Source organism: Nomascus leucogenys, chromosome 7b (genome assembly GCF_006542625.1).
Source record: "Nomascus leucogenys isolate Asia chromosome 7b, Asia_NLE_v1, whole genome shotgun sequence".
In the NCBI taxonomy this organism is placed as follows: Eukaryota; Metazoa; Chordata; class Mammalia; order Primates; family Hylobatidae; genus Nomascus; species Nomascus leucogenys.
In genome coordinates, this window is record NC_044387.1 from 8,324,638 (window position 1) to 8,439,999 (window position 115,362).

Consider the following 115,362-nt stretch of genomic DNA (forward strand, 5'->3'; position numbering starts at 1 on the left):
GCCCTGTCAGTGTGAGTCTGTGTGCATGTGAGTATTGTCTGCGTGGAGGTGATTTTCTGGGTGTGTAATCGTGTCCCTGCAAGTGTGAACAAGTGTCTGGGAGTGGACAAGAGATCTGTGCACCATCAGGTGTATGCATAGCGTCTGTGCATGTCAAGAGTGCAGTGTGAAGTGAAGGGACCAGGCCCATGGCGCCTCTGATTATCATGAGCTTCCTAAAGCCCCAGGTAAGTGCCAGTGACAGATAAGGGTGTTGAAGGTCACTCTGGAATGGGCAGGTGGGGGTAAGGAAAGGGCAAGGCCATGTTCTGGAGGAGGGGTTGTGACCACATTAGGGTGTATGAGCCTAGCTGGGGGGTGGATGGCCAGGTCCACTGAAACCCTGCTTATCCCAGAATCCTGTGTGGGCTTCGGGAGCTTGGAGTGGGGAGAGGGGGTGACTTCTCCGACCAGGCCCCTCCACCGGCCTACCCTGGGTAAGGGCCTGGAGCGGGAAGCAGGGGCAGCCTCTGGAGCAGCCCTTACCCACCCTAGCCTGACCCTGCACCCACTGGCAGCACAGTCAACACAGCAGGTTGGCTCAGAGCAGAAGGTAAAGGCCATCATCAGCTCCCTTTATAAGGGAACGGTCATGCACTCGGTGTGCTGAGAGTGTCCTGCCTAGTCCTCTGTGCCTGGTGGGGTGGGGGTGCCAGGTGTGTCCAGAGGAGCCCAGTGGGCAGTGAGGCAGCCATGGGGCTGGATGCACTGGTGCCCCTGGCAGTGACAGTGGCCATCTTCCTGCTCCTGGTGGACCTCATGCACCGGCACCAACGCTGGACTACACGCTACCCACCAGGCTCCCTGCCACTGCCCGGGCTGGGCAACCTGCTGCATGTGGACTTCCAGAACACACCATACTGCTTCGACCAGGTGAGGGAGGAGGTCCTGGAGGGCGGCAGAGGTCCTGAGGATCCCCCACCACCAGCAAACATGGGTGGTGGGTGAAACCACAGTCTGGACCAGAAGCCAGGCTGAGAAGGGGAAGCAGGTTTGGGGGACTTCCTGGGGGAGGGCATTTATACATGGCATGAAGGACTGGATTTTCCAAAGTCCAAGGAAGAGTAGGGCAAGGGCCTGGAGGTGGAGCTGGACTTGGCAGTGGGCGTGCAAGCCCATTGGGCAACATATGTTATGGAGCACAGAGTCCCTTCTGCTGACACCAGAAGGAAAGGCCTTGGGAATGGAAGACGAGTCAGAGTCCTGAGTGCCGTTTAAATCAGGAAATCAAGGATGAAGGGGGTGCAGTGACCCGGTTCAAACCTTTTGCACTGTGGGTCCTCGGGCCTCACTGCTCACCGGCATGGACCATCATCTGTAAAATAGGATGTTAACTGGGGCCTATGGGCAATTTTGGTGACCCTTGCAAGGTCATACCTGGGTGACGCATCCAAACTGAGTTCCTCCATCCTAGAAGGTGTGAACCCCACCCCCGCCCCAGGATCAGGAGGCTGGGTCTCCTCCTTCCACCTGCTCACTCCTGGTAGCCCCAGGGGTCGCCCAAGGCTCACTTGGGACTAGGACCTGTAGTCTGGGGGGGACTCTGGCTTGACGGAAGCCCTGACCCTCCCTCTGCAGCTGCGGCACCGCTTCGGGGACGTGTTCAGCCTGCAGCTGGCCTGGACGCCGGTGGTCGTGCTCAATGGGCTGGCGGCCGTGCGTGAGGCGATGGTGACCCGCGGCGAGGACACCGCTGACCGCCCACCTGCGCCCATCTACCAGGTCCCGGGCTTCGGGCCGCGTTCCCAAGGCAAGCGGCGATGGGGACAGAGACCGTGTTTCCGTGGGCCCCGGGTGGACAGTGACCGTAGTCCAAGCTGCGCCAACAGGGCGTGGGGTCCTGGACGTGAAACAGGGATAAAGGCCAGGGAGTGGGCTGAGGACAGTGGGCCAGGAAACCACCTGCACTGGGGAGGTGCGAGTCTGTGGGCTGGGAGGGGGCAGGGCTACTGCCCAGACCCGCCAGAAGCCTGGTGGGCGAGGCTGACGCTTTTCACCACTGGAAGCCGGTGTCGAAGTGGCGGTGGCAGGGACCACGCCTATGCTGCGGGCTCAGCGTGGGCGGGGTGGGCGGGATCGTCCCTGAGTGCAAAGGTGGTCAGGGTGGGCAGAGAAGAGGTGGGGCCAAGCCCTGCCCCAGGCAGGGAAGCAATGTGGGTGAGCAAAGAGTGGGACTGGGGGAGACCTTGTGGAGCGCCAAGGTTGGAGTGGGTGGCGGAGGGTGGGGCCAAGGCCATCATGGCAACGCCCACGTGTCCGTCCCGCCCCCAGGGGTGATCCTGGCGCGCTATGGGCCCGCGTGGCGCGAGCAGAGGCGCTTCTCTGTGTCCACCTTGCACAACTTGGGCCTGGGCAAGAAGTCGCTGGAACAGTGGGTGACCGAGGAGGCCGCCTGCCTCTGTGCCGCCTTTGCCGACCACTCCGGTGGGTGATGGGCAGAGGGGCACAAAGTGGGAACTGGGAAGGTTGGGGACGGGGAAGGAGACCCTTGAACCGAATCTCCCGCCCCCAGGACGGCCCTTTCGCCCCAACGGCCTCCTGTACAAAGCGGTGAGCAACGTGATCGCCTCCCTCACCTGTGGGCGCCGCTTCAAGTAGGACGACCCTCGCTTCCTCAGGCTGCTGGACCTAGCTCAGGAGGGACTGAAGGAGGAGACGGGCTTCCTGCGCGAGGTGCGGAGCGAGGGGTCTCTGCAGGGCGAGCTCCTGGGAGATGCCAGGGTTGCAGTGGGGCCTCCCAGAAGCAGTGTTTGCATAGAGGGATTTGGGAAAGGACGTTCCAGGAGAGCTCACTGCAAGAGGAAGGGCCTGGAGGAGGAGGGGACATCTCAGATACGGTCGTGGGAGAGGTATGTCCGGGTCAGGGGGCACCAACAGAGCCCAAGGACCCTGTGTCTCCTGTCCACATTGGAGATTTTGATTTTAGGTTTCTCCTCTGGCAGCCCAGGGCAAGGAGAGAGGGTGGAGGCTGGCACTTGGGGAGGGACTGGGGGAGATCAGTTTTGAGGACAGGCAGACCCTGGGTCTTCCCTGGAGGCAGCTGGGGCCTGAGACTGGTCCAGGTGAACGCAGAGCACAGAAAGGATCCAGACCCCGTTCTGTGTCTAGTGCAGGTGCTGAATGCCATCCCCGTCCTCCTGCGCATCCCTGGGCTGGCTGGCAAGGTCTTACACTCCCAAAAGGCTTTCCTGGCCCAGCTGGGTGAGCTGCTGACTAAGCACAGGATGATCTGGAACCCAGCCCAGCCACCCCAAGACCTGACTGATGCCTTCCTGGCAGAGATGGATAAGGTGAGAGCAGCTGACATGGTGGGTACCAGTGGTGGGTTGAAGCTCCCGGGAGGAATGAGGGGAGGTTGGGCAAAAAAGGTGGGTCCATTGGATCACCTGGTGAGTGGCACCTGGGCTGACAGATAAAGAATGGAAGGTCATTTGGGGGCTTCCCCGCTCTGTCCCCTGAGTACCCTCTGGGCCCTGCTCAGGCCAAGGGGAACCCTGAGAGCAGCTTCAGTGATGAGAACCTGTGCATGGTGGTGGCTGACCTGTTCCTTGCCGGGATGGTGACCACCTCGACCACGCTGGCCTGGGGCCTCCTGCTCATGATCCTACACCTGGATGTGCAGCGTGAGCCCAGCTGGGGCCCAGTGCAGGGGCTGAGGGAGGAAGGGTACAGGAGGCGGCCCCTGAGCTTAGCTGGGACACCCGGGGCTCCAAGCATAGGCTTAGCCAGGCTCCTGTAAGCCTAACCTCCTCCAACACAGGAGGCAGGAGAGCGTCAGGGCTGGTTCCCTGGGTGCTGACCCATTGTGGGGACGCATGTCTCTCCAGGCCGTGTCCAACAGGAGATCGACGACGTGATAGGGCAGATGCGGCGACCAGAGATGGGTGACCAGGCTCGCATGCCCTACACCACTGCCGTGATTCACGAGGTGCAGCGCTTTGGGGACATCGTCCCCCTGGGTGTGACCCATATGACATCCCGTGACATCGAAGTACAGGGCTTCCACATCCCTAAGGTAGGGCTGGCACCCTCCTCACCCCAGCTCAGCACCAGCCCCTGGTGATAGCCCCAGCATGGCCACTGCCAGGTGGGCCCAGTCTAGGAACACTGGCCACCCAGTCCTCAATGCCACCACATCGACTGTCCCAGATTGAGTGTGGGGTCCAGAATAGAGGCAGGACTGGCCTGTCCATCCAGAGCCCCAGTCTAATGGGGAAGACAGACCAGGATCTGCCAGAAAGTTGTGCCTGTAGAGAAAGGGGGCAGCTTAGGTGCCCCCGGGAGGTGTGACTGCTCCCCACCATAGGGTCAGAGAGGGAGCTCAGGAGCTTCTTGGCCACAGGACTAGTTGACAGAGTCCAGCTGTGTGCCAGGCAGTGTATGTCCCCCGTGTGTTTGGTGGCAGGGGTCCCAGCATCCTAGAGCCCAGTCCCCACTCTCGCCCTGCATCTCCTGCCCAGGGGACGACACTCTTCACCAACCTGTCATCGGTGCTGAAGGATGAGGCCGTCTGGGAGAAGCCCTTCCGCTTCCACCCCGAACACTTCCTGGATGCCCAGGGCCACTTTGTGAAGCCAGAGGCCTTCCTGCCTTTCTCAGCAGGTGCCTGTGGGGAGCCCAGCTCCCTGTCCCCTTCCGTGGAGTCTTGCAGGGGTATCGCCTGGGAGCCAGGCTCACTGACGCCCCTCCCCTCCCCTCAGGCCGCCGCGCATGCCTCGGGGAGCCCCTGGCCCGCATGGAGCTCTTCCTCTTCTTCACCTGCCTGCTGCAAGGCTTCAGCTTCTCAGTGCCCGCCGGACAGCCCCGGCCCAGCCACTCTCGTGTCGTCAGCTTTCTGGTGACCCCATCCCCCTATGAGCTTTGTGCTGTGCCCCGCTAGAATGGGGTACCTAGTTTCCAGGCTGCTCCCTAGCCAGGGGCTCTGATGTACAATAAAGCAATGTGGTAGTTCCAACTTGGGTCCCCTGCCCACGCCCTCGTTGGGATCATCCTCCTCAGGGCAACCGCACCCCTGCCTCATTCCTGCTTACCCCACTGCCTGGCCACGTTTGAGACGGGTATGTTGAGGCTGAGCAGATGTCAGTTACCCTTGCCCATAATCCCATGTCCCCCACTGACCCAACTCTGACTGCTCAGATTGGTGACAAGGACTACATTGTCCTGGCATCTGGGGAAGGGGCCAGAATGGACTGACTAGAGGTGTCAGTCAGCCCTGGATGTGGTGGAGAGGGCAGGACTCAGCCTGGAGGCCCACATTTCTTTCTTTTTTTTTTTCTCTTGAGGCAGAGTCTCGCTCTGTCGCCCAGGCTGGAGTGCAGTGGCGCGATCTCGGCCCACTGCAAGCTCTGCCTCCCAGGTTCATGCCATTCTCCTGCCTCAGCCTCCCGAGTAGCTGGGACTACAGGCGCCCGCGACCAGGCCCGGCTAATTTTTTTGTGTGTTTTTAATGGAGACGGGGTTTCACCGTGTTAGCCAGGGTGGTCTCGATCTCCTGACCTCGTGATCCGCCCACCTCGGCCTCCCAAAGTGCTGAGATTACAGGCGTGGGTCACCGGGCCCGGCCTCGCATTTCAGGCCTAACTCAACCCACCCCACATCAGGGGCAGCAGTCCTGCCAGCACCATCACAACAGTCACCTCCCTTCCTCTATGACACTCCAAAAAGGAAGACAAATCATAGCATCAGGGAGCTATATGCCAGCGTTACCGCCCAGCGTTCAGTCAGCAGGTGCCAGAAAGTTCCCTGGGAAGGCCCCAGGAAAACCCAGGACCGAGCCGCGGCCCTCAGCCTGTCACCTTGTGTCCAAAATTGGTGAGTTCTTGGTCTCACTGACTTTGAGAATGAAGCCATGGACCCTCACAGTGAGTGTTACAGTTCTTAAATACGCTGTGTTCAGAGTTTGTTCCTTTTGATGTTCAGACGTGTTCAGAGTTTCTTCCTTCTGGTGGGTGCGTGGTCTTGCTGGCTTCAGGAGTGAAGCTGCAGACTTTCAGTGAGTGTTACGGCTCTTAAGGCTCCTAAGGCAGTACATCCGGAGTTGTTCATTCTTCCCGGTGGGTTTGTGGTCTCACTGGCCTCAGGAGTGAAGCTGCAGACCTTCCCGTGTTACAACTCATAAAGGCAGTGTACACCCAATGAGTGAGCAGCAGCAAGACTTATCGCAAACAACAAAAGAATGATGGTGAGCAGGTTGCTGCTGTTGATTCGGGCAGCCTGCTTTTATTCCCTTATCTGACCCCACCCACATCCTGCTGATTGGCCCATTTTACAGAGAGCTGATTGGTCCACTTACAGAGAGCCGATTGGTCCACTTACAGAGAGCCGATTGGTCCATTTTGACAGGGTGCTGATTGGTCATTTACAATCCCTGAGCTAGACACAGAGTGCTGATTGGTGTATTTACAATCCTCTAGCTAGACCTGAAAGTTCTCCAAGTCCCCACTAGAATTAACGAGACACAGAGCACTGATTGGTGCATTTACAAACCTTGAGCTAGATACAGGGTGCTGATTGGTGTGTTTACAATTCTTGAGCTAGACACGGAGTGCTGATTGGTGTATTTACAATCTTTTAGCTAGAAATAAAGGTTCTCCAAGTCCCCACCAGATTAGCTAGATACAGAGTGCTAATTGGTGCATCCACAAACCCAGAGCTAGAAACAGAGTGCTGATTGGTGCATATATAATCCTCTGACTAGACATAAAAGTTCTCCAAGTCCCCACCCAACTCAGGGGCCCAGCCGACTTCGCCTAGTGGATCCCATGCCAGGGCCGCAGGCGGAGCTACCCGCCAGTCCCACGCCGGGCAACTGCACTCCTCAGCCCTTGGGCAGTGGATGAGACTAGGCGCCGCGGAGCAGTGGGAGGCGCCTGTCAGGGAGGCTCGGGCCTCACAGGGAGCCCACCGTGGGGAGGCTCAGGCATGGCAAGCTGCAGGTCCTGAGCCCTGCCCCGCGGGGAGGCGACTAAGGCCTGGCGAGAATTCAAGTGTGGTGCGCGCGGGCGGGCTGGCAGTGCTGGGGGACCCGGTGTCCCCTCTGCAACTGCTGGCCCAGGAGCTAAGCCCCTCACTGCCTGGGGCTGGAGGCGCCGGCCAGCCGCTCCGAGTGCAGGGCCCACTGAGCCCCTGCCCACCCGGAACTGGCGCTGGCCTGCGAGCAACCCAGGTTCCCACCTGCGCATCTACCTCCATAACTCCCCACAAGCAAAGGGAGCTGGCTCCAGCCTCTACCAGCCCAGAGAGGGGCTCCCACAGTGCAGCAGCAGGCTGAAGGGCTTCTCAAGCGTGGTCAGAGCAGACGCTGAGGCCAAGGAGGCGCTAAGAACAAGCGAGGACCGCCAGCACGTTGACACCTCTCAACCTCACCACAGGACTGGCCACCTCTCTGGGCCCTCAGGGATGCTGCTATCCGGACCCCTGACCAGTGACAAGTTTGCACTCAGGGCCAGGCTGGCGCTGGAGGACACTTGTTGGGCCCCAACCGTAGGTGCCATCCTCCCAGTAGGTGGTCAGGCAGGCCCCACAGGCTTGGCCAAGGGCCATGCATGAGGCCTGTGGGCCACAGACCTGCCCTAGGGACAGGAGTCAACCTTGGACCCATGAGGCACTGGGGTGGGCAGAGGAGGAGGAGGTGGCATGGGCAGCTGAGAGCCAGAGACCCTGACCCTAGTCCTGGCTCTGCCCTTACCCCGTGTGACCCGGGGCCCGCCCTTCCCCACCCTGGGCTTCTGTTTCCCTTCTGCCAATGAGAAGGCTACCTCACCTGCCCCAAGTCCTGTCTTCCTGCTCTGCCTTCTGGGGCTGTGGCCCTTGCTGGCCTGGAGCCCCAACCAAGGGCAGGGACCACTGTCCTCCACGTTTGTCCTCACTGACATAATGGGCTGGGCTGGGCACACAGGCAGTGCCCAAGAGTTTCTAATGAGCATCTGATTACCTGTGTCCTGGGCAGACCTTCTTAAGGAACAGCCTGGGATAGAGAACCGCAGACACTCTGAGAAGCCACCTGAGGCCTCTTTTGCCAGAGGACCCTACAGCCTCCCTGGCAGCAGTTCTGCCAGCATTTCTGTAAATGCCCTCATGCTAGGGTGTGGCCCGGATGTCAGCACGAGAGGGACGTTGGTCTGTCCCCTGGCACCGAGTCAGTCAGAAAGGTGGCCAGGGTCCCCTTGGGCCCCTCCAGAGATAATCCACTGTGGTCACACGGCTCGGTGGCAGGAAGTGCTGTTCCTGCAGCTGTGGGGACAGAGAGCGTGGATGAAGCCAGGCTGGGTTTGTCTGAAGACGGAGGCCCCGAAAGGTGGCAGCCTGGCCTATAGCAGCAGCAACTCTTGGATTTATTGGGAAGTTTTTCTTCACGGTTCTGAGTCTTGGGGGTGTTAGAGGCTGAGAACCAGCCCAGCCAGAGCTCTGTCATGGGCACAGAGACCCAGTCCCAGGGCCTTTGCTCTTTGCTGTCCTCAGAGTCCTCTGCAAAGTAGAAACCGGCAGCCTTGTGAGTCCCCTCCTGGGAGCAACCAATCCTCCCTCTGAGATGCCCCAGGGCCAGGTCAGCTGTGGTGAAAGGTAGGGATGCAGCCAGCTCAGGGGAGTGGCCCGGAGTTCCTGCCCACCCAAGGAGGCTCCCAGGAAGGTCAAGGCACCTGACTCCTGGGCTGCTTCCCTCCCCTCCCCAGGTCAGGAAGGTGGGAAAGGGCTGGGGTGTCTGTGACCCTGGCAGTCACTGAGAAGCAGGGTGGAAGCAGCCCCCTGCAGCACATTGGGCCAGTGGTCTTACCAGATGGATACGCAGCAACTTCCTTTTGAACCTTTTTATTTTCCTGGCAGGAAGAAGAGGGATCCAGCAGTGAGATCAGGCAGGTTCTTTGAGATCAGACAGGGAAACAGGCTCTGTCCACACGAAGTCGGTGGGGCCAGGATGAGGCCCAGTCTGTTCACACATGGCTGCTGCCTCTCAGCTCTGCACAGACGTCCTCGCTCCCCTGGGATGGCAGCTTGGCCTGCTGGTCTTAGGGTTGAGCCAGCCTCCAGCACTGCCTCCCTGCCCTGCTGCCTCCCACTCTGCAGTGCTCCATGGCTGCTCAGTCAGACCCACGCTGGACACGTTCCAGTTGAAGCACGGGGCTGTCCTTACCTCCCAGTCTGGGGTACCTGCCACCTCCTGCTCAGCAGGAATGGGGCTAGGTGCTTCCTCCCCTGGGGACTTCACCTGCTGTCCCTCCTCGGATAAGACGGCAGCCTCCTCCTTGGGGGCAGCAGCATTCAGTCCTCCAGGTCTCCTGGGGGTCGTGACCTGCAGGACGAATAAGAGGGCAGACTGTGGGCAGAAAGGCCTTCAGAGCACCTCATCCTCCTGTTCTCACACTGGGGTGTCACAGTCCTGGGAAGTTCTTCCTTTTCAGTTGAGCTGTGGTAAGCTTGTGAGTTTCCTGGAGGGGCCTGCCACTAGCCCTGGGACTCCCTGCCGTGTGTCTGGGTCTAATTGAGCTCTGAAAGGAGAGAGCCCCAGCCCTGGGCCTTCCAGGGGAAGCCTTACCTCCGAGGTTGGCTTCTTCCTACTTTTGACTTTGCGTCTCCGCAGAGGGATGTGGGAGGGGTGACACACAGCTATGGGTGACGAGCAGTCCTTCCCCGACTGGCCCATCCTCTCCAGGTGCAGTCCCCCATACTGTGTCTGCCAAGGGTGCCAGCACAGCCGCCCCACTCCAGGGGAAGAGGAGTGCCAGCCCTTACCCACCGGAGTGGGCACAGTGTAGCATTTATTCATTAGCCCCCACACTGGCCTGACCGTCTCCCCTGTGGGCTGCATGACAAGGAGAGAGAAAAAGGCTGAGGTGAGCTCTGTCAACACCTAAACTTAAAAAATCTATAATTGGGCTGGGCAGGGTGGCTCACACCTGTAATCCCAGCACTTTGGGAGGCCGAGATGGGTGGATCACCTGAGGTCAGGAGTTTGAGACCAGCCTGGCTAACATGGTGAAACCCCATCTCTACTAAAAATACAAAAAATTAGCTGGGTGTGGTGGTGGGCGCCTGTAATCCCCACTACTCAGGAGGCTGAGGCAGGAGAATTGCTTGAACCTGGGAGGCAGAGGTTGCATTGAGCCAAGATCACACCACTGCACTCCAGCCTGGGTGATAAGTGTGAAACGCCATCTCCAAAACAGAAACCTAATTCCCCAAGAACTGTCAGTCTTTCACCAGTCTGCTGGCTCCTAGACAGACCCCACTTGCCAGGGCTGTCTACATTTGTCCTGAGATCTCTTCTGGTGGAAACAGCATTTTCGTCAGGAAGGTTTGTTGAAAGTCATCAGATCCATGGCTGAAATCGAAGCTGCCTGTGGTGATGGATAACAGCTGGAGTTAAAAAGCAGCAGCTGGGGCATGAGCTGTCCACAGTGAGTTTTTGTTGTTTTTGTTTTTTTGGATGGGGGATGGGGTCTTGCTAGTTCTCAAACTCCTGGCCTTAAGTGATCCTCCCATTACAGCCTCCTGAGTCACTGACACTACAGGTGTGAGTCACCATGTCCAGCTTGTAGTGGTTTTGAACAGCTCTTGCCCCTTCTTGGGAATCCAGGTGCCCTGCACGTGTATAAGGCTGTCTGCAGCTGTGCCCATATTCAGGCAGGCCGGCAAGGCCCTGAGCCCTCACCCGTTACTGACCTGAGGTGCTGTGCAGACAGCACGTGACGCCTAAGGGAAAGTTGAGCACTGCCTGGCCGAGCGCTGAAGCCACGCCTGGCACACACAGAGAGACCCACCTGGCAAAGACTTCGCTTCCAGGCACCTAAGGAACTCTCTGACCAGTCATTAGCTGACGACTGCTGTAACTGAAGAGAAGCTTCAGTGGCCACACCTCACAGGGAATGGAGACATTAATGCTTAGTCAGAATTAGTCCAGAAAAGTCACTCAGCAAAGAAAGAGCTTCAACGGGCAACAATAACACACCCTGGGCAGGGAAGAGAATCTGACTTCCAGAGTTGCCACATTATCACCCGTGAAATGTCCAGGTTTTAACAACAAATTATGAGACACGGAAAGGAACCCGAAAGGACGGCCCAGACACGGGGAAAGTCACCAATGGGACCAGCCCCTGATGTTGCAATTGCTAGACAAAGACGTTAAGTCAGCTCATTTAAATATGTTCAAAGACCTAAAACATGTTGCATCTAAGGCTGCACCACCTGGAACCTGCTGATCTCAGAAGCTAAGCATGGTCAGGCCTGGCTAGCACTTCAAAGGGAGAAACCATGTGTAGGCCTGGTGCGGTAGCTCACACCTATAATCCTAGCACTCTGGGAAGCTGAGGCAGGTGGATTGCTCGAGCCCAGGAGTTTGAAAGCAGCTTAGGAAATGTGGTGAGACCCCTAGCTCTACAAAAAATTTAAAAAATTAGTTGGCTGCCTATGGTCCCAGCCTCTCAGGATGCTGAGGTAGGAGAATCACTTCAGCCCAGGAAGTTGAGGCTGCAGTGAGCTATGATTGTACCACTGCACTCCAGCTTGGGTGACAGACCCTCTCCCAAGAAAAAGAAAAGAACCATGTCAAAAGAACTAAGGAAAGTGTGGGAACAATGTCTCACCAATTAGAGAATATCAATAATGAGATAAACCTTATAAAAAGGGGCTGGGCATGGGGGCTCACGCCTATAATCCCAGCACTTTGGGAGGCTGAGGTGGGCAGATCACGAGGTCAAGAGATTGATACCAGCCTGGCCAACATGGTGAAACCCCATCTCTACTTAAAATACAAAAATTAGCCAGGTGTGGTGGTGCATGCCTGTAATCCCAGCCACTCGGGAGGCTACTCAGGAGAATCGCTTGAACCCGGAGGTAGAGATTGCAGTGAGCCAAGATTGCACCACTGCACTACAGCCTGGGCGACAGAGCGATACCCCAGAAAACAAAAAAAAAAAACAACAAGTTATAAAAAGGAACCAAATAAAAATTCTGGAGTTGTAGGGTAAAATAACTGAAATGAAAATTCATCCCAGGGGCCCAAGAGCAGATTGGAACAATTGGAAGAAAGAGCCTGTGACTATGGAGAGAGGCCACCTGAGGTAGCCCCCTCTGAGGAACAGGAACAAGAATGAAGAGCAACGCACAGAGATCCAGAGACCTGGAGACGCTGTCAAGCTTTCTGACATGCACGCAATGGGAGTCCCAAGAAAGAAGACAAGGAGAAAGGAGTAAAGGAATAGTTGAAGAATTAATGGCTGAAAACCTCCCAAATTTGATGAAAAACATTAATCTGTACATCCAAAAAGCTCAACAAACTCCAAGTAGGGTAAACTCAAAGAGATCTTCAGCCATAAGCATCACCATAATCACTGTCAAAAGACAGATTTTTCTTTTTTTAGAATTGTAAATGTACCTTTTAATTTGCTCCTGGGGCAAAGAGCCAGGATTGGTACTAGAGCAGTGTCTGGGATGAGAATAATTAAATAAGATGGGATTAGGTCCAATGGTTGGGTTAGGGGAGGCAACCTACTCAGGAGGATCAGCCTCAACCTATCCATGCAGCAGGGCCTCCACCTGTCCCTCTCCGTAGTCCCACACCTGGAACCCAGAGCCATCTGCTGCTCCCCAGATCATGGCCGACAGCACTCTGCCAGACTGCGGCTGGAGCAGGCACAGGACTCACTTATTGAGGGCTGTGGCCTGGCCCAGTTCATAGCCTATACCCAGGGATAGTTGTGTCACTTCTGCCACGACCACATCCGCCTTCTGCAGCCACGTCAAGTACCACTCATGGATAAGTCTGTCACCCCCAGCAGACTTATCAACCCTGCGTCCAGCTCCACAGCCGCCACGTGCTCGGTGAGCACTGGCTCCAAGCGTGGCAGCCGCCACACGATCCACCTGTACAGGCCCCAGTCCTCCCATCCTCAGTGGATGATCCCGTAGAAGTCCAGGGCCCAGCGGCTGCCCTCTCACAAAAGACAGGATTCTGAAAGCAGCAAAAGAGGAGAGACATATCAAGTAGTCACAGTGGCTCAGGCCTGTAATCCCAGCACTTTGGGAGGCCCAGGTGGGAGGATCGCTTCACCCCAGGAGTTCAAGACCAGCCTGGACAACTTGGAAGAATCCGGTCTCTACAAAAAATACAAAATTAGCTGGGGCTGGGTGCGGTGGCTCATGCCTATAATCCCAGCACTTTGGGAGGCTGAGGTGGGTGGATCACCTAAAGTCAGGAGTTTAAGACTAGCCTGGCCAACATGGTGAAACCTTATCTCTACTGAAAATAGAAAAAGCCGAACGTGGTGGCACACACCTGTAATCCCAGCTACTTAGGAGGCTGAGGCAGGAGAATTGCTTGAAGCCTAGAGGTGGAGGTTGTAGAGAGCCGAGATTGCATCATTGCACAATGGAGGGGAGTCGCCAGCCTGGGCAACAAGAGGAAATCTCTGTCTCCAAAAAAAAAAAAAAAAAAACATTGGGCTAGGTGGTGCCTGTAGTCCCAGCTACTTGAGAGGCAGGGGGTCCACTTGATGTTGAGACTGCAGTGAGCCATGATCCTGCCACTGCACTCCAGCCTGGGCAACAAAGTGAGACCCTGTCTAAAGGAAAAAAAAAAAAAAAAAAAACATATCCTGAACAAAGGATCCTCCATAATGTTCCCACCAGATTTCTAATCAGAAACATGGAGGACAGAAAGCAGTGGAGGACGACGACCCTCAGGCAGCCCTGGAGGATGTTGTCACAGGCTGGGGCAAGGGCCTTCAGGCTACCAACTGGGAGCTCTGGGAACAGCGCTGTTGCAAACAAGAAGCCATGGCCAGGCCGGAGCCCAGGAATGTGGGCTGGGCTGGGATCCAGGTGACAGCTTTGAGGCTCACTGGGAGCAGCCTCTGGACAGGAGAGGTCCCATCCAGGAAACCTCGGGCATGGCTGGGAAGCGCGGTGCTGGGTGCCGGGTCTGTATGTGTGTGTGAATGGTGTGTGTGAGAATGTGTGCCCTGAGTGTCAGTGTGTGTGTACATGTGAATATTGTCTTTCTGTAGGTGATTTTGTGGGTGTGTGATCGTGTCCCTGCAAGTGTGAACAAGTGGACAAGTGTCTGAGAGTGGACAAGAGATCTGTGCACCATCAGGTGTGTGCATAGCGTCTGTGCATGTCAAGAGTGCAGTGTGAAGTGAAGGGACCAGGCCCATGGCGCCTCTCATCATCAGGAGCTCCCTAAGGCCCCAGGTAAGTGCCAGTGACAGATAAGGGTGTTGAAGGTCACTCTGGAATGGGCAGGTGGGGGTAAGGAAAGGGCAAGGCCATGTTCTGGAGGAGGGGTTGTGACCACATTAGGGTGTATGAGCCTAGCTGGGGGGTGGATGGCTAGGCCCACTGAAACCCTGCTTATCCCAGAATCCTGTGTGGGCTTCGGGAGCTTGGAGTGGGGAGAGGGGGTGACTTCTCCGACCAGGCCCCTCCACCGGCCTACCCTGGGTAAGGGCCTGGAGCGGGAAGCAGGGGCAGCCTCTGGAGCAGCCCTTACCCACCCTAGCCTGACCCTGCCACCCACTGGCAGCACAGTCAACACAGCAGGTTGGCTCACAGCAGAGGGCAAAGGCCATCATCAGCTCCCTTTATAAGGGAACGGTCATGCACTCGGTGTGCTGAGAGTGTCCTGCCTGGTCCTCTGTGCCTGGTGGGGTGGGGGTGCCAGGTGTGTCCAGAGGAGCCCAGTGGGCAGTGAGGCAGCCATGGGGCTGGATGCACTGGTGCCCCTGGCCGTGATAGTGGCCATCTTCCTGCTCCTGGTGGACCTGATGCACCGGCGCCAACGCTGGACTACACGCTACCCACCAGGCCCCCTGCCACTGCCCGGGCTGGGCAACCTGCTGCATGTGGACTTCCAGAACACACCATACTGCTTCGACCAGGTGAGGGAGGAGGTCCTGGAGGGCGGCAGAGGTCCTGAGGATCCCCCACCACCAGCAAACATGGGTGGTGGGTGAAACCACAGTCTGGACCAGAAGCCAGGCTGAGAAGGGGAAGCAGGTTTGGGGGACTTCCTGGGGGAGGGCATTTATACATGGCATGAAGGACTGGATTTTCCAAAGTCCAAGGAAGAGTAGGGCAAGGGCCTGGAGGTGGAGCTGGACTTGGCAGTGGGCGTGCAAGCCCATTGGGCAACATATGTTATGGAGCACAGAGTCCCTTCTGCTGACACCAGAAGGAAAGGCCTTGGGAATGGAAGACGAGTCAGAGTCCTGAGTGCCGTTTAAATCAGGAAATCAAGGATGAAGGGGGTGCAGTGACCTGGTTCAAACCTTTTGCACTGTGGGTCCTCGGGCCTCACTGCTCACCGGCATGGACCATCATCTGTAAAATGGGATGCTAACTGGGGCCTATGGGCAATTTTGGTGACTCTTGCAAGGTCATACCTGGGTGACGCATCCAAACTGAGTTCCTCCATCCTAGAAGGTGTGAACCCCACCCCTGCCCCAGGATCAGGAGGCTGGGTCTCCTCCTTCCACCTGCTCACTCCTGGTAGCCCCGGGGGTCGTCCAAGGTTCAAATAAGACTAGGACCTGTAGTCTGGGGGGACCCTGGCTTGACAGAGGCCCTGACCCTCCCTCTGCAGTTGCGGCGGCGCTTCGGGGACGTGTTCAGCCTGCAGCTGGCCTGGACGCCGGTGGTCGTGCTCAATGGGCTGGCGGCCGTGCGCGAGGCGATGGTGACCCGCGGCGAGGACACCGCCGACCGCCCCCCTGTGCCTATCACCCAGATCCTGGGTTTCGGGCCGCGTTCCCAAGGCAAGCGGCGGTGGGGACAGACAGATTTCCGTGGGACCTGGGTGGGCGGTGACCGTAGTCCGAGCTGGGCGGAGAGGGCGTGGGGTCGTGGACGTGAAGCAGAAAGGCCAGCGAGTGGGGACAGTGGGCCAAGAAACCACCTGCACTGGGGAGGTGTGAGCGTGGGGACGAGGGCGGGGCTTGTGGCGAGTGGGCGGGGCCACTGCCGAGACCTGCCAGGAGCCCAGTGGGTGAGGCTGGCGCATTTCCCAGCTGGAATCGGGTGTCGAAGTGGGGGGCAAGGACCGCACCTGTGCTGTAGGCTCAGTGTGGGTGGCGCGGGGCACGCGGGATCTTCCCTGAGTGGAAAGGCGGTCAGGGTGGGCAGAGACGAGGTGGGGCAAAGCCCTGCCTCAGCCAGGGGAGCAAGGTGGGTGCACAAAGAGTGGGCCCTGTGCCCAGCTGGACAGGGCCAGGGACTGCGGGAGACCAAGGGGATCATAGGGTTGGAGTGGGTGATGGAGGGTGGGGCCAATGCCTTCATGGCCAGGGGCACGTGTCCGTCCCGCCCCCAGGGGTGTTCCTGGCGCGCTATGGGCCCGCGTGGCGCGAGCAGAGGCGCTTCTCCGTGTCCACCTTACGCAACTTGGGCCTGGGCAAGAAGTCGCTGGAGCAGTGGGTGACCGAGGAGGCTGCCTGCCTTTGTGCTGCCTTCGCCAACCACTCCGGTGGGTGATGGGCAGAGGGGCACAAAGCGGGAACTGGGAAGGCGGGGGACGGGGAAGGCGATCCCTGACCCGCCATCTCCCGCCCCCAGGACGCCCCTTTCGCCCCAACGGCCTCCTGGACAAAGCCGTGAGCAATGTGATTGCCTCCCTCACCTACGGGCGCCGCTTCGAGTACGACGACCCTCGCCTCCTCAGGCTGCTGGACCTAGCTCAGGAGGGATTGAAGGAGGAGACGGGCTTCCTCCGCGAGGTGCGGGGGAGAAACAGAGGGGGTCTTTGCAGGGCAAGCTCCTGAGAGGTGCCGGGGCTGCACTGGGGCCTCTGAAGAGCAGAATTTACATAGAAGAGTTTGGGAAAGGACATTCCAGGAGACCTCACTGTAAGAAGGGCCTGGAGACGGAGGGGACATCTCAGACATGGTCGTGGGAGAGGTGTGCCCGGTTCAGGGGGCACCAGCAAAGGCCAAGGACTCTGTACCCCCTGTCCACATTGGAGATGTTGATTTTAGGTTTCTCCTCTGGGCAAGGAGAGGGTGGAGGCTGGCACTTGGGGAGGGACTTGCGGAGGTCAGTGGTAAAGACAGGCAGGCCCTGGGTCTTCCTGGAGATGGCTGGGGCCTGAGACTGGTCCAGGTGAACGCAGAGCACAGGAGGGATTGAGACCCCGTTCTGTGTCTGGTGTAGGTGCTGAATGCTGTCCCCGTCCTCCTGCGCATCCCTGGGGTGGCTAGCAAGGTCCTACGTTCCCAAAAAGCTTTCCTGACCCAGCTGGATGAGCTGCTAACTGAGCACAGGATGACCTGGGACCCAGCCCAGCCACCCCGAGACCTGACTGAGGCCTTCCTGGCAGAGATGGAGAAGGTGAAAGCGGCTACCACGGTGGGGGGCAAGGGTGGTGGGTGGAGCATCCCGGGAGCAATGAGGGGAGGCTGGGCAAAAGGTTGGGCCAGTGCATCACCCGGCGAGCCGCATCTGGGCTGACAGGTGCAGAATGGGAGGTCATTTGGGAGCTACCCCGCTCTGTCCCCTGAGTACCCTCTGGGCCCTGCTCAGGCCAAGGGGAACCCTGAGAGCAGCTTCAATGATGAGAACCTGCGCATAGTGGTGGCTGACCTGTTCTCGGCTGGGATGGTGACCACCTCGACCACGCTGGCCTGGGGCCTCCTGCTCATGATCCTACACCCGGATGTGCAGCGTGAGCCCAGCTGGGGCCCAGTGCAGGGGCCGAGGGAGGAAGGGTACAGGCGGGGGCCCGTGAACTTTGCTGGGACACCCGGGGCTCTAAGCACAGGCTTGACCAGGATCCTGTGAGCCTAACCTCCTCCGACATAGGAGGCAGGAAGGAGTGTCAGGGCCAGGCCCTCTGGGTGCTGACCCATTGTGGGGATGCATGTCTGTCCAGGCCGTGTCCAACAGGAGATCGACGACGTGATAGGGCAGGTGCGGCGACCAGAGATGGGTGACCAGGCTCGCATGCCCTACACCACTGCCGTGATTCACGAGGTGCAGCGCTTTGGGGACATCGTCCCCCTGGGTGTGACCCATATGACATCCCGTGACATCGAAGTACAGGGCTTCCACATCCCTAAGGTAGGGCTGGCGCCCTCCTCACCCCAGCTCAGCACCAGCCCCTGGTGGTAGCCCCAGCATGGCCACTGCCAGGTGGGCCCAGTCCAGGAATCCTGGCCACCCAGTCCTCAATGCCACCACATCAACTGTCCCCGCTTGGGTGTGGGGTCCAGAATAGAGGCAGGACTGGCCTGTCCATCCAGAGTCCCAGTCTAATGGGGAAGACAGACCAGGACCTGCCAGAATGTTGGAGGACCCAATGCCTGTAGGGAGAGGGAGCAGTGTGGGTGCCTCTAAGAGGTGACTGCGCCCTGCTATGGGGTCGGAGAGGGTACTGTGGAGCTTCTCGGGTGCAGGACTAGTTGTTACAGAGTCCAGCTGTGTGCCAGGTAGTGTGTGTCCCCCGTGTGTTTGGTGGCAGGGGTCCCAGCATCCTAGAGCCCAGTCCCCACTCTCACCCTGCGTCTCCTGCCCAGGGGACGACACTCTTCACCAACCTGTCATCGGTGCTGAAGGATGAGGCCGTCTGGGAGAAGCCCTTCCGCTTCCACCCCGAACACTTCCTGGATGCCCAGGGCCACTTTGTGAAGCCAGAGGCCTTCCTGCCTTTCTCAGCAGGTGCCTGTGGGGAGCCCAGCTCCCTGTCCCCTTCCGTGGAGTCTTGCAGGGGTATCGCCTGGGAGCCAGGCTCACTGACGCCCCTCCCCTCCCCACAGGCCGCCGCGCATGCCTCGGGGAGCCCCTGGCCCGCATGGAGCTCTTCCTCTTCTTCACCTGCCTGCTGCAGCGCTTCAGCTTCTCAGTGCCCGCCGGACAGCCCCGGCCCAGCCACCATGGTGTCTTTGCTTTCCTGGTGACCCCATCCCCCTACGAGCTTTGTGCTGTGCCCCGCTAGAATGGGGTACCTAGTCCCCAGCCTGCTCCCTAGCCAGGGGCCCTGATGTACAATAAAGCAATGTGGTAGTTCCAACTTGGGTCCCCTGCCCAGACCCTTGTTGGGATCATCCTCCTCAGGGCAACCGCACCCCTGCCTCATTCCTGCTTACCCCACTGCCTGGCCACGTTTGAGACAGGGGTATGTTGAGGCTGAGCAGATGTCAGTTACCCTTGCCCATAATCCCATGTCCCCCACTGACCCAACTCTGACTGCTCAGATTGGTGACAAGGACTACATTGTCCTGGCATCTGGGGAAGGGGCCAGAATGGACTGACTAGAGGTGTCAGTCAGCCCTGGATGTGGTGGGGAGGGCAGGACTCAGCCTGGAGGCCCACATTTCAGGCCTAACTCAGCCCACCCCACATCAGGGGCAGCAGTCCTGCCAGCACCATCACAACAGTCACCTCCCTTCATATATGACACCCCAAAAAGGAAGACAAATCATGGCGTCAGGGAGCTATATGCCAGGGCTACCTCCCAGGGCTCAGTCGGCAGGTGCTAGAACGTTCCCTGGGAAGGCCCCATGGAAGCCCAGGACTGAGCCACCGCCCTCAGCCTCGTCACCTCACCACACGACTGGCTACCTCTCTGGGCCCTCAGGGATGCTGCTGTACAGACCCCTGACCAGTGACAAGTTTGCACTCAGGGCCAGGCTGGCGCTGGAGGACACTTGTTGGGCTCCAACCCTAGGTGCCATCCTCCCGGTAGGGGTCAGGCCAGGGCCCACAGGCCTGCCATAGCTACAGGAGTCAACCTTGGACCCATGAGGCACTGGGGTGGGCAGAGGAGGAGGAGGTGGCATGGGCAGCTGAGAGCCAGAGACCCTGACCCTAGTCCTGGCTCTGCCATTACCCCGTGTGACCCTGGGCCTGCCCTTCCCCACCCTGGGCTTCTGTTTCCCTTCTGCCAATGAGAAGGCTACTTCACCTGCCCCAAGTCCTGTCTTCCTGCTCTGCCTTCTGGGGCTGTGGCCCTTGCTGGCCTGGAGCCCCAACCAAGGGCAGGGACCACTGTCCTCCACGTTTGTCCTCACTGACATAATGGGCTGGGCTGGGCACACAGGCAGTGCCCAAGAGTTTCTAATGAGCATCTGATTACCTGTGTCCTGGGCAGACCTTCTTAAGGAACAGCCTGGGATAGAGAACCGCAGACACTCTGAGAAGCCACCTGAGGCCTCTTTTGCCAGAGGACCCTACAGCCTCCCTGGCAGCAGTTCTGCCAGCATTTCTGTAAATGCCCTCATGCTAGGGTGTGGCCCGGATGTCAGCACGAGAGGGACATTGGTCTGTCCCCTGGCACCGAGTCAGTCAGAAAAGTGGCCAGGGCCCCCTTGGGCCCCTCCAGAGACAATCCACTGTGGTCACACGGCTCGGTGGCAGGAAGTGCTGTTCCTGCAGCTGTGGGGACAGAGAGCGTGGATGAAGCCAGGCTGGGTTTGTCTGAAGACGGAGGCCCCGAAAGGTGGCAGCCTGGCCTATAGCAGCAGCAACTCTTGGATTTATTGGGAAGTTTTTCTTCACGGTTCTGAGTCTTGGGGGTGTTAGAGGCTGAGAACCAGCCCAGCCAGAGCTCTGTCATGGGCACAGAGACCCAGTCCCAGGGCCTTTGCTCTTTGCTGTCCTCAGAGTCCTCTGCAAAGTAGAAACCGGCAGCCTTGTGAGTCCCCTCCTGGGAGCAACCAACCCTCCCTCTGAGATGCCCCAGGGCCAGGTCAGCTGTGGTGAAAGGTAGGGATGCAGCCAGCTCAGGGGAGTGGCCCGGAGTTCCTGCCCACCCAAGGAGGCTCCCAGGAAGGTCAAGGCACCTGACTCCTGGGCTGCTTCCCTCCCCTCCCCAGGTCAGGAAGGTGGGAAAGGGCTGGGGTGTCTGTGACCCTGGCAGTCACTGAGAAGCAGGGTGGAAGCAGCCCCCTGCAGCACATTGGGCCAGTGGTCTTACCAGATGGATACGCAGCAACTTCCTTTTGAACCTTTTTATTTTCCTGGCAGGAAGAAGAGGGATCCAGCAGTGAGATCAGGCAGGTTCTTTGAGATCAGACAGGGAAACAGGCTCTGTCCACACGAAGTCGGTGGGGCCAGGATGAGGCCCAGTCTGTTCACACATGGCTGCTGCCTCTCAGCTCTGCACAGACGTCCTCGCTCCCCTGGGATGGCAGCTTGGCCTGCTGGTCTTAGGGTTGAGCCAGCCTCCAGCACTGCCTCCCTGCCCTGCTGCCTCCCACTCTGCAGTGCTCCATGGCTGCTCAGTCAGACCCACGCTGGACACGTTCCAGTTGAAGCACGGGGCTGTCCTTACCTCCCAGTCTGGGGTACCTGCCACCTCCTGCTCAGCAGGAATGGGGCTAGGTGCTTCCTCCCCTGGGGACTTCACCTGCTGTCCCTCCTCGGATAAGACGGCAGCCTCCTCCTTGGGGGCAGCAGCATTCAGTCCTCCAGGTCTCCTGGGGGTCGTGACCTGCAGGACGAATAAGAGGGCAGACTGTGGGCAGAAAGGCCTTCAGAGCACCTCATCCTCCTGTTCTCACACTGGGGTGTCACAGTCCTGGGAAGTTCTTCCTTTTCAGTTGAGCTGTGGTAACCTTGTGAGTTTCCTGGAGGGGCCTGCCACTAGCCCTGGGACTCCCTGCCGTGTGTCTGGGTCTAACTGAGCTCTGAAAGGAGAGAGCCCCAGCCCTGGGCCTTCCAGGGGAAGCCTTACCTCCGAGGTTGGCTTCTTCCTACTCTTGACTTTGCGTCTCCGCAGAGGGATGTGGGAGGGGTGACACACAGCTATGAGTGACGAGCAGTCCTTCCCCGACTGGCCCATCCTCTCCAGATGCAGTCCCCCATACTGTGTCTGCCAAGGGTGCCAGCACAGCCGCCCCACTCCAGGGGAAGAGAGTACCAGCCCTTACCCACCTGAGTGGGCACAGTGTAGCATTTATTCATTAGCCCCCACACTGGCCTGACCATCTCCCTTGTGGGCTGCATGACAAGGAGAGAGAAAAGGCTGAGGTGAGAGCTACTGTCAACACCTAAACCTAAAAAATCTGTAATTGGGCTGGGCAGGGTGGCTCACACCTGTAATCCCAGCACTTTGTGAGGCTGAGGCATGTGGATCACCTGAGGTCAGGAGTTCGAGACCAGCCTGGCCAACATGGTGAAACCCCGTTTCTACTAAAAATACAAAAAATTAGCCAGGTGTGGTGGCGGGTGCCTCTAATCCCAGCTACTCGGGAGGCTGAGGCAGGAGAATCGATTGAACCCAGGAAGTGGAGGCTGCAACGAGCCAAGATCGCGTCATTGCACTCCAGCCCGGTCAACAAGAGTCAAACTCTCTTAAAAAAAATCTATAATTGATATCTTTAGAAAGATAAAACTTTAGGGGCTGGGCGCAGTGGCTCACGCCTGTAATCCCAGCACTTTCGGAGGCCGAGACGGGCGGATCACGAGGTCAGGAGATCGAGACCATCTTGGCTAACATGGTGAAACCCCGTTTCTACTAAAAATACAAAAAATTAGCCGGGCGTGTTGGCGGGCGCCTGTAGTCCCAGCTACTCGGGAGGCTGAGGCAGGAGAATGGCGTGAACCCAGGAGGCGGAGCTTGCAGTGAGCTGAGATCGCGCCACTGCACTCCGACCTGGGGGACACAGCGAGACTCCGTCTCGAAAAAAAAAAAAGAGAAAGATAAAACTTTGCATTCATGAAATAAGAATAGGAGGCTCTAAAATAAAAATGTTCAAACACCCACCACCACTAATTCTTGACAAAAATATAGTCTGGGTGCCTTAGCTCATGCCTGTAATCCCAGCATTTTGGGAGGCTAAGGCAGGAGGATTGCTTGAGCCTAGGAGTTCAACACTAGCCTGGGCCACCTAAGGAGACCCCATCTCTACAAAAAATTAAAATACTGGCTGGGTGTTGTGGCACACACCTGTAGTTCCAGCTGCTTGGGAGGCTGAGGTGGGAGGATCACTTGAGTCCAGGAACAAGGCTGCAGTGAACTGTGATCGTGCCACTGCACTCCAGCCTGGGCAACAGAAAAAGACCTTGCCTTAAAAAAAATATATATATAATAATAAGAATGCAAAATCTAATCAAAGTATAGAAGCTAAACTTGAAAAAAATATATTCCAGAAAGAACAGAGAAGAGGTCAGGAGCTCCAACAGCTAAATTATTGTTTAGATGTTTCTGAAAGAGGCAGCAGAGACAACAGACTAGGAGGCAGGGAGAGATGTCTAATAAATACGTTTCTTTTTTGTCAAGACAAGTTCTCACAGAGGAAGAACATGAGTTTCCAGTAGAGAAGGAAACACCAAGTGTTCACAACAATGAATGAAGGGGACCCAGCCCCAATTTTGTTGTCAAGAAAATTCACAACACTGAGGACGGAGCGGAACCTAAAAACTTCCAGAGATAAAAAAGTCTGAGCTTCAGGAATTCAACATTCATCAGACTTCTCAACACCAACCTTTGAAGCTATAAGATAATGAAGACCTTCAAAATCTGAGAGAAAATATTTCCAATCTAGAATTCTATACCTAGCCAAATGCTATGCAAGTATGAATTGAGGTCCTTTCGGATACATAAATGTCTCAAGACTACCCCTCAGGAAGCAACCGGAGGTTGTACTTCACTAAAATAAAGGAGAAATAGAAAAGAAGATAACATGGGACCCAGCACAACAGGCAGGGAGAGCCCCTGAGCATAAGGGTGAATGGGGAGCTCAGGAGGACAGCTGGGCAGCAGACCTCCAGGGTGCTCCATCCAGATGGAATCAAGGAGATGGAGGGCTCCTGACATATGTCTCCATGAAAATGATCATATGGAGAAATGACCTGATCTGTCTAAATGTATTGCAAAGAGATTTCTATTTTTGGCAGAAAATTTGGATGAATTAATTATATAATAGATGCACAGAAAACTAAAGAAAGAGAAGAAAAACTAAAATCATGACTCAACTGGGACTACTGTCTACATTTTTTGTTTTGAGAAAGAGTCTTGCTCTGTTGCCCAGACTGGAGTGCAGTGATCACGTTTCATTGCAGCCTCCACAACCTGTGCTCAAGTAAGTGACTCTCTTACCTCAGCCTCCTTAGTAGCTGGGATCACAGGGCATCACCACACTCAGCTAATTTTTGTTTTTTAAATAGACAGTGTCTCTCAATGTTGTCCAGGCTGGTCTCGAACTCCTGGACTCAAGCAATCCTCCCATGTTGACCTCTCAAGTAGCTGGGATTACAGGCAGGAGCCACTGTGCCTGACCTAGCTAATTTTTTTCTGATTGATTGATTGATTGATTTATTGTACAGAGTCTCACTATGTTGACCAGGCTGCTCTGGAACTTCTGAGCTCAAGTGATCCTCCTGCCTTGGCCTCCCAAAGTGCAGAGATTACAGGCATGAACTATCATGCCTGGCCTGTTTACATAGTTTAATAATGTAAATCTTCAATACTGATCTAATAAAAATTGAAATATGCCTTTTAGAATGGCTTTCAAAAATAACAAATGCTGGAGAGGATGTAGAACAACTGGAACCTCTCGGTTATTGCTGGTGAGACAGCCACTTTGAAAAAGTTTGAGTTTCTTACAAAATTAAACTTACACTTACCATATGACCCAAAAATTCCACTGCTTGCTCTTTACTCAAGTGTAAGGAAAATCTATGTCCACACAAAACTTGTACGTGAATATTAATAGTGATTTTATGCCCCAAACTAGAAATAGTCCAAATGTTCTGGCACATCCATACAATGGACCACCACTCAATAAAAGGAACAAACTACTGATACACGTGACTAGATGAATCTCAAATGCTTTGTGCTAAGTAAAATAAACCAGACTGAAAAGGCTACCATACGTTTCCATTTATATGACAATCTTGCAAAGGCAAAACTACAGGAACAGGAAACTGTTCACTGATTGCCAGGGTGTGGGAGTAGGAGGAAGGGTTGACTACAGATGACTATGGAGGATTTTTTTTTTTTTGAGGCGGAGTCTCAAAAAAATCGCCCAGGCTGGAGTGCACTGGCATGATCTCGGCTCACTGCAACATCCACCTCCTGGGTTTAAGGTATTTTTAGTAGAGACGGGGTTTCACTATGTTGGCCAGGCTGGTCTCACAGGCGTGAGCCACCGAGGCTAGCCACTTTTTTTTTTTTTTTTTTAAGACAGAGTCTTGCTGTGTCACTCAGGCTGGAGTGCAGTGGCGTGATCCCAGCTCACTGCAGCCTCAACATCCTGCACTCAAGTGATCCTCCCACCTCAGCTTCCTGAGTAGCTGGGACCACAGGCACACGTCACCACGCCTAGCTAATTTTTAATTTTTTTGTAGAGACAGGGTCTCACTATGTTGCCCAGGCTGGTCTTGAACTCCTGGGCTCCACCAATCCTCCTGCCTTGCCCTCCTCACAGTGCCCGGCCCTCCTCACAGTGCCTGGCCCTTAGATTCTCTCTTTAACCTCTAACTCCACCCTGTCTTCCTCACTTTCAGCAGAGAGCATAGACACCATCAGATGGGCATTTCCTCAACTTGCTGCCACCAAACCCATTCACTCACCAGCTTCTCACAGGCCATTTTCTTTTCCAGGGGAGGAGGGGAGGAGGCTGCCCTCCCTCTCCGAAGCTAGCCCTACTCCTGTGCCCCATTTCATCTGGTCTTCTCACCTGGGCATTTGAAGATCTCGTCTCACCTCAATATTCTCCTTTTCCTTTTTTCTGGCTCCTTCCATCAGCATCTAAACACATTGCTGATCTCTTCTATTAAAAAGAAAAAAGCCCTTCTCCCTTGAACCCATATGCCTTCTCCAGCTAGTGTCCTGACCCCTACCCTTCACACCAGTCTCCTGAGAGTGGTGTTGGCAGGGGAGTTGTTTACTGCTTTCTACCTCTCCCACACTCCACAACCCACTTCAACCTGTATCTGTCCCCATAAGCCTCTGAAACCCCTCTTACTGAGGTCACAAGTACACTCCTAGTCACCAAACCCAGATGACCCTTTCTTCTTTTTTTGAGACGGAGTCTTGCTCTGTCACCCAGGCTTGAGTGCAGTGGCGTGATCTCGGCTCACTGCAAGCTCCGCCTCCCAGGTTCACACCATTCTCTTGCTTCAGCCTCCCGAGTAGCTGAGACTACAGGCAGTCTGCCACGAGGCCCAGCTAATTTTTTTTGTATTTACTAGTAGAGACGGGGTTTCACCATGTTAGCCAGGATGGTCTTGATCTCCTGACCTCGTGATCCGCCCGCCTCGGTCTTACAAAGTGCTGGGATTACAGGCGTGAGCCACTGCACCCGGCCCCAGCTGACCCTTTCTTTAACGACCTCGCCTTTTCTCTTGGCTGCTTGACCTCTCATGCTCTGGTTTTCCCCCTGCCTCCCACTCTTCTCTCTCTCTCTCTCTCTATCTCTGTCTCTCTATTTCTGTCTCTGCCTCTATCTCTGTATCTCTATCTTTCTGTCTCTATCTCTCTCTGTATCTCTAACTCTGTCTCTATCTCTGTCTCTGTATCTGTTTCTGTCTCTCTATCTCTGTCTCTGTCTGTCTGTCTCTGCCTAAATCTCAGTGTCAGTGTTGCTCCATGTCCTGCTGATGACAAAGACTCTGAACTTCCACCTCAGACACTCACTTCTAGGCCTTTGCATGTGCTGTTCTCTACCCAGAATGTGTTTCTCCATGGCTTTCAAGAAGGCTTCCCTGACTACCTGAGTTCAGGTGGGGTGGCCCTCCTCAGTGCTCTTAGGGTACTGTACTGTCCCGACTGAGGGACCACTTTAGGTCTGTCCACTGTCAAACCCCCAGTAGCTGCCCCTATGCGTGGGACACAGCAAGAGCTCAGTAACCAAATGAATGATTACATGGCTGTGGTTCATCCTAGTGCTTAAAGCCCTGATCAGAGTTGAAAAGTTGCTGTATCTTATTCAGATTTCTGCTAGCAATATATTCAATAGTAAGCTTTGTTAGTCATCTATAACCCGGTGTAAGCGAGGTTATCAGGTCTTTTTCTTGGAGGAGGTTTAGAGGAGGAAAGGAGAGAGAATGAGTCCTAAAGGAGAGAAGAGGAGTAGAAGGGGCATGCCAAGTAGAAAAGGTTGCAGAAAAGGTAGGCTTGGGGCAAAAAGATAATTTTCACCTGCTTGGGTGGTTTACTGAGGGCAGCCTTTTAGGCCTGCTTACCAAAGAGGCCAACCTTGATGATGCTAGAAATTTGCAGATAATCCGTTTACCAGATCAGTGTCAGGCAGCTTATCCACCTCCTCTTGGGCTCTACGACCAAACCCGACAAGAGCACTGAGGCCCAGCTAAGTCTGGGAGTTCAGTGCACAGGCCTCCCCTTTTGCACAGAGAGTGGTGTCTGTGTGACATCATGTCTTAGGGGGGCTTTATGACAGGACAACCTCTTCAGCCTTGGCCAGAACAGCTTGTCAACAGCCTCGGGGTGGCTTTAAATCCCCAGTAGTGAGAGACAGCCCCTTTGTACGTATCTCATTGGTTCAATTCAGCACAAACAGTGCTGACTGAGCAGCTACAATGTGCCAAGCTCTGTGTGAAGACTCATAGAGACACAAAGACGCAAAGGTGTGTAAGACTCAGTCTTTTTTTTTTTCTTTAAGACTGAGTCTTGAGCTGTTGCCCAGGCTGGAGTGCAGTGGCATGATCATGGCTCACTGCAACCTCCACCTCTCGGGTTCAAGAGATTCTCATGCCTCAGGCTACCGAGTGGCTGGGATTACAGGTGTGCGTCACCATGCCCAGCTAGTTGTTTTGTATTTTTATAAAGACAGGGTCTTGTCATGTTGGCCAGGCTGGTCTCAAACTCCTGGCCTCGAGTGATCCACCCACCTCGGCCTCCCGAAGTATTGAGATTACAGGCGTAAGCCACTGCACCCAGCCAAGACTCAGTCTTGTTGCATAACACAATACGCATATTTTCTAAATCCAAAACAAGAACATAGCCTAACAATTGTATGTCATCTATTCATTCATTCAACCAGTGTCTGCTGAGCTTCCATTTTGGTCCAAGCATTATGCTGAGAGGATCAAAGGTAAACAGGACATACAGCCTACCCTTGAGGAGCTCGAAGACTTCAAACAGACATCTTATGGTTCAAGACAATAACTTCTACCTTCCTCCAAATTTCTGTAAATGTAACAATAATTACAAATCTATGGGTGGTTGAAACTGAGGGATGGATGCCTCAGTTTCACATACACATGAAACATTCACCAAGATAGGCCATATTCTGGACCACAAAACAAATCTCAATGGATTTTAAATTTATCTCAAGTATGTCCTTCAACCACTGTGGAATTAAAAATTAGAAATCAGTAACAGAAAGATTCCTGGAAAGAATCTGAGCTCAGACTCACCTAACCCTGCCCCAACCTGATGGTATTTCTCTACCCACCCTGGTAGCTGATCACAAAAGCCATAAACTCTTGGGAGCTTTATGGCCCTGTCCATCACCTGAGAAATCCTAATACTTATCCTGGCCAACTTAGGGCAAGCTTATATCCCCCTTCCAGTATTGCAGCTGGTGTTCTCTTGAAAGCGTCACCTCCTGGCTGGAGGCCAACCAAGTCAGGACATTACAGCAACTCACAACATAATAACCCTGCTCCAAGAAATGAGAAACAACAGCTAATTCCACTGCCTGCAACATCCTGGCTAACCAGAGCTCCTGAGTCTGTCCACGTGACAACTTCACTGCTAGCATAACCAGCATTTGAGAAAGCCAGCACAGTAAACAAAACTACAAGCAAGGACTCTCACACTCACAGTCTACTTTACTCCCTTCCCACCTCCACCAGAGCAGGTGCTGGTATCCATGGCCAGGAGAGCTAAAGACGGATCACATCACAGGACTCTTTGCAGACATTCCTCAGCACCAGCCTGGAACCTGGTAGCCCCACTTGGTGGATGGACCCAGAAGAGCAATAGCAATCACTGCAGTCTGGCTCTCAGGAAGCTCCATCCCTAGGGGAAGTAAGAATTCATCACATCAAGGGGTCACTTTGTGGGACAAAAGAATCTGAACAGTAGCCCCTGAGTTCCAGAATTTTCCCCTGAGTCTACCCAAGTGAGAAGAAATCAGAAAAATTGTAATATGACAAAACAAGGTTCTATAACACCTCCAAAAGACCATACTGGCTCCCCAGCAATGAATCCAAATCAAGAAGAAATCTCTGAATTGCCAGATAAACAATTCAGACGGTTGATTATTAAACTACTCAAGGAGAGACCAGAGAAAAGTGAAAACAAAGAAATTTAAAAAACAATATTGGCTATGGATTGGCCGGGTGCAGTGGCTCACACCTGTAAAGCCAGCACTTTGGAAGGCTGAGGCAGGTTGATCACTTGAGGTCAGGAGTTTGAGACCAGCCTGGCCAACATAGTGAAACCCCATCTCTACTAAAAATACAAAAATTAGCCAGGCATGGTGGTGCGTGCCTGTAATACCAGCTACTTGGGAGATTGAGGCAGGGGGATTGCTTGAACCCAGGAGCCAGAGGTTGCAGTGAGCTGAGATTGCACCACTGCACTCTGAGCAACAGAGTGCTCAGAGTCTCAAAAAAAAAAAAAAAAGAAAAAGAAAACAACAAAAAATACAGGCTGTGGATGAAAAATTCTCCAGAGAAATAGATATTATAAAGAAAAAAAAATCACAATTTCTGCAAACACCACTCTCTGTGCAAAAGGGGAGGCCTGTGCACTGAACTCCCAGACTTAGCTGGGCCTCAGTGCTCTTGTCGGGTTTGGTCGTAGAGCCCAAGAGGAGGTGGATAAGCTGCCTGACACTGATCTGGTAAACGGATTATCTGCAAATTTCTAGCATCATCAAGGTTGGCCTCTTTGGTAAGCAGGCCTAAAAGGCTGCCCTCAGTAAACCACCCAAGCAGGTGAAAATTATCTTTTTGCCCCAAGCCTACCTTTTCTGCAACCTTTTCTACTTGGCATGCCCCTTCTACTCCTCTTCTCTCCTTTAGGACTCATTCTCTCTCCTTTCCTCCTCTAAACCTCCTCCAAGAAAAAGACCTGATAACCTCGCTTAGAGAAAGACAAAACACTTAGAGAAATACAAAATGCACTGGAAAGTGTCAACAACAGACTAGAACAAGTATGTAGGATACAATAAAATTCCTCTTCAAAGGTTTAGCCTGTTAACTTCCTTGTTCTTTGTTCTCAAACTCAACTTTCTTGTTCTCTATGCCTCCTTGTCCCTAGTTACTGTAACTGTAAACAACCTTCCTGTCAGTTTTTTTTTTTTTTTTTTTTTTTTTGAGACGGAGTCTCGCTCTGTCACCCAGGCTGGAGTGCAGTGGCGCGATCTCGGCTCACTGCAAGCTCCGCCTCCCGGGTTTACGCCGTTCTCCTGCCTCAGCCTCTTTGAGTAGCTGGGACTACAGGTGCCCACCACCACGCCCGGCTAATTTTTTTGTATTTTTAGTAGAGACGGGGTTTCACTGTGGTCTCGATCTCCTGACCTCGTGATCCGCCCGCCTCGGCCTCCCAAAGTGCTGGGGTTACAAGCGTGAGCCGCTGCGCCTGGCCCTTCCTGTCAGTTCTAATCAATAACTCACATCTGTTCCCTTGGTTATCCACTCTTCACCCATTCCTCCCTTCAAAACCGCACGTCCCACCACTGTAACTCACATTTACCTTCCGTTCCTTATTTGGGAAAGTATTCACAAATAGCCAATCGGGTCAGTTTAGATTGTGCAGTCCAACCACAGCCCATGAAGGAGTGACACAGAGGGAGGGATTGCGTTAGGAATAAAAACCCCTGCTTTCCTTTGTTTGGTGTGCTCTTGCAATCATGATTGACACAAGCAGCACCCTTCTGCAGAAGTAAATTGCCTTGCTGAGAAAACTTTCGCCTCAGTGCTGGTTTCACTTTGCAGCACTGAGCATTTATCTCCAACAAATCTGGGGCTCATCCAGGATTCCCATTCTCCTCTGGGGAAGGGGTCTCTGGTCACCTCTCATAAGGAGACGCATCCCACTGCCTCGTTGCGGTGGCCTCAGGGTGAGGGATTGGAACCCACCCGGCGTGATGAATAAACCTGGACTCTCAGCAATGTGGGGAAAAAAAGGCTTGCAACACCATGGTGACCAGGTAACTTTCTGCACAGATCAAGGTAAGAAACGTCACAGGGGTGACAAAGCATTTCCTTGGTGGTCACGATATTCTGGAGGTTGAAAGTGTGTGTGAATGATCACAAGCATTACTGCTTGCGGTGCTGCTTATGTGAATGGTACTAAGCACTACTGCTGTGCAGAGTGAGTGTGTCCTATCTGAGGTTCCACGGTCACCTCATACGGCTTAGGACAGATCCTGCCATGGGGTTTATACTGGCATGCCAATGCTAGGAGGGACCTAAATTCCCCTCTGGGAAGTGACCAGAGTGGACAAAGCAAAAGAAGGGTGCAAGGAACCTCCAGCAGGTGGGGCTAAAGGATAGAAATATCTAGTATGAGGGACTGAGCCTCAATAAGCCTCCAGAAAAGGATAGGCAATAAATCTCTAGTATGAGGGATTGAGCCTAACTAGGACCCAACATGGGAAATACCCCAAGCAGGACACAGAGTAAAAAGGATAAAGATAGCAATAAAGATATTCCCGCTGTTAGTCCCCTATGTCTCATGTTAAAATATTGGAAAGATAATGAGAGAATTAAACATAAGAAAAAGCAACAAATGACAAAATATTGCTGTTTTATTTGGACTCAGGGACCCATCCTCAAACCCTCAATCTTTAGGCCAAAGTATGGGTTGAACAAGGATGTGATGTATCAACTTCTAATTCAATGTGTAAATGATAAAAGTCCAGTTTCTCAAGAAGAACTGACCTATGCTCTTTGTTGGAGGCAGGGACCTGTCCTCCTCTTTCCCTTAAAGACAACTAGGGAAAAACTCAATCTAGCACCTCAAAATGAAGAGTCAGAAAAGCCAGTCCCCATGCCTAAAGACTCCAGCACATGGGATCCTCTAGACCATCTTCCCCCATGCTCAGTGCCCCTAACCTTTCCCCTCAGGTAGCAGCTGCTGTCCCCGTTCCTGCTCCAGATCCTCCTGCTCATGTTATTCCTCCTCCTTACAATCCTGATTCTTGGGAATCACCATCCCATTAGCCTGTTCCTTCTCAGCCTAAGTACCCCTCCCTAAAAGGACTCCAACGTAAGGTAGAACAATGTAAAAAAGATATCCAAAATTTCCCATTTCCCTCCACATCTAAGGAGTCAGCCCCAACTCTCTTCCCCTTAAAAGAGGTGCCACAGGGACAGGGGGGCTATTAGTTTTGTGAATGCTCCCTTAACCAGTTCAGAGGTCTGAAGTTTGAAGAAGGAACTTAAGCCGTTATGGGATGACCTTATTGGGTGACAGATCAGGTTGATCAATTCTTGGGACCTCAGTTGTACACTTGGGTCGAGTTAATGTCCATCTTAGGCATCCTCTTTTCAGGGGAGGAAAGAAGCATGATCTGTAGGGCTGCTATGGCAATTTGGGAACATGAACACCCTCCTGGTCAAAATATTCCCAACGCAGATCAAAAGTTTCCCATCCAAGACCCCCGGTGGGACAATATTAATGCAGCTCACCATGAAAATATGCAAGACCTAAGGGAAATGATAATAAAGGGAATTAGGGAATCAGTACCCTGAACCCAAAACCTCTCTAAAGCATTTGATATACAATAGGAAAAAGATGAGGGGCCTATAAAATTTCTAGACAAGAATAAAGGACCAAATGAGACAATATGCAGGCCTAAATTTGGAAGATCCCTTTGGACAGGGAGTGTTAAAGCTCCATTTTGTCACTAAAAGTTGGCCAGATATTTCAAAAAAGTTACAAAAATTAGAAGACTGGGAAAACCAACCTCTAAGTTAACTTCTCAGAGAAGCTCAAAAAAATGTACGTGAGGAGAGAAGCAAAAACAAAAGGCAAAACTCATGTTATCCACTTTCCAGCAGGTGGCCCCAAACCCACACGCTTCTAAACAAAGCTTCCAGGGGGCCAGAAACTATAAAAGGTCCAGACCCTCATTTAAAGGACCCAAGCCTTCTTCTAGAGGACCCAGGCACTTGTCTACCAGACCCTCTGAAGAATTTGGGGCGGGGGGGGGGGGGCAAAGTTGAAGAATCCCAGAACTGAGAGAGAAGAGGGACAGGATAGGTGCTGTAAATGCGGAAGGGCAGGCCACTTCAAAAGAGAATGTCCCAAACTGGAAAAGGAGAAAGAAGCCCTTTAACTCATGACTTTTGAGGAAGAATAGGGGGGTCAGGGGCTCTGTTTACCTCGAGTCCCACCAAGAGCCCTTGATAAATTTACAGGTGGGAACCAAACATGAGCTTATCACCTTTTAGTCAATTCAGGAGTGGCTCGCTCCTCCGTTTGCTTCCCCTCATCCAACACTGCCTGCTCTTCAGAAGAACTTTTAGTCTCTGGGGTAAAAGGAGAAGGATTTAAAGCAAAAATCTTAGAAAGTACAGAAGTTAAATACCAAGATTGGTTGACTCATATCCAATTTTTGTTGATCCCTGAGGCAGAAACTAATCTATTAGGAAGAGACTTTTTTTTTTTTTTTTTTTTTGAGACGGAGTCTTGCTTTGTCACCCAGGCTGGAGTGCAGTGGCGCAATCTCAGCTCACTGCAAGCTCCGCCTCCCGGGTTCACGCCATTCTCCTGCCTCAGCCTCTCCGAGTAGCTGGGACTACAGGCGCCCGCCACCATGCCCAGCTAATTTTTTGTATTTTTAGTAGAGACGGGGTTTCACCGTGGTCTCGATCTCCTGACCTCGTGATCCGCCCGCCTCGGCCTCCCAAAGTGCTGGGATTACAAGCGTGAGCCACCGCGCCCGGCCTAGGAAGAGACTTAATGCTAGAATTAGGCATAGGCTTACAAGTTGGTCCTAAAGGATTCTTTACCTCATTAAACCTACTCACCACCACAGATGAAAAATACATTAATCCTAGTGTCTGGTCAAGGGAAGGAAACCGGGAGAAACTCTGAATCCCTCCAATCCACATCAAGTTAAGAACCCCCGGGGAAGTAGTAAGGAGGAAACAATACCCCAAACCCCTAGAGGGTAGGATAAGATTAAAGCCTATAATTGAAAGTCTTATTAAAGATGGGCTCCTTGAACCCTGTATGTCCCTGTATAACACTCTAATATTGCCAGTCAAGAAATTAGATGGGTCATACCGACTTGGTACAAGATCTTAGAGCCATCAAATAGTCCAAACTAACCATCCTGTTGTCCCCAATCCATATACCATTCTCAGCAAAATTCCATATAACCATCAGTGGTTTACAGTAATAGATTTAAAAGATGCCTTCTGGGCATGCCCCTTGGCTGAAGACAGCCGAGACATATTTGCTTTTGAGTGGGAGGATCCCCATTCAGGGCGAAAACAACACTATTGATGGACAGTTTTACCTCAGGGGTTTACAGACTCTCCAAACCTTTTTGGTCAAATTTTAGAACAAGTGTTAGAAAAAGTTGTCATCCCAAAGCAAATATGCCTGCTCCATTACATGGATGATATTCTCATATCTGTTGAAGACGTAGAGAAGGTAGCTGGCTTCTCTACACATATCCTTAACCATCTGGAGTTTGAGGGGTTATGGTTCTTAAAGGGAAAGCTTCAGTATGTGGAGCCTGAAGTTAAATATTTAGGCCACTTAATAAGTGCAGGTAAGCAAAGGATAGGAACTGAACGAGTTGAAGGCATCGTGTCCTTACCCTTGCCTCAAACTAAGCAATAACTCGGAAAATTTCTAGGATTAGTTGGATATTGACGCTTATGGATTGACTCATATGCCCTAAAAAGTAAACTTTTATATGAAAAGCTTACCCAGTGGAAACTGGACCGTCTCCTGTGGACTTCTGAGGAAGTCAATCAGGTTGAAGAGCTGAAATACAAACTCATAACTGCCCCTGTCTTAGCCTTACCTTCCCTAGAAAAGCCATTTCATCTTTTTGTTAATGTAAATAACGGGGTAGCTTTAGGGGTGCTTACTCAAGAACATGGTGGTCACCAGCAGCCCATAGCCTTCCTATCAAAAATTTTAGACCCAGTCACCTGTGGGTAGCCTCAGTGCATCCAATCCGTTGCAGCTACAGCAGTATTAGTTGAAGAAAGTAGAAAATTAACCTTTGGGGGGAAATTGACTGTAAGCACACCCCACCAAGTTAGAGCTATTTTAAATAAAAAAGCAGGAAGGTGGCTCACTGACTCCAGAATCTTAAAATATGAGGCTATTTTACTAAAAAGATGATTTAACCTTGACTACTGATAATTCACTCAATCCGAGAGGTTTCTTAACAGGGGACCCAAATCTAAAAAGAGAACACCTATGTCTAGATCTAATTGACTATCGAACAAAGGTCAGGCCGGATCTAAGAGAGACCCCTTTCAAAATGGCGTGACACTTATTTATAGATGGTTGATCCCAAGCAATTAAAGGAGAAAAACACAATGGGTATTCAGTAATTGATGGAGAAACTCTTGAAGAAATAGAGTCAGGAAGGTTGCCCAATAGTTGGTCTGCCAAAGTGTGTGAACTATTTGCACTCAGCCAGGTTTTAAAACACTTACAGAGCAAGGAAGGAACTATTCATACTGATTCTAAGTACATTTTTGGAGTAGCTCATATATTTGGAAAAATTTGGGCTGAGCAAGGTCTTATTAATACTAAAGGCCAGGCCAGGCACGGTGGCTCATGCCTGTAATCCTAGCACTTTGGGAGGCTGAGGCAGGTGGATCATGAGGTCAGGAGATCAAGACCATCCTGGCTAACAAGGTGAAACCCCGTCTCTACTAAAAATACAAAAAAATTAGTCAGGCGTGGTAGTGGGAGCCTGTAGTCCCAGCTACTCGGGAGGCTGAGGCAGGAGAATGGCGTGAACCTGGGAGGTGGAGCTTGCAGTGAGCTGAGATCGTGCCACTGCACTCTAGCCTGGGTGACAGAGCAAGACTCCGTCTCAAAAAAACACCAAAAAACAAACAAAAAACTAAAGGCCAAAATATCTTACCCACGAAGAGCTAATCGTCCATGTTTTAAACAATCTCCAGTTGCCAGAAGAAATAGCCATTGTACATGTCCCCGGACACCAAAACGACTTTTCCTTTACAAGTCAGGGAAATAACCTTGCAGATCAAGTGGCTAAACAGGCTGCCATTTCATCTGAAACACCCATCTTTCACTTAACCCCTTGTCTTCCTCCCCCTACTACAACCCCTACCTTGTCTGCTGCAGAAAAGGAAAAATTAATAAAAATGGAGCCAAAGAAAACTCAGAAGGAAAATGGGTGTTACCAGATCAAAGAGAAATGCTATTCAAACCCCTCATGAGAGAAATCCTACCCACCTGCATCAAGGGACCCACTGGGGACCCCAAGCCATGTGTGACACAGTTCTCAGGGTTTATGGGTGTATACCCTAGCCAAACAGGTTACGGATAGTTGCTTAATATGTAAGGAAACCAACAAACAAGTCATAAAGAAATCATCCCTGGGCGGGGAGGGATTCAGGGCTAAGACCATTCCAAAGTGTTCAAACTGACTACACTGAAATGCCCCCAATCGGTCGCCTAAAGTACTTAGTAATGGCAGATCACCTCACTCACTGGGTCGAAGCTATTCCCTTTTCAAATGAAATGGCCAATCATGTAGTTAAAGCATTAATTAAAAATATAGTGCCCAGGTTTGGGCTAATAGAAAATATTGACTCAGACAGTGAAACCTATTTCATAGCACATATCATTAAAAAGCTATCCTAAGCGCTAGACATTAGATGGAAATATCATACTCCTTGGCACCCACCTTCATCAGGGAGAGTAGAAAGGATGAATCAGACCTTAAAGAACCATTTAACCAAGTTAGTTCTATAGATTCGGTTGCCATGGACCAAATGTCTTCCTATTGCCTTGTTAAGAACCCAAACTGCAGTTCCACCGCTGTTGCCGCCGTCGTGCAGCATGCCACTCGGCGGAACGGCCAGGCCTGCATTCTCTCCTCCTTCCTCCCCGCCTCCGGCGGCAGGACCTTTCTCTCGCTGCTACTGGGACCCTGTGTCATAGCCCAGGCTGAGCACGATGCCCCCTAAAAAGGGAGGTGATGGAATTAAACCACCCCCAATCATTGGAAGATTTGGAACCTCACTGAAAATTGGTATTGTTGGATTGCCAAATGTTGGGAAATTTACTTTCTTCAATATATTAACCAATAGTCAGGCTTCAGCAGAAAACTTCCCATTCTGCACTATTGATCCTAATGAGAGCAGAGTACCTGTGCCAGATGAAAGGTTTGACTTTCTTTGCCAATATCACAAACCAGCAAGCAAAATTCCTGCCTTTCTAAATGTAGTGGATATTGCTGGCCTTGTGAAAGGAGCTCACAATGGGCAGGGCCTGGGGAATGCTTTTTTATCTCATTTTAGTGCTTGTGATGGCATTTTCATCTAACACGTGCTTTTGAAGATGATGATATCACGCATGTTGAAGAAAGTGTAGATCCTATTCGAGATATAGAAATAATACATGAAGAGCTTCAGCTTAAAGATGAGGAAATGATTGGGCCCATTATAGATAAACTAGAAAAGGTGGCTGTGAGAGGAGGAGATAAAAAACTAAAACCTGAATATGATATAACGTGCAAAGTAAAATCCTGGGTTATAGATCAAAAGAAACCTGTTCCCTTCTATCATGATTGGAATGACAAAGAGATTGAAGTGTTGAATAAACATTTATTTTTGACTTCAAAACCAATGGTCTACTTGGTTAATCTTTCTGAAAAAGACTACATTAGAAAGAAAAACAAATGGTTGATAAAAATTAAAGAGTGGGTGGACAAGTATGACCCAGGTGCCTTGGTCATTCCTTTTAGTGGGGCCTTGGAACTCAAGTTGCAAGAATTGAGTGCTGAGGAGAGACAGCAGTATCTGGAAGCGAACATGACACAAAGTGCTTTGCCAAAGATCATTAAGGCTGGGTTTGCAGCACTCCAACTAGAATACTTTTTCACTGCAGGCCCAGATGAAGTGCGTGCATGGACCATCAGGAAAGGGACAAAGGCTCCTCAGGCTGCAGGAAAGATTCACACAGATTTTGAAAAGGGATTCATTATGGCTGAAGTAGTGAAATACGACGATTTTAAAGAGGAAGGTTCTGAAAATGCAGTCAAGGCTGCTGGAAAGTACAGACAACAAGGCAGAAATTATATTGTTGAAGATGGAGATACTATCTTCTTCAAATTTAACACACCTCAACAACTGAAGAAGAAATAAAATTTAGTTATTGCTCAGATAAACATACAACTTCCAAAAGGCATCTGATTTTTTAAAAATTAAAATTTCTGAAAACCAATGGGACAAATAAAGTTGGGGAGATGGAAATCTTTGACAAATTATTTTTATTTGTTTTAAAATTAAAATGCTGTGTACCCTCTCCCCCCTCAATGAAATGCAAGTTCACTAAATGTGAACATCTTTGCTTCTCACGTGATTAAGACCCTACTCCAAATTGTAGAAGCTTTTCGGGAACCATATTACTCTCATGATACTTCATTAATCTCCATCATGTATGCCAAGCCTAACACATTTGACAGTGAGGACAATGTGGCTTGCTCCTTTTTGAATCTACAGATAATGCATGTTTTATAGTACTCCAGATATCTACACTCAATAAAACATTTGACAAAACCAAAAAAAAAAAAAAAAGAATCCAAACTGCTCCTCGAAAAGATACTGGCCTTTCCCCTTACGAGATGCTCTATGGATTGCCTTATTTACACTCCACTGCTGATGTTCCGAAAAGACCAGTTCCTCAGGAATTATATTCTTGGTCTCTCCCCTACTTTCTCTTTTCTTAAAACCAAAGGTCTCCTAGCACAGGCTCTGCCTCTGGAGTTCCCAGTACATCAACATCAGCCTGGGGATCACATCCTTATCAAGAGCTGAAAAGAGGAGAAACTTGAGCCAGCCTGGGAAGGACCTTACCTGGTGCTTCTAACCACTGAAACTGTAGTCCAGACAGCAGAAAAAGGATAGACCCATCACACCCGAGTCAAGAAAGCACTGCCACCTCCAGAGTCATGGGCCATTATCCCAGGGGAAAACCCTCTCAAACTAAAGCTAAGAAAAGTTTAACTCTCTTTCATTTATTCTACTACTCTTTCTTCTTTCCTCATTCTGTTGCTGACCACCTTGTTATCAATGTAACTAAATCAAACTCACCCCAAGTTATTATGTTTGATGCCTGTTTAGTCATACCCTGTAGAGATCTCCAAAGTCAAAGGCAACTCTCAGCCTCAGAAAAATATCTCTGCCGCTTTAAAATAAGAGGCTCCTCCTACCAAGACTCTTCTCAGAAAATATAGGGAAACAGGTCTGCCATAGCTGGAATGATGTTCTGTGGACAACTGAGTATCAAGGCTGGACCTCATCAACATGTGGCTGTATATACTTAAAACCATACATTCACTTTACTAAAGGAAGCACCCCTCCCCTCGATTTTCATTACAACCAATGTAATCCAGTGAAGATTTCTACTCTCACTCCGGCCTCTACCAACCCTCTAGACCTACTTTGAGTCGCTTCTATGGCATAGGGACCAACGCGGCTCAGACCTCATAGGGTCTTTTGAAATGCGTTTTATTAATCTCTCATCCTCTTCACCTCCTTCCCTCTCTTCTCCTTCTAAGCCTTCTTCTAATCAGACTGCCATACCTTCCACACCCAATGATATGACTAAAGTAGATATTGTAGAAGTAAATGATCTAAGGCAAACTTTAGCAACTGAAACAAAATATCAAGATGCAAATGCCTGGTTGGAATGGATCAAATATTCTGTCCGCACATGAAACAAAAGCAATTGTTATGCTTGTGCTCACGGCCAGCCAGAGACCCAGATTGACCCCTTTCCACTCGGACAGTCCCCCAGTCAACCAGGCATGGGCAGCATGGTAGCTCTCTTCCAGGATTCTATAGCTTGGGGCAATCAATCATGCCAAACTCTCTCTCTGCTCTATCCCACAGTTCAACATCCTGCAGGTCAGCCCCAGAGGGCCATCCACCTTCCGTCTCCCAACATCAATTTCACCTCCTGTTTCTCACAACAAGGGGAAAACTTGGTGTTCCTTGGAAGCTTAACAGGATGCAGTGAGCTTAAGCCTTTCCAAGAGCTTACCCATCAGTCTGCCCTTAGTCATCCTCAAGCAGATGTATGGTGGTATTGTGGCGGACCCTTACTGGACACTCTGCCAAGTAACTGGAGTGGTACTTGCACTCTTGTCCAATTGGCTATCCCTTTCACCCTGGCATTTCATCAACCAGAAAAAGAAAAGCCACGACACCATAAAATAAGAGAAGCCCCTTACAGGTTTTTTGACTCTCAAGTTTATTTAGATGCAATTGGAGTCCCATGGGGAGTACCTGATAAATTAAAAGCCCGGGACCAAATAGTCTGCAGGATTTGAATCAATATTTCCATGGGTAACTATTAATAAAAATAGTTATAACCAACAGCAGTTTATTAATTATACCAGGGATGCTATCAAAGGAATAGCTGAGCAGTTAGGGCCGACTAGCCAGATGGCTTAGGAAAACAGAATGGCCCTAGGCATGATATTGGCTGAAAAAGGGAGAGTTTGTGTTATGATTAAAACTCAGTGTCAGCCGGGCTCGTCACGCCTGTAATCCCAGCACTTTGGGAGGCCGAGGAGGGTGGATCATGAGGTCAGGAGATCAAGACCATCCTGGTTAACACGGTGAAACCCCATCTCTACTAAAAATACAAAAAATTAGCCGGGCGAGGTGGCGGGCACCTGTAGTCCCAGCTACTCGGGAGGCTGAGGCAGGAGAATGGCGTGAACCCCAGGGGGCGGAGCCTGCAGTGAGCTGAGATCGCGCCACTGCACTCCAGCCTGGGTGACAGCGAGACTCCATCTCAAAAAAAAAAAAAACAAAAAACTCAATGTAGTACCTTCATCCTGAACCATACTTCCCCAGATGGGAGTTATCAAAAGCCTTACAAGGACTTACCATTTTATCTAATGAATTGGCTAAAAATTCCGGAGTCAATAACCCTTCTTCAGGATGGCTAGACAGGTGGTTTGGTAAATGGAAAGGAATCATAGCCTCAATTCTTACTTCTCTTGCAGTTGTAATAGGTGTACTCATTCTTGTTGGGTGTTGTGTCATACCATGCATCCATGGGCTAGTACAAAGGCTTATAGAAATAGCACTTACTAAAACCTCCCTTAGCTCTCCTCCACCTTATTCAGATAAGCTTTTCCTTTCAGACGATCAAGTCAAACAGCAAAGCCAAGACATCTTAAAAAGGTTTGAAGAGGAAGAACTATAAAAATTAAAAGGGGGAAACTGTAGGATACAATAAAATTCTTCTTCAAAGGTTTAGCCTGTTAACTTCCTTGTTCTTTGTTCACAAACTCAACTTTCTTGTTCTCTATGCCTCCTTGCCCCTAGTTACTGTAACTGTAAACAACTTTCCTGTCAGTCCTAATCAATAACTCACATCTGTTCCCTTGGGTACCCGCTCTTCACCCTTTCCTCCCTTTGAAACCGCACGTCCCACCACTGTAACTCACATTTCCCTTTCCTTCCTTATTTGGTAAAGTATTCACAAATAGCCAATTGGGTCAGTTTAGGTTGTGCAAGTCCAACCACAGCCCATGGAGGAATGACAAAGAGGCAGGGACTGCATTAGGAATAAAAACCCCTGCTTTCCTGTGTTCAGTGTGCTCTTGCAATTGTGACTGACACAAGCAGCACCCTTCTGCAGAAGTAAATTGCCTTGCTGAGATAACTTTTGCCTGAGTGCTGGTTTCACTTTGTGGCACTGAGCATTTATCTCCAACAAGTAGAAGAAAGAACTTCAGAGCTTGAAGACAAAGCATTTGAAGTAACTCAACAAGACAAAGACAAACAAAAAAGAATTTTTTTTTTTTTTTTGAGACAGTCTCGCTCTGTCGCCCAGGCTGGATGGAGTGCAGTGGCGTGATCTCGGCTCACTGCAAGCTCTGCCTCCTGGGTTCATACCATTCTCCTACCTCAGCCTCCCAAGTAGCTGGGACTACAGGCGCCCGCCACCACACCTGGCTAATTTTTTGTATTTTTAGTAGAGACAGGGTTTCATCATGTTAGCCAGGACGGTCTCGATCTCCTGACCTTGTGATCTGCCTGCCTCGGCCTCCCAAAGTGCTGGGATTACAGGCGTGAGCCACTGCACCCAACCAAAAAGAATTTTTAAAAATGAACAAAGCTTCCAAGAAATTTGGGATTATGTTAAACAGCCAGACCTAAGAATAATTGGTATTCCTCAGGAAGAAGAGAAATCTAAACATTTAGAAAGCTTATTTGAGGGAATAATCAAGGAAAAGTTCCTTGCCCTCACCAGACATCTATACATCTAAATACAAGAAGCTCAAAGAACACCTGAAAAATTCATTGCAAAAAGATAATTACCTAGGCACACAGTCATCAGGTTATCTAAAGTCAAGATGAAGGGAAAGATCTTAAGAACCATGAGGCAAAAGCATCAGGGAACCTACAATGGAAAACCTATCAGATTAACAGCAGATTTCTCAGCAGAAACTCTATAAGCCAGAAGGGATTGGGGTCCTATCTTTAGCCTCCTCAAACAAAATAATTGCCAGACAAGAATTTTGTATTCAGCAAAACTATGCTTCATAAATGAGGAGAGATAAAGTCTTTTTCAGACAAACAAATGCTGAGAGAATTTGCCACTAGGAAGCCAGCACTACTAGAAATGTCAAAAGGAGTTCTCAATCTTGAAATAAAAATAGAACCTCCTTTAAGTATATATTTTAAAAGGCTTATAAAACAACGTAATTTAAAAAAGCACCAACTATCACTATGAATAAAACACTATCTCATAATTCAATACTAACATTGAATGTAAATGGCCTGAATGCTCCACTTAAAAGATACAGAATGGATAAAATTCACCACCCAACCATCTGCTGTCTTCAAGAGACTCATCTAATGCATAGGGACTCACATAAACTTAAGGTAAAGGGGTAGAAAAAGATACTGCATGCAAATGGAAAGCAAAAGCAAGCAAGAGTAGCTATTCTTTTTTTTTTTCTTTGAGATGGAGTCTCGCTCTGTTGCCCAGGCTGGAGTGCAGTGGCGCGATCTTGGCTCACTGCAACCTCTGCCTCCTGGGTTCAAACAATTCTCCTGCCTCAGCCTCCCAAGTAGCTGGAACTACAGGCATGTGCCACCATGCCCAGCTAAATTTTTGTATTTTTAGTAGAGACAGCGTTTCACTGTGTTAGCCAGGATGGTCTCAATCTCCTGACCTCATGATCTGCCTGCCTTGGCCTCCCAAAGTGCTAGGATTATAGACATGAGCTGGCCAAGAGTAGCTATGGTTTTTTTTGTTGTTGTTGTTGTTGTTTTTCTGAGACTAAGTCTTGCTCTGTCGCCAGGCTGGAATGCAGTGGTGCTATCTTGGCTCACTGCAACCTCTGCCTCCTGAGTTCAAGCAATTCTCCTGCCTCAGCCTCCCGAGTAGCTGGGACTACAGGTGCATGCTACCACACCCAGCTAATTTTTGTGTTTTTAATAGAGATGGGGTTTCACAATGTTGGCAAGGATGGTCTCAATCTCCTGACCTCATGATCCGCCTGCCTCAGCCTCCCAAAGTGCTGGGATTACAGGCGTGAGCCACCATGCCTTGCCAAGTAGCTATTCCTGTATCATACAAACAGACTTTAAAGCAACAACAGTTAAAAAAAGACAAAAAGGGGCCAGGCGTGGTGGCTCACACCTGTAATCCCAGCACTTTGGGAGGCCAAGGCAGGTGGATCATGAGGTCAGGAGATCGACACCATCCTGGCTAACATGGTGAAACTCCGTCTCTACTAAAAAAATACAAAAAATTTAGCTGGGCGTGGTGGTGGGTGCCTGTAGTCCCAGCTACTTTGGAGGCTGAGGCAGGAGAATGGTGTGAACCTAGGAGGCGGAGCTTGCAGTGAACCGAGATTGCACCACTGCACTCCAGCCTGGGCAACAAAGCAAGACTCTGTCTCAAAAAAAAAAAAAAAAAAAGACAAAAAGGGACATTACATAACGATAAAAGATCAGTCCAGCCGGGCGCAGTGGCTCACACCTGTAATCCCAGCACTTGGGAGGCCGAGATGGGCAGATCACAAGGTCAGGAGATTGAGACCATCCTGGCTAACATGGTGAAACCCTGTCTCTACTAAAAATACAAAAAACATTAGCCAGGTGTGGTGGTGGGCATCTGTAGCCCCAGCTACTCAGGAGGCTGAGGCAGGAGAATGGCATCAACCCAGGAGGCGGAGCTTGCAGTGAGATGAGAGCTGAGATCACGCCACTGCACTTCAGCCTGGGTAGACAGAGTGAGACTCCATCTCAAAAAAAAAAAAAGATCAGTCCAACAGGAAAATATTGCAATCCTAAATACATATGCACCTTAATGGGCCAGGTACGGTAGCTCACACCTGTAATCCCAGCACTTTGGAAGGCTGAGGCAGGCAGATCACTTGAGGTCGGGAATTCAAGTCCAGCCTGACCAGCATGGTGAAAGCCCTTTGTAAAAATACAAAACTTAGCTGGGTGTAGTGGCAAGCACCAGTAATGCCAGCTACTCGGGAGGCTCAGGCAGGGAAATCACTTAAACCCAGGAGGCAGAGGTTGCAGTGAGCCAAGATCACGCCACTGCACTCTAGCCTGGGCAACAGACCAAGACTCCATCTCAAAAACAAACAAACAAACAGGTAAAGATGATACAGATTAACACCCTCATAAACACAGATGCAAATATTAACAAAATCTTATCACATTGAAAATAATATGTAAATATATACAACATTATCTATAGCATTTACTCCCAGGAATGCAAGGTTGGTTCAACATTCAAAAACTAATAAATGAAATTAACCATATTAACAGACAGAAAAAGAAAAATTACATTATTATATCAATAGATGCACAAAATATATTTCACAAAATCAACATCTGATCCTCAAAGAAAAGAAAATTCCCAGCAAACGAGGAATTCATGGAAACGTTTTCAATCCGATGAGGGGTATCTACGAAAAACCTACAGCTAGCAACATACTCAATGGTAAAATACTAAATGCTTTGCTCCTAAGTTCAGAAATGTCTTAATTAATTTATTTATTTATTTTTATTTATTTATTTTTTTTTTTGAGACAGACTTTCACTCTTGTCACCCAGGCTGTAGTGCAATGGCACAATCTCGGCTCACTGCAACCTCCGCCTCCCAGGTTTAAGTGATTCTCCTACCTCAGCCTCCTGAATAGCTAGGATTACAGGCGCCCACCACCACGCCCAGCTAATTTTTGTATTTCTAGTAGAGACGGGGTTTCACCATGTTGGCCAGGCTGGTCTCAAATTCCTGATCTCAGGTGATCTGCCCACCTTGGCCTCCCAAAGTACTGGCATTACAGACATGAGCCACCACACCTGGCCAGGAATGTCTTAATTTAAGGCAAAAAAATGTCTGCCCTCATCGCTTTCTTTTTTTTTTGAGGTGGAGTCTCATTCTGTCACCCAGGCTGGAGTGCAACGACATGATCTCAGCTCACTGAAACCTCTGCCTCTCAGGTTCAAGCAATTCTCCTGCCTCAGCCTCCCAAGTAGCTGGAATTATAGGTGTGTACCATCACGCCAAGCTAATTTTTGTATTTTTAGTAGAGATGGGGTTTCACCATGTTGGCCAGGCTGGTCTCGAACTCCTGACCTCAGGTGATCCGCCTGCCTTGGCCTCCCAAAGTGCTGAGATTACAGGCATGAGCCACCACACCTGGTCTACCCTCATCACTTCTGTATGATATTGTGCTAGAAGCTCTAGCCAGTGAACTAAGTCAAAAAAGAGAAGTAAAGGCAATCAGATTGAAAAGAAAGAAATAAAACTGTATTTTCAAATAACATGATTGTGTGTAAAATCCTGTGGGATCATCCAAAAAGCAACTACAGCTTAACAAGGCTGAAGGATGCAAGATCACTGTATTAAAATCAATTACATTGCTATATAATAGGAATAAACAATTGGGAATTAAAACTTCTTAAAAACCAGTTATAACAGCATCCAAAATATAAAATACATAGGCAAAAAATATAATAAAAGCTACATGCAAAATAATACACTAATAACTACAAAACATTGCTGAGAGAAATTAAAGATGATCTAAATGAATGAAGAGCCATACCACGGTCATGAATCAGAAGACTCAACATTTTAAAGATGTCAGTTCCTCCCAAATTAATCTATAGATTCAGTGTAATCAATAAAAATTCCAGCAATTTTCTTGTTGAAATTGATTGCTTTTTCTAAAATTCATAGAGGAATGCAACTCAGGCCGGGCACAGTGGCTCATGCCTGTAATACCAGCACTTTGAGAGGCCAAGTCAGGTTGGTTGTTTGAGTCCAGGAGTTCGAGACAAGCCTGGGCAACGTGGTGAAACCCTGTCTCTACAAAAAGTACAAAACTTAGCTGGGTGTGGTGGTGCATGCCTGTGATTCCAGCTACCCGGGAGCCTGATGCAGGAGAATCTTTTGAACCTGGGAGGCAGAAGTTGCAGTGCACTGAGATCTTGCCACTGCACTTCAGCCTGGGTGACAGAGTGAGACTCCATCTCAAAAAAAAAAAAAAAAAAATACAGTTATGACATGTTGAAAAAATAAAAAATAGAGTCTCAGCATAGAAATAGGAGATATAAGGAAGAATCAGATAGAAATTTTAGAAATAGAAAATACAACTGAAATAAAAAGCTCAGTGAATGGGCTCAAAAGTGTAAAAGAGGACAACACAAGCAGTTAACTGGAAGACAGGACAACAGAAATTACCCAATCTGAACAACAGAGAGAAAATGGACTGGAAAAAGTAAAAAAGAAAGAAAAGAGAAAAGAAAAGAGGCCGGGTACAGTGGCTCACGCCTGTAACCCCAGCACTTTGGGAGGCTGAGGCAGGCGGATCATGAGGTCAGGAGATCGAGACCATCCCTGGCTAACACGGTGAAACCCCATCTCTACTAAAAATACAAAAACGAAATTAGCTGAGCATGGTGCTGGGCACCTGTAGTCCCAGCTACTCAGGAGGCTGAGGCAGGAGAATGATGTGAACCCGGGAGGCAGAGCTTGCAGTGAGCCAAGATCACGCCACTGTACTCCAGTCTGGGCAACAGAGCGAGACTCCATCTCAACAAAAAAAAAAAAAAAAAGAAGAAGAAAAGAAAAGAAACAAATAATAAACACAACCTCAGGGCCTGTGAGACTAATAAAAAATCAGAGTGGGGCGTGATAGCTCATCCCTGTAATCCCAGCATTTTGGTAGACAGAGGCAGAAGGATTGTTTGAGCGAGCCCAAGGAGTTTGAGGCCAGCCTGGACAACATGGGAGGGGGCCGGGCATGGTGGCTCACGCCTGTAATCCCAGCACTCTGGGAGGCCAAGGCAGGCAGATCACGAGGTCAAGAGATGAGACCGTCCTGGCCAACTTGGTGAAACCCCGTCTCTGCCAAAAATTCAAAAATTAGCCAGGCATGGTGGTGGGCACCTGTAATCCCAGCTGCTCAGGAGGCTGAGGCAGGAGAATCACTGGAATCTGGGAGGCAGACATTGCAGTGAGCCGAGATCATGCCACTGCACTCCAGCCTGGTGAAAGAGTGAGACTCCGCCTCAAAAAAAAAAAAATTGAGTGTGGTGGTGCACACCTGTGGTCCCAGCTACTCTGGGGGCTGAAGTGGGAGGAACGCTTGAGCCTGGAAGGTCTAGGTTGCAGTGAGCCATGATTCTGCCACTGTACTCCAGCCTGGGTAACAGAGCAAGGCCCTGTCTCAAAAAAATACATTAATAAATAAATAATCAAATGAACAAATATTCAAAGAAAACTTTCCTACTTAGCAAAATGCATAAAACAATAGATTCAAGAAGCTGAGAGACTTCCAACTGGGATAAACCCAAAGAAGTTCACACCAAGACACATTATAGTCAAACTTCTGAAAACAAAACAAAAATTTTTTGAAAGCAGCCAGAGGAAAACAATATGTTACTTATATAGGAAAAATAATTTGAATGACAGCTTATTTCTCATCAGAGACAATAGAAACCAGAAAGAAGTGACACAACACTTTTCCATTGTTAAAAAAACTATCAACTCAGAATCCCATATCCAATGAAAATATCCTTCAAGAATGCTGGGGGAAATTGGAAAATTCTCAAAGGAAGGAAAACTAAGAGAATTTGTCACCAACTAATATGCCCAATTGGTTTTTTATAAAGGTGCTGATGCAATTCAATGGAGGAAAAATGGCTTTTCCACAAATGGTTCTGGAGTAATCAGATATTCATAGACAAGAAAATGAACCTTGAACTAAGTCTTACATTATATACAAAAATTACAAGGTGCAGTGGCTCATGCCTGTAATTCCAGCATGGCAGATAGATCACTTGAAGCCAGGAGTTTGAGACCAGCCTGGCCAACATGGTGAAACCCTGTCTCTACTAAAAATACAAAAATCAGCTGGGCATGATGGTGCGCAACTATAACTCCAGCTACTTTGGAGGATGAGGCACTAGAATCGCTTGAATCTGGGAGGCAGAGGTTGCAGTAAGCCAAGATCATGCCACTGCACTCCAGCCTGGGTGAGGGAGTAAGACTCTGTCTCAAAAAAAACAAAAAACAAAAAACAAACCAAACCATGGACTTAAATGTAAATCATCAAACATTTAGGAGAAAATCTTCTGGACCTAGAGCTACACAAAGCATTTTTAGTCTTGACACCAAAAGCACAATCCATAACAGGAAAAATAATAAAATAGATTTCATCAAAATTAAGCACTTTTACTCTGTGAAAGACCCTGTTCAGAGGATGAAAAGGCATAGAGTGGGAGAAAATATTTGCAAACTATGTATCTGATAAAGGACTAGTATCTAAAATATATAAAGAACCCCCAAAACTCAAAAATAAATACTCTAAATAAAAAATGTACAAAAGAGATGAAAAAGCACTTCAGTGAAGAGAATATAGAGATTGGAAATAAACTTGGGAAAGGATGTTCAATATCAGTAGCCATTAAGGAAATGCAAACTAAAACTACAATGGGCTATCCCTGTACACTTATCCAAATGGCTAAATGTAAAAAGTTGCTACACCAAATGTAGCAGAGGATGTGGAGAAACTAGATCACTCATGAATTGCCAATAAGAATATAAAATGATACAGTTATTCTGGAAAACAATTTGGCAGTTTCTTTTTTTGTTTCCTGAGATGGAATCTTGCTCTGTCACCCAGGCTGGAGTGCAGAGGTGTGATCTCGGCTCACTGCAACCTCTGCCTCCTGGGCATGGTGGCACATGCCTATAATCCCAACTACACAGAAGGCTGAGGCAGGAGAATCACTTGAACCCGGGAGGCGGAGGTTACAGTGAGCTGAGATCGTGCCATCGCACTCCAGCCTGGGCGACAGAGCGAGACTCCACCTCAAAAAAAAAAAAAAAAAGAGAGAGAGAGAGAGAAAAGAGGTTTAACTGACCCAGTTCTGCAGGCTGTGCAAGCATGGCTCCAGCAACTGCTCCTGGTGAGGGCCTCAGGAAGCTTCCAATCCCAGCAGAAGGAAAACGGAGAGCAGGCATGTCACATGGTGACAGCAGGAGCAAGAGAGCAAAGCAGGAGATGCCACACACCTTTAACAACCAGATTACAGATGAACTCACTCATCACCAAGGGGATGGTGCTAAACCGTTCAAGAGGGATCTGCCTCCATGATCCATTCACTTTCCACCAGGCTTCAACTCCAACACTGGGGATGACATTTTGACATGAGATTTGGAAGGGAGCAATATCCAAACCATATCACCATATTTTGTGTTTTGTTTAGGTTTGTTTTTTTGTCACCCAGGCTGGAGTACAGTGGTAGGACCATAGTTTATGGTAGCCTCGAACTCCTGGGTTCAAGCAATCCTCCTACCTCAGCCTCCCGAGTAGCTGAGACTATAGACACGTACCACCATGCTTGGCTATTTTAAACAAATTTTTGTAGAGATGCTATCGGGCAAAATTCACCCCTGATATTTCACGTAGGTTCTTTTCTATTTTCCCTAAGTGTCGGCCGGTCTGAGAAATAAAGGGACAGAGTACAAAAGAGATAAATTTTAAAGCTGGGTGTCCGGGGGAGACATCACATGTCAGCAGGTCCCGTGATGCCCCCTGAGCCATAAAACCAGCAAGTTTTTATTAGCAACCCTCAAAAGGGGAGAGAGTGTACGAATAGGGTGTGGGTCACAGAGATCACATGCTTCACAAGGTAATAAGATATCACAAGGTAAATGAAGGCAGTGTGAGTTCACAGGACCACAGGACCACGGCGAAATTAAAATTGCTAATGAAGTTTCGGGCATGCATTGTCACTGATAACATCTTATCAGGAGACAGGGTTTGAGAGCAGACAACCGGTCTGACCAAAATTTACTAGGTGGGAATTTCCTTGTCCTAATAAGCCTGGGAGTGCTACGGGAGACTGGGGCTTATTTCATCCCTACAGCTGCGACTGTAAAATACGGCCACCCCCAAAGTGGCCATTTCAGAGGCCTACCCTCAGGGATGCATTCTCTTTCTCAGGGGCGTTCCTTGCTGAGAAAAAGAATTCAGCAATATTTCTCCCATTTGCTTTTGAAAGAAGAGAAATATGGCTCTGTTCCGCCCGGCTCACCGGCAGTCAAGAGTTTAAGGTTATCTCTCTTGTTCCCTGAACATTGCTGTTATCCTGTTCTTCTTTCAAGGTGCCCAGATTTCATATTGCTCAAACACACATGCTCTACAAACAATTTGTGCAGTTAATGCAATCATCACAGGGTCCTGAGGCGACATACATCCTCCTCAGCTTATGAAGATGACGGGATTAAGAGATTAAAGACAGGAATAGGAAATCACAAGGCTATTAATTGGGGAAGTGATAAGTGTCCATGAAATCATCACAATTTATGTTCAGAGACTGCAGTAAAGACAGGTGTAAGAAATTATAAAAGTATTAACTTGGGGAACTAATAAATGTCCATGAAATCTTCACAGTTTATGTTCTTCTGCCATGGCTTCAGCCAGTCCCTCCATTCCGGGTTCCTGACTTCCCGCAACAGATGCAGTCTTACTATGTTGCCAAGCTGTTCTCAAACTCCTGGCCTCAAGCAATCCTGAGATTATAGGAATGAACCACCATGCCTGGGTGACAGACCACCTTCTGTTTATCCACTTGTCAACTGATAGCCATTTGGGTGTTTTTAGTTTTTGGCTATGGTGAATACTGCTGCTATGAACATTTGCATACAAGTCTTTGTGCGGATAAAAATTTCTTCGGAGTAAATACCTAGGACTGGAATTGCTGGATCATATAGTAAGTCTACGTTTAACTTTTTTTTTTTTTTAAATAGAGTCTCATTATTTTGCCTAGTCTGGTCTCAAACTCCTAAGCTCAAGCAATGCTTCTGCCTCAGCCTCTTACAAGTGAGTACCACCACTCCTGGCCATATTTAACTGTTTAAGAAACTGCCATACTGTTTTACCAAATGGCTACATCATTTTATATTCCCACCAGCAAAGTATGAAAGTTCTAATTTCTCTATATCCTTGCCAACACTATCTTTTGTCTTTTTTTTTTTTTTTTTTTTTTTTGAGATGGAGTCTTGCTCTGTCACTCAGGCTGGAGTGCAATGGCGTGATCTCGGCTCACTACAACCTCCACCTCCCGGGTCAAGCAATTCTCCTGCCTCAGCCTCCCTAGTAGCTGGGATTACAGGCATGCACTACCATGCCCAGCTAATTTTCCTATTTTTAGTAGAGCGGAGGTTTCACCATGTTGGCCAGGCCAGTCTCAAACTCCTGAACTCAAGTGATCTACTGGCCTTGTCCTCTCAAAATGCTGGGATTACAGGCGTGAGCCACTGTGCCTGGCTGTGTCTGTCTTTTTCATTCTAGCCATTCTACTGGGTGAGAAATGGTATCTCACGAGGGCTTTGATTTGTATTTCCCTAATGACTCATGATGTTGAATGTCTTTTCATGTACTTATTGGTCATCTGTATATCCTCTTTGGAGAAATGGTTATTCAAATACTTTGCCCATTAAAATAAAAATTTCATCTTTAAGAGCAGTTTCGAGTTCACAGCAAAACTGAACAGAAAATACACGGTTCCCCCACCCCACACACACACATAGCCTCCCCCAACAATCAACATCAGGCACCAGAGGATATATTTGTTATAAGCAATGAAGCTACATTGACACACCAGTATCACCCATATCCCATAGTTTACATTAGGTTTCACTCTTGGTGTTGTACATCCTGTAGGGTTTGACAAATGTGTAATAACATGTATCCACCATCATAACATCCAGAGTAATTTCACTACCCTTAATATTCTCTGTGCAGCACCTCTGTGCATTTCTCCCCACTCCCAGCCCCTGTCATCTTTTTTATTGTCTCCATAGTTTTGCCTTTTCCAGGATGTAATATAGTTGGAATCATACAGTATGTAGCTCTTTCAGATTGTCTTCTTTCACTTACTAATATGCATTTAAGGTTTCTCCATGCCTTTTCATGGCTTAATAGCTCATTTCTTTCTAGTGCTGAATACAGTCCATTGTCTGGATATACCAAGGTTTATTTATCCATTCACCTGCTAAAGGACATCTTGGTTGCTTCCAAGTTTTGGCAATTACAAATAAAGCTGCTGCTGGCTGGGAGCGGTGGCTCACACTTGTAATCCCAGAATTTTGGGAGACCAAGGCGGGCAGATCACGAGGTCAGGAGATCGAGACCATCCTGGCTAACACGGTGAAACCCCATCTGTACTTGGAGGCTGAGGCAGGAGAATGGCATGAACCCAGGAGGCGGAGCTTGCAGTGAGCCGAGATCGCACCACTGCACTCTAGCCTGGGTGACAGAGTGAGACTCCATCTCAAAAACAGAAACAAAAAGCTGCTGTAAACATCCATGTGCAGGTTTCTGTGTGGACATAAGTTTTCAGCTCATTTGGGTAAACAATAAGGAGTGCAATGGCTGGATCTTCTGATAGGAGTATGTTTAGTTTTGTAAGAAAGCCAAACTGTCTTCCAAAGCTGCTGTACCATTTTGCATTCCTACCAGTAAGGAGAGTTCCTGTTGCTTCACATCCTCACCAGCATTTGGTGTTGTCACCCTTGCCCATTTCTAAACTTAGCTATTTGTCTTTTCATTAATGAGTTGTAAGAATTTTATGTATCCTAGATACAAGTCCCTTATGGAACATGTGATTTGCAAAAATTTTCTCCCAGTTTGTGGGTTGTTTAGAGGTGTTTTTTTTTTCTTTTGAGACAGGGTCTCACTCTGTCGCCCAGACTGAAGTCCAGTGGCGCAATCTTGGCTCACTGCAACCTCTGCCTCCCAGGCTCAAGCGATACTCCTGCCTCAGCCTCCTGAGTAGCTGAGATTACAGGTGCCCACCACCATGCTGGCTAATTTTTGTATTTTTAGTAGAGAGAGGGGTTTCACCATGTTGGCCAGGCTGGTCTCGAACTCCTGACATCAGGTGATACACCTGCCTTGGCCTCTCAAAGTGTTGGGATTACAGGAGTGAGCCACCACGCCCCATTTTTTTTTTTTTTGAATGTTGAACACAATGAAAAGGAATGTTGAACACAATGAATTTATCATGATAGTGGGTACCTCTGAAGGAGGCAGGGGTATAAACAAGGTTAGAATCATACAGGTAGATATCATGGTATAGGTGCTGCTAGAGTCAGAAAACTTACTCTGGCACCAGCTGCCTGGGCTTCAACCCCAATGCTGTAACTTAGTCTCTTTGTGCCTCAGTTTTCTCATCTATAAAATGAGTATATTGGCCGGGGGCGGTGGCTCAAACCTGTAATCCCAGCACTTTGGGAGGCCGAGCAGGGTGGATCACCTGAAGTCAGGAGTTCGAGACCAGCCTGGCCAACGTGGCAAAACCCCGTCTCTACTAAAATACAAGCATTAGCCATGCATGGTGGTGCGCACCGGTAATCCCAGCGATTCGGAAGGCTGAGGCAGGAGAATGGCTTGAACCCGAGAGGCGGAGGTTGCAGTGAGCCGAGATTGCACCATTGCAGTCCAGCCTAGGTGAGTCTCACTCTGTCTCAAAAAAAAAAAAAAAAAAAAAAAGGGTATATCAACACTATCTCACTGGTGTGTTGTGAGGCCTAGCCAAGTTAATGTACCTAGAGAACTAGAGAACAGTGGCTACTAAGGACATCTAAGGACACTTTATACAAACCTTAACTGTGTTACAACTTCTTAAGTCAGTACTGAGGTTCAAAAGCTTCCATTTTATTATTATGCTTTATAATTTATATATGTTACGTGCTTTCTTTTGTATAGCTCACTTGAATATACATATACATTTTAGAAGATAATAACGAAGAAAAAAGTATATCTGGTTTTTTAACCCTTCGAAATGGGAAAGTTTGGAGTAGATGCTCAGCCCTGGCCCCTGGCCCTTCCCCAATACTCACAGGCTCCTGTCAACTGCACCTTCAGAAAAAGACGGAGACTCTTAGGCAGGAGTCAGGCAGGTGGGGGGCGATCTGTCAGGTGACCTAGACTCTGGGCCACCTCAGTTTCCTCACCTGTAAAATGGGGATACTGATGGTACCTACCTGACCTATGAGAGCAGAGAACACTGAGATATCTTGCCCATGGCCTGCCGTTTGGTTAGCTGTCGTTTTCTCCTTGACACTTGTAGACTCCTCTTCATGTTTACACAACCTCAGCGGGAAAACGCCAGCGAAGAGAGACACCCAGAAGGGAGGATCTAAAGTTCCTTCCAGCTTCCAAATTCTGGGCTGGTTTTCACAGATCCAGGGCTCGGGATGCGAATGTCCCTGTCTACGATGGGGCTGCCGTTACAGCCTTCCTCCCGGGGCTCTGGAGACGCACCAGCGCTTTGACACCTCTCCTGCGCTAAGGAAGAGTTGGTTTACAGAAAAATAAGTATATCCTGGCCCTGCAGAAAGCCGCCAGGCGGCAGGGCAAGCCCCACCACAGCCCAGGCGCCATTATCTGCCTCAGCAGTTACCTCGGGGGCCCGCCGCGAGGAGGTTCTTCAAGGCCTGCGCCCACGGACACTACCAGGGAGCGCGGCGAGCAGCCGGATAGCAGGACGCTGAGGGAAGCCCCGCAGTCGCTCGGCGTCCCTGGCGCCAGCTCACGACCCAGCGACCTTCCCGCGGCCCGAGCGTCCCCTGGCGGCGACGCCGGCTCGTTAGAGCGACAGATAGGGTAGTCCAAAGGCCAATCGGCGTTTCTGTAGATGAGCATGCGCAGCCCCCACCGTTCGCTCAGCCAGAGAGAGGCTTCCCAGCCAATCCGAGAGCTTCAGAGTCATCCTCCCGCCCACCCAGCATACAGGCGGGGCGTTCCTCCTTAGCCAATGGGAAAAGACATTCGCCCGCGGTCCGCACGCGCTGCTTGCAAAGGGGTGGGGTTGTGGAGCGGATGCTTTGGCAAGATGGCGGGGAGCGGCGTCCGCCAAGCTGCTTCTACTGCCAGCACTTTCGTGAAGCCCATTTTCAGTCGGGACATGAACGAGGCCAAGCGGAGGGTGCGCGAGCTCTACCGCGCCTGGTATCGGGAGGTGCCGAACACTGGTGAGAGGTAGCGGCTTACGTGGGGACCCGGAGGCCGCCGCTCAAGGTCGTAGCCGGCCCGGCCGGGGTTTCTCATGGGCCGAGCTGAGGTCACCAACTTGGGCAGAGGCGACTGCGGGTGCTTCAGGGGAAGAGGTTCACCCGAGCCTACCATGGGCCGGACCCGGCGGCGGCGCGGGGGTCAGACCGGCCGTGCCCAGCATTCGTACGTGCCCTCGGAGCTTTGGTCTCTTGTCCCTCGCAATTGGCGGGAGGACGATGACTGTCAGTGACACACTCACTTTGTGGGTGAGGCAGCGGAGGTACCGAGAGGCGAAGTGATGTGCCCAGGGCCCAGGCCGAGCCACTGGTGTACCCAGAACCCAAAGTCTAGAGTTGCAGAGTGTAATTATAGATGCCTGTTGGATTTTTTGTGACAGAGTCTTGCTGTGTCGCTCAGGCTGGAGTGCAGTGGTGCGATCTCGGCTCACTGCAAGCTCCGCCTCCCGGATTCACGCCATTCTCCTGCCTCAGCCTCAGCCTCCCGAATAGCTGGGATTACAGGCGCCCGCCACCACGCCGGGCGTAATTTTTTTGTATTTTTAGTAGAGACGGGGTTTCACCGTGTTAGCCAGGATGGTCTCGATCTCCTGACCTCGTGATCCGTCCGTCTCGGCCTCCCAAAGTGCGAGAAAGAGGTGTTTTTGAGTGAGCTGGAGCACGGTGCCACTCCTCAGGGCTGTCCAGTCCCTGCTTGTGTGTGTGAAAAGGCGGTAGAATGTGGTGGTTAGGAGCACGGACTTTTCTTCAGGCGCTGCCCTCAACTAGCTATGTGACCTTGGGCCAGTTATTTCATCTATTCCTCAGTTTCTTCATCTTTAAAATGGGAATAATAATTCGTTCTTCAGAAAGTTACTGTATTAAGTTAAAATATCTAGAGTGCTTAGAACAGGGCTTGATGCATATTTAACTCATTAAATGTTAGCTGCTGCCGTTGTTTTTGTTGTTATTTTTGTTATTTATAGGGCTTACCTTAGCAGCAGCTTCCAAGCAGAACCCGGTTCTTTGACATATGAGAACTGTGTCTGCTCCACAGAGTCCCTGTCTTCAAGCTGACTTTTGGAAAAATTGCTACTGACCAGAACTTAAACCCACGCGATACTAGAGAAGGAGAAATTTGAGTGATCTGCTGGTTCAGGGACTGCAAATTCAGATGCCTTCAGGGGCAGGCAGATAAAAGATGTGTGTGGGGAGTGACTGTAGTAGTGTGTGTGTGTGTGTGTGTGTGTGTGTGTTTCGGGGTGGTGCATTCAAATTCAGAAGTTTGAAAACATAATGTTTGCCTGGCAGAATACTTCTAGGAGTACCCAGAACCCTCCCTGGTTGCAGGAGGAAGGTGCTGGGGGAAGGAGGGCCACATTCAAAAAGGGTGGCTTGTGAAGGGTAAATCAGTGGCCAAGTAGAAGACAGAACCCAGGTATCCTGACTCTGAGGATCCAGCTCTTTCTAAACCGACCCCTCCCAAGACCTTCCCTCAAATTCTGTTTTGGGAAGAAAGTCCCAAAGTCAGAAGGGTCTTGAGAGGAGGAAAAGTAGGCAGAGGGTTACAGGAGCCTAGAGAGCAAGGGAAGAGGAGAGAAAAGAAGGCATCAAGGAGTGTGCATCCCTATGGGGAAGATCAGTGATCTGTAGCTGGCCAGTTACTCAGACCTGTGCCACACGAGTTTTATGGTATCCATCATCAGGACTCCAGCTGAGGAATCAAATCAAGGAAGGGGGATAAGTAATAGTGTTGATAACTTAGAACAGCCTGAGGATTAATAAAAAAAAAAAGTAAAATTTTAAGTATTTAATGAAAAAAATAGTAATGATAACTCACTTTTTTTTTTTTTTTTTGAGACAGAGTCTCGCTCTTGTCTCCCAGGCTGGAGTGCAATGGCGCGATCTCGGCTCACTGCAACCTCCGCCTCCCGGGTTCAAGTGATTCCCCATGCCTCAGCCTCCCAAGTAGCTGGGATTATAGTTGCATGCCACCACACCTGGCTAACTTTTGTATTTTTAGTAGAAACGGGGTTTCACCATGTTGGCCAGGCTGTCTTGAACTCCTGACCTCAGGTGATCCGCCAGCCTTGGCCTGCCAAAGTGCTGGGATTACAGGCATGAGCCACTGTGACTGGCCAATAACTAACATTTATTGAAATGCTTACATATGACTCAGCACTATGCCTTATTTTAGGGTGGGCTCTAATAGTTTCCCTGCCTTGTAGATGAGAAAACTGAGGTACATAAACTTGTCTCAGATGGCATCATTAGGAAGTAGAAGAGCCTGCCTGTAAACCCCTAATACCCAGCTCTTAGCTCCTACTGCAATTTTCCCTGAATCTCCCAGGGCCCAGTTTTGCATGGGAGCACAGGGATAGAACTGCCTTTGAATCCTTCCTTTGAAAAAATATGACATGCTGTTTGCTGGCCGTAAGATAACAGGAGACTTTCTATAGAAACAGTTCATTCATTTAATTTCCATTTCATTAAGTATCTGTTGTACTTCAGAGTCAGTACTAGATGCCTAGAGAGATACAAAAATGAAATAAACACAACCCTGCCTTCAAGGGTCTGATGGTCTAGTCTTATGGTCTAGTCTACTATAGGCATATAACCAGATAATTAAACCCAAGGTATTATAGAGATAAGGGGAAAAAGTGTGACAATTTTAACAGCCAGCATTTGGATCATGCTTTACAAGGTGTCACTTGATTTTTCACTATATTCCTGTAAAAGAATTAGGTTAGAGTTTATTTTCTTTCCTTTTTTTTAGATGAGATGACAGGCTAAGGAGGCTGTACCCCAGGCAAGATCATGATTTATAATGATCTGGAGACCTTACCCAGCTTATTTGACCCCTAATCCCATGTTCTTTTCCATTATACCATGCTGCCTTCCCATCTAAGAATACAGGTCTTGTGCCTTGTATGAATGCAACCAAAATGAATTGGAGCAAATAGCTGAGAGCAGTATGGGATTGTCCTTCTGAATCTGTCAGAGCCTTCTGGACTCAGGAAAGCCTTAACAGTAACTTCAGAAAAGCACACAAAGACTGTGGAAAAGTCACCTTCACCCAAAAGGGGTACTTCCTTTTGAGCCTTCCAGATTTTTTCAAATTGAAATAGAAGTATTCAGGATTCAAAGAATAAGCCAGGAATCTGTGAGCTATGAAAGAACAACTGGAACTGATTTACACCAGGGTTTCTCAACAGTGGCATTTGGGCTGGACGATTGCTGTGCAGGGCTGTCCCCTGCATCGTAGGATGTTTAGCAGCATCCCTGGCCTCTACCCACAAGATGCCAGTAGCACCCACCCCATGGGTGTGACAACCAAAAATGCCTCCAGACATTACCAAATGTTTTGGGGGGCACAATCATTGCTGGTCTGCCACGGATTTAGACCAAAGTACAATTCAGTCTACGGCTAGGCTATTTCCATTTGCTTTTCTGCAGCCTTTCTCATTGGTTGGGGGGTGCATTCAGAGTGTTGGGATGGGAGGAGGGAGCCTGGGACAGACCTATGGAATTTGTCTTTCTAGAGACAAGGGTTCTTAATCTGAGGATGGGAACTCAAGGATCTGTAACCTCCTGAAACTGTAAGTAAAATGTTGCATTTATGCATGTGAACATTTTGCTGAAGAGAAGATTCATTACCCAGTGCCCTGCTGTGTAGTAGTTCAGGAGATAATGAGGAATGGGAGCTGATGGGCACAAGCTCCCATAAGTATGCCCAGAGAAATCTTGTTTTTTATTCCCAAGGTTGGGCAGGAATCTAAAATAAAAAATGCAGGAAAGATAAGCACTGATAGTAGGGGAAGATTCCTCATAGTCCCTTCCTTAAAAGAGCACTGGATTGTAAATTTAAAAAAAGCAACCCTGGATTCTAGGCACACGTGTACCAAGGACAGGTTTGGTCAGGTGTGCTAGCTTACACTTGTATTCCCAGCACTTTGGGAGGCAGAGGCAGAAGGATCCCTTAAGCCCAGGAGTTCAAGACCAGCTTGGGCAATGTAGTGAGACGCCTGTCTCCACAAAAAACTAAAAAAGTATGGGCCTGGTGGTGCGTGCCTGTAGTCTCAGCAACTTGGGAGGCTGAGGTGGGAGAATTGCTTGAGCCCGGGAGGTTGAGGTTGCAGTGAGCTGTGATCATGCTATTACACTCCAGCCTGGGTGACAGACCAAGACCCTGTCTTAAAAAAATAATAATAAAATAAATCTCAGGTTCCGTATTAGTTTGCATTTATTTTTGCATCTGTCTTCTTATTGCCCTTTGTCTGCTCTTTACTGGAACTCCTAATATACCTTGGTGAACAGCCCTGTGGGGGGTAGAACTCAAATTTATAGTGTTTGCCATTTTCCGTGGTATAAATACTCCCACCATGATTGATTTTTAAGTGAAGTCAGTGTGTACGGATTTGGGAAGAGATATGTGTAACTGGCTCTCCATGAGAGCCTGCTCCAGCACACCCTGGACACTTACTTCTAGTGAATGATCCTCTGTCCTCTGTGGTGTTAACATTGACCTATCAAGCTGAGATGCCAGTTCTCCTAGTAGATTTCTGCTGTTGCTTTTTCCTTGGTTGGATCAGAAACTTTGTTTTCTTTGCAACATGGCCTGATATATCCTTCAGCAGAGGCTTTATTTTTCTATCACTGTCACTAAGTTAGGAGTATAAAGATTCAGGTGAGGTGCAGTGGCTCATGCCCATAATCCCAACACTTTTTTGGAGGTCAAGGATTGCTTGAAGCCAGGAGTTCCAGACCAGCCTGGGCAACATACTGAGACCCGGTTTCTACAAAAAAAAAAAAAAATTTTTTAAGATTCAAACTTTATTGTTAATTCAGTCACAAAATGGCCTTCATCGTTTTCAGAGCTGGTTATGATAGTTCTGTGAGCCAGAGTGGACACGTCACGGGAATGGCCACAAGACAAAATATTCCAAAGGAATACACTGGTTTCCTTCACTACAGTGCTCATTCTAGCCTGGGAGCCTTGATTTTGCTGTCCCTACAGCCTAGTGTGCCTCTGTCACCCTATGTGTATCCCACCTAACACACAAGACCCTGTTCATGACCTTGTCATCAACACATCCACTGATGGCTGAGCATCCCAGGGGGTGGTAATGCATGTGACTAAAATGTAATTTTCAAAGGACATCCGTACATCTCATCTGAAGTTCCAGGTTACTGAGTCTTTGTCACTATTTTAGGAGCTTAATCAGGGATTGTTGAATATTATGATTTTATGTTTATATTCATAGCTGGCTGTCCCTCCAGTCAGAATTTAACACCTAAACAAGTGGAGCTACATCTTAAACTTTGCTTCCTCCAAGTAATCTAAGATGCTATTAATTGCTTATTGGATTGAAGCCTCCCTAACCTGCATAAACCCCTAGCAGTCTCCCTTAACTCAAAGTTTGTGTAGTACTTAATAGCCTAGGCCACATCATTTTACATTAATTTCAATCCTGTTTTCTTTTGCTGATTGTTCCATATAAAAATAATGCTAATGTCTATTGAGAGCTTATTCCATGTGAGGCACTGTTGTGAGCATTTTGCATTGTCTCATGAAATCTCCACAACAGCCCTGGAGTTATATGTGCTGTTATTGTCTTCATTTTATTGATAAATAGATACACTCAGCCAGGATAATGGCTCATGCGTGTAATACCAGCAACTTGCCGGGCTGAGAGGCAGGAGGATCATGAGGGCCCAGGAGTTCAAGGCTGCAGGTAGCTATGATCACACCACCTCACTCCAGCGTGGGCAACAGAGCAAGACCCTGTCTCTAAAAAAATAATTTTTTTCTTTTTTTTGAGACACAGTCTCACTCTGTCGCCCAGGCTGGAATGCAGTGGCACCATCTCAGCTCACTGCAACCTCCGCCTCCTGGGTTCAAGTGATTCTTCTGCCTCAGCCTCCCGAGTAGCTGGGATTACAGGCACCCGCCACCATGCCCGGCTCATGTTTGTATTTTTAGTGGAGATGGGGTTTCACCATGTTGGCCAGGCTGGTCTTGAACTCCTGACTTCAGATGATCCACCTGCCTCGGCCTCCCAAAGTGCTGGGATTACAGGTGTGAGCCACTGCGCCCAGCTAATAATTTTTTTTTTTTTGAGACGGAGTCTCACTGTGTCACCCAGGCTGGAGTGCAGTGGTGTGACCTCGGCTCACTGCAAGCTCAACCTCCCGGGTTCACACCATTCTCCTGCCTCAGCCTCCCAAGTAGCTGGAATTACAGGCACCCGCCACCACGCCCAGCTAATTTTTTGTATTTTTAGTAGAGACAGGGTTTCACTGTGTTAGCCAGGGTAGTCTCAATCTCCTGACCTCCTGATCCGCCCGCCTCGGCCTCCCAAAGTGCTGGGATTACAGGCGTGAGCCACTGCGCCCAGTCCCTAAAATAATTTTTTAAAAAATACTCTCAGGCACAAGAAAGTTAACTTACACAGGATCATATAGCTAACAAAAGTTGGGATTTGAACCCAGGTTGTTCAGACTCTTGAACAATGCTTTACTGCCTCTTCAAATTCAGTGGTCTTTTTCCCCAAACAATAAGTTCCTTGAGAGCAAATAGCATGAATCACATGTCTCATCCTCAGGCACCTAGCCTAGGGTCAGGCTAACTTTTGGTGAAGAAATGAATGGGCAACCTGTATGTGTTCAATGAGTATCATTTGACTCTAGGTTTTAAAAACATGTTTTAACCATACAATTTCTACCCTGAGTCATGTTTTTCTCTCTAGTGCACCAATTCCAGCTGGACATCACTGTGAAAATGGGACGGGATAAAGTCCGAGAAATGTTTATGAAGAATGCCCACGTCACAGACCCCAGGGTGGTTGATCTTCTGGTCATTAAGGTAACTGACCCTCCCTGACCAATTTAAAAGATCAGCCAACTTGTCCACTACTTCTCAGTCTTTCCAAATGAACATTTTGTCTCCAAGTTTAGAAAGCAGCTACTGGTTCAGCAGTGATTATTGCTGTGTTTCAGAGAAATACTTGAACTTGGAGGTTATCATCTGGTTAAATAGATAAGATTCATCAAGGGAATATCCACTGGGACTTGCATTTTATAACCATAAAAAAAGATATAGGGAGGAAAGTTTGAACTCTTCTTGAACCTCATCCCTAGAAGTTACCACTTCATCTGAATGCCAGTTTACAGCTGGAAGAGGCAGTTAGGCTGGTTATGAGTCCTGTATAAATGGGGTCAAATCCTAGGGCTGATTCTGTCCCCCTGGCCAGTCACATTAGCATCAATGGGAGCTTTAGCATAGACCAGTCAGTAACAGAAGAAATGATAAGCAGAAACATAAGTTAAGCCAGTCAGGTTAGGTAGTCATGGGATAGGAGCCTGTTAACCTATATGTTTCTCCTCCTGGTACCAACTAACCACAGAGTTAAAGAATCTTTGAAAGGTCTCAGAAATCATTTACCCCAACCACCTCATTGTCCAGACATAGAAACTTTGCCCAGACAGAGTAGTTACTTGCCCAAGGTCATTCAACAAGTCCATGCTGAGCAGAGAATAGAATCCTGGCCTTCAGTGTCATATGCCTTCAACTTGACCACTTTGACTGATGACCTCTCTCCTCACTGTTCAGGGAAAGATTGAACTGGAAGAAACAATTAAAGTATGGAAGCAGCGGACACATGTTATGCGGTTCTTCCATGAAACAGAAGCGCCAAGGCCAAAGGATTTCCTATCCAAGTTCTATGTTGGCCACGATCCATGAAGTCATTCAGTGGAAAGGTGCACGTTGATACTATTTTAGAGCACAAATAAACTCACTATACGATGGTCACTTTGTGATAGAATTCCATTGATGAACCAATTTTCTGCAGCCTTTTTGCCTGAGCAAGTGGGGCTTTGGTATACACACCACCTGTTCTTTCCCTTTTCTTGAAATGCGGTGTTTGCTGTAAATTGGATTGAATTATTTTTCTCAGAGCCTTGCATGTCAGTAAACAGGAAGGAAGGAGGCCATCTGTTCAAAAACTGTGACACTGGGCATGAGGCTGGATGACTTGTTAATGTAGTTGTTTCTATAGCCCCTATGATTAGACAGCGTAGTGTCAGGGCACAGATTATCCAAAATTAGCCAGCTCTTGCTGTCAGAGAGGGATCAGAGCAGCACTAACAGGCGCAAAAGTAGAGCTGTCAAGATAGGCTAGTTTTCCTTGGGTTCTGAAGAAAATGGATGCGCAAAGGCTTGGCTCCGCTACTTGTAACAAGCTCCAGCCCTTAAAATGAAATTAACTTCCTACTCAGGCACCCTGCTAGGTGCACAGCTGTTCAATATACACACAGCGAACAGAAATATTCCTACTGTCTTTGGAAACTCTGGTGTACCTCTCGGTGGCAGAATAAACATCAACCCAGGTTCAAGAACTGATCTCTGTTTGGATAGTGGTCTTCTCTTGTCCTTCCCAGGGCAATCCAAATGATGGAGAAGGGGGTTTGGAATCTATAGGTATGATCACTGAGGACTCCCATACTTTTTTTTTTTTTTTTAATAGAGATGGGGTCTCTCCATTGCCCAGGCTGGTCTTTTTCTTTTTCTTTCTTTTTTTTTTTTTTTTGAGATGGAGTCTCGCTGTTGTTGCCCAGGCTGGAGTGCAGTGGCATGATCTTGGCTCACTGCACCTTCCACCTCTCGGTTCAAGTGATTCTCCCTGCCTCGGCCTCCCAAGTAGCTGGGATTACAGGCGTGGACCACCACATCCAGCTAGTTTTATATTTTTAGAAAAGACAGAGTTTCACCATGTTGGCCAGGCTGGTTTCAAACTCTTGACCGCACGCAATCCACCCGCCTTGGCCTCCCAAAGTGCTGGCGTGAGCCACCGTGCCCAGGCTGGTCTTGAACTCCTGGGCTCAAGTGATCCTCCTGCCTCAGCCTCCCAAAGTGTTGGGACTACAGGCATCAGCCATTGTGCATGGCCCCAAACCTTATGGCACCAAGGATCCCTTTATAATCTTTGCACCTAAGGAACCTGAGGGAAAAAAAGTGTTTTTGTGTTCTCACTCAATAACAATAAACACATAAGACTTCTGTGATCAAACGTATGAGGGTTTCTCCCCACACTAAGCAAGCAGTCAGTTCTGCAGCAGACACCAGCTGGCTGTCCTCCATTTCTCTTTGAACACTATCTACGTGGAGATAGCATCAGATTCCACAGGTTTGGGGCTCAGTCCCACAAGACTGCTCCCACCCCCATTAGACAACATTCGCAAGTCCAAGCCTCCAGAACTTCTGAGCTTCAAGTTCCCATGACCCCTTCTTTTTTTTTTTTTTTTTTGAGACGAGTCTCGCTCTGTCGCCCAGGCTGGAGTGCAGTGGCGCCATCTCCGCTCACTGCAAGCTCTGCCTCCCGGGTTCACACCATTCTCCTGCCTCAGCCTCCCGAGTAGCTGGGACGACAGGCGCCCACCACCACGCCCGGCTAATTTTTTGTATTTTTAGTAGAGACAGGGTTTCACCGTGTTAGCCAGGATGGTCTCCATCTCCTGACCTTGTGATCCGCCCGCTTTGGCCTCCCAAAGTGCTGGGATTACAGGTGTGAGCCACCGTACCTGGCCAACCCCTTCTTTTTAATTTGCTGGAGCAGCTTGCAGAACTCAGGGGAACACTTAGGTCCGTGTACTGGTTTATTATAAAGGATATCACAAAAGATACAGCTGAAGAGATGCATAGGGTGAGGTATAGAAGAAGGGGCATGGAGCTTCCAAGTTCTCTCCAGGCGTGCCACTTTCCAAAGCCAAGTGTTCTGTTCTCCAAAAGCTCTCTAAACCTGTCTTCTTGGGCCTTTTATGGAGACCTCATTGGATAGGGATGATTGAAGCATGGACAACGGTGGAGAAATGGGATTGGACAAAAGAGACATAATCTAATACAGATGGAGTGGGAAGTCCAACAAGGCCTGTCCACGTTTCTTCCTCCCAGGTATGGGGCAGAATCCCTTCTGAAATGGGGGTCTCATGACCTAAAATCAGACAAGGTAGGTCAGAGGATTCTTTTTATGGCCAACTCGAAGACGGGCAAAGGAAGATTATACTTTTAGTTTCTATGGCCTACCTTGGGGAGAAAAAGCAGCAGAAGGAGGTCAGGAGAAGATCTGAGAAAGAGACTGCTGTTTTCTGAGGCCCGAAGTGCCCAACATTATAACAAAAGCCTAAAACAAGGGTTTTGGGAGTTATAAGCCAGGAAATAGATGAAAACCTATATATATCCTCATATCACAGAACCCAAGTTTTGAATCATTCTAGTTATATTTAAGTAATACGCTAACAAGCAGAGCTGTCATGACTGGCACTGAACACAGAATGGCATGAGGCTTTAGTTAGCCCATGTAGCTTTCTTAAGGGAAAATGCACAGTTTCTGTTGGGCTTTTGTAAACAATAAAAATAGTTCCCAGGGCTCCAGAATAGTTCACCAGGCTCCACTGCAGCCTGGATAGCCTGGGCCTATGTTTCTCCCATAAATATAGGACAGCAGAGACAACTGCACCAACTAGAACCTAGGCATACTGAGAAACTGCAGCCATCACTCAGTCACACACAGCTGATATTTATTATGTTTATTCATAATTTGATTGCTTGTTTGCGCAGTGCTTAGTGGACAGCACATCTCAGGGAGCCTCTCAGAGCCTGGGGTGGGATATGGTCATGGACCATACAGGAAGCTTCACCAGACTGGGAGGCTGGTGATAGGGAAGGCCTTTCTGCTGATAGGGAAGGCAGAGAAGCTGAGAGCATCACCATTTCTTCAGTTAGTGCTTTCTCCTTTCTGTAATTCCTGGAAGAAAGGAAAGCAGCAGTGAACTGGGCAACAGCATAGTCTTTCATCCACAGACTGAAAGAATTCCACAAAGTGCTTCTATCAAACATGGCAGGAGAAAGGCAGCTTTGAGCACGTTTGATTGTTTATGCGCACATTAACTGGGCATTCACCATGGGCCAGGCACTGGGGGCCCAAATGTATAAAAAACGTCCCCTGCCAGCAAGAAGCTCAGAGTCTAGTAAAATTTTGGTTTGTGTGTGTTTGGCCACATAATACCGAGTATTTGAAGAGAGGTACTGGTTGCTCAGAGGAAGGAGCCATCAACTTTCAAATGAAAGGAGGAAGGAAGACTTCAAAGACACTGTAGGATGGGTGGAATTAAGACCCAGAGCTCTGGGAAAGAGCCTTCCATGTGGGAGGAACAATGAGCCAATGTTTGGGGGTGGGTATGAGCATGAAAACTCAAGAAATGGTGAATACTGGGAATCGGCGTGTGGCTGGAAATATGGAAGAAGAGACTGGAATAAGAGGTGTGACCAGATTATGGCAGCCTTGAATGCCAGGCTAAGGAGTCAGGAGTGTCCTCATCTCTGACAGAATGCCATGCAGCACATATTAGAGCACATGAAGTCGGCTGGGCGCAGCGGCTCACGCCTGTAATCACAACACTTTGGGAGGCCAAGGTGGGTGGATCACCTGGGGTCGGGAGTTTGAGACTAGCCTGACTAACATTGAGAAACCCCGTCTCTACAAAAAATACAAAATTAGCCGGGCATGGTGGCGCATGCCTGTAATCCCAGCTACTCGGTAGGCTGAGGCAGGAGAATCGCTTGAACCTGGAAGGCAGAGGTTGCAGTGAGTCGAGATCATGCCATTGCACTCCAGCCTAGGCAACAAGAGCGAGACTCCGTCTCAAAAAAAACAAACAAACAAACGAAAACATTAGCCACCAAGTGGGTCAATTCATTAATGCTTCTGCCCCCAGTGTCCAAATGCTGCTACCAGGCCAGACTGCATCACAGATGCTCCACCCTGCTTCCTGGTCCATCTAGGGTAAAGCAAGTCTTACCTGTTAGTCATCATCATCATCATCCTCTGGAACAAAAATGTCATGTTCCTCAAGTAGAGCAGCAAAGTTCTTGCTAATGAGTGTCCCGACATAGAGAAAGGGGATCACAATGCAGAACACACGGAGAAGGCCGAAGGACATCTGCAGAAGGTCAGAGTGGCAGCTGTGAGCTCCAGAGCCCACTCTGGCAGGACCAAAGAAGACCGGGCCCTCTCACGGACATACCCTCAGACCCATCATAAGCAACTTGATTTTAAAGTCCTTGGAAAAATTCAGGGCAAGAAAAGTAATTAGAAAAGGAGAAGGCCAGGCGGCGTCACTCACACCTTTAATCCCGGCACTTTGGGAGGCCAAAGCGGGTGGACCACCTGAGGTCAGGAGCTTGAGGCCAGCCTGGCCAACATGGTGAAACCGTCTCTACTAAAAATACAAAAAATTGGCCCAGCATGGTGGCGCGCGCCTGTAATCCCAGCTACTCGGGAGGCTGAGGCAGGATAATTTCTTGAACCCAGGAGGCAGAAGTTGCAGTGAACCAAGATTGCACCATTCCACTCCAGCCTGGGCGACAGAGTGAGGCTCTGTCTAAAAAAAAGAAAAAAGGCCGGGCGCAGTGGCTCACACCTGTAATCCCAGCACCTTGGGAGGCCGAGGCAGGTGGATCACGAGGTCAGAAGTTCGAAACCAGCCTGGCCAACATAGTGAAACCCCGTCTCTACTAAAAATACAAAAACTTAGCCGGGTGTGGTGGTACACGCCTGTAGTCCCAGCTACTTAGAAGGCTGAGGCAGAAGAATCACTTGAACCCGGGAGGCGGAGGTTGCAGTGAGCCAAGATTGTGCCACTGTACTCCAGCCTGGGTGACAGAGTGAGACTCCGTCTCAAATGAAAAAAGAAAAGGAGATAAAGTGACTGTTATGGCCATCAAAGTGGACGAAAAGTCCACTGGAAAGAAAAGTCTAAGGCACCCAAGACATCTAAAGTTAGGACACAGCCTGCTAATTACTTTAAATCCCTACAGGCAATCGGGTGCACCAGTACTAGGAGGGCCAGACTACAGTGAGCTCTACCTGAACACGAAATACACGAAAACCGATGACAGAAAGATGTACAGTGAAGGGATATTCTATACAGTTCACTAAGTAACAGGTTCCCTGATGCCTGAGAAATTTGATTTAAAAATTTTAGAAACAGATGTATTTGAAAGTGGGCATGTATTTACACTCAAAGACTATTTAGATGGATTGAGAGAATGTCAGTAAAATCTCAGCAACATTTCTCTCGTATTCCTAGAATTAAAAAAATTTTTTTTCAACTGTTTTGATAAGGCAGGTCTTTCCCAACATGGACCTACAGTCAATTGTGTGAGTTAGCATAGGCCAGACTAGCTTTAAGAGAATTTGTTTTTTTAACTCCCACACCACACAGCCCTGCAGTCGTAAAGCAAACTTTTGTTTGATATAAGGGACTGTTTCCGTTTTCCCTAGAAAAACCCAAGCATGTGATAGCGTTCAGTGTTGGAAAAAGATAGGACCTGGTGGAGACGGTACCAGGAAGAAACCCGGATGCAGCGGCCTCAGCGCTGGCCTTGGATACTAGCTTCACCGCTCTAGCCCGATTCTTCATTTGAAAAACCGTGATTGTAATAATTCCCTGCACATATATCAGGACTGTAAATCACATGAATTAAATACTAGGTGACAACTAATAAAAAGATGAGGCCTGTCCCACGTACCCTTTATTTACAGAGTCCTTTCAAAATTCATATTTCATCTCATAAACTAGGAGACAGGCAGGGCAGACATTACAGGACTGGTCTAAGCTAGAAGCACACGGCCTAGTCTTCTGACTCCAGAGGAGCAGAGCACCGCACCTCTCACGACAAGCTAATGTAAAAGGCCAACTTCCTCAGCGTTTGCCCCCCATCTTCTGTCTACCTACCATTTTCTACACACCTGTCAAAATTAGCAACTCATTAGCGTATTCTTGGTCCGCCTTCCAGTCTACGGTAATCGTTATGATTGGCCTTGGCTCCTGTCAATCAGCGCCTCCCTCACGCACTCCCCGCAATGATTGGCCTCAGCCCCTTCGCCCCGTCTCCAGGAAGACACTCACTTTCACCGGTTTGGGCAAAATGGCGCCGCTGCGGGTAACGATGACTGACCTCGACGGTACCAGGCTCTGGCCTGAACCGCTCCGTGCGGCGGCGACATCGCCATCTTTCCTCAAGCTAGGCCCGCTCCGGAGAGCCCCGGACCTGAGGGGTGCCAGTACTAGCCAGCGAGCCGCTCCGGACGCCATGCCCCCAGCTCCGCCCCTCACCCGAGCACCCGGACCCCACCGCCCGGCCCTGGTGCCGCCCTCGGGAAGAAAGCCGCCCGAAGCCTCGCGGGAGTTTGAGGAGTACACGAGAGGCCCAGCCCCCCCACTCGCGCAGTGCCGGCGGCTCCTGGGGCGGCGGGAGGGAGGTGTTTGTCAGTAGCCGGCGTGGTGGCGTCATGAGAGCGGCGGCGTCGCCCCGGCCCTCTCCGTCCGCGTCCTGCTGGGCGTGGCCGCAGTCCTGGGTCCGCCCGGCCGTCAGAACAGGCCTCAGCGGCCGGCTGTGGAAATAAACCCAGGGAGCCGAAGGAGTAATAACGAAAAAGCTTTACTAGTGTTTTAACCGTGTACAAAACACTGTAGCAATAAGAAAAAGGCCCGTGCTGTGTTTAAACAAAATGCAGTGGCTGCGGGGCTTCCAGGCAGGGCTGGGGAACAGGCCGGGCGCCCGCCTTGGGCGCATCTCCGCCTCCTGGGGGTAAGAGGCTCAGAGTCTACCCCTTAGGCCTAGTTGGATGCGGGTCGGTCCTGCCCAAGGCCCCAGTGAGGGGAGCCAAGGCTAGGAAGGGGCAAGATATATGTGTTTGGGAGCGGGTGTCTGCGTCTTCCCCCTGGGGCGTCAGTACGGTCAGGCTCTGGTTACCCAGCTGCTTTGCCTCCCGATATTGGGAAGAGTAGCAAGGAGAGGTCCTGGCACGTACACCCTGGGTGACAAACAGGGCTATGAGAGTTCCCAGGTGGTTTCTCGAGCAGCTTCAGTTTACCGGAGCCCAGCCAGGAGAGAGAATTTTAGCACAGGAAATGGAATCCCGTGCCCAAGCTCCTAGAATACCCAGGACTGAGAACCAAAGCAACAAATTCCCCAGGGAGCCACACTGCCTCACCACCTCTTCTTTAACCCCTCACTTGGCAGCTCCAGGAGCTGGCTGCTGAAGACAGAGTACAGGAGGCCATTTCGTTGACATAAAAAAGCTACAAGCCCCTTCTGGGGCAAGGTCCAGCATCATCTGTTAACAGGGTAGCCAGGGAGAAAGGATGGGACCCCAACACTCTGAGCAGACTAAATCTCTCTTCACTGGCCGAAGATCCTCTGCCTCAAAGGGCCCTATCCAAACTGCTGAGTGAGGATCCCATCCCCAATCTTCCCACCCCCTCAGGAAGAGCTGGGTCCCAGAAACTGCTGTGACACAATAAATCCACTTTCTCTGACAATGGCAGAGCCTCAAGGCCATACTGCAGCCTACCTCGAATTTAAATGCACACGAGACTCCCCAGGTGGGAAATTATGGCTCTAGAGCCTGGTGTGTAGGTCAAAGCTAGGGCAAGCCTGTGACACTCTCAGGTGACATTTCCCACTTCCTTCATTTCATTAACATCCCTTGGGAGGGGGCAGTCAGGCCAGTGCAGTCACAGGAGATTGGGGTCTTCCTCTGTGGCTGCTAAGTCTCTGGACCTCAGGAAATAAAGAGGATGGAAGGAATGGTCCCTCAGTCCCTTCTAGACACATGGGTGGATCTGGAACCTGGAGAATGCCTAAACAGCAGGAAGAAGAGAACCCATGTCCTCTTTCAAAACGCAACCTTGGAAATGGGTAAACATTTAACTCCTGAAAAAGAACTGGCCCTGGTTTCCTGACTCAAAGGGCCCAGACTTAGGGCCTATCCTGTTCCTCACGTTTTGGCTGGCTCCCCTGGGCCCTCTGCTGCCAACACTGCCGCAGCTCCACGATCTCCTGGCCATACCAGTCATGCAGGGTAGAGAAGCAGGAGGTCTCAGGGGACACGGGGCTCTGCCCCCTGCCTAGGAGGAGGCTGGCAGGGCCCTGCAGCTCCCACTCAGCCAACCCCTGCCCTGCAGACCTGCTGCCCGCTTCTTCAACCAAGCCCACAGGGCTGCTGTCCTTGGAGAAGGAGTGGCCATTCTCCAGGCCCGCAGATCGGTGGTTAGGAGCCTGTGGCTTACAGCGGCTGGCAACAGACTTCCACGATGAGTGGCGTTGCAAAGCCAAGCTCTGGCATGCGTCCTGCAACTGGCTCTCCAACTCGCGTACCACCAGGCGCATGTAGCCAAAGCTTGCCCGGGACAGCGCCTTCACCCAGGCCTCCTGAGCCGCCGGCCCTTCTGCGGCCAGCAGGTGTGGGCGAACTCCAGGGGCATCAAAGCAGATGGCAAAGGCAAACTCCTCGGGCACGGGAGCCTCGGCCAGTTCCACTGTGCAGCCTTCCAGCACCACCAGGCTCAGCGGGGCCCGGCCCTCGCGACTCTCAAAGGAGAATAGCAGGTTGCCCTTGAGGACAAACCAGCATCTTCGGCCAGTGCCACTGGGGGTCGGTGGGGTCCCTGGGCCCCCCCAGGTGCGTAGGAAGCCCATGTGGTCTGCTGGGGAGTCGCTGAGTGCATAGTGGGCTACACTCCTCTCGTTCAGCTTCATGGCTCCCACAGGAACTGTGAGGCGAGAGAGATGGCAGCAGATCAGAGAGGGAAGTGGTTCCGTGCCTCCCTGGGGAAGAGCACTGGCTCCGGAGGCAATCTGGACCCCAGCCCTGGGGCTCCTACTCGCTTGCTGTGTCCCCAAGGCCCCTAAAGTCACCTGAGAAGTGGGCTCGTCTTTCCTTCCTTTTCTCTCAAAGGGATGTTGTGAGGATCATGCAAAAAAAAAACTGGACATAGGCGGACTTGGAGAAAAGAATAACGAGATTGCATCAGACAGGAGGCATGGCAGGACCTGGGCACGGCTTTCTAAAATCCAAAGAAACAGGCCCCAGCTGAGCTGAAATGGACCCCAGACCCATCAAAACCACTGTGCTTAAACTATCCCCTAATCTGGGGTCCTCTCAACTCCAGCTCTGAGGCCAAGCTTCCAGGGTTTCCATGACCCTCCTGGGCCTCTACTGGCCTCTTATTTGCATATAGCAGTTGAATCTTATTGACCTACAGGCAGAAGCTGAGGCACAAAATATAACTTTAAAGAGTTTACTTGAGGGAGAGTAAGGACAACTGCCCAGAACAAACTTCTAAGTTGCCGTGGGGTGTGCTGCGTTGGGCCTTTCCTACAATCAGGTTTCTATAGGCAGAAGGGGGCAAGGATGACAAAGTTGTTTGGCAGGAATTCTCCTTGGCTTATAGAAATAATATCGATTGGTGGGGTGTGGTGGCTCACATCTGTAATCCCAGCACTTTGGGAGGCCAAGGTGGGTGGATCACCTTAGGTCAGGAGTTCGAGACCAGCCTGGCCAGCATGGTGAAACCCTGTCTCTAAATACAAAAATTAGCCAGGCATGGTGGCGGGTGCCTGTAATCCCAGCTACCCAGGAGGCTGAGGCAGGAGAATTGCTTGATCCCAGGAGGCAGAGGTTGCAGTGAGCCGAGATTGTGCCATTGCACTCCAGCCTGGGTGACAAGAGAGACTCCATCTCAAATAAAAAAAAAAGAAAGAACATTGATTAGTGATTGGCTATGCTTGTTGAACTATAGGGTATGAACTATAGGGTGTCCAGTGTACAGCATTTTATGGCTACTTGGTGTCACTCTAGAGCCACATATCAAGTGGCATCAAGAGGTAATTCTTGATCCTTTTGTAGTTCATGAGCATGATGATTGGGTGTTCACGTGCATGTGTGAGCCGTGCCACCCTCGAACCTTGTTACCATGTGGGCACATCACCGACCTGACATGAAGAAAAGAAAAGCAAAAAAAGAGAAAAAAAGATAATTCTTTAGCTCAAGGGAGGAGTAAGACTTGACAGCTGTTGCGTTTCAATATGTCTGGGCCTGATTATTTAAAGGGGCTCCAATTCCTCAGATAAAACATTATTTTTCTCTTCGGTCTGCAGCCTTCAGGGCCAGATGGGGAGCTACTCTGTACACAAGAGTGTGGCACAAACCCAGGGTACAGCTGAGAAGAGCTAACCGCAGCCATTGAATGTGGGTGCCCCCAGCATCGTGAATGGCACTTAGTCCAACTATCCTTACTCATGGAAAACCAAGGCCCAGTGCAGTGAGGGGAACTTGCCCAAGGTTACATGGCCAATGAGACGCAGAGCTTCGTCTCCCAAATCCCTCACACTGTACCCACTTACCAGCAGGGCTCACTGGGGGAGGGCAGGGACCTCTTGTCTGGCCACACAGCTCAGCCCTTCGACCACCTGGTTCCCAGGGAGCCTGCAAAACAATTCTCAAGCCTAGTCAGCTTATCCCAAAGAATGAGAACTCCTACTCCACCTTCGAGGCCTAATCAAACCACAGCTTCCACCAGGAAGCCTTCCCTGACCCCTGAGAATCCCCCCACCCATCCACCCAGCCAGGAACCCCTGGGCAGCTTAAGGGGCTGGGTCCCCTTGTCTTGACCTTTACTCTTCAGACCCCAGCTCCCTGGCTGAGTCCAGGTCAGAGCTACATGTGCCCTCATGGTTCCTAGCTTTTCCCTTCTAGCACTTCCTGGCTTTAACTGAAGTCACCCAATCTAGGAGGCCTTCCATGATCACCATATCATCTAAGGTGGCCCTGACCACCAAGGTGGCCTGACCTAAGGTCACCTGACCAGTAGACCCCCCCATTTGTGGTTTGTTTCCTTCATCCCACGACGATGTCATTTGTGTTTACAGCACTGTTCCCAGCCCCAGAATGTCTAGGGTGGGGCTCGGCTAAGTTCCCAGGAGAACCCCAATACCCAGCACTGTACGGGGCTCAGAGAGGCCCTCAGGAGGGATCTGTTGAATTAATGGGGATACATCAGTGGACAAATCAAAGTCTCCCGCCCTCCTGGGGCCTACATTCCCACAGGTGGAAACACACTGTAGGCAAACAAAATAAATACTAATAAATTAATGAAAGAATAATTAGTGAAATAAGAGAGAATATAAGGACCGGTAATGCTAAGGGTTATGGAGAAAAACACGCCAGGCCCCTGGATGGGGAGAGAGGCCATTCCAGTACCGGTGGCCCAGGAAGGAGGAGGAGGAGATCACAGATGTTTGCCAGAGGAGTGGCCTCACTGGGGGTCCTGGGCCCAGCACTGGGGCACAGGGAGGGGGTGGGCAGCCCGTGCGGCCATGACCCCTCCCCTCCCCCGTGTCTGGGGAAGGGCGCTCCCTCCTCTCCACCAGTAGGGGGGCCAGGCCTCCGCACACCCGGCCTCCTGCCCGCCCCAGCGTCTTCCTGGATTCTTTTGTTGGAGGAGAGGCGGGCTGGGGGTGCGGGACCGCCGGGACAGTGGCCACTGCGGGGAGCCCCAAGCCGGCTGTCGCCCTAAACAGAGGTCACCTCGGTCAGGGTCTCCCTGGCTGCCGCCTCGGTTTCCCCGTCCTCGCGTCGGGGCTGTTCCCCGCCACTTCCCCGCGGCCACGCCTTCCCTGGGGCCACCTCCTCCCGGAGCCCGCCGGGCCCACTCTCACCTCCCGCTGCCGATCTCACCGAAGCCCAGGAGGGCGATCCCGGCTCGAGACCCCGCGCCTCCGCCTGGGCTGCAACGTGGCCGCGGGAGCCGGGAGACCCCGCCCGGGAGGCTGGAGTTAACGCCCCTCCCCGCCCAGTATTCGCCAGGCCCGGGATCTCCGAGGCCGCCTCGGGATCTGCCAGGGCGGGAAACTGAGTCCCGAGAGGGCGGTGAACTGCCCGTGCCGCAGCACTGGTCGGTGCGGGCGGCCTCGAACCCAGAGGCCCGCCTCGGACGGTCCGCAGGCCTCGGACCCAGCCCACCGTCCGGAAAACTCAGTCCTTCTCTTCCTCTCTGGTCCCCGTCTCCCTGCTCGGCCCACTTCCCCGGCAGAGCCAAACCAGGGATGTCTCTGGGCACCTCCTAAGGGCGGGCTCCTACATAGCCCGCGAGGGCCAGCCAAGCTTTCTTGGCCACCCACCGGGCCACCGGGGTCGGCTGATTTCTGCCTCTGGAAATTACCCGTTTCTGCTTCCCTGGCCTGAAACCCACCGGCGGCCCCCAGGCTCTGCACTAGTGGGTCGAGGAGGAGGCCTGCGGTGAAGGTCGCAGGAATGCACAACCAAACCCAAGAGACTGGAGCTTCTGGAAGGCCCCGGAAGCCGGAGGTGTCCTCGAACATCTGCCCATGAACTTGGCTCCCACCTCAGAGCCTTTGCCCTTGCAGTTCCTGCAGCCTAGAATGGCCTTCCTTCCCACCCCCAACCGCAGCTCCACTCCTCAGGACGCCTCTGGACGCAGATTTGAGTCTCTGCTCAGTGGTCCCCTCTGGGGCCATTGTAAAGCAACCTGCCCTGCAGTCTCTGTCCCATCCCTGGGGTGTTATTTCCATCAGAGCACTCACTGCTAGAGTAAACTTTCCTAGGCTCATGCTTTTATGTTCTTGTTTATTGCCTGTCTCCCCTACTAAATTTTATTCAGTTAATACTGTACACCATAATAAATGTGTTAGAAGGCAATAAGTGGCATGGAAAAACAGAGGAGGGTAAGGGAGACTGGAAATTGTGGGAGTAGGGAGGTTGCAATTGCAAATAGAGTGGTCAGGGTAGGCCTCACTGAGAAAGTAACATTGGACAAATACTTGAAGGAAATGAGGGAGCCAGCCATGCCAATTCCAGGCAGAGGGAACAGTCAGCTCAGTGGCCCTCAGGCCTGTTGTGTTTGAGGACCTGCAAGAAGGCCAGTGAGGCTGGGAGGCCTGGGGAGGGGCAGACAGTAGGAGGTGGGGGTGGAAGGGGTGGGATGGGGCTCTGTAAATCTGGGAGGGCTGTTACTCTAGACAGGGCTGTGAGGAGGGACCTGAGCGATTTGAAGGCATACTCTGGCTTCTGTGGCGAGAATCAATGTCAGTGGAAGCTGGAGACCAGTGAGGAGCCTGCTGCCACTATCCAGGTGAGATGTCACAAATGCGGCGAGAGCAGGGAGGGAGAGGCAGCCAGATTTAGAATGGCTTTTGAAGGTAGAGAACACAGGATTTGCTGAGGAGTTGGATGTGGGGAGTGAGGGAAACAGCAGGCAGGACTGCACAGTTTTGGCTTGAGCACCTAGGAGAGTTGTCATTATCTGAGATGTGGAAAGTGGCCGGTGCTTGGTCTGGATTATGTTTGAGACACCCAGTGGCCATATGAGTGAAGGTGCTGTTGGGGCTCAGAAAGCGATGCCTAAAAATATGGCACTTGGGCATGCTGAGTACTTTGAACCAAAGGACACTGGAAGAGCCTCAGAAGCAAAGTATCTCTTTGACCTTCTCCTGCCCCCCTTCTTTCTCCCGTTTTTCTCCTGCAAGGCAGGCCATAGAAACTAAAATTCCTCCTCCCTAAGGTGAGTTATAGAAACTACAAATATTGGCCGGGCACAGTGGCTCATGCCTGTAATCCCAGCACTTTGGGAGGCTGAGGTGGACGGATCACGAGGTCAAGAGATCGAGACCACCCTGGCCAACAGGGTGAAACCCCATCTCTACTAAAAATACAAAAATTAGCTGGGCGTGGTGGCATGTGCCTGTAGTCCCAACTACTTGGGAGGCTGAGGCAGGAGAATCACTTGAACCTGGGAGGCGGAGGTTGCAGTGAGCAGAGATTGCACCACTGCACTCCAGCCTGGTGACAGAGGGAGACTCTGTCTCAAAAGAAAAAAAAAAGAAGAAAAAAAAGAAACTACAAATATTACTGGAAACATCCCCCACCTTTCTGTGTCGGGCCTGGCCATAAAGGAATTCTCTGACCTACCTTGTCTGATACTAGGTCATAAGACTCTCATTCCAGAAGGTGTCCTGCCCTCTTCCCAGCAGGAGGGAATGCCACACACAGAGAACAAGAAGAATCTGAATCTGAACAGACACTGCTGGGTTTCCACACTCAGCTATTAACATTAAATCATTCCCTTTTGTCTAATCACGTTTATACACAGTTGTCCATTCCTTATTCCTTTTTTTTTTCTGTTGCCCAGGCTGGAGTACAGTGACACAATCACAGCTCACTGCAACCTCGACCTCCTGGACTCAAGCAATCCTCCCACCTCAGCCTCCCAAGTAGCTGGGACCACAGGCACCTGCCTGGCTTTTTAATTTTTTGTAGAGATGGGGTCTCACTATGTTGCCCAGACTGTCCTTAAATGTCTGGCCTCAAGCGATCCTCCTGCCTCAGCCTTCCAAAGTGCTGGGATTACAGGCATGAGCCACCAGACCCGGCCAGGGCTGTCCATTTTTCATCAAACCGAGACATAAAAATAAAGTTTTCCCTGAGTATTTGTGTCTTCATTCCTGAAGGCTCTCAAGTCACATAAAACATTGAGTAAATCAATCTATTATGCTTTTCTCTTGCTAAACTATATTTTGTTTATAGGAGTGTCCGCTGTGACCTTTGGGATGAGTAAGGGAAAATATCACACCTTTCTGCCCCTACAATGCCCAGAACAAAGCATTTGGCACCTAGCAGTTTCTCAATAAATACTTGATGAATGAATGAAGAAGGAAGTAGCCCAGTCTGTGCGAGCAGTCCCTGAGCGTCAGGCGGGGAAGGGGAGCCAGTTGCCTTTGCGGGAGCTGTGACCACCTGCTTTGCTGCCCCCCACGCACCCTCCTTGTAGAGACGATTAATCCCAGACTTCCATTTTCCTAGCAGCTCACTAGGGAGGCCTTGCTTCAGAGCAGTCTCTCATTTCCTCTGCACAAAGCCCTCAACAGGTATTCACTGCACGGCCGCTTACTGAGCGCCCACGGTGAGCCTGGCACGATCCTCGCCCTCTTGGTCCCCACAGAGATGGAAGGACAGGCCTCGCGAGGCCCGGGCCACGAAGGACAGCCCCGAGCCCGTTCTGCCAATGTCAGCCTCGCCAGCACGCAGGGCGGGGGCCCAGTGGGGAAGGGCTTAGAGAGGCTGGGAGGCCGGGCTCATATGGGCGGGGCACAGCGTTGCTAGGGGGGATTCTGATAGGTTGCGCGAAGGGTTGCCTTCGTGAGGCCCCGCCCTCACTGGAACGCTTCAGACTTAGGTTACCGGATTCGAGTCAGAAGCGGCCGCGGGTCTGAACGCTTCGGTAGGATAAGTGCGGCGGGGGGGCGGCTCTGCGGTTTTGGGGGGCCCAGTGCGGGAACCCGGACCCGGGTGGGAGTCCGGAGCCTGGCCGCAGCCCCGCCCCTCTGCTCTTTCTGGGTGACCTTAAGCCGGTCGCTGCCTTTTTCTGAGCCCGGGCCGGGCCGAAGGCGGCCCGTAGGCCCTCGGGACTCCCAGCACTTTAGAGGGTGTGAGGTCTGACATCCAAGACACGTTGTTTAGTATTTCTGAAGTAAGAACTCAAGCTCCAGGAAGTGATGGCTGGGGATGGGGCGGGCAATTTGGGGACCGAGTGTAGGATCCACGCCCAAGGTTGAGGGCGGCCGAGCTAGCCAAGCAGCCGTGACCCTAGTGCTTTTCAGACGTTTCTTAGCTTCCAGAGCCCAACACATACAGCTGATACACTCAGACCAGATCTGGTCAGGTCCTCGGAAGCTGAGTCCAGAGCGATGCTGCTGAAGACAGGTACCTACACCGGCTGGGGTGGCTTGGAAGGGTAGGGGTGAGTGCTACAAGGAGCTTTGGCGCTTCTTCCCTAATGTGGGTTTGTGGGGAGACAGGTTCCTCTCTCTCTTACTTAGAGCTGGGCAGGAAGGGAGGAAATGCTTCCCCATACGGGAATCATTTCTCCTTCAAAGGGGCCCTGCCTTTCTCACTTCCTCTCCCTCAAGCACAGAGGCCCTAACTGATGTGATATCAACACGTGCGGAGAACCGCCTGTACAGTCCCTACAGTAACTCCATATTACAGATAAGGAAACTGAGGCCCGAGGGGGAAAGGGCTCACTTAGATCAGCTGATCGGGTGCCCATCCTTGCTGGCTTACTTCTTAAGCCTCTCTGAGGCCTCTTGAGGGTCTGTGGGAGAGAGCAAAGAGCTCTGGGCTGGGGCTCAGGAGACCTGGAGTCTGGCCAATGGTCCCGACTTAACGATTTTTCAACTTTACTGTGGTGTGAAAGCGACACACATTACACATTCAGTAGAAACCACAGTACCTATATAACCACTGTGTTTCAGTATTCAGTAAATTGCATGAAATATTCAACAATTTATTATAAAATAGGCTTTGTGTTAGATGATTTTGCCCAGCTGTAGGCTAATGTGCATTGTCGCTTTTTTTTTTTTTTTTTTTTTTTTTTTTTTTTTTTTTTTTTGAGACAGAGTCTCACTCTGTCACCCAGGCTGGAGTGAAGTGGAGTGGCACGATCTCGGCTCACTGCAACCTCCACGTCCCAGGTTCAAGCAAGTCTCCTGCTCAGCCTCTTGAGTAGCTGGGATTACAGGCACTCGCCACCTCGCCCCGGTATTTTTTTGTAGTTTTAGTAGAGACAGGGTTTTACCATGTTGCCCAAGCTGGTCTTGAACTCCTGACTTACGGTGATCTGCCCACCTCGGCCTCCCAAAGTACTGGTATTACAGGCGTGAGCCACCATGCCTGGCCTGTCTGCACTTTTAAGGTAGGCTAGGCTCAGCTATGATGTTTGGCAGGTTAGGTGTATTAAGTACATTTTTGACATAATATTTTCTTTTTTATTATTTTGAGATGGGGTCTCACGCTGTCACAGCCCAGGCTAGAGTTCAGTGGCACGATCTCAGCTCACTGCAGCCTCCGCCTCTGGGGTTCAAGTGATCCTCTTGCCTCAGCCTCCCAAGTACAGTGCACGCCACCACACCTGGCTAAGTTTTTGAATTTTTAGTATAGACAAGGTTTCACCATGTTGGCCTGACCTCAAGCGATCCACTCGCTTCGGCCTTCCAGAGTGTTGGGATTACAGGCGTGAGCCACTGCACCTGGCTGATGTGATATTTTCAACTTACACTGGGTTTATGAGAACGTAGTTCCATGGTAGGCCTAGGAGCATCTGTACTGTTAAGTTCTATATATGGGATGGGAGGAGCTGATGGGGGTTATAGAAAGGGAAGGACATAAGGTGTTAGTTTTGCTAATTCCAGGTGTTAGTTTTGCTAATTCCAGCACTGCTGTGGTGACAGCCGGACCTCAAGCCACTGCCTGGCCCAGGCACCATCCTCCCACTTACTGCTTTGCAAGAGCCAGCCATTCATTGCAGGAAAAGCCAATTCTACTCTAAACCCAGGAGTCCAGTTTCCCTTATATATAGGCAGGCAGCCTCTGTAGGGCTGAGCAACATACAGATGGGGTGGGATGAGGGCTAGAGCTGTGAAGGCAACTGACAGTCACCATCCCCTCCTCCCTTGCCCCCTAGTGCTCTTGCTGGGACATGTGGTCCAGGTGCTAATGCTGGACAATGGGCTCCTGCAGACACCACCCATGGGCTGGCTGGCCTGGGAACGCTTCCGCTGCAACATTAACTGTGATGAGGACCCAAAGAACTGCATCAGGTGAGTAAGGTCCACACTCACCTGATGAGCCTTGCCCAGGGCCCTGCAGAGTCGGGGGCAGGAAGTGGAGGGTCCGCTAGAAAAGAGGGCAAGGTCAGAGTTCTCCATCACAGAGCCTGCAGCCGAAGTCACTCGGACTGTCTGACACCTAGCCCCGTGACCTGCCTGGGGCCTCTGTAGGGACTGTCAGGCCCCAACCTGGTCACGAGGCAGGGACTTTACATGGACCCAGCCCCTGAGATAACTGTTAGAAGGTCAGGCCAGGCCCCCTGTACTTCCCCTGACCCAGTCCTGCCTTTTGGCCTGGGGCCAGCCACTCCTTTCAAGCTTGCTTATGGCTCATGGCACAATCCCTGGTGGTCATTTACACTGATACCTGGCTTAGGGCTCAGCAAGGTCATGGTTTTTATAGCCCAGATTCAATCAGAGCTGAGGCAGGGTGTGGGTGAGGGCCGGGCTGGGTCCCTGAGCTACCCCATCCCTCTGCCCCTCACTAGTGAACGGCTCTTCATGGAGATGGCTGACCGGATGGCACAGGATGGATGGCGGGACATGGGCTACACATACCTCAACATTGATGACTGCTGGATCGGTGGGCGCGATGCCAGTGGCCGCCTGATGCCAGATCCCAAGCGCTTCCCTCATGGCATTCCCTTCCTGGCTGACTACGTGAGCTGCACCCCAGCCCTGCCCTTGGCCTCAGGGCTAGACCACTCCTTTCACTCTACCTTGCTTAGGGCTCATTTGCATGATTGAGATCTCACAGTCTAGTGGGGGAAACAGACAAATGAACACCGACTTTTGGCCCACTCTGTTGAGTGAGAGCCAGAAAGGGCATCTCACGCAGCCTGGTATTCCAGGAAGGTTCCCTGGAGGAGGCAGTTCTTGAGCTGAGCCCAGAGAGATGGCATTGGAGGCAGAGAGGATGGCAGGATCAAAGGCCTAGGGGCAAGAAACAGCCACTGGGAGGTGTGTGTTGGGGGAGAGGTGGGCCATCATGGCCAGAGGCCGGGCCAGCATGCTGGGACCATCTGCTTTGGTCCGTGGGAGCCCTGGAGGTTTAATGGGACTGGGTCAGATATGCCTTGAGGATATCTCCCTGAGGGTCCTGCTTGAGCCCACTGTGTCCTCAAACCCCCACAGGTTCACTCCCTGGGCCTGAAGTTGGGTATCTACGCGGACATGGGCAACTTCACCTGCATGGGTTACCCAGGCACCACACTGGACAAGGTGGTCCAGGATGCTCAGACCTTTGCTGAGTGGAAGGTGGACATGCTCAAGCTGGATGGCTGCTTCTCCACCGCCGACGAGCGGGCCCAGGGTGAGTTACGCAGCTGGCTGGGGCACACAGGCAGATGGGGAGGGTGGCCATGGAGACCCACCCAGCGCCCACCTGGCTGAGCTTCCTAATTCCCCCCACCCAGGGGTTAGGGGAATTGTGGCTCCCAGGCTCCCTAAATATGAGTGGCAGCATAGCCCACCCGGGAAGCGTTTGAGGCTCTGGGTATGTGGGGAGGCACCTACTCTTTGGAGCTTGTTTCTTCACATCTGTTGGGAAAAGGTCTGGGCTAAGGCCCCAGACTGCCTCCTGCACTTTCTCAGGACTGAAACGGGTTGGGCTTTCTCTAGGGTACCCCAAGATGGCTGCTGCCCTGAATGCCACAGGCCGCCCCATTGCCTTCTCCTGCAGCTGGCCAGCCTACGAAGGCGGCCTCCCCCCAAAGGTAAGCCTTTCTGCCCCCCTGCCTGATGGCGCTTCCCACACCCAGGCCTCCTTACCTCCTGAGTGCCAGGCTTCAGGGACGGGGCCTTCCAGAACCAGTGCTGCTCTCACCACAGGTGCCCATATGGTGATTTGTAGGTGTCTAGAGACCTACGTTAAGTACCCACAGAGAGCAGGTGGGCTCAGCCATTCCAGAGAGGTGTGTGTGTCGGAGGGAGGGGTGGGCCTTAGAGAAAAGGCCCTTGTGAAGTGGGCTGAAGGAGTTGGCATCAGAGGCAGGAGAGCCATCTGTGCTGGAACACAGTGCCCAGGATTCCAGGAGGTGCCCATTGGGCGAGGAGACCCAGAAGGCTGGGGAGGCCAGGCAGGTGGGGCCAAGCCTTGGAGGAACCTGTGGGCTCACGAGGGGTCCCTCGGCATGTTTGACACCAAAAATGGTGGGCTCAGGCCTGTGGAGCTGAGAAGAGAGCAGACAGCAGTTTCTCACTGAGAGAACATGGGGATGGGTGGGTGTCAGGGAGGGTTGTTTGTGGGTGCACCAGCCTGGGCCCACACCCTGGGCTTGACCCAAGGTGGCATGAGAGGGCAAGGTAGGCTCCTGGCACCAGCATGCACAGAAGGGAGACCCCGGTAGCCCCAGAGCAGGGCCACCCTCTGAGGCCCTCCTCATCCTGAGCAAGCCGGTGGGGCCTGTTCTCTTCCCTCTTCCCCACCTGTGTCTCTTGCTGAGCCTCCTCAACTCCTGTGTGGGTCTCTGGGCTGAAGCGTGTGATTCTGTTGCTGGACTCTGCCTTTCCCTTGACATCCAGGTGAACTACAGTCTGCTGGCGGACATCTGCAACCTCTGGCGTAACTATGATGACATCCAGGACTCCTGGTGGAGCGTGCTCTCCATCCTGAGTTGGTTCGTGGAGCACCAGGACATACTGCAGCCGGTGGCCGGCCCTGGGCACTGGAATGACCCTGACATGGTACCAGGATGGAGGGGGATGTCCCTAGGCCCACCATCTGTGATGACCCTGCTCCCCACTGCCCTGTGCTTTCTTCCTTCTTGGAGGCTCACTGCCAGGTTCTAGGTCAGCGCTTCTGAAATGTGTCCCTGAACTGGTTGCTTTAGACTTGACTTAGAAGCTGGTTTCCAGGGCCCCATCCCCCACGTTTTGCATCAGAATGTTCAGGGGGAGAACCTAGGAATTCCCACTGTTAACCATCTCCCCAGGCAATTCTGATGTTTTTGAAAACTCAAGAACTTGGGTCTATAGTGACCCTGGAATAAGATGTTATTGCCGTGCAGGTTGAAGATCATGACCTGGCTATTCCTAGTGCCTGGACTCCTCTACCCCATCTGCCTCTGATCCTTTTGTCAATTCCCGGCCTCGTCCCCTACAGGGACAACTGGCCCTCACAGTCCTGCTTCTAGCCCTTCCATTCTATCTCAGTCATTGCCCTGTGACATTTTGTTGTTGTTACAATTTATAGCTTTACAGTTATCTCTTAGTCAACAAGCATTTACTACCTGATTGATCCTATGATGATTATAAGAATTACAAGTGCTAAGCCAGGTGGAGGAGCAACCTGGAGTAGCAGGAACTGGCCTGCTGTGGAGTCCCAGCTCTAGCTCTGCCACTTTACCTTGGGCAAGTAACTTAATTTGTTCTGTGCCTCAGTTTTGTCAATTGGAAAATAAGAATAGTAGCTACCTTATAGGGTTGAGGGTTAAAATAACTCTGAAATGCTTGGCACAGTGATGGGCACATACGCAGTGCTTAAATTGTTGTCACTAAGCCTGTAACTTGTGTCCTGACTATGGATTGCTTGCCCTGGGGTCAGGAGTCCCCCTTGATCCATTCAGCTGTGGCTAGGGCAGGTGGGTGTGGCCAGTGGTAGGTGCAGGGACTTTGTCCAGTTCTGTTTCTTACCACTGTCACCGTGGAACATTTATTGACTTTACCTAGTTTATAAGCTTTTTGACAACAGGAGCCCATTTGATCATCTGAACAACCTGTGATGTAGCCAGGGCATATTACCACCCCCATCACCCCCAGGGGTTTTTTTATTTATTTATTTTGAGACGGAGTCTTGCTCTGTCGCCCAGGCTGGAGTGCAATGGTGTGATCTCGGCTTACTGCAACCTCCACCTCCCAGGTTCAAGCGATTCTCCTGCCTCAGCCTCCCAAGTAGCTGAAATTACAGGTATGCACCACCACGCCTGGCTAATTTTGTATTTTTGGTACAGATGGGGTTTCTCCATGTTGGTCAGGCTGGTCTCGAACTCCTGACCTCAGGTGATCTGCCCTCCTCAGCCTCCCAAAGTGCTGGGATTACAGGCATGAGCCACCGCGCCTGGCCTTTTGTTTTTTGAGTCAGAGTCTTGTTCTGTTGCCCAGGCTGGAGTGCAGTGGTGCAATCTCAGCTCACTGCAACCTCCGCACCTTCTGATTCAAGTGATTCTTGTGCTTGAACAAGTAGCTGGAATTACAGGTATTCACCACCACACCTGGGTAATTTTTATATTTTCAGTAGAGACGAGGTTTTGCTATGTTGGCCAGGATGGTCTCTAACTAACTCCTGGGCTCAAGTGATTCACCTGCCTCTGTAGCAGGATGAGCCACAGACAAAACTCCTCAGACACTGGATTAAAGAAGGAAGAAGTTTTTATTCGGCCGGGAGTGTCAGCAGACTCGCATCTTAAGAGCCGAGCTCCCCAAAAAAGAAATTATTGGCCTTTTTAAAGGCTTACAACTTTAAGGGGTCCACGTGAAAGCGTCGTGATACATCAAGCAAGCGTGGGAAACATGACTGGGGGCTACATGCATCAGCTAACAGAACAAAAAGTTTTACAATGCTTTTTCCATACAGTGTCTGGAATTTACAGATAACACATAGTTTAGGTCAGGGGTTGATGTTATCGTTACTACTTTTTTTAACTCCTAGGGCCGGGTGGTGGTGCCAAGGTTGTCTGGCTATTTATCTTACTTTTGTTTATTTCCAACTTTTTGCTTTTTCTTTCCTCCTGTCTTGTGAACTAGGCAAGGTTGGGGGAGGAGGGCAGCAGAAGTAGTAGTGGTCTCCTTCCTTACCTTAGCCTCCCAAAGTGCTGGGGTTTACAAGCGTGAGCCGCCGCACCTGGCCATCTGCCCATCCCCCTACCGCCAACTCCGTGTTCTTCATGGAAAATAAAAAGCTGATGCTCAGATGGAAAGTGACTTAACTCCCCCAAGGCCACAGGGCTGGGGAATAGTGTTTGCTGAACCAGGCCTCCTCCACATACAGCCATCTTTCCCTAATCCCTAATTGCTCTTCCTCGGCTACAAGTTTGGGGATGGTCCTTGTGTCTACCTCCTTGAGGAGATGAGAGTTGACTACTCCTCTTCTCTGCCCCCAGCTGCTCATTGGGAACTTCGGACTCAGCTTAGAGCAATCCCGGGCCCAGATGGCCCTGTGGACTGTGCTGGCAGCCCCCCTCTTGATGTCCACAGACCTGCGTACCATCTCTGCCCAGAACATGGACATTCTGCAGAATCCACTCATGATCAAAATCAACCAGGATCCCTTAGGCATCCAGGGACGCAGGATTCACGAGGTACTGGGGTGTGGAGGGAAGGAAGGGGAGGACTGAGGAACTGGGCTCTCCTGAGAGAAAGGCTGCCAGCCTCCCTGGGGGCAACACCTTGGGAGGTACAGGAGTCACCCAGTCCCCAACCAGGGCTACCCCTTCTGGTTGCTTATGGTTGAGGACTCTGATGGGAGCTGCTCCAACTGTCTTCCTCTTGCTGGGTGAGAGCAGGGCTGAGCAGGACAGCTCAAGGGAGTCGGGGATGAGAGGCATCAGCCACATAAGTGCACACAGGAAGGGTGAGGCACAGAGCTTCTATACACCCATGATGGCCTGCAGACAGCTTGGGCTTCCCTCCAGAGCAGGAGAAGCTGGTTTGTTTTTGAGATAGGGTCTCACTCTGTCACCCAGGCTGGAGTGCAGTGGCACAATTTCGACTCACTGCAATCTCCACCTCCTGGGTTCAAGCAATTCTCATGCCTCAGCCTCCTGAGTAGCTGGCACTACAGGCGCCTGCCACCATGCCCAGCTAATTTTTGTATTTTTAGTAGAGACACCATGTTGGCCAGGCTGAACTCCTGACCTCAGGTGATCCACCTGCGTCAGCCTCCAAAAGTGCTGGGATTACAGGCATGAGCCACCGCACCCGGCCAGGAGAAGCTGTTATAGCCAAGGAATACTACGACTACTAGTGGCTGCTATTTATTACCTACTATGTGCCAGGAGATTTAGATACTTTTTCTCAGCAAGGTAGGTATCTTGCCATTTTACAAATGAGAAAAATGAAACTTCGAGAGTCTGAGTAACTTTATCCCAAGGCTACACAGTTGGTACAAACAAGACTGAACTTCAGTGTCACCTCAAAGCCTTTGCTTTTTTTTTTTTTTTTTTTTTTTTTTGAGATGGAGTCTCACTCTGTAGCCCAGGCTGGAGTGCAGTGGCACCATCTCAGCTCACTGCAACCTCTGGCTCCCAGGTTCAAGCGATTTTCCTGCCTCAGCCTCCCAGGTAGCTGGGATTACAGATGTGCGCCACCACACCCAGCTAATTTTTTTTGTATTTTTTTCAGTAGAGACAGGGTTTCACCATGTTGGCCAGGCTAGTCTCAAACTCCTGACCTCAGGTGATCCACTGGCCTCGGCCTCACAAAGTAATGGGATTACAGGCATGAGCCACTGTGCCTGGCCGCCTTTGCTCTTTACCAAATCCTGGACTTTGGTAAAAAGAAACCTACAGAACTACAGAAGGCACCTATAGAACTGGTGATGCCCAGAGGAAGTAACAATTCCCTGCCAGAGGGGCTGATGGTGGAGCTGGGCCTGAAGAACCTTCTGGAGGATGGGAGTTCACATCCAGCTCCACTCTCCACCCTCCTGGAACAGAGTTCACTGTTCCCACTGGACAGCACCCTCCTGGAACAGAGTTCACTGTTCCCACTGGACAGCACCCTCCAGGCCAGCACTGGCAGTTGTTTGGGGCCGGCACTCATACACTGTACTGTTGTTGCTTCCCCATTTCTGCATTTATCCCTCCCGTTGTCCTATGAGCTTCTGGGGCAGGGCCTCATGCAGCATTTGTCTGTGTGCTAGCACAGGGGCCAGGCTCAGAGTAGGTGTTGATGAGTATCTGCTGAGTCAGGGAAGGCAGGCAGGTAGGGTTAGATAAGCTGGGGTGCTGGAGGCCCGTGGCATCCTCCCTAAGCCTGTGTGACATGGAACTGTGAACTGGGGGACCCAGAACTCAGGGAGGGCCAGAGAGGCAACGGTAGGTCTTAGTCTGAGCAAGGGACCCCAGCCAGTAGCCACCTTCTGTGCCCAGGAAAAATCTCTTATCGAAGTGTACATGCGGCCTCTGTCCAACAAGGCCAGCGCCTTAGTCTTCTTCAGCCGCAGGACCGACATGCCTTATCGCTACCACTCCTCCCTTGGCCAGCTGAACTTCACCGGGTCTGTGACATATGAGGTGAGCACCCGGCTGCCTGCAGCCACCCGCCTGGGCTTCAGATTTCTGTGGGAGGGTATTATGGGGGGTGGTTGTTCACATATGGCCTCCCCTGAGCCATGGGCTTAGGACCTCTGGCAGGTGCCCATGGGGAGCTGCAGGCACTGAGAGCTGCAGCCAGTGTCATGCTCTGCACCAGTATTTTCAACCTATGCAAACAGAACTACTGCATATAAATATGAATCCCATTAGCCTCTAGGGCTGTACTCCTCCTCCTAAGGGTCAGCCCTTGCTGGCACATTCCTCACAGTTTTCCATGGGCTGGGGCTTTCTCCACTGCCTGTGCCTGGGCACCTGTTGGATTTACTGGTGGAGAAGTGATGGAGATTCAGGGCTCCCACTTCTGTAGGGCATACTGGAAGCCTAGCACAGACAGGCCAAAGTCCAGGCAGAAGGCTTCTACATCCTCCAGTGGGGTCTCTGTGCAGCCATTCTCATGGTGGCATTGGTGATGTCCCTCCCCACTGCAGGCCCAGGACGTCTACTCAGGTGACATCATCAGTGGCCTCCGAGATGAAACCAACTTCACAGTGATCATCAACCCTTCAGGGGTAGTGATGTGGTACCTGTATCCCATCAAGAACCTGGAGATGTCCCAGCAGTGAGAAGCTGGGACATGTGACAGGCTGTGGTGGCACCATTGAGCCTAGACCATGGAGCCTTGGCATGCCCAGAGCAAGTGGGCAGGTTCTCTGCTCCCCAGGCCTGCTCAGTGACTGACCCCATCATACCCAAAGTGCAATCTCAGGGCCAGGTTCTATGCCCTGCCCAAGCGTAAACCCTCTTGGAAACTTCTTTTGGGGCAATTTTCCTGTGGCCTTCCTGGCCTCTACATCGTGTGCACAGCCCCACAGATGTTGCTGAGCAACTTGCCAGCCTCCCGAGCCCCATGCCCATCAGGACTCTAGCCTCTGACCTTGCTGTTGACTCTGAAATCAGGATTTGGAATTTTTCGAATTAGGAGTAGAGAGATCTGACCTCTTGCCAGGAATGCCCATGAATCGTGTGATTGGCTTTTCTACCCATAGAGGGCCTTGTAGGCTGATACCACCTGGGAGTGAAGGTCACAAAGGAGACCTTGGCTCCCTCAGGTCACCAATAAACCTGTTCTTTAATCAAGTAGTTGCAATATGGACCTGGGGTACCTTTAGTTAGGGACTCTGCTGGCACTACACATGGTGCTGGATTCAAATCTCACCTCTATGGATGATGTCTGGCATCGTCTGGCCCCTCCTTTAACAAACTGACTGGAAGATTGTACTTCCTAGAGATGCCAGACTTGCCTCACACCCAGGAGCTGCCCCTGCTGTGCCTGGTATGCTGGCAGTGGTGATGGTGACAACATAATGAGGCCAAGTAGCAATGCTCCCAGGTCCTGCAGCTTGTGCTCTGCCCAGCAGTGCCCCTGGCCCAGCAACTCAGCCTGCCCTTCTCTCTGGTGGCTCCACCCCCACCTCTACTTCTTTTCCTTTATTATTTCTCTCCCGACCTGGCTGCAAAGGAGGTTCATATTCCCCAGATGTGTCCACAAACCTGTCCAGGAGTTGTGTCTTAAAATTGATTTCCTGTCCCTCTTCCTAAGGACAGGGGTTAACAGTCAAAGTGAAGGAATGATGGGTTCTTGCCTATCTTGCTTTGGTCCTTATTTCCCAAGCCCTCCTCTTTTAGCCAAGGCTACAGGGCACTTGTCTTCCCTGGTGGCTCTCTCCCCTTTGGAGATTGCTGGTGGCAGAGCAAGCTAGCTAGGTCCTCCTTGGGCTTTGAATGTAGGAGCACCCAGTGCCCCAGGCCTTGCACTGTCCTGCCCAAGGAGTATTTTCTGGGTGGATCTCCCATAGTCCTCAGAGTTCTGAGGTCCTTGTATTTAGGGTATGGTGTGAAAACTTACATGTGCACATTTTGTTACATCATTTAAGATTACTGGAGCTTTACTGGTTAAGTATAGGGTCACCAGAAAGTTCCCTTCCCCAGTTGATGTCTTGAGGCTGCTGAGAAACTTAGGACAGAAGCCTACCTCATCCCAGGCCTCTGTCCTTGAAGGCCTGCCCCTCTGTGCATAGCTCTGGCTTTGGGTCTTGTTCATAGTGCTGTTCAAGCAAAATGGAATAGTCTCAGGTGGGAACACCTTCTCTTGCCAGCTCCAGGAAGGCTTTCCCACCACTCTGGGATGTGGTGGGAAATGAGTTGAGACCATGGAGTTGGGAGTTGGGGGCCAGAGTTGAGCCTGGACTTCACCAATTAATTCCTTTACCTTTCAGCCCAAGATAGCTACATGTCTTTACTCGCTGTATAAGTTATCCTTTTGTCCTGGGGGTGCCTGATTGATCCTATCTCTTCACCCTTCATTCTTTCAACAAACATGCCATCTATCTCCCAGGACATTTATTCCCTTCTAGTCAAGGCCAGTTAGGAATGCAATATTTTTTCAGTTCAGTACAGATTTGTTTGGACCCAAAGTACCCTTTCTCTTTTTAAAAACTTTTTATCATGAAAACTTTCAAATACAAAAATAAAATGGTAGAGTGAACCTCCATGTACCCAGCATCCAGCTCCAATAACCATCAAGTTGTACCATTATTTCATCTCTCTTCCTGCACATGCTCTTATGATGTGTGAGCTAGAGTATCTGAAAGGAAATTTCAGAAAACCCTAAAAACCACTATGTCTCTAACAGATAAGGGCTTTAAAAATACATACATGGGCCGGGCGCAGTGGCTCATGCCTGTAATCCCAGCACTTTGGGAGGCTGAGGCAGGCAGATCACAAGGTCAGGAGATCGAGACCATCCTGGCTAACACGGTAAAACCCCGTCTCTATTAAAAATACAAAAAATTAGCCGGGCATGGTGGTGGGCGCCTATAGTCCCAGCTACTCGGGAGGCTGAGGCAGGAGAATGGCATGATCCTGGGAGGCAGAGGTTGCAGTGAGCCAAGATGGTGCCACTGCACTCCAGCCTGGGCGACAGAGCCAGACTCCATCTCAAAAAAAAAAAAAAAAAAAAAAATATATATATATATATATCCTTAATACAATTTTCCTATCCAACAAAACAATTTTAAAATAATCTAATAACCAGTCTATGTTCAGTTTTTGCCAGTTGTCTCAAAAATCTCTCTCTATAGTTTGTCTAAATCAAGATCCAGTATGAACTACTGAAAGTTTGCTCCCTTCATAAAAGCATTGAAAAACCTGCCACATACTATCAAAATCAACTTTCACAGAACTCTGGAAATTAACCAAAAGCTTGCAGCAACCCAGAAAACTTCAACTGAAAAAGAAAAAAAAAAAAAAGTTGAATTCCAGTAGGAACAGCAAGCTATGTGGTATTTTACCTTATTACCAGATTTTAAATCAGCTATTTTAAACATGTTCAAAGAGCCAAACAAAGCCAGGTCTAAAGAAATAAAGGAAAGAATAAGAATGATGCCCAAACAGAATAACAAAGGAGATAAAACTATAGTGGAGAAGAAAGCACAAATTCTGAAGTTGGAAAGTACAATAGTTGAAATGAGGAATTCACTGAAGAGGTTTAATAGTAGATTTGACAGAAAAAGAATCAGCAAACTTGAAGATAGATCTGTTGAAATTAACCTCTCTGAGAAAAAGAAAGAAACAAGAATGAAGAACACTGAGCAAAACTTCTAAAACCTTTGGGATACCACCAAATGTACCAATATACACATAAAAAAAAGAGAAAGGGGAAGAATATTGGAAGAAAGAGTGGTTGAAAATGTCTCACATTTGATGGAAAATATTAATCTACCTATCCAAAAAGCTCAATGAACTCCAAGTAGGTTAACCTCAAAGAGCTCCAGACCTAGACATATCATAATCAAACCCTCAAAAGACAGAATTTTGAAAGAGGCAAGACAAAAGCAACTCATCACACAAGGGAGTCTCAATAAGATTTACAACTGACTTCTCATCAGAAACCATGGAAACAAGAAGGCAATGGGTACATTTAAAAATAAGTATAATTGGATTGTCACAAAGGATAAATGCTTGAGGCGCTAGATACCCTATTTTCCATGATGTGATTATTACAGGAATGCAATGCCTGTATCAAAGCATCTCATGTCTTCCATAAATATATACACCTACTATGCATCCACAAAAATTAAAAATGAAAAAGCAGTGGGTTGACATATTCAAAGTGTTGAAAGAAAAAGATTATCTATGAAAAAATCTGTATTTGGCCAAACTATCTTTCAAAAATGAAGGCAACATGAAAACATTCCCAGATAAACAAAAACAGAGTTCATCTCTAGCCAACCTGCCCTACGTAAAATACTGAAGGACATCCTTCAGGCCGAAATGGAAGGAAACTAGAAGTAACTTGAATCCACATGGAGAAATAAAGAACACCAGTAAATGAAACACATAAGTAAATATAAATGATTTTGGTTTGTAACTCATTTTTTGTCCCCATCTGATTTAAAAGGTAACTTAAATGCAGTAATTATAAACTGAGATGGGTAGACCATGTATAAAGATGTAATTTGTAGCAATAACAGCATAGAGGAGGGGAACAGCTATATAAGAAGCAAAATTTTTGTATACAAGTGGCATGAATTAGTATTAATCAGAATGAGATAGTTCAGAATAAGATGTTAATGGCAATCCCTATGGCAGCCACAGAAAAAAACTTTAAAAATATGGTAAATATATGACAGAGATCAAATAGTACAAAATAAAATGTCTAACACAAAAAAAGGCAGTAATGGAAGAAATGTGGAACAAAAGAGACTGAAGACATAACACATAAATAGTAAAATGGCAAATGTAAACCTTATCAATAATTACATGTAAATGGATTAAACATAGATCGACAGAATGCATTTAAAACATACACACACAAGTGCACACATAATCCAAAAATGTGCTTTAAGAGACACTTTAGACTCAAAGACATAATAAGTTGGAAGTAAAAGGACAGAAAAAGATAGACCATGCAAATGGTAGCAAAAGTACTAGGGTTGGGGGGGTCTATGTTAATATCGGAAAAAGACTTTAAGACAAAAATTGTTACTAGATCCAAAAGATTTTATAACATTGAAAGGACCAATCCACCAAAAAAGATATAATTAGTATACCTAACAAGAGTCCAAATATATAAAGCAAAACCAGACACAATTGAATAGAGAAATAGATAATTCAACAATAAGTGTTACCAATTATATTACCAATACTAATTATAAACCAATTAGACCTAACAGACATCTACAGAACATTCCACCCAATAGCAGCAGAATATACATTCTTCTCAGTACAAATGGAACATTCTCTAGGACAGACCGTATGTTAGGCCATAAAGTCAGTATCACTAAATTGTAAAAGACTGAAATTGCCAGGCACAGTGGCTCACACCTGTAATCCCAGCACTTTGGTAGGCCGAGTTGGGCAGATCACCTGAGGTTGGGAGTTCCAGATCAGCCTGACCAACATGGTGAAACCCTGTCTCTACCAAAAATACAAAAATTAGCTGGGCTTGGTGGCAGGCGCCTGTAATCCCAGCTACTCTGGCAGCTGAGGCAAGAAAATTGCTTGAACTCTGAGGCGGAGGTTGCAGTGAGCCAAGATCGCGCCACTGCACTCCAGCCTCGGTGACAGAACGAGACTCGGTCTCAAAAAAAAAAAAAAAAAAAATTAGCTGGGCATGGTGGTAGGTGCCTGCTGATACAGGAGAATCATTTGAACTCAGGGGGCAGAGGTTGCAGTGAGCTGAGATCACACCATTGCACTCCAGCCTGGGTGACAGAGCGAAACTGTCTCAGGAAAAAAAAAGAAAAGAAGAAAAAGAAAAAGAGGACACACACTTTCAATTTCAGTATCTACCAAAAAGCTACAGTAATAAAAACAGTGTGGTACTGGGGTAACAACAGACGTACAGTTGAGAGTCCAGAAATAAACCCATATACATCTATAGTTAATTGATTTTTTTTCTTTTTTAGACACCAGGTCTCACTGTGTTGCCCAGGCTGGCATGTACATAGCTCAGTGCAGGCTTAAACCCCTGGGTTCAGGTGAACCTCCCACCTTGGCCTCCCAAAGCACTGGAATCACAGGCATGAACCACTGCATCCAGCCAGTTAATTGATTTTTTTTTTTTTTTTTTTTACAAAGGTACTAAGACCCTTCAATTAGAAAATAGTCTTTTAAATAAATGGTGCTCGGACAACCAGATATCCACATGTAAAAAAAAAATGAATGTAACTCAAAATGGTTAAAAGACCTAAATGTAAGACTGAAAACTATAAAACTCTTAGCGTAAACATAAGTGTAAATCTTAATGACTTTAGATTATGCCACAGTTTCTTAGATAGGACACTAAAATCAGAAACAGGCTGGGTACGGTGGGTCACGTTTATAATCCCAGCACTTTGGGAGGCTGAGGCGGGTGGATCACCTGAGGTCAGGAGTTCGAGACCAGCCTGGCCAACAAGGTGAAACCCTATCTCTACTAAAAATACAAAAAAAAAAAAAAAATTACCTGGGCATGGTGCCATGCGCCTATAATCCCAGCTGCTCAGGAGGCTGAAGCAAGAGAATTGCTTGAACCTGAGAGGTGGAGGTTGCAGTGATCGTGCCACTGCACTCTAGCCTGGGTGACAGTGTGAGACTCTGTCTCAAAAAAAAAAATTTTTTTTTAATCAGAAGCAATCAAAAAAATAGATAAGTTGGACTTGATCAAAATTCAGAACTTTTCTGTGTCAAAGTATACTATCAAGAAAATTAAGAGAGGCCCTGCACAGTCGCATACACTTGTAATCCCAGCACACAGGGAGGCTGGGACGGGAGGATCACTTGAGGCCAGGAGTTCAAGAGCTTGAGCAACATAGTAAGACCTTGTCTCTAATTTTTTTTTGTAATAAAAAAATAAAGTTAAAAGACAACTCGCAGGATGGGATGCAACATTTGTAAATCATATACTCTGATTAGGGTCTAGTATCCAGAATATATACAACTTAATAAAAAGACAAATGACTTAATTAAAAATAGGCAAATAATTTGAATAGACATATCTCCAAAGAGTTAGACAAATGGCCAATAAGCTCATGAAAAGATGCCCAACATTGGCCAGGTGTGGTGGCTCATGCCTGTAATTCCAGCACTTTGGGAGGCCGAGGCAGGTGGATCATGAGGCCAGGAGTTCGAGACCAGCCTGGCCAACATAGTAAAACCCCGTCTCTACTAAAAATACAAAAATTAGCCAGGCATGGTGGCACGCACCTGTAGTCCCAGCTACTTAGGAGGCTGCAGCAGGGGAATTGCTTGAACCCAGGAGGTGGAGGTTGTAATGAGCCGAGATCGTGCCACTGCACTCCAGCCTGGGTGAGAGTGACTCTGGTCTTAAAAAAAAGAAAAAGAAAAAGAGAAAAAAAAAGATGCCCAACATCATTAGTCATCAGTCACTGTAGAAACCTGCTTGGCAGTTCCTCAAAATGTTAAACAGAGTTACTATGTGATCCAGCAATTCCACTCTTAGGTAGATACCTAAGAGAAATTTAAAAATATGCCTACCCAAAGACTTGTATGTGAATGTTCATAGCATTATTCATAATAGCCAAAAAGTATAAACAACTCAAATGTCTATCAACTGATGGATAAACAAAATGTGTTATATCCATGCAGTCCACACAGTATATCCATACTGACACAGGCTGCAACATGGTTGAACCTTGAAAACTTTATGCTAAGTGAAAGCCAGACACAAAAGGACCTGCACTGTATTATTCCATTTATATGAAATGTCTGGAATAGGCAAACCTATAGAGACAAAAAGTAGATAAATGGTTGCCAAGGGTTGGAGGGAAGAGGAAATGAGAAGTGACTGCTAATGATTATGGGGTTTCTTTTTGGGTAATGAAAATGTTCTGGAATTATAGTACTTATGGTTGCTTATTTTTCTGTTCAAATAACACATGGCTTCTGTCTCCTGACTGGAGCCTTTCAGGTATACAGAGAGCCTACAGTTAGCTGCTGTTCAAGGACCCAGGTGAGAGACAGGGAGGCAGGGACAGGGGTGATCACAGTGAAGATGAAGGAGGACTGGCCAGATCTCCAGGACTCAGTGACCGTTGGGCTGCCAAGGCAATATGCACAGGCCAAAGACACATTGGTAAAATAAAGACAAAAGTGTTAGAGGGGAAATTGTTGAAAAGTACCTATTTTGCCACTCTTATTTCCAGCAACAGTCTAGAATTTCTGGACTCCAAAGAAAAAATACAAGTGGGTTCCAGGCCTGGCACAGCGGCTCATGCCTCTAATCTCAGCACTTTGGGAGGCCAAGGTGGGTGATCACCTGAGGTCAGGAGTTTGAGACCAGCCTGGCCAACATAGTGAAACCCTGTCTCTACTAAAAATACAAAAAATTAGCTGGGCATGGTGGTACACACCTGTAGTCCCACCTACTTGAGAGGCTGGGGCATAAGAATTGCTGGAACCAGGTGGAGGTTGCAGTGAGCCAGGATCGCACCACTGTACTCCAGCCTGGATGACAGAGCCAGACTCCATCTCAAAAAAAAAGAAAAAAGAAAGAGGAAAAAAAAATACAAGTTGGTTCCTGTTTAAAGAGCTTCAAGAAGTTCTCAGAAACTATTCCTCAAGACAGTCCCTGGAGAGGCTGTGTGTGAAGGCCTACAAAGACAGACCTTTACCTCTACAAAGACCCTTTACCTCTCCAGGTTGGAACAAAGCCATCTGCACTGACTTGGGGTAAAATAAAAAATTGAGATGATTTTCCTTACTAAAAAGACTGACCGGTTTATAGAAAGAGAATAAGATGGTAATTTAGTTGTGTATCCTAATACCTAGATTTAAATCCTTGCTCCACTTACAACTGTGCAATCTTGAGCACCCTACTTAATCTCTCTGTGCTTCTACTTCCTCTATAATGGGGATAATGTATTATAATATTCTACTTCCTTTATAGTGGGGATAATAGTTCCTACCTCATGGGATTATCGCTCGGGAATTAAGTGAGCTAATTTATGTAAAGCACTGAGAATGGCTAATTTATGTAAAGCACTGAATAAGTAGTTATTCAGGCCCAGGCTTTTCTACATGGTGGTTTTTGCCACCTAGCTTGGGAGCCCTCAGACATTTAAAAAGCTGTGGGAAATCACAGTCTCTCCCCCTAAATGGGCTTCCCATCCCTTCCCTGACCCCAGCCTTTTAAAGACCAGGTTTAGGTTTCCTGAACAATTAGGCAGAAAATGCAGAGTTCCCATATACCCTCTCTTCACTCACTGTTTCCCCTATTGTTAACATCCTGCATTAATGTGATAGATTTGTTATAATTGATAGTACTGATACATTATTAGCAAACGTTCATAATTTACATTAGGGTTCACTCTTTATGCTGTACATTCACTGGGTTTTCACTAGTGTGTCATGAGGCACACCCACTGTTAACAGTATCATACAGAATAGTTTCACTGCCCTAAAAATCTTTGTTCCACCTGGTTCATCCCTCCCTTCCTTCTCCCCTGCTCCTGGCAATCACTGATCTTTCCACTGTCTCCATAGTTTTGCCTTTTCCAGAATGTCACAGTTTGAATCATACAGTAAATAGCCTTTCAGATCGGCTTCTTTCACTTAGCAATATGAATTTAGGGTTCCTCCATATCTTTTCATGGTTTGATAGTACATTACTTTTTAAGCAATGTACTTAAATGAATAATATCCCATTGTATAGATATTACCACTGTTTATCCATTCAACTATTCAAGGACATCTTTGTTGCTTCCAGGTTTCAGCAATTATGAATAAAGCTGCTATAAATATTTGAGTGCAGATTTTTGTGGACATAGATTTTCAACTCATTTGGATAAATACCAAGAAGCACAATTGCTGGGACATATGGTAAGAGTATATTTAGTTTGGAAGACAGTTTGGCCGTTTCTTACTAAAGTATACCATTTTGTACTCCCAGGAAGCAATGAGCGTTCCTGTTGCTCCACATCCTCACCAGAATTTGGTGTTGTCAGCATTTTGGGTTTTAGCCATTCCAATAGGTGTATAATAGTATCTGTGGATTTTAGCCATTCCAATAGGTGTATAATAGTATCTGTTTTAATTTGCAATTCCTTAATGACATATGATGTTCAGCATCTTCTAATATGTGTGTTTGCCATCTGTTTATCTTCTTTGGTGAGGTGTCTGTTTGGGTCTTTTATCCATTTTTTAATTAGGTTTTTTTTTTGGTGGGGGCGGGGGAATGAAGTCTCACTGTTGCCCAGACTGGAGTGCAGTGGCATGATCTCAGCTCACTGCAACCTCCATTTCCTGGGTTCAAGAGATTCCTCCTGCCTCAACCTCCTAAGTAGCGGGGATTACAAGCAGGCGCCACCACACCCGGCTAATTTTTGTATTTTTTTAGTAGAAATGGGGTTTTGTCATGTTGGCTAGGCTGGTCTCAAACTCCTAACCTCAGGTGATCTGCCTGCCTCGGCTTCCCAAAGTGCTGGGATTACAAGCATGAGCCACCACGCCTGGCCCAGGTTGTTTTTTTTGTTTTTTGTTTTTTTAATTATTGAGTTGTAAGAGTTGGATTTTTCATTTGTTTTTAGAGACAGGGTCTCGCTCTGTCACCCAGGCTAGAAAGCAGTGGCACAACCATTCTTCACTGCAGTCTCAAGCAATCCTCCCACCTAAGCCTCCTGAGTAGCTAGGACTATAGGAATGCCCAGCTAATTTTTGTAGTTTTTTGTAGAGATAGGGTCTCACTATGTTGCCCAGACTGGTCTTAAACTGGCCTCAAGCAATCTTCCCACTTCGACCTCCGAAAGATTACAGGCATGAGCCACCTGTAAATTTTAGATATAAAAGATGGCAGAATGTGCCATACCAAAATGTGCCCTTTTTTTTTTTTTTTTTTTTTTTTTTTTTGAGACAGAGTCTCACTTCTTTGCCCAGGCTGGAGTGCGATGGCACAATCTTGGCTCACTGCAACCTCTGCCTCTCAGGTTCAAGCAATTCTCCTGCCTCAGCCTCCCCAGTAGCTGGGATTATAGGCATGTGCCACCAAGCCTGGCTAAATTTTGTATTTGCATTTTGTATTCAACCTATCGATTTTTTATTTTTTTCTTTTTTCATGCTTTTGATGTTGTTTCTAAAGACTCACTGGAAAAGCCAAAATTTTGGTTTTTTTTTTTTTTTTGAGATGGAGTCTTGCTCTGTCACCCAAGCTGGAGTGCAGTGGCGTGATCTCGACTCACTGCAAGCTCTGCCTCCTGGGTTCACACCATTCTCCTGCCTCAGCCTCCTGAGTAGCTAGGACTACAGGCGCCGCCACCACAGCCGGCTAATTTTTTGTATTTTTAGTAGAGACAGGGTTTCACCGTGTTAGCCAGGATGGTCTCGATCTTCTGACCTCGTGATCCGCCCACCTCAGCCTCCTAAAGTGCTGGGATTACAGGCATGAGCCACTGCGCCCGGCCTCCTATGTTATCTTCTAGAACTTTTATAGCTCGGTGTTTTACAATTAGGTCTATCTTGAGTTAATTTTTATGAAAAGTGTAAAGTCTGTGTCTAGATTTTTTTTTCTTTTGGGATATGAATGTCCAATTGCGCTAGCACCACTAGTTGGGAAGACTATCCCTTCATTGAATTACCTGTGTCCCTTTGTAAAAAATACTGACTATATTTGTGTGGTACATTCTGGACTCTATTCTGTTCCACTGATCTACTTGTCTACTGCTTTGCTAATACCACATTGTCTTGATTACTATAACTTCACAGCAAGTCTTAAAGGATCAGTCCTTTGACTTTATTCTTTTCAGTATTGTGTTGGTCATTTGTGAAGAAAGTAGGTTTTTCCTTCATTCTGAATATATATGACTTTTATTTCCTGTCCTTATCTTATTGGATTAGCCACAACTTCCAACAGGAAGTTCAATAGAATAGGAATGGTGAGAGCAGACACTGCCTTGTTCCTGATCTTAGCAAGAAAGCATCTCATTTGCCACCAGAGTTTTATGTCACCTGTAGGGTTTTTAGTTTTTGGACAGATGTTCTTTATCAAGCTGAGGATATTCCCCTCTATTCCTAGGGTTTCTTTTCTTTTTTTTTTTTTTTTTTTTTGAGACCGAGTCTCGCTCTGTCGCCCAGGTTGGAGTGCAGTGGCGCAATCCTGGCTCACTGCAAGCTCGGCCTCCCAGGTTCACGCTGTTCACCTGCCTCAGCCTCCCGAGTAGCTGGGACCACAGGCACCCGCCACCACACCTGGCAAATTTTTTATATTTTCAGTAGAGACGGGGTTTCACCATGTTAGCCAGGATGGTCTCGATCTCCTGACCTCAAGATCCGCCTGCCTTGGCCTCCCAAAGTGCTGGGATTACAGGCGTGAACCCACTGCACCCGGCCTGCTGAGGGTTTTTATCATGAAGAGAAGCTAGATTTTTTAAGTGCTTTTTCTGTATCTATTGATATGATATTATGTTTCTTTTTTTTTTTTTTTTGAGATGGAGTCTCACTCTGTTGCCAGGCTGGAGTGCAGTGGCGCAATCCCGGCCCACTGCAACCTCTGCCTTCCGGGTTCAAGCGATTCTCCTGCCTCAGCCTCCCGAGTAGCTGGGATTACAGGCGTGCACCACCACGCCTGGCTAATTTTTGTACTTTTAATAGAGACAGGGTTTCACCATGTTGGCCAGGATGGTCTTTTTTTTTTTTGAGACGGAGTCTCGCTCTGTCGCCCAGGCTGGAGTGCAGTGGCACAATCTCGGCTCACTGCAAGCTCCGCCTCCCGGGTTCACGCCATTCTCCTGCCTCAGCCTCTCCGAGTAGCTGGGACTACAGGCACCCGCCACCACGCCTGGCTAATTTTTTGTATTTTTAGTAGAGACGGGGTTTCACCGTGGTCTCGATCTCCTGACCTCGTGATCCGCCCGCCTCGGCCTCCCAAAGTGCTGGGATTACAGGCATGAGCCACCGTGCCCGGCCGAGGTTTTAAAATTTTATTGATTTTAGCCTGGGCATAGTGGCTCATGCTTCTAATCCCAGTGCTTTGGGAGGCTGAGACAAGAGGATTGATTAAAGCCAGGAGTTCAAGACCAGACTGGGCAACATAGTGAGATGCCCATCTCTCTTAAATAAAGAAAAAAAAATCAGCCACGTGTGGCATGTGCCTATAGTCCCAGGTATTCAGGAGGCTGAGGCAGGAGGATCAACTTGAACCCAGGAGTTCCTAGTTACAGAAAGCTATGATCAAGCCACTGCACTCCAGCCTGGGTGACAGAGTGACATCCATCTCCACAAAATAAATTTTTAAAAATTTATTTTTTGAGACACAGTCTCTGTCACCCAGGCTGGAATGCAGTGGCATGAACATGGCCCACTGCAGCCTTGACATCCTGGGTTCAAGCAATCTTCCTGCCTCAGCCTCCCCAGTAGCTGGGACTACAGGCACACACCACCATGCCCAGTGAAAGTTTTTTATTATTTGTAGAGACAGGGTCTCCCCTCATTGTCCAGGTTAGTCTCGAACTCCTGGGCTTAAGCAATCCTCTTGCCTTCGCTTCCCAAAATGCTGGGATTACAGGCATGAGCCACTGTACCTAGCCAAAACCAAAATTTTTATTGATCTTTTCAAAGAACGAAATTTGGTTTTGTTGATTTTCTCCATTACTTCCTGCTATGGCTTAAATGTTTGTCCCCTCTGAAACTCATGTTGAAACTTAATCCCCAGTGGGGCTGTATTGAAAGGTAAGGCCAGCTGGTCGCGGTAGCACATGCTTATAATCTCAGCATTTTGGGTGGCTGAAGTGGGAGGATCGCTTGAGGCCAGGAGTTCAAGACCAGCCTAGTCAGCATAACGAGACCTTGTCTGTAGAGATAAAAAAAGATTAAAAAAAAATTAGCCGGACATGGTGGCACACGCCTGGTGGGATAGGGACAGGGATGGATAGAAAGCACTCTAGGCACAGACTTGGAGAAACAGGAGAGCAAGGCACGTTCGGGTAACCCTTCTCCAAACTGAAAAGACGACTATTGCCTCTCTGAGGCAACAGAGAAGGAAATATTTTCTTTGGTTAACAACTTAAAACTCTAGCTGCAGGGCGGGCGAGGTGGCTCACGCCTGTAATCCCAGAACTTTGGGAGGCCAAGGTGGGTGGATCACTTGAGGCCAGTAGTTCAAGACCAGCCTGGCCAATATGGTGAAACCCTGTCTATACAAAAATACAAAAAATTAGCCAGGCATGATGGCAGTTCCCTATAATCCCAGCTATTTGGGAGACTGAGGCAGGAGAATCACTTGAACCCGGGAGGTGGAGGCTGCAGTGAGCTTAGATCACGCCACTGCACTCTAGCCTGGGCAACAGAGCAAGACTCCATCTCAAAAAAAAAAAAAATCTAGCTCCAATAGTTTTGGCTAGGATGTCAAAGATTGTTGAAAGAACATTTGGACTTTAAAAGCAATTTGCTTCTCCTCAGTTGTGCACATGCATGCAGCCGATCCAGAATGGTTGCTGGCCCTTCCCTCCATGCACATGCCTATAACTGGCCCTTAAATTCACATGGGTGCACACTACCAACCCCACAGCTACACACACACATAACTGCCACTGTGTGTGTGCCTACAGTCGACTCCAGCTCCTGCTGTTGGTCCTGGCCTTCACCACAATATATGCCCAAATCTGGCCATTGCCATCACACATGTGCCAGCAGCTGGCTCCCACAACTGAGCATATACACACCATCAGCCCTAGCTGCACCCCGCCCCGCCCAGCTTGTTCCAGTCCCTTGCTGCTGCACCTGGAAGCATTGCTGAGAACCTCAACAGCCCTTGCAGCCACTGTAGGCCCCCACACCTCTTGTCTCCAAGGACCACACAGTTGCTGACATCACAGACCCAGCTCCCTGAGCCAATAAAACACTGTACTGCTCCATGAACCTGGAGCTGCCACATGCCCCCACACTTTGTGGAGGACCACTAGAACCAATGCCATGGCACACTGCAGCATGCTGCCCACCCACTCCTGAGAAGTGAAAGTCTTTCCTTACCAAAGCTACTCTATAAAACCTAGAAGAGATGGATTGCTTCTCCTTTTTTTTTTTTTTCTTGGCTCACTGCAACCTCTGCCTCCTGGGCTCAAGGGATCCTCCCACTTTAGCCTCCTGAGTAGCTGGGACTACAGGTGTATACCACCATGCCTGGCTAATTTTTGTATCTTTTTTGGTAGAGACAGAGTTTCACCGTGTTGCCCAAGCTGGTCATCTCGAACTGCTGGGCTCAAGTGATCTGCCCACCTTGGCCTCCCAAGGTGCAGGAGTTGCAGGCATGAGCCACCATACCCAGCCAATGATTACTTCTCTAAATGTGCAAACACCTATGCAAGGCTAGAAGGATCACAAGGAATCAGGGAAACATGACAACACCAAAGGAAGAAAATAAGCTTCCAGTAAATAATCCAAAGAGATGGATATCCATGAACCACCTGATAAAAAATTCACAATAATTGTTTTAGAGAAATTCCACAAACTACAAGAGAACACAGATAAACGATTTAATGAAGTCAGGAAAAGAATACAAGAACGAAATGAGAAGTTCAGCAAAGATAGAGGAAAATTAAAAAGAAACATTCTGGAGCTGAAGAATATCATGACTAACTACAAAATGCAATATAGAACTTCAGAAGATGACTCAAGTAGAAGAAAGAATCTGCAGACTCAAAAACAGGTTATTTGAAATTATCCAATTGGAGGAGAAAAGAGAAAAAAGAACTAAAATGTATGAAGAAAGCTTATAGGATTTATGAGACACTATCAAGTGAACTAATATACACATTATGGGGTTATGAGATGAAGAAGAGAGAAGGGAGTAGAAAGTGTATTTGAAGAAATAACTAAAAAGATTTCCAAATCTTTGGAAAGAAATAGACATCCAGACTGAAGAAGCCCATAGGATCCCAAATAGGTTGAACACAAGTCTACAAAACAAGACACATCACAATGAAACTGTTAAAGTCAAAAAATTTTGAAAGATGCAAGAAAAAAGCAACTTGTCATTCGAGGGAATCCCTATGAGACTATCAGCAGATTTCTCCACAACAATTTTGTAGGCCAGGAAAGAATGGGATAATATGTTCCAAATATTGACATAAAATGGCAACCAAGAATACTATATCCTGCAAAGCTATCCTTTAAAAATGAAAGAGAGATAGTCTTTCCCACATAAACAAAAACTGAGTTTGTCACCATTAGACCTGTCTTACAAGAAATGCTTAAGGGAGTTCTTCAAATGGAAAAACATGCTAATCAGCAATGTAAAAGTGTAAATCTCACAGGCAAAGGTAAATATATAGTCAGATACAAAATAATGTAACACTGTAATGGTGGGGCCCAATTTACCCATAAGACTACAAAAGTTGAAAAACAAAAATATCAAGAATAACTATAACCAAAAAAATTTGGTAATAGACTCACAATATAAAAAGAAGTAAACTCTGACTTGAAGAGTACATAGTGGAGGAGAGTATGAGTGTAAAGTTTTTGTATACAATTGAATTTAAGTTATTGTTAAATTAAAATAGATGGTTGTAACTGAAAGAAAATGTAGCCAGGTATGGTGGCTCATGATTGTAATCCCAGCATTTTGAAAGGTCAAGGCAGGTGGATCACTTGAGATCAGGAGTTCAAGACCAGCATGCCATGGCAAAACCTCATCTCTACTAAAAATTCAAAAATTAGCCAGGCATGGTAGCACGCACCTGTAGTCCCAGCTACTTGGGAGGCCGGGGCACGAGAATCACTTGAACCCAGGAGGCGGAGGTTGCAGTGAGCCGAGATCATGCCACTGCACTCCAGCTTAGGTGACAGAGTGAGACTCCATTAAATAAAATAAATAAAATAAATGAAATGAAATAAAATATATATACAAGCCTCATAGGAGCCACAAAGAAAAACCCTGTAGTATATACACGAAAGATATAGACAAAGGAAGAATGAAAGCAAACCAAAAAATCATCAAATAACAAAAGAAGAAAAGAAAGGAAGAAAACAAAAGAGCTGCAAAACAGATTGAAAGCAACGGAATGGCAATATTAAGTCCTCACTTATCAATAAATACTTTAAATGTAAATGGATTAACCCCCGCCCCCAATCAAAAGGCATAGGGTAGCTTAATGGATTTAAAAAAAAAAAAGATCCAGTAATATACTGTCTACAAAAGGCTTACTTTAGCTATAAGGACACTCAGACTAAAGGTGAAGGGATAGAAAATGATACTCCATGCAAATGGTAACCAAAAGAGAGCAAAAGTGGCTATACTTTTTATCAGACAAAACAGACTTTTTTTTTGTTTTTTTAAAAGAATCTCACCCTGTTGCCAGGCTGGAGTGCAGTGGCATGATCTCGGCTCACTGTAACCTCCGCCTGCTGGGTTCAAGCGCTTCTCCTGCCTCAGCCCCCCGAGTAGCTGGGACTACAGGTGTGTGCCACCACACCCAGCTAATATATATATTTTTAGTAGAGACAGGGTTTCACCATGTTGGCCAGGATGGTCTCGCTCTCTTGACCTCGTGATCTGCCTGCCTCAGGCTCCCCTCCCAAAGTGCTGGGATTACAGGCGTGTGCCACCGTGTCCAGCCAAAACAGACTTTTAAGTCCAAAACTGTTACTAGGGACAAAGAAAGTCATATAATGATAAAAGTTTCAATTCAACAGGAAGCTATAACAATTATAAACATGTATGTACTGAACATCAGAGCACTTAAATACATAAATCAAATATGGACAGATATGTAGAAAGAGGTTAAAAACAATTTAATAGTAGGAGAATTCAATACTCCACTTTTAATAATGGATAGCACATTCAGGCAGACAACCAATAAAAAAACAACTGATTTGAATAACACTATACACCAAATGGACCTAACATACAGAACTTTTTAGTCAACGGCAGCAGAATACAATTTCATCTCAAGTATACATGGAACATATTCCAGGATAGGTCACATGTTAAGTCACAAAACAAGTTTTAACAAATTTAAGAAGATTGAAATAATACCTGGTATCTTCTTAGGCCACGGTGGAATGAACTAGAAATTGGTAACAAAAAGAAAATAGAAAAATTCACAAATTCATAAAAACAATACCCTCTTGAACAACTGGGTAAGAGGAAATCCAGAGAGAATTTTAAAATATCTTGAGACAAAAATAAAATTCCAACTTTCTAAAATTTACAGGAATCAGCAAAAGCAGTTCCATAAGGGAAATGTATAGCATTAAACACCTATGTTTAAAAAGAAGAAAGATCTCGGTCAGGCAAGGTGGCTCACACACCTGTTATCCCAGCACTTTGGGAGACCGAGGCAGGCAGATCACTTGAGGTCACTAGCCTGGCGAACATGGTGAAACCTCGTCTCTACTAAAATACAAAAAATTAGCCAGGCATGGTGGCAGGCACCTATAATCCCAGCTACTCAGGAGGCTGAGGCAGGAGAATTACTTGAACCCAGGAGGCGGAGGTTGCAGTGAGCTGAGATCGCACCACTGCACTCCAGCCTAGGCAACAGAGCAAGACTCTGTCTCAAAAAAAAAAAAAAAAAAAAAGAGAGAGAGAGAGAAGATAGATATCAATTAAAGAACCTAACTTTGGCCAAGGCATGGTGGGAGGCCAAGGTGGGTGGATCACTTGAAGTCAAGAGTTCGAAACCAGCCTGTCCAACATAGTGAAACCCCATCTCTACTAAAAATACAAAAAATTAGCCGGGCATGGTGGCGCCTGCCTGTAGTCCCAGCTACTCTGGAGGCTGAGGCAGGAGAATCGCTTGAACCCAGGAGGCGGAGGTTGCAGTGAGCTGAGGTTGCCACTGCACTCCAGCTCTGGGTAACAAAACAAGACTTTGTCTCAAAAAAAAAAAAAAAAACCTAACTGTACAAATCAAGAAACTAGAAAAAGAGGAACAAACTCAAGCCAAAGTTAGCAGAAGGACAGAAATAAGAAAAATTAGAGCAGAAATAAACAAAATAGAGAATAGAAAAAACTAAGTTGGCTTTTTAAAAAGATAAACAAAATCAACAAGCCTTTAGCTAGATTAAAAAAGAAGATTCAAATAAATAAAATCATAAATAAGAGAGGAGACATTACAATGAATGACACAGAAATAAAAAGGATCGTAAGAGACTATTATGACAACCTATATGCCAATAAATGGAATAACCTAGAAGAAATGGATAAATCCTTAGTAACACACACACTACCAAGACTGAATCAAGAAGAAACAGAAAGCCTGAGCAGACCAATAACAAACAAGGAGTTGAATCACTAATCAAAAACATTCCAGGCTGAGCGTGGTGGCTCACACCTATAATCACAGTACTTTGGAAGGCTGTGCCAGGAGGATGGCTTGGGCTCTGGAGTTTGAGACCAGCCTAGGCAACACAGGAAGACCTCACTGATACTGAAAAAAAAAAAAAAAAAAAAAGCCTGTAATCCCAGCACTTTGAGAGGCCAAGGCAGGTGGATCACCTGAGGTCAGGAGTTCGACACCAGCCTGTCCTACATGGTGAAACCCTGTCTCTACTAAAAAAAATACAAAAACTAGCCAGGCATGGTGGTGGGCGCCTGTAATCCCAGCTACTTGGGAGGTTGAGGCAAGAGAATTGCTTGAACCCAGGAGATGGAAATTGCAGTGAGCCAACACGGTGCCACTGCACTCCAGCCTGGGCAACGGGGTGAGACTCTGTCTCAAAAAAAAAAAAAAATTAGCCAGGAATGGTGGTGTGCACCCGTAGTCCCAGCTACGTAGGGGTGAGGCAGGAGGATCACCCGAGCCCAGGAGATTGAGGCTGCAGTGAGCAATGATCACACCACTGCACTGCAGCCTAGGCAACAGAGTAAGACCCTATCTTGAAAAAGAAAAAAAAAAATCCAGCCAGGCATGGTGGCTCACGCCTGTAATCCCAGCACTTTGGGAGGCCGAGGTGGGCAGATCACGAGGTCAGGAGATCGAGACCATCCTGGCTAACACGGTGAAACCCTGTCTCTACTAAAAATACAAAAAATTAGCCAGGTGTGGTGGCAGGCGCCTGTAGTCCCAGCTACTCGGGAGGCTGAGGCAGGAGAATGGCATTAACCCGGGAGACGGAGCTTGCAGTGAGCCAAGATAGCGCCACTGCACTCCAGCCTGGGCGACAGAGCGAGACTTGGTCTCAAAAAAAAAAATCCAACAAAGAAATGCCCAGGACCAGATGGTTTCATATGATAATTCTACCAAACATTCAAAGAACACTAGCCCTTCTTAAACTCTTCCAAAAATTAAAAAAGAGAATGCACTCCCAAACTCATTTTGTAAAGTCAGCATCACCCTGATTCCAAAGCTAAAGATAACATAAGAAAATTAGCAGGCAATATCCCTGATGAACATAAATGCAAAAATCGTTAATAAAACACTAGCAAACCAAATTCAACAGCACATTAAAATGATTATACAACATGATAGAGTGGGATTTATCCATAGGATACAAGGTCAGTTAACATATGAAAGTCAACCAATGTGATAAATCACAGTAAGAGGAAGGAAACACAAAAAACAGATGATCACATCAGTAGACCTAGAAAAGGCATTTGACAAAAGTCAACATCCTTTCATGATAAAGACTCAACAAAACAAGTATGAAAGAAATTTACCTCAATGCAATAAAGGTCACTTATGAAATGCCCACAACTAACGCCACGCTCAATGGTGAAAGACTGAAAGCTTTTCCTCTAAGATCGAGGACAAGGAAAGGATGATCACTCTTATCACTCTTAATCAACCTAGTACTGGAAGCATAGCCAGGGCAATCAGGCAAGAAAAACAGAGGCTTCCAAGTCAGAAAGGAAAAAGTAAAATTATTTTTGCATGCCATGATCACATACATAGAAAACTCAAAAGACTACACACACACACACACACACACACACACACACACACACACACACACACTCACTCTCTCTCTCTCTCCCCGCACCTCCCCCCGAAACTGGTAGAACTAATACATTAATTCAGTAAAGTTTCAGGACACAAAATCAACAGATAAAACTCCATAGCATCTCTATATACCAAAAATGAACTATCTGAAAGGGAAATTAAGAATGCAATCTCATTTACTTTAGCAACAAAATTTTAAAATACTTAGGAATTTATGGGACTCAGCAAAATAAATGACACAAATAAATGGAATAAAAACACAAATACGTAGAAAGACATCTCATGTTCACAGATTGGAAGAATTAATATTGTCTAAGTGTCCATACTACCTAAAGCAATCTACAGATTCAATGCAATCCCTATCAAAATCCCAATTGCACTTTTTACAAAAATAGAAAAAAAAATCCTAAAATTCATATGGAAATACAAAAAACCCTGAATAGCCAAAGCAATTTTGAAGAAGAACAAAAAGCTGGAGACATCACACTTCCTGACTACAAATTGACATCACACTTCCTGACTACAAATTATCTATCTTACAAAGCTATCACCAAAATAGTATGGTGCTGGCATAAAAACAGACACAGACAAAATGGAACAGAACAGAGAACCCAGAAATAAACTCACATATTAATGAACAACTTAGTTTGACAAGGGTGCTAAGAACACACAATCGGGAAAGGATAATCTGTTCAATAAACAGTACTGGAAAAACTGGGTATCTACACACACACACACACACACACAAATGAAATCTGACCCCTATCTCATACTACACAACCATCAACTCAAATAGACGAAAGTCTTAAATGTAAAACTTGAAACTGCAAAATTCCTGGAAGAAAATATTAGGAAAACCTTCTTGACATTGGTCTTGCAATAATTTTCTCATTATGACACCAAAAGCACAGGCAATGAAAGAAAAAATAGACAAGTGGGATTACATCAAACTAAAAAGCTTCTGCAGAGCAGAAGAAATAATCCAAAAAATGAAAAGGCAACCTACAGAATGGGAAAATAATGTTTGGAAACTATATAGCTGATAAGGGATTAATATCCAAAATATATAAGGAACTTATACAACTCAATGCTAAAAATACAAATAACTGGATTAAAAAATGGGCAAAGAACCAAAATAGATACTTCTCAAAAAAGGAAATTCAGATGGCCAATAAGCATATGAAAATGTGTTCAACATTTGTAATCATTGGGTAAATGCAGATCAAAACCATAATGAGATATCACTTCATACCTTTTAGGCTATTATCAAAAAGATAAAAGATAACAAAGTTGTCAAGGATGTGAAGAAAAGAGAACCCTTGTACACTGCTGTTAGGAATATAAATTCATACAGCCATTATGGAAAAAGTATGAAGGTTCCCAAAAATTAAAAATAGAACACACAGCCGGGCACGATGGTTCAAGCCCGTAATCCCAGCACTTTGGGAGGCCGAGGCGGGCAGATCACGAGGCCAAGAGATCGAGACCATCCTAGCTAACATGGTGAAATCTCGTCTCTACTAAAAGTAAAAAAAATTAGCCGGGCGTGGTGGCAGGCGCCTCTGGTCCCAGCTGCTCGGGAGGCTAAGGCAGGAGAATGGTGTGAACCCAGGAGGCGGAGCTTGCAGTGAGCCGAGATTGCGCCACTGCACTCCAGCCTGGGTGACAGAGCGAGACTTGGTCTCAAAAAAAAAAAAAAAAAAAAAAAAAAAAAATAGAACATATGATCAAACAATCCTATAGGATAGTAAAGGGATATCTGTACTCCCATTGTTCACTGTAGCATTTTGCACAATAGTCAAGATATAGAAACAACCTAAATGTCCTTCAGTGGATGAACAGATAAAGAAAATGTGATTATACACACATACAAAACGGATTATTATTCGGCCTTTAAAAAAGAAAATCCTGCCATTTGTAACAAAATGGATGAATCTGGAGGAAGTTATGTTAAACAAAATAGGCAAGACACAGAAAGAGAAATACTGCATGATCTCCCTTTTATGTAGAATCTAAAATAGTCAAACTATAGAAACAGAAAGTAGGATGGTGGTTGCCAGGGGCTGGGAAGAGGGGGAAATGGAGGATGTTGGTCAAAGGGTATAAAAATAGTAACTATATGCAGGTAATAGATATGTTAATTAGTTGGAATGTGATGGTCATTTCACAATGTTTCACAAAAACATTCAGTTGTATACATTAAATATATTTAATTTTTATATGTCATAAATATTAAATTATTGCAAAATAATTTAAAAGACAAAAAGTGATTCACCAACTGTGTTTAATAGCTACATATTAATGATGGCAGCAGCAGGCCATCTGGAGCAGTTGCTGCCATCACACTGGCTGCAGCAACTAGGTATGGCCAGGGCTGCATGCTCCACGGAGAAGGCAAAAGCCAGGGACAAGCAGGAGACTCGCCCCTTCCAAGTTGGGGTGGGAGCTCCCTGGATGCTGCTGCAGCTGCCCAAGCCATGGCTGCAGACCCAGGCATCCCTGTGCTCTCAGGGCCCAGAGGGGCAGGTGGGAGCTTCACCCTCCCAGGCACGGTTCCAGCTGCCCAAACTGTGGCTGTAGACCCAGGCATCCTTGCACTCTTGGGGGCCCAGGAAGGCCCCCCTTGCCCTTGCAGGCATGGAAATGCCTGTTCCTACTGCCTAGCTTCTCCCTGCCTTCTCTGATCTCAGAGCAAAGTTGGGCAGTGCTGACACACCAGCCCCCTGCTGCCCTGGCCCCCTCCAGATTTTGGGCACAATGAGCATAGAAGGAAGCTGAGGGGAGCTGAGGGCAGCTTGGCTTGGCACCTACAGCCTGGGTACCATCAATGGCAGGAGGCAGACAGGTTCCTGGGTAGAAGGGGATGGGTCTCTGGTGAGGTCCCACCTTCAGGCCAGGGAGGGCTTGAAAGCTGGGGGCCAGGATGCCAGTCCCATGGACTGGAGTGAGAACTTGTGATGCCTTTTCTGGGCCTGCCCATGGCCACACATGGACCAATCGATATGCACTTCTTCCCCTCTGAGGCCCATAAAATCCCTGGGCTCAGCCAGAGCTAAGCAGATGTTGGGATGACCAGCTGCAGGGAGGAGCTACCCATTCCAGGACCCCTCTCTGCTGAGAGCAGCAGACATCAGGACAATGAGCTGCAGTGAAGAGCTACCCACTCCAGGGCCTCCTCTCTGCTGAGAGCTGCAGAGATGACAGGAAGACCTGCCTGCAGATAGGAGCTACCCACTCCAAGGCCTCCTCTGAGCTATTGTCACTCAATAGCTCCTCTTTGTCTTGCTCACCCTCCAGTTGTCTGTGTACCTCATTCTCATTGCTCACCCTCTACTTGTCTGTGTACCTCATTCAAGAACTCTGGACCCACCAAATGAGGCTAAAAGACCTGTAACACAAACAGGGTTGAGACATGCCCCTCGCTCAACATGTTGTGGGCAAAGAGAAGAAAAGAAGAGCTGCAGCCCTTTGGGAAGCCCAGACCTGGGAGCTCTCCAAGCCAGGGCTGTGACTCCCTCTTTGGGGCCCTATGGTTCCTGGCATCTCCAAGCTTCTGGGCACCACCTTTTCCCTGGTGCCAGCTGTGGAAGCTGCTTGGAGTGTGACTGGTCCAGCTGCAGCCTTGCGGAGAGCTGCTGCCCATGCTGGTACCTGGAGCTGACCACCCCACTGCAGCAGCTGGCACATCTGACTGAAAAATAGCCAGACCCCACACTTCCCCACACACCCCTTGTCACTCCACACAATCTCCCTTGGCAGGCGTGGGATCCAGGCCAGTAGCATGAGCCAAGTGCAGCCTGCCAGGCCGGGTGGGTGGAATGAGTCCAGTGGGCCCAAGCAAAGCTTGGGCAGAGGTGCCACTTGTCCACAGAGGTTTGTGGCCAGAAAAGTGACACCCCAAAGATACCATAACATTAATAACTCAATTAATATCCTGTTTTATTATTTATAATAAATTCTAACTACTAAAAATTACTCAAGTTTCTTATATTGGCTACTAAATCATACATCTAAACTAATCAAACTGCTGGTCACATCTGTATAGACCCCTTCCCTTTGACAGAACCCCTTCTTTCTAATCCATTTAGGAAGCTTCAAAAAAAGTTTATTCTCCAGCAGTCCATGGTTGTCTGTCCCACCCTCTTCAGGCTCCAGAAGACTCTTAAGGCAAAGGCCAGGAAGAATATCGTATGTTTCACTTCCTACCTGACAATGAGGTTATCTGTGTAACAGAATAATTTTTACATTATTAATTTGAATTGGGCTTCTACATTTTATATATATACATACATGATTTTCAAGCAAGCAACCAAGTGCTAGGCAAGGAAAGCCAAGTCAGCATGAAGGCAAAGGCTTTCTATTACCTTTTGGGTAAACCCAAATCCTGAGATTTGGATTAGGATAGATGCTTAAGAGATGGAGGTGATGCAGACCAACAGCACAGCTGGGAGGGCAGAATCTGGAAGTTTAAGGAATTGTCAGACTCTCAAGGATAAGGAGGGCTTTGGGGTCCTACTCTCCAGTTCTAAGGAGCAATATGGTACACAGAGTTGGGCTTTGGGGTCCTACTCCTCAGTTCTAAGGAGCAATATGGTACACAGAGTTGGATCTCTGACACCCTGGTTCTAAGCCCTACCCAAGATACTGGGGTCCCAAGGAAACAAGCTTTTAGACTTGATGGGACTGCCAGGACTGGATAGTGGCTGTTTCAGAAGCAGTCTGATGACCAGAAGAACCTTCTCAGCATCTTGGTGCCAAATAAAATCTGGATACCTTTGCATAATCTTAGGATTTGTGAGGAGCCCATCAACAAAGCAGATGGTGGTGGGGATCTTGGTAACAGAAATAAATTTACAGAAAACAAAGACATGCAATATTTCTTGAACATACTAATGTATGGATTGAAAAATCGGCCAGGCACAGGACGATGCCTGTAATCCCAGCACTTTGGGAGGCCGAGGCGGGTGGATCACTTGAGGTCAGGAGTTCGAAACCAGGCCGGCCAACATGGTGAAACCCTGTCTCCACTAAAAACACAAAAATTAGCCGAGCATGGTGGCAGGCACCTGTCATCCCAGTTATTCGGGAGGCTGAAGCAGGAGAATCGCTTGAACCTGTGGGGCAAAGGTTGCAGTGAGCTGAGATCACACCACTGCACTCCACCCTGGGGGACAGAGCCAGACTCTATCTCAAAAAAAACCAAAAAGAGGAAAATCACACCAGCTATATGTTTTTCTCCTGATATCTCAGCGTAGCTGAGCCAGGAAGGTTCTGCTCCAGCAGGCTGGGGAGCATCCACTTACCCATGAAAAGGAATATTTGGAGGCTCATTTTAGGGGCCAATACCAGATAGTCCAGGACTAAAAGGTCTTATTTCTATCCCTTTATATTTCTAATAGGAAATGAAAGAGTAGACAACAGAGTATAGTTTCTGTATTGCAGCTGGGGAAGAGACAGTAAGAGCGGAATCCCCCAGCACAGTGAGTGAGGAGCTGAGGAACTCAGCACATGACTGCTCAGAGCATGCAGAAGGCTCAGCTGAATTCTGACTGGATTTGTCCTAAGCAAAGCAAAAACCAGGGTCCTTTGAATATACAAGACACAAAGCTCTTCTTATAGAACAAATTGGACTGAGCATTTGGGGGAAACAACTGTACCAGACATTGGGAGCGAATTAACAGTAGGTGTGCCACACAGCACCATGTGGGTCCAAACTGTGGCTCCGCTTGGTTCTATCCTTACACAGTCACAGCCTTTGGTTGTATTGGGCAGTTTGGTGGACCAGGTAAACAGGTACCCTTTGCATAGGAGAACATGGTGGAATTCCACCTTTAAGAAACTCGCACCTGCTAAACTTTTCAGGTAACTGGACCTCACCTCAAATCTACCTGGTACAACTAAAATGAAGAGCAGAAGAGAAGTCTAGTTTGTATTCTTTTAGAATTCTAATCCCCAAAT

General features: G+C 48.7%; 7 protein-coding genes, 1 non-coding gene and 1 pseudogene across 17 annotated transcripts; 6 read left to right on the forward strand and 3 right to left on the reverse strand.

Moving 5' to 3' along the window:
* The first annotated feature begins 732 nt into the window (after positions 1 to 732).
* LOC100593769 (cytochrome P450 2D6-like) lies at positions 733 to 4,993 on the forward strand. Its single transcript, XM_030815437.1, is given in 9 exon segments — positions 733 to 912; positions 1,618 to 1,789; positions 2,311 to 2,463; positions 2,552 to 2,712; positions 3,153 to 3,329; positions 3,521 to 3,662; positions 3,867 to 4,054; positions 4,500 to 4,641; positions 4,740 to 4,993. Coding segments are annotated over 9 exon segments (1,494 nt in total). The 3' UTR covers positions 4,919 to 4,993.
* Positions 4,994 to 8,030: 3,037 nt separating this feature from the next.
* On the reverse strand, positions 8,031 to 55,331 carry LOC100579716. 5 transcript variants are annotated; one of them, XR_004030910.1, is made up of 7 exons: positions 55,099 to 55,331; positions 54,680 to 54,983; positions 20,939 to 21,454; positions 20,099 to 20,631; positions 10,237 to 10,373; positions 8,813 to 9,328; positions 8,031 to 8,505 (listed from the first exon to the last, which is right to left on the reverse strand). XR_004030910.1 is itself a non-coding variant. In XM_030815438.1 (3 exons), exons 1-2 carry the CDS (start codon positions 21,803 to 21,805, stop codon positions 21,116 to 21,118), a joined length of 447 nt encoding a protein of 148 aa, XP_030671298.1. In that variant the 5' UTR covers positions 21,806 to 21,857; the 3' UTR covers positions 20,157 to 20,631; positions 20,939 to 21,115. The 5 variants fall into 5 exon arrangements, 1 of the variants encoding a protein (XP_030671298.1); XR_001116031.2 differs by lacking the exons at positions 10,237 to 10,373; positions 55,099 to 55,331 and having other exon boundaries at positions 54,680 to 54,762; XR_004030911.1 differs by lacking the exons at positions 20,099 to 20,631; positions 20,939 to 21,454; positions 54,680 to 54,983; positions 55,099 to 55,331 and adding an exon at positions 13,310 to 13,351.
* Positions 13,590 to 19,033, forward strand: LOC100606221 (cytochrome P450 2D6). 2 transcript variants are annotated; one of them, XM_030815441.1, is made up of 9 exons: positions 13,590 to 14,912; positions 15,617 to 15,788; positions 16,343 to 16,495; positions 16,585 to 16,745; positions 17,179 to 17,355; positions 17,548 to 17,689; positions 17,897 to 18,084; positions 18,540 to 18,681; positions 18,780 to 19,033. In XM_030815441.1, the coding sequence occupies exons 1-9, from the start codon at positions 14,733 to 14,735 to the stop codon at positions 18,956 to 18,958; spliced, it is 1,494 nt and encodes a 497-aa protein (XP_030671301.1). In that variant the 5' UTR covers positions 13,590 to 14,732; the 3' UTR covers positions 18,959 to 19,033. The 2 variants fall into 2 exon arrangements, with proteins under 2 accessions (XP_030671301.1, XP_030671300.1); XM_030815440.1 differs by having other exon boundaries at positions 15,617 to 15,798; positions 16,343 to 16,745.
* Positions 36,963 to 38,384, forward strand: LOC100607816 (annotated as a pseudogene). Its single transcript, XR_121704.4, has one exon. The product of XR_121704.4 is annotated as an obg-like ATPase 1 pseudogene (transcript).
* NDUFA6 (NADH:ubiquinone oxidoreductase subunit A6) lies at positions 55,320 to 64,091 on the forward strand. Its single transcript, XM_003264825.3, has 3 exons — positions 55,320 to 55,669; positions 62,437 to 62,552; positions 63,300 to 64,091. The coding sequence occupies exons 1-3, from the start codon at positions 55,453 to 55,455 to the stop codon at positions 63,429 to 63,431; spliced, it is 465 nt and encodes a 154-aa protein (XP_003264873.1). The 5' UTR covers positions 55,320 to 55,452; the 3' UTR covers positions 63,432 to 64,091.
* SMDT1 (single-pass membrane protein with aspartate rich tail 1) lies at positions 60,445 to 69,984 on the reverse strand. Of its 2 annotated transcripts, none has more exons than XM_030815439.1 (3): positions 69,659 to 69,984; positions 67,547 to 67,687; positions 60,445 to 60,483 (listed from the first exon to the last, which is right to left on the reverse strand). In XM_030815439.1, exons 1-2 carry the CDS (start codon positions 69,842 to 69,844, stop codon positions 67,550 to 67,552), a joined length of 324 nt encoding a protein of 107 aa, XP_030671299.1. In that variant the 5' UTR covers positions 69,845 to 69,984; the 3' UTR covers positions 60,445 to 60,483; positions 67,547 to 67,549. The 2 variants fall into 2 exon arrangements, with proteins under 2 accessions (XP_030671299.1, XP_003264878.1); XM_003264830.4 differs by lacking the exon at positions 60,445 to 60,483 and adding an exon at positions 66,254 to 66,492.
* Positions 69,985 to 70,174: 190 nt separating this feature from the next.
* On the reverse strand, positions 70,175 to 75,348 carry PHETA2 (PH domain containing endocytic trafficking adaptor 2). Its single transcript, XM_030815442.1, has 3 exons — positions 75,255 to 75,348; positions 73,941 to 74,022; positions 70,175 to 72,307 (listed from the first exon to the last, which is right to left on the reverse strand). The coding sequence occupies exon 3, from the start codon at positions 72,291 to 72,293 to the stop codon at positions 71,514 to 71,516; it is 780 nt and encodes a 259-aa protein (XP_030671302.1). The 5' UTR covers positions 72,294 to 72,307; positions 73,941 to 74,022; positions 75,255 to 75,348; the 3' UTR covers positions 70,175 to 71,513.
* LOC115836182 lies at positions 73,432 to 73,535 on the forward strand. Its single transcript, XR_004031167.1, has one exon. It is a non-coding gene; the product is annotated as a small nucleolar RNA U13 (small nucleolar RNA).
* A 3,359-nt stretch (positions 75,349 to 78,707) lies between the features above and the next one.
* Positions 78,708 to 91,043, forward strand: NAGA (alpha-N-acetylgalactosaminidase). Of its 3 annotated transcripts, none has more exons than XM_012507732.2 (10): positions 78,756 to 78,832; positions 79,223 to 79,314; positions 81,074 to 81,209; positions 81,707 to 81,878; positions 82,353 to 82,530; positions 82,839 to 82,933; positions 83,742 to 83,903; positions 86,318 to 86,515; positions 88,307 to 88,450; positions 88,960 to 91,043. In XM_012507732.2, the coding sequence occupies exons 2-10, from the start codon at positions 79,299 to 79,301 to the stop codon at positions 89,092 to 89,094; spliced, it is 1,236 nt and encodes a 411-aa protein (XP_012363186.1). In that variant the 5' UTR covers positions 78,756 to 78,832; positions 79,223 to 79,298; the 3' UTR covers positions 89,095 to 91,043. The 3 variants fall into 3 exon arrangements, with proteins under 3 accessions (XP_003264870.1, XP_012363186.1, XP_030671303.1); XM_030815443.1 differs by having other exon boundaries at positions 79,230 to 79,314; XM_003264822.4 differs by having other exon boundaries at positions 78,708 to 79,314.
* The last annotated feature ends 24,319 nt before the right edge of the window (positions 91,044 to 115,362 follow it).

Coding starts and splice junctions, on each gene's coding strand:
- LOC100606221 (XM_030815440.1), top strand. CDS start 14,733: ATGGGGCTGGATGCACTGGTGCCCCTGGCCGTGATAGTGGCCATCTTC. Junction 15,799..16,342: donor CGTTCCCAAGGCAAGCGGCG/GTGGGGACAGAC, acceptor TCCCGCCCCCAG/GGGTGTTCCTGGCGCGCTAT. Junction 18,682..18,779: donor CTTCCTGCCTTTCTCAGCAG/GTGCCTGTGGGG, acceptor CCCTCCCCACAG/GCCGCCGCGCATGCCTCGGG.
- LOC100579716 (XM_030815438.1), bottom strand. CDS start 21,805: ATGGGCCAGTCGGGGAAGGACTGCTCGTCACTCATAGCTGTGTGTCAC. Junction 21,455..21,697: donor GGAAGAAGCCAACCTCGGAG/GTAAGGCTTCCC, acceptor TTCGTCCTGCAG/GTCACGACCCCCAGGAGACC.
- NDUFA6 (XM_003264825.3), top strand. CDS start 55,453: ATGGGAAAAGACATTCGCCCGCGGTCCGCACGCGCTGCTTGCAAAGGG. Junction 55,670..62,436: donor TCGGGAGGTGCCGAACACTG/GTGAGAGGTAGC, acceptor TTTTCTCTCTAG/TGCACCAATTCCAGCTGGAC. Junction 62,553..63,299: donor TTGATCTTCTGGTCATTAAG/GTAACTGACCCT, acceptor CTCACTGTTCAG/GGAAAGATTGAACTGGAAGA.
- SMDT1 (XM_030815439.1), bottom strand. CDS start 69,844: ATGGCGTCCGGAGCGGCTCGCTGGCTAGTACTGGCACCCCTCAGGTCC. Junction 67,688..69,658: donor TTTTGCCCAAACCGGTGAAA/GTGAGTGTCTTC, acceptor GACCTTCTGCAG/ATGTCCTTCGGCCTTCTCCG.
- PHETA2 (XM_030815442.1), bottom strand. CDS start 72,293: ATGAAGCTGAACGAGAGGAGTGTAGCCCACTATGCACTCAGCGACTCC.
- NAGA (XM_003264822.4), top strand. Junction 82,934..83,741: donor AAGGCGGCCTCCCCCCAAAG/GTAAGCCTTTCT, acceptor CTTGACATCCAG/GTGAACTACAGTCTGCTGGC. Junction 86,516..88,306: donor AGGGACGCAGGATTCACGAG/GTACTGGGGTGT, acceptor TTCTGTGCCCAG/GAAAAATCTCTTATCGAAGT.